This window comes from Equus asinus, chromosome 14, assembly GCF_041296235.1.
Source record: "Equus asinus isolate D_3611 breed Donkey chromosome 14, EquAss-T2T_v2, whole genome shotgun sequence".
In the NCBI taxonomy this organism is placed as follows: domain Eukaryota; kingdom Metazoa; phylum Chordata; class Mammalia; order Perissodactyla; family Equidae; genus Equus; species Equus asinus.
In genome coordinates, this window is record NC_091803.1 from 1,239,054 (window position 1) to 1,370,545 (window position 131,492).

The 131,492-nt window shown below is 57.8% G+C and overlaps 1 protein-coding gene and 1 long non-coding RNA gene across 6 annotated transcripts; one reads left to right on the forward strand and one right to left on the reverse strand.

Annotated features, from left to right (window-relative positions):
- Positions 1-45,574: 45,574 nt before the first annotated feature.
- Positions 45,575-50,946, reverse strand: LOC139040131 (uncharacterized). Of its 4 annotated transcripts, none has more exons than XR_011494039.1 (4): positions 50,692-50,946; positions 48,002-48,072; positions 46,275-46,422; positions 45,575-46,162 (listed from the first exon to the last, which is right to left on the reverse strand). It is a non-coding gene; the product is annotated as an uncharacterized lncRNA (long non-coding RNA). The 4 variants fall into 4 exon arrangements; XR_011494040.1 differs by having other exon boundaries at positions 50,494-50,938; XR_011494038.1 differs by having other exon boundaries at positions 46,275-46,494; positions 50,494-50,938.
- ELFN1 (extracellular leucine rich repeat and fibronectin type III domain containing 1) lies at positions 50,069-118,911 on the forward strand. Of its 2 annotated transcripts, none has more exons than XM_070484075.1 (3): positions 50,069-50,205; positions 89,044-89,205; positions 115,687-118,911. In XM_070484075.1, the coding sequence occupies exon 3, from the start codon at positions 115,991-115,993 to the stop codon at positions 118,466-118,468; it is 2,478 nt and encodes an 825-aa protein (XP_070340176.1). In that variant the 5' UTR covers positions 50,069-50,205; positions 89,044-89,205; positions 115,687-115,990; the 3' UTR covers positions 118,469-118,911. The 2 variants fall into 2 exon arrangements, 1 of the variants encoding a protein (XP_070340176.1); XR_011494036.1 differs by lacking the exon at positions 50,069-50,205 and adding an exon at positions 54,183-54,330 and having other exon boundaries at positions 115,687-115,824.
- Positions 118,912-131,492: the final 12,581 nt, after the last annotated feature.

The window sequence follows — 131,492 nt, forward strand, 5'->3', positions numbered from 1 at the left end:
GCAGCGTGATCTGTGATCTGTCTGTCTGTGTGTCCATCCTTTTCAGGAACTATGGACTAGAAAGACTAGTCAGACTCAGAGCCTTTTTTCCAGGAGAAAGAAGGCAACCACATCTTCCAGCATCTTCTATGTCCCAGGCGCTCCCTATGGGCCACAGTGGCATCATCTCTGAGCACTGAGGATTTGCATCCGCCTGTGGTCCCCATGTGTCCCCAGAAGATCAAGCCTTGGGGGAGCATGTGACTGGCCCCTCGTCCTGGGGACGGTGATGAGCAGAGGTGGGTTAGAAGCCAGGCCCCTGGATTGCAGTTTGGTTTGGAAGAGAAGTCGTGCGGACAGACCGCCGTGGCGTGGAGTGGACTGTGCCATCGGCCTGGCACCCTGGGGGCACCACACAGAGAAAGGCAGGAGGTGGGGTGGCTCGGGAGGACTGAGTCGCTCAGCGGCTGCACCAAGGGGAGCCCAGTGCGAGGCCAGGGCTGGGTCCCAGGCTTCGGCGCAGCCCGTCTGGACCCAGCCTGGCCTCGGGGCCGTGGCTCGGCTGGCCTGGTAGCGGCAACGTAGAGACGTTGTCCCGAGGCTGGCGGGCTCTCTGCCAGAGCAACTGCTGTTTAGAAGAAGTAGGGAGCCGTCGTGAGCCTGGGAGCGAAGCCAGAGCCCAGCCCGCACCAGGCGCTTGGGGACCTCGGGAAGCTGTCACCGGGCAGGGCTGGCAGGAAGCCCCACAGGAGAGGCGGCCTGATGGGCTGCAGACCCTAAGCCCTTCCGCCAGTACCCCCAGGTTCCCTGTCTCTCCTAGGTGGGTCTCTCCCAAGGCCCACCCCACCAAGGAGAGGGCCAGAGCCCCAGGCCAAGGATGCTGTCCCCTGCTCCCTCCCTCCCCCTCCACCTTCCTTCCTTCCTTCCTTCCACCCGTCCATCCTCCCATCCCTCCACGCAGTCCTTGCCCGTCAGGACAGCCAGGGAGCTGTGGTAGGCACTGGGGGGTGCAGCAGCTAACGAGATCACAAGGCTGAGCCTCGTGGGAGAGAGAATCACGGGGGGCTGATCCTGATTGGGGGGCCGGGAAGTCTCTGATGAAGAGACGTTTGGGCTGGGAGCTGACGTGGGAGTGAAGCAGGCCGTGGCAATGGAGGACGTGCCACATCAGCTTGTGCCAAGGTCGAGGTCGGATGACGTGGGGCAGGGCTGGAGCGGGGGGTGACCCAGGGCCGGCGACAGAGAGTAGGCCATTCACTGAGCTGCTGTTGAAATAGTGCCCCCATTCTCCAATGTCCTGGGCCAGCAGGTGGAGGGGGCAGGTGGAGGGCCCCTCACTGTGTTGGCCCCTGCCCAGCGCCCCAGCAGCCACTGGCCCTCCCCCCAGCTCCTCATCCAGGACGGGGAACAGCCTGGGTCCCAGAGGGCTCATCACGTCGGCGACAGGAGGATGCGAAGACAGAGACCAGCCTCTCCCCAGGTGATTTTTGTCACCTGGACAACTTCACCCCGTTACTCGAGAGGGGCATTGCTCTGGTTTCCCGGGCCGACCCCGAGGCTTTATCTGGGCTTTATCTGAGTATTTTCAGCCCATTATACAGATGATTATTCTGTTAGTGAAGTTACCCAGTGGGGACCGTGGGACTTTCATCTGTAAAGGGCCTTGCAAACACTGATCGCTAAAAAGTTAAATTAAGCGCTTTAATCTCTAAGGGCCTCTAGGCTGCCATCTTCCCTCCCCGTGTCGGCCGAGAGGAAAACAGCCGTGTGTGTTGGACGCTCCCGGAGACGTGGGGTCCTCCCGGCCTCAGGCCGTATTCTTGTGCTTTGCTCCCAGGGACCGTTTGCAAGGCAGCGTGGCAGAAGTCAGACATTTGCGGGGCAGGAGCCATGGCCCCGGCTGAGCGGGGTCCAGTGTGTTCCAGGCTCGCTGCTCTGTCCCCTGAGCTCACGAGGAGCCGGGAGCCAAATGCATTTATCAGCTTCCTGGTAAAACCCAATAGTCTCTCTATTCTGCCATCGGAGAGGGGCCGCCGAGAAAGGCAGGGCTGCACGCCGGCAGGACGCGTGGCCCCGGACGTGGACGCTGCTCTTTCCTGCAAGACCCACCGATGATCTTCCCCAACGGCCTTCTGCTTAGTCCATTTATCCACGCTTGTTTACTGAGCGCGTACTCTGCGGGGCTCCGTGCGGGCTCCTGGGTTACCTCTGGGGACAAGCGAGACGAGGCGCCTGCCTTCGCAGGGTTTGTCTTCTAAGGGGGCAGACGGACGGTGGACGCCGATCGCTAAGTAAGCCCATTTCAGATGGGGATCGACGCCAGGAAGGGGCCAACACGGAGGCAGGCGATGGTGGTGGGGGTGGTCTGGGGACAAACCAAGGGCCTTAAAACAACAGAAAGTTATTATCTCTCAGTTCTGGAGGCCAGACGTCCAGGATCGAGGTGTTGGCAGCGTTGGTCCCCTCTGGAGGCTGAGAGGGACAGTCTGTCCCAGGCCCTTCTCCCAGCTCCTGGTGGCTGCCGACAATCCTGGGCGTTCCCGGGCTTGTGGCTGCGTCACTCCCATCTCTGCCTCCATCTTCACCTGGCCGTCCCCTCTCTGTCCCTCTGTGTGTCCTCTCTTCCTCTAAGGACACCTGTCGTTTGCTTTAGGGCCCCCTAAATCCAGGAGCATCTCATCTCCATGGCTTTCACATTCTTATATCTGCAAAGACCCCTTTTCCAGATCAGCTCCCCTTCGCAGGTGCTGGGGGTTAGGCTTGGAGCTTTCTTTTGGGGACCACCAATGGGCACCCTACAGCCAGCGTGTGGTCGGCGTGTTGTGAGCGAGGAGGTGTGTGGTCACAATGAAAGAGGACGGGGCAGGGGCCGGATGACGTAAGGCTGTGGGCCCAGGGAAGGGGTCCCTTTGCTCCATGTGCATCTGGCAGCCGCCGCAGGGCTTTGCAAGGGGACCCCACTAGATCTCTTCAGAGAAACCAAGCCGGCAGCAGCGTGCGGAGCAGACTGTAGGAGCAGGAGAAGCAGCATGATGGGGACCGGGCTGGGGATCTGGGGCAGCAGTCACGGCAGCTCAGACCGGGGAACAGAGGCTGGATGCTGGCCTCCAGTTGGAGATAGAGCCAGAAGGATCTGCCGAAGGATCGGACGGGGCCCAGGAGACAGAAGCTTGTGTTTGTTCTCAAGGCTTCCCGGGGACTGTGGGGGGCCAGGGCCTCTCCCCGTCTTACTGATGAAAGCAGGGCGGCCAGGCCATAGGCCTTCCTTGGGGCTGGCCAGGGAGGGCTCAAGGGGGCATCAGACGCAAAGAGAAGGTGTGCTGGGGGGAGCCAGGGCCTCCTGGCTGGGGCCACACGCATAGTGAGCGGACGTGTGTGTCCACGGGTGTGTGTGGCCTCCACAACCCAAGATTCAGAAAGCCAGTGTCGTCCAGGCTTCCAGGGCCCGGTGGGTGCTCAGGGACAGGCATCCACTGACCGCACACCCAGAACACAGGGGTCCATGTAGCAGGACTCCTCATTCACCTGCGAGGAGAGGCGGTGGTGCCCGGTACGCGGGGCGATGGGAAGAACACATACGAAGCACTCTTCTGTGCGCACCACAGTGGGTGCGGGGGTGCTGGGTGGTCTCAGGAAACGCTCCCCCAGGCTGCAGCTTGGTCCAACATCTGCTTTGGCAGCAAGACCGGAGAGGGCTTCTGGTGAGCAGACGCCCAAGGCTGAGGGCCTCCCAAGGGAGACCAGGGTGGGACTCCAGAGAGGGGCACTGGCAGTGACCAGCGGCTTCTTGCTTGCAGGTTGGTGGGCATGTGTAGGGGGCTTCTGGGGAGCATCAATCAGGGAGCGAGGCTCTGGGGTGATGCTGGAAAGGCTTTGGAAAACCAGACCCAGTGAAGAGGCTGTTTGGGGACTCAGGAATCAGAGCTGTGGTGACGTGCCCCAGGGCTGAGTCTGGGGTGAGGGAGGCCCGGCCTTCAATCCTGGCACAGCCTCTAAGGAGCTGTGCAACCCTGGGCAAGTCACTCACTGTCTCTGAACAGCAAGCGCTACTTCCTTGTTGGCAAGCGGCCTACTCTGAGGGTGCTCCAAGAGTTAGGAGTTGTGTGTGTGAAACACCAGCCCAGGGCCTGCCTGGCCCGTGCGGGCGCACAGCCCGTTGGGGAAGCCAGCATCTAATCACTGATGTGTGTTTATTTGCACGTGGACCGCGGGCTGGGGAACACGAGAGTGGGTGAGGCTGTCCTCAAGGAGCTTGTCACCTGGTTGGAGGGACAGACACTCTGACAAGCGGCTCCAATCGAGTGTACTCGGTGCTGTGATGGAGAAAGAGGGGCTGGGGTGCCCGGAGCAGGGGTGGAGGTTCTTGGGGTTGAGTTCCACGGAGAGTTCTCCCAGCTCAGACCTAATGATGTTCTCCAGGTGAAGGTGTGCAGAGAGTTCTGGAAGGAGGAGACAACATACGTGTATGCCTAGAGGTGGGAGACAGAGTATGCTTGGACCATGAGCTGATTACGATGGTGACAATGATGGCGATGATGGTGATAATGATGGCCATGGTGATGGTGGTGTTGATGGTCATGGGGATATTGACAGCGATGTTGATGATGACGATGGTGCTGATGGTGAGGATCGTGACGATGGTGATGGGGATAGTGATGGTGAGTGACTTGCCCAGGGTGACAATGACGATGGTGATAAAGATGATAGTGATGGAGATGATGATGTTGATGGTGTGATGATGATGATGTTGACATGGATATTGATGGTGATGGTGATAATGATGATGGCGGTGGTAATGCTTATGGTGATGGTGAGGATGATGATGGTGACGGGGACAATGTTGGTGATGATGATGGTGATAGTGATATTGATGTTGGTGGAGATGATAATGATGATAATGTGGTGATGATGGTGATGGTGATGGTGATGATGGTGATGATGATGGTGGTGATGGTGATGATGGTGATGGTGGTGATGGTGATGGTGATGATGGTGATGATGGTGATGATGGTGGTGATGGTGATGGTGATGGTGGTGATGGTGATGGTGGTGATGGTGATGGTGGTGATGGTGATGGTGATGGTGGTGATGGTGATGGTGGTGATGGTGATGGTGGTGATGGTGATGGTGATGGTGGTGATGGTGATGGTGATGGTGGTGATGGTGGTGATGGTGATGGTGGTGATGATGACAGTGATGGTAATGATGATGATGACAGTGTTGGTGGCAGTGATGATGGTGATGATGACAGTGATGGTGATGATGATGATGACAATGTTGGTGGCAGTGATGATGATGAAGAAGCTGCTGCTGCTGACAGTGAGTGTGGTGGTGATGATGGTGATATGGTAACAGCAGCTCCTCCGCCCTGGTCCAGGTCAGCTGAGGGGACTGGAACAAGAGTGCTGACTAGTCAGGGACTGGAGTGACTTTTCCTGGACCTGAGCTTTGCTCTCTGGGTCCCTCTGCCTTTCCCCTAGTCCCACCAGACTACATCCTTGAGTTACTCCCGTCGGTCCTCAACGGGTCTTTGGTCTGTGCTGCGTCGCATCTCAGGAACAAGGACCATCCAGGCTTCAGCGCTCCTTGGCTGTATCCCGATTCTGATGGGTTCCTCCGCTGAGGGCCACTCCCAGTCTGGTCAGCTGAGGGAGGTGAGTCTCTGTTTTGGAGGGGTTGGCCACCTCTCCTGGGTCCCCTCCCCGGCGCAGCCCCTGCAATGAGGTGACAGCTGGCAGCTGTTGGACTACTGTCTCCAAGGCTGACTGCAACAAGGGGCCTGATCAGGCAGAGCTGACCCCACCGACGGTCCCTCAAACCCGTCTTCTTGGACCTGGCTACGCCTCCCTAACTTCTCCCTTAAGGCAGGTAAGTGGGATTTGAAATTGAGATCGACTTGGAAGTGCGAGAAATCCTGGAGGTACCCCACGTGGCCACGGCATGGTTTCTATTGGAAATGAACTGATCTTTGAGCCTCTGCCTCTGACTGGCCCCCTAGCCCACACGGGCACTGGCTGGGGAGGCCATGCTCTGCCTCCAGCTGTGACATGGAGCTGGCTGAGTACGCAGGACATAGGCTGCCGCCCAGAAGGTGCACCTGGTCATTCCCTGCACCCTACCTAGCCAGCTCTGGACCCTCTAAAGGCTGCGTATGCCCCGCCTGGGCCCGCCCCCCTCACATCCTGCAGGGGGCACTCAGCAGGTACCAGGCGTGGAGATACCCTCTGGACACAGCATCTCATTTACAAGAACTGCTGAGGTTGGGCCCATGTGATCACCTCTTTACAGATGAGAAAACTGAGGCCCAGAGAGGCAGACCTCACAAACCTCCGACCCTAGTTGCTTAACCACAGCGCCACTGGTGCTCCAGCCCCACCGAGCATCAGCTCATTCCTGCTCACGTGTGATGGCGCTATCGAAACAATCCTATTTTCATGTTCCTCGACCAGGATCAATCGTATTTCATGCTCCCTCGACATCTCCCATCTCCGGGGCTGAGCTGGGAGCCTCGAGTCCCCGGGGTGGGAAGGAGGAAGGCTATCATCCAGACCAGAGAGGGTGTGATCTGTGCAGGGGGCCACAGAGCCAGCTCATAGCAAGGGGAAAAGATGGGATGCCGGGGGGCTGCAAGTGAAAAAAAGATTTTCTCAATTCCTGTAGCTCCTGTTCAGCGTTTTGGGGCCAGGCCCAGCCAGGGATGCCCCAGAGTCGTGTTGAATGTGTGGGACCGAGAGAACTCTAAATGGGGTGCAGCAAAGAGGGGTTCTGTGCTGGTGGTGGGGGTGAGGCAGGGAGTTGGGGGCGAGGGGAGGAGCCCAGACCCCTCCCCCTTTCAAGGCTGGGGTCCAGGGGGCTTTGGGAGCATCCGTCTGGGTGTGGAGCCCAGTGAGAAGATGGGAAGAGCGGGGGCCTCTCCCTGGTGGGTCATGGGGAGACTGAGGCCCCCCTTCCAACACGACACGGGGTGAAGGGCCTGTGGGAAGAACCTAGGAAGGTGGGCCAGAGGGTCCCGGCTCTGCGTGGACCATGTGGGTGCTCAGTGCATTCACAAGTCCGTCCAGAGAAGACAGAAGTTCCCCGAGAGGCTGGCGGATCAGCAGAAACGGCTCCCAGAGATGGAGAGGACACAGCCTGGGAGGACGCTGTGACTGGGGCAAACAGCCTTGAGAGAGGACGATGCGGAGCCGTCCTCGTGCGTGTGGCAGCAGGGTGGACGGCCGGCCCTCCCCGCTGATGTCCCCCGCGGAACTCGATATGCTCATGAGCTTGGCGAGCGTCTCCAGCTTTTAATTTGCGGGAGAAGCGACCTTTTATATTTCAGATCACATGAAGTTAATTTGCACTCCAAGTTCAAGAGAGCTCCTGAGAAGGTACAAATGTGATTTCTTAACAGCTGTTACTGTAGGACTCAACATGACAGAAATGATGAGAAGCAGGGATTCATTTTTAGACAGAAAGAGCTGCACGCTCTCTCTCTCTCTCCAGCCTGCCCAGGACGGTAGCAATCAGAAGGCAAGAGCCCGAGGGAGCGTGAGGGCCAACTGCTCACCTTGTACCACGTCCCTGACCTGTAGCTGTCCTGGTTCTGTTTGAATACCACCAATGATGGAGAGCTCACTACCTCGGGAGCAGCCAAATCTGATGCTGGTCAGGTTTGGCTGTGAGAGGGTCTCTCCAGTGTTGGGTAAAATCTACCTGTGTTGATTGTGTTTGCAAAGTCATCCCCTTTCCTCCTCCTCATGCCAGCCCTCCCAAGGATTGAAGGTGGCCAGCTCATCTTCCTCTCCTTCTGACCACCTTCCATTCCTTAACCATGATGTCCAGGTCCCACCATCCCGTCCCTGGAGATCTCCTGGTCTGCCAATGTCCCTACAGGGAGGCACTTGGCATCGAACACAACGTTGCCTTTTCCAACTGACCGGCCAAGAATCCTATCACTTTCTATCTTCCGGACACCACACCTCTAGCAAGACAGCCCAAGACCGCATTCACGGCGAGCCCCCGAGGTGTACTGCGGGCCCACGGGGTCGGTATCTCGGAGCAGCCCCCACGTGCCGGGTCTTGCGTCGATCACTGCTGGGGGTTCAGGGCAGGAGAGGCAGCCCGAGGGAGGGTGAACTGAGTTCAGGAATGGAGTTGACACTATGGGGGCTGTTGGTTTTAGGATGAGTCTGCCAGCCTGTGGTGGCCCAGTTGTCACACGTTCGCTGGGGCCCCACCCCATGCCCACTGGGGCCCTGGTGATGGGGCCGGGGCTGTCATCTGACTCAACCTAGACCAGTCAGATCAGGAGCTGGGGAGAGCGGGTCAGTCCCTGTAGGTGGCTGTGGGGCAGCTTTAAGCCCCCTGGGTCTGGGGAATCGGAAGCCCTTTGGCAGAGACAGGAGAGAGATGCGGAGGGGGTGGCTACGGGGAGAGAAGAGTAAACTGGGAAGCAAAAGCAGAGAGAAGCAGGGGTGGGTGCCCACCCAGAGCCCACCTGCGTCACCTGCCCTCCTGGCCGCTAGACCCAGACGGTCCCACGGTGGTGGGGGGGGGCCTGGGGGTCTGACCATGAGACCCGGCTCCAGTTCCAACCTCAGCCTGTCTAGTACCAGGTTCTCCAACGTCCCTGGGACCCACTTCCACCTTGTGGGCAGATGAAAGCCAACCCGAAGGCCCCAGCCTCCCAGGGTCCGCCCTCCTCGCTGCCCAGGGCGAGGCAGGTCAGCAGCCAATGAGTGGTGACGGCCTGTTACCTGGGACTCCTCCTGCCTGTATCCTTCTCTGCCTTTTATAATCTGTTTCCGGCTACTCCTTGGCGACGTTTATTGGCTACTGGCCTTGTATCTGTACCTGCCAGGTGTGGGGTCAGCCAGGTGGGGCCAGGTGAGGCCTTGAATCAGGGGGTGACGGCCGGGGCTGAAGCAGTTTGATTAAGCGCATGGCCAAGAGTGGTTAAGACAGGTGGGTTCCATCCTGCCTGTGTCCTTCACCAGCATGAGCAAGTGGCCTGCCCTCTCTGAGCCTCCGTTCTCTCCTCCGCAGGATGGGGACGATGATGTCCCCAGCTTCACAGGCCTGCTGTGACTGTTCCAGGAGCCAGTGTAGGTCAAGCGCCTGGCGCAGAACCGGTCCCATAGAAGGCACGTGCCGCCATGTGAGTGTGCCTTTCAAGATGGCGCACTCATGTGGCTGGCAAGTGGTGCCGGCTGTGGCTGTGGCTGGGAGCTCAGCTGAACCCGAGGCCTCGGTTCCTCTCCATATGGGCCTCTCCATGGCCCCTGGGCTCCAAGGGCACGCGTCTCACCCTTTGTGACCCTAGCCTTGGAAGTCAGACAGCATGTGTCATCAGCTGAATGGTCTCCCTTCCAAATTCTTAAGTTGATGCACCCCCCTCCCAGGTACCCCAGATGTGACTGTATTGTCAGGGTCTTTAAAGAGGTGATTAAGGTAAAAACGAGGTCATTGGGGTGGCTCCAAAGAACAGGACAGGTGGATACAAGAACAAGATGGTGTTCTTATAAGGACAGGCGATTAGGACACAGAGGGAAGGCCACGTGAGGATGCGACGAGAAGACAGCTGTCCGCAAGCCAAGGGGAGAGGCCTCAGAGGAGCCAGCCCTGCCCGCGCCTTCATCTTCCCGCCTGCAGGACTCTGAGATGACAAATGTCTGTGGTTTAAGCTCCCCATCTGGGGTATTTGGTACGGTGGCCCCAGCAGACCGATGTGGCATCTCTCCGGCCGCACTCTATCCATCGGGGCCACCACAGAAGCCTGTCCAGGTCGGAGGAGGGGAGTCAGAGACTCCATCTCTTGATGGGGAAGGTTCTGGAAGAGTGAGATTCAGGCAGGTGGCACAGAAGGAGTGGGCACAGGGCACGTGGGCTGTGAGAAGACCAGCGGGTCCGACACAGGGAAGAGGGAGCTGTGAGGCCCGAGCGGATGGGGAGCCGGCCCGGCCCTGGGTCTGCAGCGCGGCCTACTGTGCACATCATCCCCAAGGCTGACGGGGCCGGTGGTCTGCAACGCCTGAGGGCGGATCACAATCCCGAGGCCTCCAAATGCAGCCAGGGCAGCCCGGGGGCCGATGGGAGCGTCTCGCCCTCCCGGAGATGGCAGACAGCCCCACGGGGCCCGGCCCCTCCTTGGAGCCCCCCAGATAGCCAGACCGAGGACCCCTGGGCCACCGGCTCTCCAGGCTCTGCCGTCTCCCGCCCGGCACTCTGACCCATCCCCCCACGAAGCCCCTCCAGGCTCCAGCCCGATGGCGGCCTCCGAATTCATTCACTCACTCACTGGTTCATTCGTTTGCTCGCTCATTCATTCATTCAATCCTGGTCTCCTGGGATGGACAGACTGGCTGGTACCCTGAAGAACCACTCTTTTGTTTCTTTTCATTTATCTTCAAAATAGATTCCTTTCAAAACAGTCTGGCAGTTCAAATGGCTAAACACGGAACTGCCATAAGACCCCAGCAATTCCACTCCTTGCTAGGCACCCAGGAGAACTGGAAACCTGTGTTCATGCAAAGTCTGTGCACGGACGTTCACAGGAGCGTATTCCCTAGAGCCCAAAGGTGGAAGCAACACAAGTGTCGGTCTGCAGACGACGGGGTGATGACACGTGGTCCACTCATACAATGGAATATTATTCAACAAAGAAAAAGGACTGAGGTTTTGATCTGTGCCTCAGCATAGATGAATCCTAAAAAAGATGATGCTCAGTGGAGGAAGCCGTGAGGAAAGACCGCATGTCGGAGGATGCCGTTTATACGAAGTGTCTGGAATGGGCAGATCCACAGCGAAAGAGAGCAGACTGGTGGTCATCAGGCCTGGAGGGAGCGGGGGTGGTGACCGCCAAGGAGCTCAGGCTTCCTTTGGGGGTGAAGAAAATGTTCTAAAATGGATGCTGGGTGGCGGAGGCACGAGTCCGTGAATCGACTCAGAGCCAGTGGCCTGTGCTCTCTGAGCAGGGGACGTGGACGGTGTGAGTTCCATCTCAACAACTGTTAAGGAGCACCGGTGCCTGCCTTTTCGGGGCTGTGAAGGGTATTCGTTATTTCCTGTAAAATATTTAAAATAGCGCCTGGCACATGCTGAATGCTGAATTAATGTTCGCTGTTAAAAACGAATGGATTCCTTTGAAGCTCGTGAGCCCTGCCTCCCCTGGGGGACGCCTGGGGGGCCTGGACAGGCGGGGCCTCCCGGGACCACCACCAGCTCCTGGCCTCGCCCCAGCCACGGCCGCCCAGCCCTTTCCTTCCCGTTAACACCCGGGTTTCAGGCTCAGGCACCTCTCCCCTCCACTCCTACCACACCCCCTCCCCCTGCCGCATGGGGCCCAGCCCTGTCTGGGTGCACGGCCGCTATGGCGGGGTGCCCCTTCTTGTCCCCCCGCCACTCCCTTATCTCAGAACCCCAGCGCTCCTGCTGCCCCTGCCCTTCTAATCCGAGTGAGGCCAGCAGCCGGTTACATGTGCACACACACTCAGGCACACAGACACACACCCCCAGGCACACGTCCGTGCACACACACACACAGGCATGGGCACACACACACACCTAGGCAGGCACACACATACATACTCAGGCATGTGCACACACACACAGGCACGCACGGACACACACACCCAGGCACACACACTCAGGCACGCACACGCATACACACTCAGGCATGCACACTTGCACGGTCACTCCCCCACCCTTTCCTGTGAGAGGTCACGTGGCTGGAGGCACCCTGGGGGCGGTCCGGTTCCCGGGGCCCTGGGCCGGGGGCTGCCTCCGTGAAGCACGCGGATTGGTGACCCCGGGGACAGGCTGGCAAATCCACGGGAGAACATTTGCAGATGCCGTTAAGCTGACAGAATGGTTAATAATTTAGATGATATTAAAACTACCCAGCTTTGTCTGAGTAAATTGGAAGAATAAAATGAGATTTATGAAGGGCAAAGCCAGACCAATCCAACAAAAGAGAAAGAAACAGGAAAGGCAGAAATTTGGAGCATGGCAACACAGGGGCGGACGGGGGGCGGAGTCTGATGAGAAATCGCGTTCTAATCGTCGGAAGGAGCCCCCAGCTCCACCGGGAGCCCCGAGCGCCACGCACGGTTCAGCTGAGTCATCCCGCCCGGCTCTGGGGGCAACGGGATGGGGTCTATGGCCTCCTTTAGCCATTGGCCGGGGGCTGGACAGGGGTCTGGTCACTGGGCTCCAGGTTCCAAGAGAGACGAGAGACCCAGCCAGGGAGTAGGCGCCCACAGCGGGCACACCAGCAGCATCTTTGCGTGTATGGAGTACCAACGACATGGTGGGCACAGGGCTGCCACACCCCGCAATGCACTGTGGACCACTCGCGGCCTGCTGCCAACGGGCAGGCATGTTCACTCGTCGGTTATGGATGAGTAGCCAGGCTCAGAGAAGGGCAGCAACTTGCTCACAGTCACACAGCCAGGAAGGGCCAGAACCAGGGCTTGGGCCCAGAGCTGCTGAATTCTGGAGCCAGTAATTCTTCCGACTGTTCCACAAGTGCATGAGCGCCCGCACGGCACCTCGAGGGAGGGCACAGAGGTGAGCACGGCTCCCGCTGCCGGGTGGTGCAGCCGAACGGGAGAGAAGGATCCATCGACAGGTGGTGATGGCAGTGTGGTGACTCACAGGGCCGCACGGCACGTCCTTATCCCACCTTGTCCCAGGTAGTCAAGAACGGCCAGGAGTCAGCCACGCCACGGACGTGAGACACGGTGGAAATGTTCCAAGCCGATGAAACAGCAAGTTCAAACGCCAGGCGGCCTCGGAGACCTGCAAGTCACTCCTTCCCAGCTGAGCCTCTGAGCCATGAAAGGGGTGGTGGGGACAAATGCGGCTGGAGAGGTGGGCACCGCTACGGCCTGGAATGGCCCTGCTGGGGAGGTTGGACGGTGTCTCATGGATGCTGGGAACCTCGCCGGGGCTGGAGATCAGATCCGCGCTCTAGAGGGTGGCAGGGACCACACGGTTCAGGGACCGGATGGAGGTGAGCGGGAGGCTGTTGGAGAAGTGAGGAGGGCCGGCAAGAGGAAGTGAGAAAGGGCATCTAGGGCTCGTCGCCTACCTGGCAGATGCTGGGCTTCAGGCGTGGCTGGCTCAAGGGCACAACTAAGGTCATTCTCCCCCTCTCTGAGCCCCCGGCTTCCCGAGGATGTTTCCTCCATGTAGCTGCAGACGATGGCCCACAGTGGCTCCCACCTCACATCCTCCCAGCATCGTGATGGAGAGGGAAGAGCAATCATTATCTTGGAAAAGCTCGAGTCCTGTGTCATCCCTGATCCGGTGGCTACAGCCGGGAGCAGGGGCTCTTCAATTGCCCAGCTTGTCACTTGTTCGGGACGCGCTGAGCACCACGAACTGCCAGCCCCAGCCGAGCCCCACGGACCCACGGCTGCCCAGCCCACCGTGGTCGAGGGAGCGGGTAGGAGCTGGGCCAGCATGGGTGGTGGGCAGAGAGCGCAGCGAGTGGCTTCCAGGGACATTCAGATGGTCAGCTGGCTGGGATTTGGGAGGGCTGGCGGACGTAGGAGGAGGACGGGATCCAGAAATTGTTTCTAGAGTTCTGGTTTGATCACGCGATTAGACGGCAGCATCATTCACCAAAGTGGGGAGATCAAGCAAAAGGAGAGAAGTTGGCGAGTTCCATTTCTGGCGCGTTGAGTCTGAGGTGCCTGCAGGACATCTGGGGCGGCTGGTATCCACAGAGAGGCCCAGGGCGGAGAGCCCTTTGGGGATCATCAATGCGGGGAGGCTGCCAGAGCTGAGGCTGTGGGCTTCTGGTGGGAGGGGGCGAGTGAGAGCATGAGAGGGCCCAGGACCTGGTCCTGAGGGGTCCAGCGTCTGCCGGCTGGGTCCATAGGGGTGGAGAGAGGGGAGGAAAGGGACAGAAGTGGGGTGCCCTGGGATGCGGTGCTGAAGTTGCAGAGCCAAAAGAAGAGAGCATTTCCAGGTGGAGAAGCTGGTCAAGCAGTTTTCTCAGGTGCCAGAGCAGCGTCCGTGCCCAGGCTGGGGACCCCGTGCCCACTCATGCCCCCGTCTCAGGACATCGTTGGAGGGGCCGGTGGCGGAAGCAGAAGATGAGGGGCCCCTGGGAGAAGAGAGAGGTCTGGAGTGAGGTGGGCTTCTGGTCCAGCAAAACCAATTAGAGTCACAGCAAGGTGTCCAGCAGGCTCCGGTGGACCCCAGGCTGGAGTCCGGCGGATGCTGGCTGCCTCCCGTGGGCTCCCAGCATGCCCTGCAGCTCTTTTCTGGAAGGCCTGGTCCCAGCACACATGTGGTCCTGGGCTTGCTCACGGACCCCTCGTGCTGGGCTGTCGCTGAGCTGATGGTGCCTGCGTGGCCAGCCTGGACACCCCAAAGAGGGTGGGGGGCAGGGCCCAGACCCCCACAAACGCCTTCGTCTTACCATGGGCACAGTGAATGAGTCCCTGGGGAAAAGGCTGAACCAGCAATCTTATCCCCATTTTACATACGAGGAAAGTGAGACTCAGAGAGGGGGCAGGAGCAGGGCGCTGAGAAGAACTCAGACAGGGAGCCGCCGTGCCTCGGGGGAAAGCGGGGTCCGATGCTCTGGTTGGCGTTTCCCCACGCACTTGAGGAGACCCCCACAGAGCAGCTGAGGCTGACCCAGCAAATCAAATGCTGGTAATGAGGGAGGGGAGGCCCCTCAGCACCCCAGAATTTGACTAGGCTCCCAGGATGGGGGATCTACACGGGGACAGGTCTGGGACCGCCAGGAGCCAGGCGGGAGGAGCCGCCATGGGCCCAGCTGTCAGAGAGAAACCTGGGGAGGTGAGGTGGGCGTGCTGGGGTGACGGCTCCGAGAGGGGGTGGTGCGTGGAGGAGCAGTCCCCATGGCGGAGTGTCACCTGCGGGGCGTTAATGACGGCTCCGCGTCAGGGCTGGCCCCGTGGCTCTCGTCTCCGGCGACACCATGCCAATTAGAGCTGAGTGGAGCATCTTGTTAGTTTCCCAATCGTCAGGAATCCAATTAGGGGCATCTTAGATCCACTCAAGCAGTTCTTCCAATTGTCCACGCTGGAGATGTCGGGCCGGGCGTGGGGGCGGGTGCTGCACCGTGACAAGCCGGGCCGGGGCTTTGCCAGGCAGGCGCTGGGTTAAATGGGCACGGCGAGCGAGGATTGGTGGCAGAGCCAGCCACGCCGAGGCCTCGGGGGTCCTGACTGGTGTGGATCCCGGCTTGAGGGTCCTTTCTCCTGGGGGACGAGGGGCCAGACTGACCAAGGCCGATGGGAGACAATTCCAAATGTTGCAGCTGCATCAGACCCGGTCCTGAGGGGCCACCTGGTTCACCCCCCAATTTTACAGTGGGAGAAGTGGAGGTCCCTCGGGGCAGGAAGAGCCCAGAGAGGTGGACGTAACCCAAACCCTGCGGCAGACTGGAGCCCCCTCGCTGTCGTCGCGGCCAAGCGGCCTTTTAACTTGGGCCTCTTTCATGACAAAGAGGGCACTGCTCCTCCCACTGGAACTTGTGTGGATCCGGGCTCTGTGTCCATCAGGGTTCGTCATTTGCAAGTAACAGAGGCCTGGCTCGAATTTGCCAAGGCAAGAAAGGAACTTACCGGAAGGCAGGGTTCCGGGGTCTTGCGCAGAAAAGGAAGGCTCGGACGCCACCATGACTGCTCTCCACCTCTCGTCCCTGCTGCCCTCGGCCCATCCGTCTCCTCCAGGGCAGCCTCTTCCGCTCGGGAGCGGGTGGGCGATTGGGGGCACGGCCCCAGAGAACCCTAGGGTCTTACATTCCACACCGTCTGCCCCTGGACGGGGTCCGCTCGGCTTCCTCCAGCTCTCGTGGGAAAAATCCCATAGGAAAAAATCCTATGATTGGCTGGGTGCTCACCCCAAGCTACGCGACGGTGGCCTATTGTTATGGGCTGAATTGTGTCCCCCACTCTCATATGTCAAAGCCACAACGCCTATACGTCAGGATGTGACAGTATTTGGAGACAGGGCCTTAAAGAGGTGATTAAGTTAAAATGAGGCTGGTAGGGTGGGCCTTAATATGCTGAGTGGGGTGACCCAAACCTTTGTTCCTGAAGGGTCTGGGCTTCCATTAAAACTGCACAATTGGGGTTTATCCATTGTCCGTTTATTTATCTAATGTTCACTAAGTCCGTGCTACGTGCCAGGCATTGTTGTGTACCCAGCTGAGAGAGACAAGGAAACCAAGAACGAAGCCAGTTCCACAGTGTCGGGTGCTTTGAAGATGATCCAACACCATGTCATGACAGGAGGTGACTTTAGCTGGGATGGCCCTGGCAGTCTTCTTGAAGGCCACGCGAAGATCTGGAGGAAGTGCCTTCCAGGCAGAAGCAGCAGCAAGTGCAAAGGCCCTGGGGTGGAAGCAGATTTGGTGTGGGTCAGAAACATGGCCCGTGTGGCCACCGGAGCATGACGAACCGAGGGCAGGGAGGTAGCAAAAGGAAGGCAGCAGATGTCTTGTAGGCCATGGTAGAGACTGACAGAGAGGCCACTGAAGGTTTAGGCTGGGGAGTGACATGATCTGTCATAAAAGATGAGCGACTTCTCGCTGGAGAGTGGAAGGTGGGAAAAAGAGTGCAGGAGGGCGATCAGCAAGAGGCTGCCCTAGTGACGCAGAGAGACCCGGGGTGGCGGCCACTAGCTGGAGAGTGGTGGGGCCAGTGGCTGTTTTGGACGTGGAGCCTTCGGACTTGCTCCTGGATTGGGGGAGGTTAGGAAGAGGAGCAATCAAGGGTTTGGGCCTGAGCCGCTGGGAGAGGTGGTGTCCTGGCCGAGATGGGGAGGACATCGACTTCTGTTGGGGACACACTCGGCCTGAGCAGACCTAAGGAAGGGGCTGTGGAAGCTGAAGCTCTGGGGCGAGGTTGGGGCTGGACTCGAGGAGCGAGCGGGGGCGTTTCCCTGGCCGCGGAGCTGGCGGATTCGAGCCTAGGAGGCAGGGCCGGTGGTGGAGAGAACAGAGAGCCCAGCTTGAACCCGAGCTCGGTTCCCCGTCAGCTGAGTTGGCCTCACGTGAGCCCTGTGTCTCTCCTCTGTGGAATGGGGACACGTCTACACTGCAGGGTGGTGGCAAACAACCACGTCCAGACCTCCCCAGCCTCCGGCGTGGTCCCCATCTTCGCTGGCTAGCTCCACCCCCGGTGGGTGGCTTCTGCGGGGCGGGAACCAGAGACCCCTCCCCGTTGCAAACTCCAATGCCCAAAATGCTGGGCGTGTGGGAGCCCCACCACCTCCCTCTCTCTCCGCCGGCCCACTGCCTGCTGCTCCCTCCTGCTCTGCTCAGAGAAGCCCAGGGTGGGCTGTGGCTGAGGGTCTGCGCTCACATCCAGCCTCCCCTGCCCACGCTCCTGCGCCCACCCCTCTCCTTCGGCTTGCCTTGAGTGACAGGTCTCACCTTGAGCATCCATCCCTCACGGCCCGTGACCTGGGACTTCTCTCCCAGACTCGGTGCGGGGGCTTGGGGTTGCCACTGCTCCCCACAGCCTCCACGTGTCTGGAGGGTCTCGATAAAGCGGGATGCTGCTCCCGCCTCGCAGGGGTCTCCACGGGCAAGCGAAGAGGACAGAAACCAAGTGGGATTTAAAACAAGGTCTGACGGAGATGCGTGTGTCCTGCCGAGGTGGAGGGGGCACGGCTCGTCGAGTGAGAGAGCCCCCACACTTGGCCTTGCTCGTGCAGGGCTCAGGGGCTTCAGCACTATGGGGGTGGGGGGCAGGAGGAAGAGGAGGAGGCCCTGCTCCGGGCAGAGACACTCAAGGCCTTTGGAGCAGAGGTGGGCCTGGGGCTGACCAGGGAGCGGACGACCAAACGGCTCCTGGAACAGCTAGGAACATTCTCCAGCAGGCTGAGCAGTCCAGACCACGACGCCCCAATAAAAACCTGTGCTCCCAGCACCCAGCGGACCAAGGCTGTATTCCCGTCCAATCTCTTTTCCACATGAATCAGCCCCACCACGTTTTCATATACTGACAACACGTGCTCACAGCCAAACCACCCACGGAAATAATTCTTGAACTTTCTATGGACGGTACCTTGCTGGCCCTGACATTCAGCAACTTGCTTTTTGGCTCAGTATCAACCTTCCAAGATTTATCCGTGCTGGTAGACGCAGGTGTGGTTCACCGATCGTCTGTCACGGTGACGCAGTCCAGGGTTCCCGGGCATGCACACAGTCAGTCCTTTGTGTCCCCTGAAAAGCACGTGGATGCTCTTCCCAGTTCACTCTCCCAGACGATGCTGTGGGGCGCTGGTCACGCTCTTGTTCCAAGACACGTGTGCGGGGTTTTCTTTAGGTACACGGCCAGGAGTGGAATCTGGGTCCTGGAGGAGGTGGGTGCAATGGTAGGAGAAGCTGCCCAATGGTTTCCAGGATGATCACGCCGATTTGTGCCCCGGCCGGTGGGAGAGTTCCTGGGGCTCCAGACCCTCCCCAACACTCTGGTCCGTCTTGGCCACCTGGTGGTCCTGGAGTGGCATCTCATGGAAGTTTTCAGTTGGTTTCCCCGATCGTGACCACAGCGGAGCCTGCCACCAGGCACTCTCTTCTGGAACGTTCTGTTCCATCCGTGGCACTGTTCATCATTTTTTATTGATTCGGAGGAGTCCTCCATATATCCTAGATATTAATCCTGGGTTGGTTATGTGTGTTGCAAATATCTTCGCGGTGTCTGTGGCCGTCTTACCGCCGTGTTTATGCCGTGCTTTGTCATACAGACTTTTCTCATTTTGCTCTGGTTGGATTTATCCATCTTTTTCTCCGTGATTTGTGCTTTTAATGTTTGTTGAAGGAATCGTTCCCTGCCCAGAGACGGTAAAAGAGATCGGCTCTGCCCGTGCAGCTCTCTAAACCCTCCGGGACGAATTTGTAACGGTCTGAGGTCCCACCTCATGGGTGTTTTCTGTCTACTCAGTTGGTTGCCCCGACCCTCCGATGGCAGGCTCCCTGCCTGTGAAGTGGGGCGGTGGTGGCAGGTTCGGTGCTCTCTGTGTCGGCCCCCACCTCGCCGTCCACCTGCTGGCAAGGGCCACCCAGCGCCAGGGCCCAGGCCCACCGAGGGGCCGGGCTTGTTGGAGGCCACGTGGTGAGTTAGAAGAACGAAGACCACACCCAGGACTCCGGGCTCCCAGGGCCGCCCCTGCATCCCCTGTGGGACAGCCACCCCAACCTGCCTGGCAGCGCTGTCTCCCGTCCCCTAGAGTCCCCGCTCCTCACTCGGTCACCAGCTCCGGGTCCTCACACTGAGGGGCACGGGGCTGCTGGCCCGGCTCAGACGGAGAAGTCGGGGTTTGCTGCAGCAGGCTACGAGGTCGCGAGTCCCGGCCCTGGGAGGGGCTGTCGGCTTCCTGGGGCCACCGTAACGACGCCCCGCGGACGGGCGGCTTCAAACACGGGGGTTGGTTCTCTCCTTGCTAAAGGCTGGAGTCCGAGATGCAGGTGCAGGCAGGGCTGGCGTCTCCCGAGGGCTCTCTCCGTGGCGTGTAGATGCTGTCTCCTGCCTGTGTCCTGGCCTGTCTCCCCTCTGTGTGTTGGGGTCTCCTCTCCTCTTCAGTCCTGATGGAGCAGGGCCTCCCTTGTGACCTCATTTGACTTAATCCCCTCTATAAAGGCCCCATCTCCAAATACAGTCACGTGCTGAGGCTCTGGGGGGTCAGAACTGTGACGTGTGAATTGCGGGGGACACAGTTCCACTCATATTGGGGGGCAGGGAGGAGCAATGTGAGGGGCATTGGAGTGTGGGGGGTCGGGGGATTCAGGCGCGGAGGGGACCTGGCCCACGTCACCTGCACTGAGACTTGCGGGGGGCTCTGGGATGTGGGGTGTGTGCAAGGAGTGACGCTCAGAACATGGGATGTGCTGTGTGGGGGATGGGGGTGTCCGTGGTGGGTAGGTCCCGTCCTCTGGGGCCTTGACGGTACCTGGGGGTCCCTCCTGGCAGCAGAGTGGGAGGCTCCACATTGTCCTCAGGTTGCAAAACAGAGCAGAAGGAGCAGCGAGAGCCCTGGGGGGCAGGTGACCTCAGAGATGAGGCTGCCTCGGGGGCCTTTGAAGCCTGGGGACCACACCCAAGGGCCGTGGGTGCAATGCCCCGGTGGCAGGTGGCCTGGAACCAGCCCCTCCCAAGTGCACACGTTGAAGAACTCAGACCCACCCATGTGGGGGTGGACACGGAGCCCAGGCGGACTGTCCCCACCGCCCGCAAGGGTGCCTCAAGGCCACCTCCAGCGGAGTCACAGGGAGTCGTAAATTGTCCTTTGCTTGCAATCTCAGGGGGCCAGAGGCGGCTCTGCATGGGCGGCTGTGTCTTACCGCTTCTCCTGGGGGCCGAGCGTTTCCCCCAGAGCTGGGGTTAGGTCACCAAAAAGATCGGTCCCCTCCGAGCCAGGAAAAGAAAAACCTGAAGTCACGGTGGGCCAGAGTCCCCTCGGGAAGGGACCCCTGGCAGGCGGGCGGAAGAGCTGGGGTCCAGCGTGTGGTGCCCAGGAAGGGAGGGGTCCCTGGCGGCCGGCTCCCGCCTGCCCTCTCTTGGGCCTGTCACTGGAGCTGCAGCCCGAGAGCTTTGGCCTGGGGGGCGGGGGGTGGGGGGATAAAGGGATCCCGGGCCTCAGGCCTCTGGGTTAAGCCTCTGGTGGGAGAGGGGGATGGCAGCCCCTCCCGGAGGCCAGGAGGGCAGAGAGCGTGGAAGTCCCCATGCGGCCTCACCTCGGTCCTCAGGCCCCACTCTGGGCTCTGGGCTTCCTCCAGCCTCCAGCTCCCGGCGGGCCCGGCGGCCTCCCCCCTGCCCCCCACACCCCCCCTTTCCCTGTGGTCAGCAGAGATTAGGCGTCGGGGCCAGACAGGCTGCCCTCCAAGGCCGCTGAGCCCCTGGGTGTTAGCCGGTTCCTTCTGACCTTGAGGGGGATTTATGCAGCATCTCGGCGGTGGTGGGGGGGGGGGGTGAGGAGGTGGAGGAAGGGGCCGCTTAGCCCTGGGGAAGGGGGGGCCCTGGAGGGCCGAGCGTGGCAGGGAGCCGGCCGCAAGGTCGCTGACTCACGCGCTCTTTCACCATGGGCCCCAAACGGTGGCCCAGACGTGGTCTTTGTTTGCAAAGCGCAATATTTTTTAAAAATAAGAATCAGCAGCCGAGATTTAAAATGGAGAGATTTTACATTAAAATCTTATTTCTAGCTTTTTTTAGGAAACAGAAGGCCAGGGGACACTGGGTTCCCTCCAGGTCCCAGCTCACTCAGAGGAAAACCCTTCAAAGCCCCCCGTCCACCCCTGCCCCCACCCCACCCTCTCCAGCCCCTGACCCCCTCCTCCTGCCTCTCTCCCCCTTGTTCACTGGGCTGCAGCCACACGGACCCCCTTGCTTCCTCCAACTTCCAGGCCTGCTGCTGCCCCAGGGCCTTTGCACCTCCCTGCTTCTACTCCCCTCACTTTCCCACACCCTGCCTCATTCAGGTCTTTACTTTCATGCCACCGTGGCTGTGACGCCGTCCCTGAACACCCTGTTTGAAACTGCAGCCCCTCACTTTCCATCTCCCTGCTCCCTCCCCTGTCTTCTTTCCCGCCACCGATCGCCATAAGTGACTCTATCGTGTGTATACAGAATACAGGGCGGGGGGCCGTGAGGCTGGCGCCGGCTGAGCCTCTGGCTGTCGTCTTCTCTGTGGTCTGGGCTTCCTCGAGGTGTAGGGGTCGGGTGAGCATTCAGAGATGGCCCCTGGCACAGAAAGTATGGGGGACCGCTTCCCCACACGCTGCTGGCCAGAGGAGACACAAGTCCCCACCCAGATTCAAGACGAGGGAGCACGACGCACTTCTCAGAGGGAGGAGCAGAGTCCTGGAGACCATGTGGGACCAGAGATACTGCCGGGGCCATTTTTAGAAAGTGCGGTCTCTGTTAGCATCCGTGACGCTCAGAGTCCATGGCGCGTGGATGGCGGGCACTTACTGGGGCCCCAGGGGACAGGAGCCCGCCTGACCTCCAGGTGTCTGAGCTGTGGTGCCCACCTTTAGAGAATCTGCATCCCTTTCCCACTTCTCACGGGTTCTCTGTATGCCAGGTCCTGGGACACAGACCTGACCTTGACCATGACCTTGACCTTGACCTCAAGAGGCTTTTTTAAAGATATAATTTGCCGACTGTAGAGTTCACCCTTCTCACCTGTGAATTCAGCAGATCACCTGCAATCACAGATCTGTTTTTTGTACGAATAGTTTTGCCTTTTCTAGCATGTCACATAAATGGCATCCCATAGCATGTAGCCTTCTGAGCCTTTTTAGGATTTTAGGCAAATCCAGAATAGGATTTTCCCATTCTGGATATTTCATATAAACGGGGTCCTACCCCACGTGGCCTTTCACGCTGGCCTTCTCTTACGCAGCATAATGTTTCCAGGGTTCGTTCGCGTTGTCGCAGGTGTCACTGTCGCATTCCTTTATACGGGTGAATAGTATCCCTTTGTATGAATGGACCACATTTTGTGTATCTTTTCATCAGCCAACGGACATTTGGGTTATTTCCACCTTTGGACTAGTGTGAATAGCGCTGCTTTGAACACTTGCGTGCAAGTTTTTGTTTGAACAACTACGTTCAATTCTTTTGGGTCTGTACCAAGAAATGTATTTGCTCGGTCGTACAGTGATTCTGTGTTGAACATTTAGGGACTGACAAACTGTTTTCTAGTGTGGCTGCACCATTACACCCCACCTGATAGTCTGAGGGTTCCAATTCTCTGCATCCTTAACAACACGTGCTCTTTCCTTTTCTTTTCTTGTGGCCAAATGGTGGGTGTGAAGCAGCGTCTCGCTGTGGTTTTGATTTGCGTTTCCCTGATGACTAACAACGTGGAGCATCTTTCCGTTTCTCATTGGCCATTGGCGTATCTTCTTTGGAGCGATGGACGTCTTCTCAGATCCTTCGCTCATTTGAAAACTTGGGTCATTGGTCTTTTTGTCGTTGAGTTGTAAGAGTTCTTTATATATTATCGACACTAGACTCTCACCAGATTCACGTTTGGCAAATATTTTCTCCCACTTTATGGGTTGTCTTTTCATGTTCTTGGTGGAGTCCTTGGATGCACGAAAGTTTTAAATTTTGATGAAGTCCAACCTATCTATATTTCTTCTGCTGCTTGTGTTTTCTTGTCATATTTAAGAAACTATCACTGAATCCAAGGTCATAAAGATTTGCCTCTATGTTTTTGAATCTGTATATCCATTTGGGGAATGTTGTCATTGTCATCTTACGACTCATTGTTCAGTCTGCCAATCTGTTCACATGGGATGTATTTCCATTTATTTAGGTTTTCTTTCATTTCTTTCAGTAACGTTTTATAGATTTCACCTCGGTTACCTTGTGCCACCTTGGTTAAATCTATTCTTAAGTATTTTATTCTTTTTGACGCTGTTGTAAGAGGAATCGTTTTCTTCATCTCCTTTTCAGATTGTTCGTTGTTAACGTGCAGAAAGACAACTGATTTTTGTGTGTTGATCTTGTGTCCTACAACTTTGCCGAATTTTTTTATTAGCCCCAACAGCTTTTTTTGTGAGTATGAATTCTATAGGATTTTCTATGTATAAGATCACATCCTCTGTGCATAGAGATCGTTTATTATTCTTTTTGAGATTCATCTGTGATGTTGTGTGTATCGATGGTTTATGCCTTTTTATTGCTGCATAGTATTCCATTGAATGGGCGTGTCACAATTTGTTTATCCATCCACTTGACAATGGTCACTGGGTTGTCTCCACTTTAAGCTGCTGCGAATGAAGCTGCCATGAAGGTTATCATACAAGTCTTTGCATGGACATCTGCTTTTATTTCTCTTGGGTAAGATCCTGGGAGTGGAATGCTGGGTCCGGGGGCATGTATATATTTAACTTCCAACTTTTAAGAAACTGCCAAATTATTTTCCAAAGTGGTTGTACAATTTTGTATTCCCGTCAGCCGTGTAGGAGAGTTCCAGTTCCTCCAAATCGTCCCCAACACTTGATACAGTCAATCTTTTCAATTTTAGCCTTGCTATCACGGGCGTCGACGTGGCTCATCGTGGTTGTCGTTGTGTTTCTCTGATGACTGTGGACCCTGAGCACCTTTTCAGGGGCTTATTTGCCATTTGTACATCTTCTTTGGTCAAGTATCTCTTCATATCTTTTGCCCATTTTTTAATTGAGCTGTTTTCTTATTGTTGAATTTTGAGAATTTCTAGTATATTCTGTATAGAAATCCTTTATCAGATATATGGTTTGCAAATACTTTTTCCCAGTCTGTGAGTTGTCCTTTCATTCCCTTTACAGTGACTTTTTAAAGAGCAGGACGTTTTTAAATTTTGATCATGTCCATTTATTTAATTTTTATTTTATTGATTGCACTTTTGATACCAAAACTAAACAATCTTTATCTAAGCGAGGGTCACAAAAATTCTCTCCTATGTTTTCTGCTAGAAGTTTTCTAATTCTAAGTTTTACACTCAGGTCTATGATCCATTTTGAATAAAATTTTGTATATAGTGCGAGGCATGGATCAAAGCTCACTCTTTTTACGTACGGATGTCCAAACGTTCCAGCACAATTTGATGAAAAGACTATCTTTTCTCCGTTGAATTGCCTTTTCATCTTTGTCGACAATCAGTTGTCTGTATATACGTGGCTCTATTTCTGGGCTCTCTCTTCTGCCCCATTGATCTATTTGTCTATATTTATATGAATACCACCCTGTCTTGTACGGCAGTTTTATAATCTGTCTTGAAATCCAAGCATGTCAGTGTGTTAAGTTTGTTCTTTCCAATCATGCTGGGCTCTTCCGGGTCCTTTGCATGCCATACGAATTTTACAAATGGCTTGTCAGCTTCTAAAAACAAAATAAAACAAAACCTGGCACGGCCGGCCCTGATCTATGACAGTTGGCAGTTGTTGTGGTTTGTATTCTTTTTCTCTGCTGCAGGCTGACCTTTCCAGGAGCTTCCCCTGCTTTTCCCTGATATGGTCCCTCTGCCACCATGTCCACTCTCTGAACCTACTCACTCACATTTACCTTCCCCCATGCAGAGACACGGGGCCCCTTGCAACACCCACTGAATGTCTTGGGACTGGGGATCATCAATTTTCTCTGCAGTCCACAAAGAGCCCAGCAGGGTTGGAGATACATGGAAGAGCTTTTCCTAAGGCTCTGATCATATTTCCAGACAAGTCATTTATTTATTTATTTATTTATTTTTATTTATTTATTTATTTATTTATTTTTCTATTTGTTTATTTTTGGTGAGGAAGATTGGACCTAACTTAACATCTGTCGCCAACCTTCCACTTTTTGCTTGAGGAAGACTTTCCCTGAGCTACCATCTGTGCCAATCTTCCTCCATTTTGTATGTGGGATGCCACCACAGCATGGCTTGATGAGCGGTACGTAGGTCTGCACCAGGGATCCAAACCTGCAAACCCCGGGCTGCCAAAGTGGAGCACACAAACTTAACCACTACACCACTGGGCTGGCCCAAGTCCTTTATATTATGGACTAAAATCAAGATGCTGGTGGGGATGTCTAATGCTGGGAGTTCCCACTCATCCATCCATCCATTTGCACATCTATCCATCCACCCATCCACTCATCCTTCACTCACATCCTCCAATTTCTACCCGTCTTCCCATCCACTCACCATCCCTTCCTGGCCACCAACCATGCTGGACACTGAGGTACAGAAATGCCTTCCAGGACCTAAGTGTCCCTGTCTTTAAATGAGAGATCTGAATGGACCGATTTCCTAGGGCCTGTCACACTCTGGTTTTCTTTGACTTCTGTGTAAGGACAGTTGAAACCTGAGGCTGACACAGGAAGGATGAGGAGCTGGGCCAAGTCATAGAGAGGGTCTCATGCCCACTGACTCTGGGACAGACACAGATTACCACCTGCCCCTATTTGAGCCAAGATCCCAGGAACTGAGGTCCCCATCACAGGGCAAGTGCAGTGGACATCCCAGAGATGGCCCGTGTTGGCTACAGGCGGCATTAACTGGGCACCTAAAGGGAGTCCCTCACTGTCCATGTCCACTGGGAGCCTCATGCTGACCTCTGTAGCCACAGCACCCTGAGGAAGCAGCGGCTGAGCACACAGGACTGAGAGACCACTGGCGGGCACCACTCAGGCCCCACGGGCAGGGCTAGGGTCTCAGGAAGACTCAGGTTTATTTTACCCCGAGGTGGCACCCAGGCCCCTGACATCAGCTTGGACGTGGAGTTCTACACTGGCTGCTGCCACTGCCATCCTCTGTAGCTAGCCACCTCGTCTGTGCACGCCAACGGCTGCGTGCAGTTGACACCTGTGCTCCCGGCCATGCTGTGCACACAGTGTGCCAGACGGGCGGGGCTAACATCCCAGGGGGTGGCCTTCAAGGTGGAGGAAAGGTGCAGGGCGGAGATGGAAGCAGCTGAGCCCCTTCCCAGATGCCCTGGCTCCACCATCATTGGGATCCCTGGGGCTTGCCCTGACCTCCGGAGCAGCCTGGGTCCAGTGGCGACCCCGCACAGTGTGGAGTTAATAACGGAGGTTTTTCTCTTTTCCGCAGTTCTCTTGTTGCTCTGTGGCCTCTGCTCATTGAATTGGGGCCCCAGCGGCCTCAGCGGGGGAGGCAGACACAGCTAAGAACAAAGAAATCAATTGACTTTCCAGATGAATTTTTTAAAAACTCGCAGCGGAGGCAATATTCTGAAAGCGAAGAGGATTTCTTTTGCAAGAGCAGGGCTTTCTGAGAAAGAGAGAGGGTTTTGAGGGAGAACATAGACTTTTTCGGGGTAAGCCAGAGAGTGGGAGAAACCGTGTGAGGGCCATTTTCCTGCCCGAAAAGGGGCAATAATTGGACCGGGGGAGGCTGAGAGGGGCTTCAACATCATGGTGGCCCCCCAGGCGAGGAGTCCCCAACCACGGCTTCTGCAAAGATATTTTATTGTTATTACTATTTTTTTTTTGGTTCACAAAACAAATGGTTTGTGTATTAGTTGCCTACTGCTGCGTAATATGTCGCCCCAAACTTTAGTGAAGTTACACGTGTTATCTCACGTAATTTCCTGGGTGGGTAATTCAGGGGTGGCCTGGCTGGTGGTTCGGGCTCAGCGTCTCTCACATGCTGTGCTCAGGAGTCGGCCAGGGTTGCATTATCTGGCGGCTTGGCTGGGGCGGGAGGGTCCCTTCCAGGGTGACTTGTGCGTCAGTCCCCCCTCAGTTCCTCCCACGTGGGCCTCCACCGGCTGCTTGAGTGTCCTCACGACGTGGCAGCTGCTCCCCCAGAGCAAGCGACCCACGAGAGCAAGGTGGGAGCGCCACGTTCCCGTGGCCGAGCCTTGGAAGCTACACTCTGCCTTTTCCACAATACCCCACTGTCGCACGGGTGCACCCTGGCCCCGTGGGACGAGACTACACAGGGGGTACACACTGGGGCTGGGCAGGGGGTCACCAGAGGCGCTCTTGGAGGCTGGCTGCACCCTTAGTGAAATGCTTTCTAGATTTCAAAGAATTTGGAGTTTTTAAAGGACATCTCCAGATTTTCGCACGCATGAGCTCACTGACCCTGAGCTGTTGCCATTTCACCTGTGAAGGGACTGAGGTGGGGGCTTTGTGAATCCCTGTGGCCATTGTCACGCCCTGAGCTGGGCCTCCGGCGTTTGGGGTGCCCAGGAAGGCATCCTGCGGGGGAGGGGCGGTAGGTCTGACCCCAGCCCTAAGCATAAGGCCAGAGCCAAGGATGACATGGTCCATTGTGGGCCCATGAGGAGCAGAGCAGGCAGAGGACCTGAAAAGGCAGCGAGAGTCTGCTGTGAAGGGCCCGGGACACCCAGCTGAGATGCGCATCAGCAGAGATGGCGTCTCCATGTGTCCCCTCCTCTGGGTTCCCAGCACCCAGCCCGGGGCCCTGCCCCTAGAGGGTCTGTGCAATCGGGGGCCATCCCAGGTCAGGGAGCGGAGGGCAGTCGTGCTGTGTCCACTGCCCTCTCGTGCTGCTGTGTGGTCGGCTCCTCTGGGCGAGGCCTGGAGCCAGGGAGGCCGAGACCCTGAAGGCCAAGCCTGGGTGAGGCCTGGGAGGCCCCCGGCGGGGAGGTGATGCTGGTGCTGGGCCTAGCTCCGTCACGGCCCCCTGTGAGATTGGGAGAGGAGGCCTTGCCCTCTGGGGCCATCCATAAGCCAGAGGGTCTGACCAGCCTGGAGGACCCGTGCGGGCCCTGGCCTGACCTTGGGGCTGAGGTGGGGGCCTTTTGAGGTTCTACGAGGGACGTGGTGGCAGCGTGGGGTCTAAGATGCACACCGTGTTCCTCCTGCGTAGACACTGCCCTCTGAGACGCCTCCCACAGCCAGCTGTGCAGCCATGGGTACGCTCGCTCCCCGAGCCTCAGAGCCTCCCAGGGGCCTGACCCCGAGCTGCAAGACTGGCTCCAGCCCTCCGCAGCCGGTGTGTGTCCCTGAGCCAGCAGTGTGGCCTCCCAGGGGCTCAGCAACCATAGGGGTTGGAACAATTACATGAATAGGACACGGCCGGGTGCAGAGCCGAGCAGCGAGCCCGGGTCACCTGGATAAAGGCGATCCCCCCACAAGACTCACGCAGCCAGGGCAGGATGCTCCAGCTCTCAGAGTCTCCCTTTGAAGGGAAGCATTTTAAATTTTGCTAAAATCCACGTGATTGAATTTTCTTTTACAATCTGTGCTTTTTGTATCCCACTCAAGAAATCTTTGCCAAACCTAAGGTCGCTAAGAGTTTCTCCTATGAAAAGGCGAGCCACAGGCTAGGAGAAAAATATTTGCAAACATATTTGACAAAGGGCTTGTATTCAGACTATATAAACACCTTTTATACCTCAGTGATAAGAAGACGAACAGCCCAGTTTTAAAAACAGGCCAAGTATTTAAACAGACATTGCGCTAAAGAAGATGCAGCCAATAAACTCAGGAAAAGATGCTCAACATCATTAATCATTAGGAAAATGCAAATTAAAACCACCATGAGGGGCAGCGGTTAAGTTTGCACGTTCCGCTTTGGCGGCCCAGGGTTCGCCAGTTCAGATCCCAGGTGCAGACATGGCACCGCTTGGCACACCACGCTGTGGCAGGCGTCCCACATATAAGGTAGAGGAAGATGGGCACAGATGTTAGCTCAGGGCCAGTCTTCCTCAGCAAAAAAGAGGAGGATTGGCAGCAGATGTTAGCTCAGGGCTAATCTTCCTCAAAAAAAAAAAAAAAACCCCACATGAGATACCACCCCACACCTGTCAGGACGGCTGAAATGAAAAAGACCGACCACAGCAAGTGTTGGTGAGGAGGTGGAGCCACCGGAAGCCCCCTATGCTGTCGGCCGATGGAGCCATGTAAAGTAGCCCAGCTGCTTCTGCTTCGGGGCAGTTGGGCAGTTTCTGAAAGGGTTAAAGCTACAACCTGCCACGAGACCCGGCTCTCCACTCTGAGGTACTCACCCAAGAGAGATGGCTGCCCCCTCCACACGCGGACTTGTGCACGGATGCTTACAGCAGCTCTGCACACGGGCAGCACACGAGGACCCTTGTCTGGATCTCTGGGAGGATTAATTTTGTCGGTGGGGTGGGGGCAATAACCCGGCCATATAATTATGTCTCATTGTGTTGCCCTCACTCACCCAACTGCTTCAGTGTGCACATGGGGAAACTGAGGCCGAGAGAAGGGAAGGGTGTTAATGGGGATCAGCTGGACCCAGGCAGGCCTCTCACTGCCCCACCTCGGCCTGGCTTGTGGACACCAAGTTCCCTTTGCTCCCTCCAACACCCGGCTCCTGAACTTCCATCTGCGGGGAGCGGGGGGTGCCTCCGAGCGCCCCCCGGGGCCGAGTAGGGCAGCATTAACCGGACAGCCCGGGAGCAGACGCCCCTCCCTGGGCGCCCAGCTAATAAGCTCGCCGTTGAAACAACGACGGGGAGTCACCGCCCCAGAGCCCTGGCTGGTGTGGGCGAAATGAATCCGAAAAGAGTCATCTGAGGCTGAGGCCGGCTCTTCTGGGCATCTTGACAGAGGCAGAGAGGAGGGAGGGAGGAGCGCCCGCTTGGAACACTGGAACCCTGAGTTCCCGGCTGAGGACAGGAACTCCCTCCAGCTGTGATGGAGGCGGCAGAGGTGTCCTGGTCCTCTCTCAGCCCAAAGCCGCTCGGGCCCGGGGCAGGGGGCAGGCAGAGCTGGGAGCCGAGCCCTACCCTGTTCCCGTTTTTTCGACGATCCCGACCGTCTATTGCTACGTAGCAAAGCACTCTGGACTCAGCACCTCAAAGCAGCACTCCCTCGTTCTGCTCACAAATCTGCGACTGGGGCCAGGCCGGGCGAGAGCCTGGAGGCTGTCTCCGCTCCACCAGGCCCTGCACGGGGCGGCTTGACCAGGGGCTCAAGGGATCTGACTCGAGATGGCGAATTAAGCTGGGGCTGGTGGTGGGCCTCTCCTCTGGCCTGGGCTTCCTCAGAATAGGGTGTCTGGGTTCCCAGGGAGGGGTGCCCACGAAAGAGCCAGCTGGTGTGCATCCCTGGGCCAGGGGAGTGGCCTCCCAGGGGCTCAGCAACAATAGGGGCTAGAACAGAATCGAGAGCCAGGTGGCAATCGCATCTCTCTAGGCTCAGAAGACGCAGAGCATCGCGCAGCCCTGCTACGTGGTGGGAAATGGAGTAACGTGGGGCAGATGACCATGAGCTGGAGTTGCCAGGGCGTCCCCGTATCGCCCAGGGGCTTTCTCAAATGTCAGGGTCTACCGGGGTCCTGCCACACCTGTGGCACTGCGAGGAGGTCCAGAGTGGGAAATGGGCTTGCCTACGGCGTGCAGCTGCCAGCTGTGCGCACATCGCTTTTCATCCGCTGTCCAGCACAGTTTTCCCCGTCATCGCAAGCCCCTCCGAAGGAGCAGGTCCTGACCTGGGCTTTAAGCCCTAAGGAGGGGTCTGCTTGACCGTCTGCGGGATGCACAGCCTGTGCAAAGGCCCGGTGGTGAGCCTGCATGTTCCTGTGGGCTGTGGAGGGGACAGGAGTGGCTCTCGGTCCTGGGCCTCTGGGTAGAGCAGGGAGGGGCCGGGGAGGGCCTGGTGGATGTGACGGCCCAGAGCCCACCTCAGCCTCCACTCAGAGGGTCAGCCGCAGGCTGGGAGCCCTGCTGGGGAACCACCTCCTGTGTGACCACAGGCACCACAGGGCTAACTCCTTCCTCCTTCCTTACCTCCAGCAAGGGCATGTCATCGGCCCTCCCCCCGGTGGGGGAAAGAAGATGATAGCAAACGCCACAAGCTGCCGGGTGAGCCCTAAGAAGCAGACAATGGAGGAGAGCTCGGCTTTTTTCCATGGGGGTAAAAGGGGGTCCCCGTGTGCCTGGGCTGGGCCCCCAGCCTCAGATCCGCTCGGCCCCCCGCCCCCCACATGCCTCCAAGTTAACAAGTTCGGGGCTGATGATTAACTAGATTCACAAAGTTGATGAAAAAAAAATCGAGATATAAATAAATATTCCTGGAGATTTTCCACCCCCTGCAGGCATGAACTTTGAATAATTGGAGAGAATTATGCTAAGGCCTAATCAGAACTTTTTTTTTTCTTTCGCTAATTACCTCTGGGTTTCATCAGTGTCAGAGTCTAATCAACTCCAGACATCTTAATCGACCCTCGGGACACGCGAGGGACGGGGAGGGCTCTGGTGTCATACCGAAGGGGGCACGGGAGCTGAGGGGAGCCGGGGGTCCTGGGTCCAGAGCCGCCCTGCTCTGGGATGGGGGCCCGCGCTGGGGAGGGCTCGGGGAGCCGGCTCGCCGCCTCTGATCAAGATGAATGAAGCCCTTCCAGGACCTCAGGCCAACCTCCCTCCGCTCCGTCCTCATCATCGCCTCGGCTGGAGTTTATCCGGTTAGATGGATGGGGCCCAGGATGGGAGCTGACTCCCCCGAGGCAGGCGGGGGGCCGTGGCTGGGCCTGGGGGGCTGTTCTGGATTCTGGGCCCGGGATTCTTGGCGTCTCCAGGTAGATGGAAGCTTTGCTCGCCTTCCTGAAGGAAATTATTTGCATCTGATGAAAAATTCCTCTACGGAGAGCACAGCTCCGGCGCCTGAGCGGAGAGGCCCGGCCTTGGAGCTGATGATGGCCGGATCACACTTTTCTCCCGGCGTCCTGAATGCAGGGGACTCTCTGGGGCTGTGACAGCCAGGCCAGTGTGGACTTTCAGCTCCTCTGAGCTGGGTGTCTGCCCCCTTGGCCTCTATCTCGCTGGCTGGTCCGTGTCCCCTGGGGCTGGCTCTGATCCCCTCCGTCCTTCCCTCTGCTTTCCCAGCCCAGGGAGGCCTTTGACCAAACTCAGAGGAAAAACCCCATGGAAGTTCACCTCGACATCCTCTGTTCAAGAAACCAAAACCCCTCTCTGAGCCCCCCAGCTGCGCAAGCACCCCTTCTCCTGCCCTCTTCCTTGCAAAGCTCCTGAGAGATACGGCTGGTCGGGGTCCCGGTCCCGACTCCCCTCGAGGCCCACGTTGCAGCCTCAGGTCAGGACAGTTCAGGGCGAACAGGCCCTCCTGGGTTCTTTGCAGCCAGCAGCCTGCAGACCCCACAGAGCCGTGGATGGGAACAGCCTCAGGGGGTCGAAGGAGATGCCAGGCCTCATGAAATCCCAAGCTCCCTGAGGAGCCTGGATCTGGGGTCCCATGACCTGGCTGGGGGAGTTGGGGTGCTGCCCTGCACCTCCCTATCGGGGGTCCACATACACCCAGGATGACTGGAGCAGGTGTCTGGGATGCATCTCTCCGGGGGCCCCAGATGGTCAGGACTGCCCCCAGCAGGCAGGTCCCGGCCGCCATTGGCCGGCAGTACAGTCCTCTCCCCACAACCCCCTGAGAGGCTGGTTCTTCCCCCCATTTCCCGGGGGGAGCCTGAGACTGGGGTGCTAGTGAAGCCTTGAGCCAGGTCCCCCGCACCCTAGGCTCCACGGCGGCCGGCACCGGGACCCCAGGCCCCTTTTGTAGAGCAGACAGAGGGGCCTGGGGGAGCAAGGGGCCTGGGGAGGTGGGTGGTCCCAGGGGGACAGAGGGTGGAGTCTTGACAAGACAAATCTCCCGGGGAGCTGGGGTCTTGAGAGAGGGGAGTCCGAGGGATGGGGGGGTTGGCGAGGCGAGGCTTCTTCGGGGGGTAGGGATGAAGGTCCTTGAGGGGTGGGGGTCCTATGTAAGTGTGGGGTCCCAGGCAGGCAAGGGGAAGGATCCTGAAAGATGGGGTCCCGGGGGAGCAGAGATGCTGGGGGTTTCTCTCCGATCTCCGTCTGTCCTCTGTCTCTGCCTCTCGCTCGTCTTTCGGTCTCTCTCTCCCTGCTTCTCCATCTCTCCAGCTGTCCCCGCTTCCTGTCTTCCTGTCTCTTGCCATCTGTTTCCCATGGGGTCTCAGGGGTGCTGCGGAGCGGGGTGGCCCAGGGCCCCTGTGGGCACAGAGGGGGCTTCAGGGAGCTGGCTGGGGCTTCGGTGGCTGGGCCGGGCCAGTCTGGCTGCATTGCCCCAGCTGCCTGCCCCTCCGGGTGCTGGCTGGCTGGGTGCCCCCCGCAGTCCCCCATAGGGAGGGAGGTGATGTTCCAGCCATGGCCTCGCACCTCCCAAGGTCCAGAGAGGGTGTGGCTAGGCCCGGATGCCCCTGAGGCCTGGCCACCTCGCTCCTTCTTGCAACCTCAGCCAGAGCTTGGGAATTCCTTATTTCCTGGCCAAAGACGGGGCCGGCCATCACTGATCTGAGGGCTGGAAGGGACCTCAAGGGCCTCAGCTCTTTTCTTCTCTCTTACGTGGTCAGGGGTCAGCACTCTGTGCGACGCAGGAGGGTACCCCAGATAGTGTCCCCTGGTGACGGGGCGCTGAAGCTCCATCGTCCCCGGGCCCCGCTCTGTGCCCGGCACTCCCCGCAGGCCGCCCCTTCCAATTTCAGGCAGGAGCTGTGAGGGGAGGGCACCTCCCTGGGCTCACGCAGCCGGCGGGTGGCAGACTTGGGATCCAAACCCAGACGGGGTCCCCAGCCCCTGCCCCGGAGGAATGGGGGGTGCTGCTCCCCATAGGCACGCAAGGAGGAAATGGGTGACAGTAGGCTGCCCTCCTTCTCTCCCAGGGAGGCTGCATCCGGGAGTCTGGATGCTGCTCCTTCACCACCACCGCAGCCTCAGGGACCCCTGTGTTCCTTCCTCATGCCGACCCTGCCAGCTGTGTGACTTTGGGCCTGGGCCTTCCCTTTTCTGGGCCTCAGTTTCCCTTCTCGCATCCCGATTGGATTCCACGTGTCTCGAGGGTCCTGCTGGCACAGACACCGTATAAATCCACCTGGGCAGCCGCCTCCCGTCAGGGCCACCAGAGGCGGCACCCTCCCCCACGGGGACCCAGACCCCGGCCCGCGGGCACCTGGCCTCCTTGCCCGCAGCAGGAGCATCCATCACGGCTCCTGATAGATTATCTGTCCCTCTCCTGCCTCCGCTCTTGCTATTTCGGTGGCAGAATAATGTTTATCGCTTCACACAACAGTGGCACCCCCTCCCCCTCCTCCCCATCCTCCTCCCCTCCTCGTCCTCCCCTCCTCGTCCTCCCCTCCTCCTCCCCCTCCTCCCCATCCTCCTCCCCTCCTCGTCCTCCCCTCCTCGTCCTCCCCTCCTCCTCCCCCTCCTCCCCATCCTCCTCCCCTCCTCGTCCTCTTACTCCTCCCCCCTCCTCCCCTTCCCCTCCCCCTCCTCCCCCTCCTCCCCCTTCCCCTCCCCCTCCTCCCCCTCCTCCTCCCTCTCCTCCTTCCCCTCCTCCCCATCCTCTTATTCCTCCCCCCCTCCTCCCCCTTCCCCTCCCCCTCCTCCCCCTCCTCCCCCTCCTCCTCCCTCTCCTCCTTCCCCTCCTCCCCATCCTCTTACTCCTCCCCCTCCCTCCTCCCCCTTCCCCTACCCCTACTCCCCCTACCCCTCCTCCTCCCCCTCCTTCTTCCCCTCCTCCCCATCCTCTTACTCCTCCTTCCCCTCCTCCCCTTCCCCTCCCCCTACTCCCCCTCCTCCTCCCCCTCCTCCCCCTCCCCCTACTCCCCCTTCCCCTCCCCCTACTCCCCCTCCTCCTCCCCCTACTCCCCCTCCTCCTCCCCCTCCTCCCCCTCCTCCCCCTCCTCCTCCCCCTCCTCCCCCTCCTCCCCCTCCTCCTCCCCCTCCTCCTCCCCCTCCTCCCCCTCCTCCTCCCCCTCCTCCCCCTCCTCCTCCCCCTCCCCCACCTCCCCCTCCTCCTCCCCTGTTCTTTCCTTCCTCCCTGGCTGCGGGCTCCCAGCAGACATTAGGAGATTTTCTTGGGCTACTTTCACGATTTTAATTTTCCCTTCCCCATCTCTTCTCTTCCCCTTATTACATTTTGGGCTCTTTTCTGGGCTTCTGGAATGAGCATACATTTTGCCGGTGATATTTTTTAATAAAAACCATCACTTACGATTATTTTTCTTCCCCACCAACTGTCAGCCTTCTTGTTTGATTTCTTATCAACGCCGTTCCCTGCCCGCTTTGTCCCCCACATGGATGGGGGCTCGTGGGTTTGCTCCCTCCTGCCCTGGGACCCTCCTGCCCGTGCCCAGGCCCCACTCCCTCTCCTTGCCGCACCCCCATCTCCTGAGCTCTCCGTTATCTCCTCCAGGTGAGGGCTACCTGCACGCCTTCCTCAGCTCTGTGTCCTCGAAGGGCCTGAGGTCACAGAGGGACAAGACTGCCCTGCGGAGTCTGCCGGGCTCCCGAGGGGCCCTCAAGATCACCCGGGTGGTGGTTTTCCGAACCTGCAAAGATCCCTGTCTGACCTGCAGACATCACTCAACAACACGGAAGCTGGCCCAGCACACCCTGCCAGCAAGACTGGGGATGGGCCCTCCACTTCTGAGACTCAGTTTCCCCATCTTTAAACAGAGACAAATTTAGGGTTGTGAATCATTCATTCATTCAACAAACACTAACTGAGGGCCTTCATGCAGGTAAGAGCTACACATCTGTCCCAGTGTAGGAATCAGCTCAGATGTCTCCTTCCTGCATACAAGAGCCCCCACCCACACTCACACACCCAGAGAACGGAGCCCCCCGCTGCCCATGATTTTGCTGTGTGATCTTAGGCAAGTTACTGACCCTCTCTGAGTCTTCCTTGCTTTCCTTCTCTGGGCTCCCTCCACCCTTGGCTAGACATTATCCCTTCCCCATCAGCCCCCAGGCATCCTGTGCAAGCAACTGCAGCCTCTCCCCAGCTCCTTCATGGCTGCTTGCCAATTTCCCGGAGAAGCCAGACCCATCTTGAGGCATCCAGCTCCAGACTGTTCCTCCCCACCCTGCAACGCCCAGGCGTCCGTGACCAGCTCCCACCCTGCCACCCGTAGCCTGGCCCGTGCTGGCCCCTGCCCCTTGGGGATCTTTGGAGAGGGGACTCTGTGGGTCTGCTGCTGGATGGGACAAGGCCCAGGGCCACTGTCCCGGGTTCCAGCCTGAGATTGGCCGAAGAGCGAGTGATGGGTTCTCCCTGGCAGCCCAGCTTCTCTCTTATCAGAGGTGGGAGAGATTGCTAAGAATATTCATATCCTTTCATGAATATTCACGGTGATAATGACACACCTCCAGAGCTTTCCAGACTCCCGTGACCTCTTCTCTCCAGTGACCCCTACCTGTGTCGGGGTGCACAGCCATCACCCTGTGGCCCTGCGGGAGCCCCTGGTCCAGGGAGAGCCCTGGGGTTGGAACGACCCTCACTCTGGTGCTCAGGACAGCCAGGTTCCCATCTCGGCTCTGACCCCATTCCCCGTGTAAGGGCTAGCCTGTCCCTGGGCCTCAGTTTCCCTTCTGACCTTCGTGGGCCCTTCTGGCCCTGAGAGGGTTCGGCATGGCTGACCGCGCAGGAACAAACACATCTGCTCTGATTGCACTTTCCGAGTGCTCCGTTGTGCCGGGACAAAGCTGGGGGCTCTGGTTTCCTGAGGGTGTGCCAGGCCAGACTTGGGTTACCCAGGCCTGGTAACCAGAGAGCCCCGGGGTCAGGTGTCACTGCTGCCCTCCTGGCCCGCGGCCAGGAATGGCTCAGCTGGCGGTCTCCTGGGACAGGCGAGACAGGTGGGCCGAGGGCATTCGCCGGGATGGGTGCAGGTGCTGCCAGCACAGTGGAAGGAGGGTGCTGAGCTGGGAAGCTAGGGGTGGGGCAGGGGAACAGGCAGGAAGATCTTCTCCTCCAGGGTCAGGGTGAGCCGAGACCTTCGCTGTCCAGGGTGGGACTGCCCCGAGGGAATCAGGTCCCACTGCTCACACTGCGTGACCTCGGGCAGGTCCCTCAGCTCTGTGCCTCCCTGTCCCTCTCTGTGCGCGCCTTCCCCTGGCTGCATTCAAGGCTGAGAGCAACACTGTGAAGGCATTTGGCCCTTTGTCCAGAGGGGACGCAGCTTGAGGAGTCGTGACACAACCGCAGAGCCCAACCTTCGAGATTCCAGGAGGCCAGAGCCCATTACTGCTTGTCTCCAGTCCCTTGCCATGTCCACACTGCTCTGGAGCCAGCGTCTGCTGGCTGCACGCTCCTGCGGGGTCCGCCTCCACCCATGCTGACCCCTGACACCCCGCTCCTCTCGGCTTTTCTGACTCTCACAGGGCTGCAAGCCTTGGGCATTTGGGGTCCCCGCCCCTTTGTGGGTGACCAGCCGTGTTTCCCACCCACGGACCCTCCTCTGGGGCACGAGGTAGCCCTCGGCCTGCAGGCCTTGTCCAGGGGGCTCCAGTAGGAGCAGATGAGTTGGCTGGAATTGTCAAGGAGACTTAACCCTGCCCAGTACCTTCCGGAGAGTTCTAACACTCTAGGGCCCCCTGGCATGTGCCCCCACATCTCTGCTGTCCAGCTGCACACCGACCGTGAGCCGGGAGCCTCGCCTGATCCTCTGACTCCAGTGGGTCCTGACAGCGGCCGCTGTGAGCTGCCCGAGTCCTTGCACGGGAGCCCATGGAAGGCTGGGGGTCCTGGTCCGTCGTCTCTGCACCTCCGAACACGCCCTCTGACCACACCCTTGGGGCTCTGCCTGACCCCCTGCAGCATGCAAGTGGAGGCCCAGAGCTGCTCTGTACTCGCCCAAGGTCGCACAGGGGGCAAGTGGGGACAGGCCCGCCTCACCTGCAGTCTGCTCTCCGTGCCACCTTCCCTGGTGGAGGACAGACGGACGTCCCTTGCCTGTGGGTCTCGCTCAGGCTGACCCTGCGTGAGCTCAGTAGCTGAGACCCAGCCGGCTCCGTGCCGTTTGCCTAAATTTGTTCAACCCCGTCTTCCCCAGGGACCCACGCGGCCACCGCCAACATCTGTGGGGACACGGCAGAGGAATGCCTAATGAAGGCTCGGCGTGGCCTCACCGCGGAGCGCACACTGGGACAGATGGTCTATCATCACCCATTTTTATTAATTACTGGCTCCGCGTGCCGCCATTGGCTCCCGAGCCCCAGGCTTGTGGGACGCGCCGCGGCCCCAGCTCTTCTGGAAGGAAGAAACAGCCCTTCATTTAGTTCAACGTGCATTTCCTCCCGGCTGCCTTTGAGGCCACAGACGTTTCTGGCTCAGTGCGGTCCCCGGGGGACCGGGCCAGGCGAGGAGACGCGAGCGTGCAGCTGCCACCTGCCTGAGGAGACTGGGAGAGGGGCTGGTGCAGGAACAGGCACAGGGGCCCCTCGGTACCCCAGCCCTGGGCGTGGGCAGGCAGCAAGACCGAGGACCCAGCTTGAGGGCCTGGAAGCCCCTCCTGATGGCCTCTTTCTGGGGGCCTCAGGTCTGCTGGGCATAACCGGCCTCTGGTAATGAGTGTGCCCTCTGTCTCTATCCCCCACCTCGGGCCCTTGGCCTTGGAAGCCCACAGACCCCCTGAGGCTGAGGCCAGCTGTGTCCCCGGGGTTTGTCTGGGTTGAGGTCCACAGCCTTCTCACACGTGAGGATGCTCAGGAACCCAGTCTGATCCAGCCTGGGGCCTCCCTGAGGCTCTGGGGCCCCATAGACCTGGCTCCCAAGCTCAGCCCTGCCTCCGGCTTGCATGATGCTGGGTAAGTCTCTTCCTGTCCCTGGGCTTCACATCCCCATTTGCAGAATGGGGGTACAGCAGCACCCCCTCCCTGAGCGCCCCTGTGGCTCCCATGAGCCACACCCAGGGCCCGCCAGTCCCAGAACATGGACTGACGCTAATGCTCCTAGTTCCGCTCTTGGCAAGGCCCTCATGGCCTGTAGGGCCCTCACTGCCTGCGGCCTCTGTCCTGCTGGACCCCCAGCCGGAAGGGAATAGAAAGTGCATTGTGGGAACAGGGACTTACAGGTCTTGGGGGTACACGGATGCTGGGGGAGCCCCCAGGCTGGGCCTGCATGTCCGCGCGGCCAGGACACGGTTCCCTCCGGCTCCGGCGTGCGGCCCCTTAGCCCGGGAGATAATGGGACATGAGGCTTAAGATTTCTAGTCAATAAAAAGGTGCCTTGGAGGCTTTTTATATCTCGCTCTGGCACATCGGTAGGTGTTTCATCTGCTGCCCACTTGACAATCTGTCGTAAAGCTGAGTCCCTGCCTCGCTGGCGGCCATCGCAGCCCATCCCAGGCTGCTGCCTGAGGAGCCCTGGGAGCCGAGACACTGCGAGATCAGCTCCAGGAGCGGGACTGGCGGCCAAGTGACAGGGAGAGTCGGTGGGGGGGACCTTTGCAGAGACCCAGGGGAGGCGATGAGGTCGGGGGCGGAGGCCATGTGGGAGGGGGAGGGCAGGGACATGGAGGTGGGCCCACCACAGGCTGCCCTGAGACAGGTCATGGACAAGGAGGGGCTGGCCGGAGGGGCCACCCTGTCTGGGGCTGGAGCGAGTGCTCAGCCCTTCACAAGACAGCCTGGTGGGACATGGTGGGGTGCATAAAGCCAGTAGCCACCAGGGTTTAGCAGTAGTGAGCTCCCAGACTTTGGAGGAAATCAAGCATACCCTGATGCGCTACTGGGCCAGGAGGTTCGAGCAGGAGAAGCAGACAGGCCAGCATTGCAGGGGGGTTATTTTCACCAAAAGTAATTGGGGGTGTACAATGCCCTGGAAGGAAGCAGGAGGAGATGATCTTTGGGGTCCCAGATTGACCCCTCCCAGTAACAGTCCCACCTCCCACACTAATTGGTGCTTTAATGGAGGCCCAGGGGCTGGGCAGCACCGCAGGCCCGGCTGTGGGTTTGGGTCCACGAGCAGCCCTGCCAGAAGTGATTGCTCCTGAACGGGCTCCTGGTGGGGTCTGAGGCTCACAGCTGTGAATTCCAGCCCCAGAGCCAGAGCCCTACCCACAGAGGCACTGAATGCCAACCCAGAGGTCGCTCTCAGGGCCACACGTCCTGTGCCAGGGTGGAGCAGGTGGCGCGGAGCGAGGCTGTGGCCTGGACTCGTGTTCACAGCCTCTGACCCACAGGATCAGGCCAGACGGAGGGAGCTCAGCCGGGGAGGAGGGAGGCGCTGGCCTCCTCCCCAGAGGAACCCTAGCAGTCGGTCCCTGCAGCAGAGTGCTGCCCTGCCTTGACTTCCTCCTTCTGTCCGGTTTCCATCCGGCCCAGGCTCGAGTCAGCCGCTTCTCATGGGGCCAGGGAGGGGCAGTCTGGGAAAGAGCGGGTGACGCGGAGGCAAGAGGTGGGACTATCCGGTCGCATGGATGCCGCAAGGGTGGCGGTGGGGGGGCAGGTTGGCCCCATCTCTTCAAAAGCTCCTTTCCCCCTGGACCTGCCTGCCCACCCCACCCTGGGCTCCCAGCCTCCTCCCAGCCAGGTAAGTTCAAAGTCCTCTGCCAGGCACTGGGGCTCCAGAGTGGGACCCGAAAAGCACCCCCTGCAAGGTACTGCCTGACAAGGAACCCAGCACTGCATCCCAGGTGATGGGGGCACCTGGGACACCTAAGCTGGGCCTGAAGGACGAAGGGTAGGACAAGCCAGCCAGGGTGTGGGAGGGACCACCAGGCAGAGGCCCCAGCAAGAGAAAGGCCTGGAAGGGAGCACAGGCACACATTTATGGTTGAATTGTGTCCCCAAAAAGATGCACTGGAGTGCTAACAACCAGTATCTCAGAATAGGACCTTATTTGCAAATAGGGTCTTTGCAGATCACCGAGTTAAGAGGAGGTCAGTAGGGTGGGCCCCAATCCCATAGGACCGTGCCCTTATAAAGAGGGGAAAGTTGGACACAGAGACAGACATGCACGGAGGGAAGATGACAGAAAGACGCACAGGGACAAGGTGGCCCTGTGATGGGAGTGATGCATCCACAAGCCAGGGACACCAAGGACAGATGGTGCACCCCAGGAGCTGGAAGAGGTGGGAAGGGTCCTCCCCTGGAGCCCGCTGCCCCTGGATTTCAGACTTCCAACATCCAAGCTGGGAGATGCACGTTTCTGTTGCTTTGAGCCCCCTGTTTGTGGCACTTTGTCTCGGCAGCCCGGGGACACTGCTACAGGGACAGGTGTGAGCTTGCTGGGGACACGCTCTGAGGGCCATGAGCTCCTGGCGAGGTCATGCCAGCATCCCCGGCCTGTCTGCCGCTCCGTGGGGCCCGTGCGCCTGGAATGCAGAGAAGGGTGGCACTTCCTTCATCCCTCAGCCCAGGCCCTGCGTGTGGGCACTAACGATGACGGCGGGGTGAAATCAGGTGCACGCGGACAGGGGCGCTCACACCCACGGGTAGCACACGCCTCCTGTGAGCACCCACTATGCGCAAAGGTGACAACAATGATCAGACCAGTCCAGACCCCGAGGGGCTCACGTGAGAAGTTAGAGAAAGGACATGCTGTGGCCTCTTTCACCGTGACGGCAGGAGGGGTGCGCACGAGTTCCAGGCCACATCCGCCTGTGGCCTCTGATAGCCGCCCCCATCTCCGAGACTCTGGAAGGACCAGGGGACCCCCACAGGGCCACAAGGCAGAAAGCCCTCTACCATTCGCTCACCACCCCCGACATCCTTGATCTTTCCCTCCAAGGAGGAAATCCTGGTGGTTGAAATTATTTTCAAGAAATAAAATAACTTAAAATAACTGGTCCACTTAAAAGCTTGCAAAATGTCATTTTTGTTGTTTCCTGATTAAGACTGGTTTTAGTCCCATCCATTTAGTAGGATGAACACAGGTGCCCATGTGAAGGGCCCCTGGGGCTCTGGGTCCCTGGCCTTTAACATGCAGGCCAGCAACCCAGCCTTCAAAACCCGAGGGGACGAGCCCCTTTGGGACAGTGAGGGGGAGGCTTTCCCAGCTCCACCCGGCCCACCCCACCTCTGCAGCCCCGGGAAAGGAGGCCCCTCGGCTCCGGAACATGGAGACGTCCTGGGCCCAACACAGGTGTGAGGCCCTGTCTGGCTGGCCATCTGTCCCTCCTGCCTTCATCCTGTCTGCAAACGCTGCTTGGTCATTGATGATGGCCCTGTGCCGGGCCCCAGGGGTCTGTCAGGGACACAGACCTGACGGCTGGGGGTCTTGGGGGCAGGGTGCCCATGGAAGACCCCCAGCGCTCAGCCGTTCTCTCCTGGGGGCCTCGATGTGCCATGACATGCCCGCCCGTGGTCATCCACATACTGAATAGAAAGTGTGGACAATTCAGAAAAATAAGAGAGAGAGAGAACGAAAAGCAGCCATCATTCTGCCAGTTCTTTGTTCTACGCACATATCCGTTTTTCTTTACAAAACTGGGATTACACTTGCTATGCGAATTATAATCTGTTGCTTTCTCCACCTAACATTGCATCACGTGGCTCATCTCAGACACAAGAGGCCAACAAGGTGGCATTTCTGCAACCTCCGGCTTCCAAGAGGCAGCATCGCCCCAGTTTCCTGCCATCATCGTGCAGCTGAAAAGACAGCCCTGGGGGCAGGTGGGGAGGTGGGTGCGAACAGAGGTAAAGCCACGTTTGTGGGGTCACCTGTGGAGCAGGTGCAGAGGCCAGCGCTGAGGCCACTCGGGGGAGCGATGTGGGTGTCCACAGGCTGAACAGATCTCTGCCTTCCCCAGGCGAAGAAAGGATATGGTGGGCGGTGCAGAGTGGGGGCCCCACGTGCCCACACCCAGGAGGAAAGGAGCAGGCTGTCCTCATCCTGTAGGTGAGGGGCCTGAGCAGATGCCCCATACAACGGAGGACCCTCAGAAAGACAGAGTGACAAGTGGACACACGCAGCAATGTGCAGGAAGCTCAGAAACACCGTGCTGTGTGGAAGGAAGCAGATGTGGAGAGGGCACACTCGACGATCCCGCGTTCACAAATTCTAGAACAGACCGAACCTGCCTATGGCGGAAAAAGTGGGAACCAGGGGGTCCTCTGGGAGCAGGGTGTGTGGGAACATCTCAGGGCGGATGTTCTGTATCTCGATAGGGTTTGGGAGCAGAGAGGTGGACGCCCCCGAGATGTATCTCATTTCATTGTGCATAAAATTTACTCAAAAGAATTTAAAACTCCATAACAATGTTGAACTCTGGTTCATGCTGTGAACGCTGCCTGTTTGGGGGGAAGGGCAGTGTCTGCAACTCACTCGGGAAGCGATGGAGAGAGAGAGGGCTGCAGGGAGACGGGGTGGAGCGAGTGTCCCCAAACGTCAACTGTGGAGTCCAGGTGGGTATTTGGGTTTTTTTAAATTAAATTATTTCAACTTTTCTGTATGTCTGAAAAATTTCAAAATTAAATGCGAAAAGCAAAGAGTCCGGGCTCTGTAGACAGACTGCTGGACGGCGGCAGAGTTCGCCGGCTGTGTGACCTTGGACTGGTTTCTCAGCGTCCTGGTGCCTCAGTGTCCCCATTGTAAAGGGAGGATGGTGACATGAGAGAAGGAAGGCACCTCAGGCACTGGCACACAGTAGGTGTTTGAAAAGAGAGCCCTTTGTTGGCAGCACGCCTCCACCTGCGAGTTCTCTGGGCTGCCGCGTGCGCTGCAGCCACTCGGGGAGCGGAGGGACAGGCCGGGGTTTGCCTTGGGTCCAACAGCAAGGACCCTCAGGAGCCAAAACGATCTTGAAAAAGAACAAAGTCAGAGGACTCATACATCCTGCTGTCAAAACTTCCTGTAGTAATCAAGGCAGGGCGTCTGGGAGAAGGCTAGACCATACATCAGTGGGGTGGAACCGAGGGTGCAGAAGCGAACCCTGTATTTATGGTTGCTTTATTTTCAACCAGGGTTTCAAGATATTCAATGCAGAAAGAACAGTGTTTTCGGCAAATGACGCTGAGACAACTGGACATCCACATGCAAAATGAAATTGGACCCCTACCTCACACCAGACACAAAATTTACTCGAGGGCTCAAAGACCTAATTATAAGAGCTCAAACTATAAAAGTCTTAAAAGAAAACACAGGAGTCAATCCTCACCTCAGGCAAAGTCTCCTTAGATATGACACCAAAAGCACGAGCAACAAAAGAAAAAATTGGACTTCGTCACAATTAAAAACTTCTGTGCTGCCGACACTTCCAACAAGAAAGAGCAAAAACAATCCCGAGAAAGGGAGAAAATATTTGCAAATTATATATCTAATTAGGGACTCGTGTCTAGACTATGTAAAGAACTCTTACAACTCAAAAATAAAAAGATAAATAACCGGATTTAAAAACGGGCAAAGAATCTGAATAAACATTTCTCCTAAGAAGTCATACAAACAGCCAAGATGCGTGTGAAAAAAACGCTCAGCGTCATTAGCCACCCGGGAAACACCAACCAAAGCCGCAGTGAGATCCTGCTTCCCACCCCCCAGATGGCTATAATGGAAAAGGCAAGGAATAACGAAAACGTGCGAGGGCAAGGATGCGAAGATATTGAAACTCAGACACTACTGGTGGGAAGGTAAAATGTTGCAGCCACTTCAGCAAACACTTTGCAAGTTCTTCAAAATGTTAGACAGAGTTACCATATGATGCAACCATTCCATTCCTCCGTATCCGCCAGAGAGAAGGGAAAACATGCATTCACACAAAAACCTGTCCGGGAATGTGCACAGCAGCGCTATTTCTAATACCCAAAGTGGAAACACTGCAAGTGGCCAGCATCTGAGGCATGGAGGATAACATGCGGTACGTCCATACAACGGAATAGTATTAGGCAATTAAAAGGAATGAAATAGTGACACACGCTACAATGTAGATGCATCTCAAAAAGACATGCTGAGTAGAATAAGCCAGTCACCAAAGACCACCATTGATAGAAATATCTGGAACAGTCAAATCCATAGAGACGGAAGGCAGGTTGGTGGTGGCATAGAGCTGGGGGTGGGGGCAGGGAACGGGAGTGACTGTGAATGGGCACCCGGGTTTCCTTTTGGGGTGAAAAAAGGTTCTAAAATTAGACTGTGGTGGAGGTTGCACAGCTCTGTGCAGATACTAAGAGCCACTGAATTGTACACTTTAAAAGGGTGAATTGTATGGTATGTAAATTATACCAATTATACCTCAATAAAGTGCTTTTTTTTTTTTTTAAAAAAGATAGCCTTGGCTTCCAATCCTGCTCTGCCCCTCTGGGGCCTCATTAGTCAGGTCTCTGTCGCCCCATTTGGTTCAGTCTCATCACTCATCACCCTTAAAATGTGCTAGAGAGATTGGCCTCCTGGGTTCTCGGGGGACCAGGTGAGATGACAGATACGAAACAATCTTTCATTTTAACTTTCGTGTTTAAATTTATTACAAAAGGAAACATGTACACTGTACGCAATTCAAATGGGAGACATGGGGACACAGTAACAAGCAAGTCTCATTTTCTGGGGTGATGGAAATGTCAATCTCTGGATTGGGGTGGTGATGACACGGATGGATACCTTTGCTAACTCATAGAACTGTACCCTTGAGAATGGTGAATTTCACTATCTGTCAATAAATAAAGCATTAGATATATTTTTTTTTTTTGAGGAAGATTAGCCCTGAGCTAACATCTGCTGCCAATCCTCCTCTTTTTGCTGAGGAAGACTGGCCCTGAGCTAACATCCGTGCCCATCTTCCTCTACTGTATACATGGGATGCCTACCACAGCATGGCTTGACAAGCGGTGCCATGTCCGCACCCAGGATCTGAACTGGTGAACCCCGGGCCACCAAAGCGGATCATGTGAACTTAACCGCTGCGCCACAGGGCCGGCCTCTAAAGTCATTTTTACGTAGACGTCTTCGATGCCCTCTCTCCTTGCCTCCCAGCCATCCATTTCCTACGGCAGGCACCGCTGCTTCGAGTCCTGGGTCTTCTCCCACAGTTCCGCCTGTGCCCGTACAAGCAAATAATATGTGATTTTGTTTTACCTTTTTGCACACAAATGTAAAAAAACAAACCAACCCCGTTCTGCCCATTGTTTTTTCCCCTATAGACCATACCTCAGAGATGCGCTAAATCAGCCCGTGTTTGCCCGGCTGCACGCGATCTGTGTGGATGAGCCAGGATGCATCTAAGTGCTCCATCATCCACGGACACTCCGGACGGTTCCAATGTGCTGCTGTTACAAACAGTGCTTCGGAGAATGACCTTGTACACAGTAATACATCATTTTTCACATTTGCGAGCCGTGTCTGGAGGACGGATTCCTGGAAGGAAGTGCTGGGCCAGAGGGTATGTGGATTGGGAATTTTGACATTGTTGCAGAGGTTCCAAGAGTGTCTGCGCCCCGACACTATTGCAACAGGGTGCGTCATTAAACTTTTCACTCTTTGCCCACCTGATGGATGAAAAATCATCTCTCAGAGTAGTTTTGATTTGCATTTCTGTTGTTAAGTGTGAGACCAGGCACTTTTTGTATGTTTAAGTGTTCTTTTTAATTTCTTTTTCTGTTCATAACCCTCTGCCCATTTTTCCCCCTTCCTTGGTATTTTTCTTATTGATTTGTAAGTGCTCTTTACATATGAGGACATTGGCTCTTTGTGTGGGATGTAAGTTGGACATATTGTTTCTTTTACTGATTCTTTTCTGTTATGGCTTTTGGAGTTTATGGGTGATTTTTTGCTGTTGCTGTGAAGTTCTGGGCACAGCTACTATTTTTCTCTGGGTACCATTCCTCAGGATGGGTGAGGGGAGGGTTCTTCTCCTCCACCTCAATCCCAGCCACTGTGTCCCTCACTCCTTCCAGGCACAGCCTCAGGTGACTGACCTTCCTGGGTCAGTTACTCCCAACCAGGCCATCCTTAGAGGAGAGAGGAGCCAACCTCAGTGGTGCAGAGACACGTGTCGGGCCCTTGTTTGTCCTGAAAGCATGCTCGGTCCCTCCTCTGTGCTGTTCCGGTGTGCGGCACTAAGACTCAAGGGTGAGTCAGGCTGCCCTGCTCCCCTGAGCTCACCGTCTGGCGGAAGATGGGACATGGCAAGTTCTTGGCCAAAGAATGCCAGGGCGTCCGGGGGCACAGCCACAGAGGGGGGCCCCTAACATCTTGGGAAGGTGGCAGCCCCATAGCCCCAGGCCTCAAGGACCCTCAGGGCCCAGCTTGCCTCTCCTCAAAGAGCGCTGGGATGGGTCCTGACGTGGTGGTTGGTTGGTTTGAATAAAAACAACACTCTTGCTGCCCCAGTTTCTGCGCAGTTGGAGTCCTGGTGTCCCTGTGAACTGGCAGGTGTTAATAGTACTCTCGGCTAGGGTGGCCGTGAGGACTAAGCCAATCGATGCAAGCAGCACGCACATGCTTGACAGCCGGAGGTGCGTTTTGTAATTCCACACGGGTGTGCACGTGTGCGTTCATGAGGGTTAGGTGTGAACTCGGGGTGTGTGGAGCAGGAGGCATGATGCCTAGCTACACCAGCTCCCACTTAAACTGGGCTTCCGTGCGGGTGGGGGGAAGATTGGGGTGGTCCTGTCTTCTCTGTACAGACCCCACCACGTGGGGGAATGGGATGTGGGGTGAGATGAGGGCCCCGTGTGTAGACCTGCAGTGTGTGGGTGTCATGTGTGTGTCTACACCAGAGGCTGCGTGGGGGTTTCAGGACCATATGAGTGTCTGTCAGAGAGAGAAGGTGGGGGGAGGGGGGGGTGGCGGCTGTGGCTTTATTCAACCCAGAGGAAGATGCCCCTCCATTGACCTCCCCCCTCAGATCTGCCCTGGGGTCTCCCATGCCCCACCTTTTGGGGGGGCAACAGCCCGGCTCTGCCCTCTGGGAGAAGACAAGGCTGTATTTCAACGTCTCCAGGAGCTGGCGAGGGAATTAGGGTGTGAAAGGCAGGAAAGGCCGGGCTGTGGGGCACGAGAGCCCCCTCCCTCAGGAGTGGCCCTCCCGGGAACCGGGTCACGGACTTTCAAGGAGAGAGGAAGCGGGAAAGGGGGCTGCAGCCCCGTCTGGGCTACAGAAGGCTGTGCACCCCCACGAAGGCCCTGGGCAACAGAGACCCCAAGCCCAGCCTCTGCCCCCCGCCTTCCCAGGAGGTCTGAGCGCTCCTGCTCCCCAAGTCAAGAACCGGACAGCCCACGGACAGCCCTTGACCATCATCCGTCATCCTCCAGGTCCAGGAGTCCAGGGGAAAAGTGGTGACCTCTCCTCCCCGCCACTGGGCCCCTTTGGGGTCTCGGCTCCCCGCTCTCCTGCAGAGACCTTGAGTCTGGTGGAGGCACAGGGCAGGGTGGGAAGCGCGCGGAGGGCAGGCGGCCCGGAGGCCGCAGGCTGGGTGGAGTTTATGGGTTGCGGAGAGGCCGCTGGACCCGACCCCGACCCCAGGCCCCGCGCCCACCATGGGTCGGGACAGCCTTTGGCTCCGCTGCTCGTGGCCTCACGCGCCTCTCCACGCCTGTTCCGGGGCCTCCTCCCGGAGGGGCTCCCCCAAAGCACCCCCCTCACCCCCCAGGAGCCCCCACCCCTTTGCCGCGCGCGCTCCAGGGCGCGCACACCGGCCCCGCCGCCTCCGCCTCCCTTGGCGGGCGGGGCAGGACCGCGGGGCGGGGGCGGTGTCTGGAGGGTCGCGCCCGGCGTCCGCCGGGTCCCCGCCCCGCAGCCTCGACCCCGCGGCTCGGAAGCGGCGCGCAGGCCGTGCCCGGTGGGGGCGCTCTTGAGCCTGGTTTGGGATTTTCACCCTCCGCTCAGCCGCAGGCCGGCAGGGGCGGGGGGCGGTGGGCGCCGCCCCGGGAGGCCGCGTGGCCGCTGGGCGCCGGTTCGGGGCGACAAGGGGGCTGCGGGTTTAGAACCCAGTTTAGAGCCGGACCGAGCGATTTCGGACCCCCGGGAGTTCGGGAGGCGAGTGAGGGGGAGGAGGATCGGCGGGAGGGAAATCGGATAAACCAAACCTTCCCGGAATCGGAAGGGGCCCGGCTGATCCCACGCCCCCTCCCCTCGGGGAAAGGGGCGAGCAATGAGAGGGCAGTGGGGAGTCAGCGATGTGGGGGCGGGGCAAGTCCCTGAGGGCCCGACCACCCTCTCACCCCCACCTCCGCACATGCCAGGCCCTCCGCAGCCCCCGGAACGCGCGCCCCTGCCAGCGGTGCGTTTGCACCGGCGGACGCGCGCCCACGCGAGGTCTGACTTCGGGTCAACTTTCACGGGGTTCCCGGGGGTGTGTGCACCTCCCCGGCCCGGGGGCCCACCCCCATCGCCACCAAGTGGGCCAGCTCCTAGACCTTTGGGGGCTGCTGCTCCACATAGTGGCCTCGGCGGGGGCAGGGGCGCGCGGGGCGGGCCGGAGGAGGGGGCGAGGCGGCCTCTGGGCTCCCCACGCCGCCCCCACGCACGCTCCAACTTCCCCTCCCGCGTCGCCCTCCGGACACCCCCAGTCCACCGACTTGCGGGAGCGACCCCGCCGCCCGCCCGCCCCTCCGGCCGCCCCCGCCCGCGTCCCCCGCCCCTCCTCCTGCCCTCCCCGCTCCGGTTCCTGCATGAAGCCTTCGATCACGCTCAGAAAGAATGTGCTACAACCTCGGCGCTTCCACGGCCGCCACCACCGCGCCCGCGCCCGAGCCGGAGCCCGAGCCGCCCGGCCCCTCGGCGTCGCCGGCGCCGCCGCCGCTTCCCCGCCTGCCCGGCTGGCCCCGGGCTCGGAGCGCGCGGTCCCCGCCGCCGCCCCGCGCTCGCCCCGTGCTTGACGCAGTGAGCGCCGCAGCCCGGCTCCCGCCGGCTCCGCTCCGCTCCCCGTCGCAGGCCGAGCCCAGCCCGGCGGGCTCCGGGAGGGGCGGGCAGGGCGCGAGGGGGAGGAGATCTGTCTGGAGCCAGCGAGCCGGAGGAGGAAGAGGAGGAGGAAGGAGGGGAAGCCGCCGCCGCCGCCGCCGCGCTCCGGGGACCTGGGCGCGCGCGCTCCGCTCGCCCGAGACCGTGCCTCCAGCCCCGGGCCCGCACCCGGCCCAGGTAGGAAGGGGCTTGTGGGAGAGGGGGCTGCGCGGGGGCTGCGGGGGCGGGGGTCTCCTCTGCGGCAGCTGCGGGGCCAGCGGGGCCCGCCCCTGGGGGAGGCGGGGAAGATGCTCTCTCCGGAGGCAGTGGGGGCGGGCGCGGGGTCCCCAGCGGTTCCCTGAGCCCCGGCCGCCCCAACCCCTGCGTCCTGCCCGGAGCGTCCGCGCCGGGGCCGAGTTCCCCCGCCGGTGGAGCTTTGGTTGCGGCGCGTTGGGTCCGCGGTTCCTGGGCGTCCCCCCGGCTCACCCGGGTTCCGAGGCGGGCGCACCCGAAGTTAGCGGTCGCCGAGCCCCGGCCGGACAAACTTCCCTCTCCGACGCCGCGGCCCGATGGGCCAGGACTCCGGACCCCTCGGGCTAGGAGGCGCCGCGGGGACCCCAAAACTTTGCTGAGCGCTGTGAGAGCGAAGGGCGGGCTGGGCAGGGAGCGAGGGGGTGGTCTTGCCTGCGAGTGCACGGTGGGAGCCGCGGCGCCCCAAGTTGGCCCGGAGACTGCCCCCCTCAAGCTGGAACCCCATCCTGTAGTGGAGGGCGGACAAGGAGTGGACTCTGGGTGCCTCGCCTTCGCCCAGCCGGCGTTGGGGAGCAGCACTCCGCCCCGCGCAGCCCGAGCCTTTGGAGGAGGTGTTCCAGGACCCCCCATTCCTCCAGTTCGGTCGCCTGGCTCTGCCCGCCGCTGCTGAGCTCCCGGGAAGGACCCGGCTCGCGGCTATTAATAGACGCTTGTGACCCGACCTCTCCCGGCCCGGGAAGCCGGGAAGCCAGGCTTGGCTGCAGGCTGGGGCGACCCCGGGCCCAGACTCAGCCCCCTCCCCAGTTCTCGTGGTTCCCATCCTGTCGCTTTTCCCTCCACACCCCCCTGCTGTGCTCCCACTCTTTCCTCTCTGGTCTCTGGGTGTCGCCCCCCCCCCCAACTTTTTCTCTTCCCAAACTGCACGGTGTGGCCTGTGGCCGCCCCGTCAGTCAGCTGCCCCGGCCAGACTGGCGCGATTTGAGCACAGTCCCCAACCGAGTCCTCCTCCGCTGGATGGGTGTGGGGTCCCTGGGGCCAGACTGCCAGGGATAAGCAGGAATTTCGTCCCATCAGCGTCGCTTCCTCTGAACCGACACACCGATGCGCTCCCATTCACCCGTCCCTGGGGGCCGGTCGCCACCCCATCTGAGGGGCCGTGGGGAGTGGGGTGGTCGCAACAGACAGCCTAGGGGGCTTTAGAGAGAAGAGGGGACCTGCGAAGCTTCTGAGAGGGTTTTAGGATGTAGCTACAGCTGCATGTGAAGGGAGGGGGCAATGTCCTGATGGCCCCCCTTCCAGCGTCGCCTCCACGCACCCCGAATGCCTAGGATTCTATTTGCTCCCCCACCCCACCCCAGGCTTGAGTGGATTTGAGGATTTCGGGAACCGGGGAATAGGGGCTGCTTCTTCCCGTCTTCCAGTCTGCAGAGCCCAGCCCCCAAACAGCTTGGGGGGGGGTCTTTGTCCCCCAGAACTGGCCGTCGGCCCCGCCCCCTCCGTTAACTCCGGGACCCCAGCGCCCTCCAGCGCTGCGTGCCGCGCTCCGGCGGTCTCAGAGCCTTGATAAGTGAGCGGTCGCATCTTTTCACCCCGCTCTGGGTCTGGGGGTGGGGTAGGGGGCGTGGTGCGCAGTATCGGGTCCCTGACAGATGTCCTCGCGGCGGTGGCGCCGGCGTCTCTGTAACAGAATTAATGACTTCCACGCAGGCCGCCAACCGGCGCGGCCACGGGGGAGGGGCGACCCAGCGGAGATTCAGGGGACGAGGTCGCAGCCTGACGGCGCAGCCTGGGCTCGGGGTAGGGGGCGCAGAGGCGAGGACCCCAATGGCTGGCCCCGCCTCCAATTCTCTGCGCCCCCAACTGTGCGCTTCGCTCTCTGCCGCCTGCCCAGGGATCCTCTCCGGTTGTGGGGACCCTCCCGCAGGGACCTCTAACCCGTTCCTCCAGTTGACCTCTGAGCTCCTGGAGCACTGACTCTGGGGGGCCACATACTTGCCTGTTGGGAGGGCGGTCGGGCAGTGCCTCTGGCCTCGGCTTGCATGCTGCAGAAATGGGCTCATAGCCTTTGCACCAAGGGGGCAGCGAGGAGGTCGTGATGCATCTCTAGCTAGGCATCTAGCACCGTCCCGGCACCCCGGAGACGCCCATATAAATGCCACGTGGATCCTTCCAGAGCAGGGAGCTGCTGGGCCATCGAGCGCCTGGGGAACCAGCCCTAAAGGGAAGTCAGGGGTTTGCCTGGGGAAGGCTGCTCGGGGCCTCGACTCCCTTCCCTCCTGTGCATTTCCCGCACAGGGCTGGTGAGGCCAGAGCTGGAAGGTTGCTTCTCCCTTCTCGGACCTTCCACGAGTGACCAGGGTGGGCCCTAGGGGAGGACCAGTCTCTCCCCAGTCCGAACCATCTGGAGAGGCCTCTTGGACAGCAGAGAGGAGAGGGGGGCCCACTCATGCCCTGCTCTGTCGGCGTGCCCAGGCCAGGCACAGCTGAAGCCGCAGTGTCCATCTGCTGATGAACAAGGGCCTGCCCTTGGCCTGTAGCCTGCTGGGACGGGGGTCCTTGAGGGGCGGCTCAGAGAGAGTGGCTACAGCTCAAATGCCCCAGTGCCGTCCTCGCTGTGCCTCACCCTTGACCCTGTGAAGTGTTTCCAGGACACACTGCCCCCCAGTACTTGTGTGTTACCATGGAAACACACTGGCTTTTGTCCTGGCACCCCTTTATGGCTCTGCACCCACTCTCAAAGGAGCCCCACTGGCAGGCAAGAGGGGACCATGAAGAAGCCCGAAATTCCTAAATCCTGGCTGGCAGGGGTAGGGTAGCTCCCAGCCCACTCCCCCCTTCCTGGCCAACCTCCCTGCCCAGGTGGTGCTGGGGGGCAGGGTGGGGGCTTGCCGTCCCTCTAGGACTCGCTTGTGCTGTGGGCGTTCATTCCCACTCCCTCCCCGGTCCCCACACACTATAGGATTTATCTTGATTTGCTGCCTTTGAATTGAGTCAACTCTTTTGTATGCTCGGTGAATTGCCCAGCTGCTGGCGGGGAGCGGAGAGCGTGCCGGGGGTACTGAGGCCGGGAATCATAGGCGGGAGGGGGACAGGAAGCGGGGAGGGGGCGCGGGCGCCGGCGGGGACGGCCGGGCTGCGCAGGGACATGAGCGGGCCCTGAGGCGCCTGCCGGGCCGCCCACCGGGTGGGCTGAGGGCACTGCTGGGGGCCTGCCCGGCCCGAGCGGAGAGACCGGAGGGGTTAGGAGCATCCGTCCTGGGGGTGAAGGCTGCCCTTCGGGGTCTGCTTCGGACGGGCGTGGAGCAAGCCTCTGGGCCTCTCTTGACTCAGTTTCCTCTCCTGTAACCTGCGGAAAGGGGGCTTCCGCACACGCAGGTGGTGAGGGTCAAAGTAAGCAGAAAGAATGCGCGAGAGCCCCCCGGGGTCCTCTCAGAGGTTGGGGTGAGTGAGGGAAGGAAGGGGGGCAGGGGCTGCGTAGTGGGGGGGGCCTACCCTACCTGCTTCCTTTCCCCCGCCCCCACACGTTCTCCGTCCCTAGGTCCCTGTCTTCTCCCTTGTGGGCGGGACCGACGGCCGACCCGCGTCCTGAGAACGCCCGCCCCGGGCGCTGCCTAATGTGGTGAGGGTCGCGGTGGCTCATCCGGGCGACGGCGTCCGCGCGCTCCCCCGCCCCCGCTTGGATGTGGGCGGCAGGGCAGGGCAGGGGAGGGGCCGCGAGGAAACCCTCCTGCGCTTTCGAGTACCTCCCCCCCGCCCCTCCCCCTGCGCTCGGCGGCCGCGGAGGGAAGGAGCGAGGCGGCGCGGAGGCCGGGCGAGCGGAGGGGGTTCGGGAGGGAGGGAGGGGGGAACAGGCAAGGCGAGGACTCGGCGCCGGACTCGGGCGGGGAGGAAGACGGGGTGGGAGGGAGCGAGCGGGGGAGGGGGGGGCGCGCGCGCAAGGGCCCCCCAGCCCGCGAGGCGAGGGGCGGGGCGGCGCGCGGATCGATGGGCGAAGCTGGGGCGGAATTTCAATCCCAGGAGCGAAGTTAGAGCCGGGAGGACGGCGGCGGCGGCGGGCGCAGCCTCGGAAAGGTAAGCGCGGCGCCCGCGGAGCCCGAGTCCGAGCGCGGCCGGAGGGGCCGAGGCAAGGGGCGCGGGACTCGGGCCACTCTCGGGCGGCGCGGCCGGACCCCGCACCTCGCGCCCCGCGCCCGCTCGCTGTGCGCCCCCGGCCCCTGGTGCGCCCCGGGCCCGGCGCGCCCTCCGAGCGCAGCGGGCAAAGTTGCAGGAACTTGGCGACGGCGGAGCGGGCGCCTGGCTGAGCCCGGCAGAGCCGGGGTCCCGGTCGAGGTCCCGCTGCCGCCCCCGGGTCGCTGCTGCACCTCGCACAGCCGCTCCTTCGCTGGGACCCACCCCTTCCCCAGCACCTGTCTCCCCTCGACGGCCCCCTTCGCCGTCCGCACGCCTCCCTACGCACCCCGCACCCAGCCCAGAGCAGCTGCTCCCTGCGGGCGACCCTCTGCGGCCCCTGCCCTTCTGGAAACGTCGGCCCTGGTCCCTGACCCCATCCGTGCCCGGCATCACCACCCCTGCCTTATCTGCCCATCCTCCCGACGCTGCGCGCCTCCCCGCTCGGTCCAGCCACACTCGGGGGAGGGGCCGCATTCCGCGGTCACGGCCAGGGAGCCAAACCGCTGGCGTGGGGTTTGCTGTGAACTTGGTGGATGTTCTCCACCCCTCCCCCCACCCTGGACCCGTTCTCATCGTCATCTCTTTGCGGGGGGTGGTTGGGGCGGAGGTGCTCCTTGTCCCACCCTGCCTCTAAGGCAGGGGTCCTCCTTCCATCCTTTAAAATCCGCAGGTCACTCGCTGGCCGGTCTGGGTGGGGGCCCCCTGCAGGCGTTTTCTCCTCCAACACAGAACGACAGCCTCTGGCATCGAAAGCAGACTCTTCCAGGCATCAGCGGTGTGACCTTGGGGCAGGTAACCTCTCTGAGCCTCACTTTCCACATCTGTAAAGTGGGGGTATAATGATAACGTGTATTTCCTGGAAGGGACAGGGCAGTGACACTCAGGGTCGGCAGGGCCCCTGGAGGCCTCTCCCCAGGCTCGGGGGACCCGCCAGGCTTGCACCTCGCAGCAGAGGCTCAGGTGTGAGTGTCTTATCTCCGGCAGGTGCATCGTGGAGCCCTTGCTTGGGTGCAGCTGTGTCTGCCTCTCCCCGGCTGTGTTGGTCTGGGGGCTGTGCAGAAAGCACCCCACGATCTGAGACCCTAGGAGCCTCAGTGACAGGAGCTTTCAGGGGGTGCTGAGGGAGGGGAGGTATGAAGGGAGATCCTCCCCACCCTGTCTCTCCCAGGGGGTTTCCAAAGAGGCCCCAGCCTCTGCCCGGTGCCGAGAGGAGATGAGCACATGGGCTCGTGGTGCTTCAAAGCTGCACATACTCTCCTCTTCCCACCTCGCTGGCCCCCTGGCCTCCTCTGCCCTGGGTCCTTGCAGCTTTCGCCTTTTAATTGAACAGGCAGTGGGGGGACACAGGCACAAACCCCGTCCCAGGTTTGCCTCCCATTGCGTCAGAAAAGGAGACACGCCTGGTGAGAGAGGGACACAAACCTCAGGTGGCCAGGGTATCAGAGGGTGATGCCCCCCTTCACTCTGGATTTACGGGGTTGGAGCTGGCCAGGAGCCCATCACTTGGGTCCCTCCTTTTCCTGCTCACGTGGCGAGGGAGGGCTGAACAGCCCCTGGTGGACAGAAGACCCCCAGGTCTCTGGGTCAGAGAGACGGGAGCTGCACCCTACCCCCAGCAGCTGGCCCCTCTCCCTCAGGCCGCTGAGCAGCCCCCTGGCCGTGGCAGCAGGTCTGCAGCCTGCGTGGCCTTCAGGATGATACAGCAGGCCCCAGAGCAGCAGGTCCTGTCTCTGAGAAAAGCCAGCACCCTATCGTGATGCCTGGAAATCTGGGGGGGGGGGGTGCGGGGGGGAGGGTGACGTGGTGGGCACCTGCACCTGGGGCCACAGGAAGGGAGGAAGGACAACGTCCCCTCCCCATCGCCCCCCATGAAGGCTCTGGAGAGCTCAGCAGTTCTTCCAATTGCCTTTGGAAGTGGGAGCCCCACACCTGGGCTGGGGAGAGGCTGCTGTCCCCCACCTCTGTCCCCACCCCCCTAAGGAAACAAGTGGCCGGGGTCCCCAGGAGAGCCTCAGGCTGGAGCATGGACCCCCGCGGCCCCTCTTTTGGACCCTGGGATTTGGGAATCTTCCGACCCGAAGTGTCTCCTTGTCAGCGTCACCTGTTCCAAGAGAGAAAAATTAGTGGGGCCAAAATTATGACAGTGACTTGAATGATGGAGTGAAATGGGAGCATCTGCCGGAGTTCTCCATCTGTGTGTGTCTCTAACACACACACACATGCACACAAGCACACATGCACCAGCTCTAAATTTGAATGGGGTTTTCTAAACACTCAGGAAACCCCCCTCCTCCAATCCCCTGGGTCAGAGCCCCCCTACCCCCCACAGCAGTCCCTACCCACTTAGGGGCCCAGTTCCCATTAGCAGAGGACCCTGTTTGTGAGGATGCTGTGGCAGCGGGAGAAATTTATGAGCAGAGGTGTGTGGACTTGGGTGTTCATCTATCTCTGCAGGAAACAAACAGGCAGACCCTGTCGGAGCCCGGGTGGGTGGCGTGAAATACATCTGGAGGGAGGGTGCAGGATGGAAACTGCCAGTGAGTGACAGGCGGCAGATAGATCTCCAGGGCTGGGAGACGGGGCCGTAAATTTCCGGGCGTGAACCTGGAGCAGGTGCTGTGTTCCCGCGGACACCGGATACATTTGTCATCTCTCCAGCACCCCCATGCCCCTCACGTGGCCCTTGCCGTTTGGTCTCCTGTGATGGATTCCCATTTCTTCCAGCAGAAGCTCAGGTGTCCACTGGCCTCGACTGGGTCTCTGTTGGGGTGGCTGATGGTGGAGCCCACGCAGGGGAGGGGAGCCCTGACGTGGAAGGGACTGTGGTATGATCCATGCCAGCGCCCACTGTGCAGATAGGGAGGCTGAGGTCCAGAGTGGGGCAGTGTATGGTCCCAGGTTGCACAGTGAGGGAGGCAGAGAAGTGGGTGGAAGGGGCCCTGTGCCCCTGCTGTGCTGGTTTGTGTCTGGTCACGTGAGCAGGACAGGCACAGCCTCGGCTTCTGGGGACCCCCACTTCCTGTGCCCCCTGTGCTGGCCAGCAGCCCTGGAGGGGAGCAGGAAGTGGGGTGGCAGCCGTGGGCAGTCAGCTCCTCTCTCTGGGCCTGCCTGTCCGTCACCTTCCACCCGCCCTGCCCGAGTGTAGTCAGCTGAGACGTGGCTTTGCCAAGCTCTCCTGGGGACCGGAGGGGCTGGAGAGACCACCCTGGGACCGAGCGGCCACCTGGGAACAGGAACAGAGACTCCTGGCCATTCGAGCTTGAAGAATTCCTGCAGGTTTATTCATTAGACTTACCGAGGGCTCCAGACTCTGCCTGGAGCCTGGGGACAAGACCGTCACGAGGCCCTGGCATGGGTGGAGCTTGTGTGCGGGGTGGGGAGACAGACGGCAAACAGGAACACACAAATATGTATGCATGGTCCTTTCCAGGGGAGGTCAGCCCATTGGCCTCCTCTTCCAGAAGGGTCCAGCATCGCCCAAGGTCACACGACTAGAGAGTCGTGGAGCCTCAGTTGGAATCCTCCGGGGAGCCAGGACCAGGCTGGCCTTGGGCTTGGAGACGAGGGGAGAACAGAGGCTGAGGGCTGCGGGTGCCCAGGAGGGCCTGAGGGCCTTCTTAGGAGAGGCAAGGACAGGCTGCCCCCTTGGCTCCCTGCTCCGGGCCCCCTGGGATGAGGAGGAACAGTGGGGGAACTGAGTACTGGAGGCTGGCCCAGCATCTGAGCACTGGGCCACGCCTGCACCCGGGCCTCTCAAGGGCAGGGACACCCCCCACTGCCCATCCAGCCAGGACTGCTGGGGCTCTGCCCCCGTGGGAGACACCCACTGGGGACGCCTCCCTTCCTGCCTTGACAATGAGCCTTAATTGCTCAGGGTTTATGGCCAGTCTCTCCCTGCCCTCAGGGTTCCCTCCCCTGTGAGCTGTCCCCAAGTTCCTCCTTGGGGGCTGCTCTGCTCCAAGCGTGGGGGCTCCCAGAGGAGGGGTCTGGCTGGCCCTTCAAGGGTGGGCCACATTTGGATGACCCTGGAGAACGGGGCAGGCATCCAGGCTGGGATCAGCGAGAGCAGTGGTGTGGGACCTTTTGGGGAGCATTGAGCAGGGCTGGGGAGAGGGGCCCTGAGAGGCAGCTGGGGTGGGCTGGGCGTGGACCCCGCCTAGTGGCCTGCGGTTTCTGTTCGAGGCGCCTCCCTCAGCTGACTCCCGGGATGGACTCTGGCAGCTACGGGGCTCGGCCTCCCCCAAAGCAAGACTGGAGTGGAGGGAGAGAGCACACTCTGGGCATCCGTGGGAAGGGATGAGGACGGGGGTGGGGTGGGGGGCACAGCCTGGGGGAGCGTCCAGCAGCCCAGCCCCCCTCCCGGCTGTCCCTACGGGTCCGTTGTCCTTGATAGAGTCACAGATTCAATCCGTGTGTTTAGCAGGTGGGGAGACTGAGAGCCCCATAGGACGGTGGCAGCAAGCCAGCGTCAGAGCTGGCAGGAGCGTCCAGGCTCAGCCCTCTCCCATGCTCCGTCCCCTGCACCACACCTCCCTCCCCACCATGGAGAGAGCAGGGGGGCTTTTCAGGACCCCCCATGCCTTACAGATGGGGCCATGGAGGCCTTGCCACAGGTCTCCAGCCTGGAGGCGAGGGGGTGCACGGTGGGCTGGCCTGGGCTCTGAGGACCACGCTCCCAGCCTGCCCCCTCCAGACCCACTTTGGACGCCCCCAAGCGCATGTCTGTGCTGTCTGCCCCTCTGACGGCTACTTCTGTAAGGGGCCGATGGGTAAGAAGCATTACGAAGCCGGGCGGGTTCAGAGCCGCCACCAGCGCTGGAGACGTGGCTGGCATGAAGGCCGGGCGTCTGCCCCCCGGGCATGCAGTGTGCAAGGAGCCTGGCCTCGTGGCCCCCACCTTGGGAAGCGATGGGGTCCTGCCGAGTCCCGCCTCCCGTGGGGTGGGAGCCCTGGGAGATGACTGACAGCCCGAGGCTCCCTCGTGTTTACCGACAGATCCCGGTTTTATTTTCAGCAGGATCAAACTCCGGCATCTCTTAGTCATTAGCTCCCTTTAGTTTGATAAACACATACGCGCACACACAGGCAGCCGCGTGCCGCCCCACGGCGGGGACGACGACCGTGTCTGGCGAGGGGGCTCTGCGGACCCTTCGCGCACACAGTGGGCGCTGTGGGGAGAGGGCTGTGCAGAGCGCACAGTGAGGAAGCGCTCCTGTGCTGGCAGGCAGAGCCCAGAGGAGTGGCTGGGGCCACCAGCGCCCTGGACGTGCCTACAGCATCGGCACCCGACTCTGCTCCTCCCTGAGGCCTCTCCACCGCCCCAGCCTCCATAGCTGCCCTTGAAGCCGAGGGGCCCAGGACCTTGGGATGTGCTTCCTTGTCTGCACCAGGGCCTCCACCTTGCCCACGTAGGGGTCTTTTGGCTTTGTCCCATGGGGGCATCACTCAGCCCAGAAGCCTCAGCTTTCTCAGGTGGCACAGGCTTGGACTTCGTGTTCCTCTGCACCCTGCTGTGTAAAGAGACAGAGAAAGAGGGTGCTGGGGGGAGAGGAACAGCAAGTGCAAAGGCCCTGAGGTAGCCACAAGCTTGGCATCTTGGAGGAGGGGCAAGGCCCACGTGGCTGACCCCCAGGGGCAGGAGGTCGGTGGGAGAGGTTGCAGTGCCCAGTTCTGGGGAAGAGTTGGATCTCGTTCTCTTTGTCTTGGGAAGCTTTTTGGGAGTTTGAGCAGCTAAGGGACGAGGCTGGTTTATGCGTTTACAAGGCCTCTCTGGCTGGAGGGGAGGCAAGGATTCTTAGGGGTGCAAGTGGGAGTGACACTCAGCGAGGAGTCTCTGATGATGCCCGGGAGAGACGGACGCAGCGTGCCCAGAGCCGGCGACGCTGGTTTGGAGAGACAGTGCGTGTGATGTCTGGTCTGACGTGGCTTAAAAGATCGGAGCTGCGTTCCTGTAGAGAAGGACGTTCCGTAAGGCAGAATCCACTTTCCCACTTAAATCCCGTATGAGATGAGGGATGGGATCCTGTAGAGAGTGAGGTGGTTGCAGCAAATCCTGCTTCTCTCTGACGTTCAGTAGCGTTTCAGGCATGTCGTTCTGGGGGAGAGGAGACTGCCTCCCAAAAAGATGGGCATGAAACCACGGGGTTGACCGGGCAGGAACCCTGAGGGGGGAAGTGGGACTCGGGGCGGCGTCCTCAGACAGCCGGCATGGGCGCTTCCTTTTGCACTTGTCTCATCTTAGTTTGCAGGTGATTGTGCGTGTAGGAGTGTGCACTGTCTGTGCACATGTGTGTGTGTGCCTGTGTTCACACGTGTGTGCATGTGCTCGCCCTCCTAGGGCCTCTGCCCCCTTCCTCCTGCTCAGACCCCAGAGCAGGCGGTAGATGGGGGTCCCCCGAGTTTCACTGTCCAGCGAAGGTGTGTTCCGGCCTCAGATTCCTCGGTCTGAGGGTTTAGATTCTGCAAAACGAATTTGTCTGCTGTTTTTTGCAAATTCGGTAGAGTGGCCGAGGTGCTAAAATGAAGAGGGCACGGAGAGCTCCCGGGGGGCTCCTGGTGGCCTGGGGCCCCCCGCCCCTTGGGCTGCGCCTGCCCTCGGGTCTGGAGCTGGCCAGCTCCCGTGTCCGGGGCAGGAGGGCGGGGGCGCGGGGAGAGAGGCCAGGGCCGGGCCGAGACTCGGGCCTCGGGGACGTTTTCCGTCTGACAGACATCCGGGCTTGTTTTGGTTTCCTCATTATGGTGTCCCCAGAGCGAGAGCACGCTGGATCTGAAGGATGTGAGGCGCGGAGACGGCTTTTTAGAAAAACAGCTCGTCAGAAATCCACTGCTGCCACCCGGCCTCGTCCACCCGAGTCGGGGGCTGAAGCAGGACGCCCCGCCTGGGGCAGCTGCATATGAAGCGCCAAGACGTGTAGCTGTCACACCCTCGCTCTGACGGGCACAAGTGGCCACACAAGCGTGTATGACCACAAGGGCTTGTGCAGACAGCCCCACTCCGGGACGCACACGAGACCTCTGACATGCACACACAGCATGTGTCATGCATGTGCATGCGTGCTGCACACTCTGACCATTAGGGTGCGTGTTTAGACGTGCCGACTGGCATTCGCCTGGGCACAGGTGTGTGCAGCCACTCTAAGGTCACACATCCCCGCAGTGCATCTCCACACGTCATCCCGTGCCCTGGCGTGTTTTTGTCAGTGTGTGCCCTCGTCCGTGACGGTGTGGTCTGGCATGCACACGTGTGTAGCTGAACACGGTACCTGTGTTCTGACACGTCCCCTCAGTGGCAATCCGCACAAGGGCTCCAGCAGACAGTCGTGTCCGGGTGTGTCCCCGTGTGCACTGACACACATGGCAGCCGTGAGGCTGTTTCCTTCCGGTGGGGTTGAAAGGAGGGCTCCAGGGGGCCACGTGTGTTGGGGGGACACACCCCTCCCCCCAGAGCCCCACCTCAGTCTCCCTTCCGGCTGCGGTGGGGGTCTTGCTCCATCGTGGGTTCCCCTTTGTGGGCCAGGCGCTGCACAGTCTGGGGCCAAGGGTCACACTGGGCCCTGTGGGCTCCTTGGGGAGCATGGGAAAGCGGAGGGGAGGGGCAGCTGACTGTGGGGAGGAGGATGGGGTGGGGTCTACTCCCTGTCCTGGCGGTGCAGGGTCTCTCGGGTGGACAGGTGCAAGGTGTGCAGGCAGAGGGCCTGGCTGTTTGGAAGGGGCACACAGTCCGTGGAGGGAGCCGTGAGTCTGGATGTTGGAGCTGCTGCTGCCCCGGCGGAGACTGGAGCCAGAAGTCAGGGGCCACATCATGAGGGCCGAGTGTCCCACTGAGGGGCCCCAGGCGTCCTCTGGTGTTGCCCTTTGCAGAACGTGGCGGACTGTGGGGAGGCCCGGCTCCTCGGTGACTCTGGCCTCTCCCCAGAGTCGCACAGCCCGGACGTGGTGGCATCTAAATTTAGGTCCTTTCAGGCCAGAATCTCTTCCATCTCCCACCTTTCTCCTGGGGGAAAATGTCCGGGAATTCTAAATTCAGGGAGAAAATGCCTGTTTCCTGGGGACGGGAGACAGAGACGTGGTACTTGTAGGGAAGAGGACCCTGGGCCGGGCTTCAAAATCAGAGCTTTCCAGCTGCTCCAGCATCCTCCTTCCAAAAGGGGAAACTGAGGCCTGGAGGCACAGGGCTCTGACCCCTGGGTGCTCAGCCCCAGCTCTCTGGCTTCCTCGTCTCGTGTGGGAAGGCGGCCCCAGCCTCCTGGAGCACAGCCCCTCTGCCAGCGGGACCCTGGGCTCCTCGCCCGCCCGCCTGCCACGACCTTCATCTCGGGAGGACTCCTGAAACCACAGGACCTTGCACCCACTTGGGCTTGGATGGCCCACACTGCCCCGTCCTGCGTCCTCCGTCTCAGGCCCCACCACGTGGGCCTCATACAGCCGGGAGGAGGGGCCGTGTACCCATTTCACAGATGAGGAGCTGGCTCCCGAGTGCCATTGCCCCGAGCTGCCTGTCTCTGACACCCCCTCCGGCGCCCCACCCCTGGCAGCCCCCTGCGCATCTTACAGATGAAGGGAGAAGGAGCCTCGGTGGGGGAGGGGAAATGAGGAACCAACTATCCACAGCCTGGAGCCAGCTCTGGTCCCTCGACGGGACTGCCGAGGAACCAGGGCCTGCCCCCAGGGGAGGGCTTGTGGGGTCCAGGCTGCACCAGACATGTCCAGTGGCTAAAGCAGGCTGGGTCATGCTGCCCATTTTACAGGTTGGGACACTGAGGACCCCTGTGATGCTGTGTGACTGACAGGTTCCCGCGTGGACCGCTGGGGATGGGAGGGGCTTCTGTTTGCCCTGGACCCTGGGGGAGCCAAGGCCGGGTGCACAAGGGTGGGGGGGGGGGTGCTGTTACCCCTGGGACCCGGTCTGCAGGCTGTCCCAGAGACTGCTCTGTCCTCCCTCTAGCATCCTCGCACCTGACCCTGTCCCTGCGTCCAGGTACGGGACCCGCGGCCCACTGGTCGTGATCCGGCCGGTTTGCCGCAGGTGAAGCCAAGCCAGGGACGCCAGCAGGGCACCTCCCCCGGGTCTGTGGCTTCGCTTCTGCTCATCGTGCGTGGGCAAGGCGGCCCCCGGCGTTGCCAAGGAGTGAGCCAGCTGTGGAGTTAGGTTCTGGGAGGAAGGTGCCCCAAGGGCATAGGAGGGGGTCCTCCTGTTTTTGAGTGAAATCCTGGGCGTGACAGGATAGCAGAGAGGCTGATGGCCTTGGGGGCTGGTGGGAGATCCTGAAGGCAGCTGTGGCCGGTGGAACGAGACTCGGGCCGTCCGTGGGGCAGCGTCAGGTGCAGACCCCCGGGGCGGGGTGGGGAGCGTGTGCGGAATGCGCTGGCACGCCTGTCCTTTCTTTGTTAACAGCTTCATGGAGGTCTAATTTACTTACCGTGACGTCGTAAGTGTGTGTACACTTTGCACATTTGCACACCCATTGTGAATGCCCTTCACTGCTTTTCGTACATTTACAGAGTTTCACAGCCGTTTTTAGAACAATTTTTAGAACTTTTTAGAAGGGCCACCAGCTGGTTTTAGAACATTCCCATCGCTCCAGAAGGTTCCCGAACCTCACGCCCATCGGCAGTCAGTCCCACCTCACTCCCAGCGCTGATCTCTGTAGTCACCTTTTTCTGGACATTTCATGTCAACGGGATCACACAATATGGGGTCTTTTGTGTCTGGCTTCTTTCACTTGGCACAGTGTTTTGAAAGTTGATTCATCTTATGGTGTGGGTCACTCCTTGCCTATTTTTATCGCTGTATAGTACTCCATTTTCACTCCACCGAATTTTGTTTATCCATATGCCAATTATGGGCATTTGGGTGGTTTCCAGTTTGGGGCTATTATGAATATTGCTGCGATGCAGTGGAAATCCGTGTGTGGACGTGTGTTTTCGGGTCTCTTCGCTAGAGGCCGTGGAGTGGAATTGCTGGGTTGTATCGCGAGTCAATGTTTAAATTTTTAACAAACTGCCAGACAGTTTTCTGAAGAGGCTGTGCCGTTTTGCATCCCCACCAGCGACCCATGCGGGCTCCAGTTCCTCCACAATCTGGCAACACTTGGTAATGTTGGCCTTTTTTTACTGTAGACAGTGAAGTGGGCGTGCGGTGGTTTCTCGCTGTGGTTTTAATTTGCACTTTCCTAATAACCAGTGAAGTCGAACATTTCTTGCTGTATTCATCAGACATTCATATTTCTTCTTTGATAAACACGTCTATTCAAATCTTTTGCCCATTTTAATGAGTTTGTCTTATTTTGAGTTTCAAAATGATTCCAAATTATTGCGAGAGTTCTTTCTACATTCCGGACATAAGTCCTTTGTCAGAAATGTGATTTGCAAAGATCTTATCCCCGTCTATAGCTCATCTTTCATTTCCTAACAGTGTCTTTTAGAGCACAAAAGTTTTTATTTATAATGAAGTCGAGTTTATCCATTTTCTTCTTTTATGGGTTGTGTTTTTGGTGTTTAAGAATTCTTTGCCTGATCCAAAGTCACAGAGATTTTCCTCTGTGTTTTCTTCTAGAAGGTGGATAGTTTTGGCTCTTGCATTTGGGTCTATCGTGCATTTTAAGTTGATGTTTGCGTAGGATGTGTAAGGGTCTGAGTTCATTTTTTATTATAATGATATCGATTTGCTCCAGCACCGTTTTTTGAAAAGACTCTCTTTTCTGCGTTGTTTTCTTGGGCCCATAAACATAAGAGTTTATTTCTGGGCTCTCAGTTCTCTTGCACTGATGTGTGTGTCTGTTCTTATGCCAGTACCACACGGTCTTGATTACTCTGGCTTTGTGATAAGTTTTGAAAGCAGGTGACATAAGTGCCTCCACATTTGTTTTTCTTCTTGAAATGCTTTGGCTATTCTGAGACCTCTGCGTTTCCATGTGAATTTTAGCATCAGCTTGTCAATTTCTTTTTTTAAAAAAAAATGCCCACTGGGATTTTGGTGGGCTTGTGTTTAATTTATACATCAGTTTGGGAATATTAAATCTTCCAATCCATGAAGGTGGAATGTCTCTCCGTGAATTTTCATCTTTCTTTTTCTCTTAGCAATTTTTGGTCGTTTTCAGTGTGCAAGTGTTGCTAATGGGATTTCTTTTGTTACATTTATTCCTAAGTATTTTGTGATGCTGTCGTGAATGGAATTATTTTCTTAGTTTCGTTTTCAAGTTGTTTGTGGCTAGCACATAGGAGTAAAATGGAGCTTTGCATATTGATCTTTTGTCCTTCGATCTGGCTAAATTTAATTTTTAGCTAGCTTTCCAGTAGACTTTCATGGACTCCTTAGGGTTTTCTACCAACAGGGTCATGCCATCTGCAAATAGGAGAGTTTTACGTCTTCCTTTTCAGACTGGATGCCTTTTATTTCTTTTTCTTGCCTTGTCACACAGACTACAGCACCTCCAGAATGATGCTGAGTGGGAGAGGTGCTTTGTTCCTGGTCTTACAGGAAACACGTTCAGTCTTTCACGTTAGGTGTGATGTTAGCTGTGGTTTTCATACGTGGTCTCTATCGGTTCTCTTGTGTTCCTGGTTTGTTGGGCATTTTTATCATGAAGAGGTGTTGGATTTGGTTAAATGCTTTTTCTACATTTATTGAGATGACCATGTTGCTTTTGTCCTTTTATCTATTCATATGGTAGCAAACTTTAGTTATTTTCAGATGCTAACCTAGCCTTGCATTCCTGAGATAAGTTCCACCTGTGTAATCCTTTTTCTATGTGGCTGGATTTGGTTTGCTAATATTTTGTGAAGGATTTTTACACCTATGTTCATGAGGTGTATTGGTCTGTTATTTTCTTATGGTGTCTTCTTCGGGTTTTGGTATCAGGGAGAATGCTGGTCTGATAGAACGAGTGGGAAGTTTTTCTCCTCTTTTTTTCTGAAAGAGCTTGTCAAGGTTCAATATTATTTCTTGAAATATTTGACAGAATTTACCACTGAAACCATCTGAGCCTGGGCTTTTCTTTGGGAGAATGTTTTAAATTAATCATTCAGCTAAAAAAAGGGTTATAGGTCTATTCAGATTTTCTGTTTCTTCTTGAATCACTTTTGGTAACTTGTGTGTTTCTAGAAATTTGTCCACTTCATCTAAATTGTCTAATTTGTTGGCATAAAGTTGGTCATAAATATTTCCCTAACTCCCTTTAATTTCTGTGGCATTGGTAGTCACGTTTCTTCTTTAATAACTGATATTGGTAATTTGAGTTTTCTCTCTTTCTTTTCTTGGTCAAGCTAGCTAAAAGTTTGTCAGTTTTGTTGATCTTTTCAAATAGCCGGATTTTGGTTTTGTTGCTTTTCTCTGTTTTTTTCCTTTTCCCTCCCTACCTGATCTGTTCTTTTCCCTTTATTCTGCTTGCTTTGGGTTTAGTGTCCTCTTTTTTTCCTAGTTTCTTAAGGTGGGAACTTGGGTTTTTGAGATTTTTTTCCTTTTCCAGTGAGGATCAAAAGCCATAAATTTCAATGCAAGCCCTGCTTTAACGACATTTCATAAATTTTGGTATGTTCTGTTTTTATTTTCATTTAATTAAAGACATTTTCTACTTTCCTTTGTAATTTCTTTGACTCCTGGGTTGTTGAAAACTCTGTTGTTTACTTTCCAAATATTTGGGGATTTCTCCACATTTGTTTCTTTTGTTGATTTCTAACATATTTCCCTTGCAGTTGGAGATACACTTTCCGTGATTCATTTATTTTAAATTTACTGAGGTTCGTCTTGCAGCCTAGCGGACGTCTGTCCTGGAGAATGTGCCACGTGTGTTTGCAAGAATGTGTATTCTGCTGGGTGGAATGTTCTGTAAATGCCGGGTCAAGTTGGCGAAAGTGTCGCTCGAGTCCTCTGTGTCTCTGCTAATTTCTTGTCTAGCTGCTCTCTCAGTTATTGAGAGTGGAGTCCTGATATTTCTATTATCGTTGAGCTGTCCATTTCTCCTTTCCATTCTATTAGTTGTTGCTTAATGTGTTTTGCGGCTCTGTTATTATGGGCTCATTCATTTATAATTGTCACATCTTCTGGAGGCATTGATTTGCTTATCATTATGAAATGTCCTTTGCCTCTGGGAAATTCTTTAAAGTCTGTTTTGTCTGATGTTAACTTACCCGCTCCAGCTCTTTCTGTGGTTACTGTTTGCATGTGTATTTTCCCATCCTTTTACTTTCAGCCTGGTGGTACATTTGACCTTGAAGTGGACCGTTTTTAGACAATACGTGTTCAGATCTTGTTCTTATAACCCAGTCTGACAATCTCTGCCTTTTGATTGAGCTGTGTAGTCCATTCACGTTTAATGTAATTTTTTATTTGATATGGTTGCCATTGTCTGAGTTGTTTTCTGCATGTCTCATCTTTTTTCCCCCTCTGTTTCTCCTTTGCTGTCAGATAAATACTATTAATGTCCCATTTTAATCGCTCTATTAATTTTTTAAACTGTATTTCTTTGAGTTGTTTTGTTAGTGGTGGATTCAGATATGCATCTTAACTCATTACAAATGATTTCAAATTAATAGTAATGTAATTATGGTAAAATATGGAAACTTTACTCCAGTATAGTCCCATTTTCTTTTCTCTCCTTTTTGCTATTATTATCGTATATATTACATCAATAATGCTAAAAACCCAACAATATGGTGTTATAATTATTGCTTTATGTAATCTTACATTTTCAAAAGACACTAAGGAAAGGAAAGAGAAAATACCTTTATAAAGTCTCTTATATCCGTCCACACATTTACCATTCCTGGTGGTGTTCGTTCTTTCTCTGGGTTTGACTTACCATCACACGTGATTTCCTTTTAGCCCAAAGGACTTCCTTTAGTGTTTCTTGTCTGCTAGCCCCAGATTCTTTCAGTCTTTGTTGGGGACTGCCTTCATTTTTGAAGGACGGCTTTCTGGGATGTGGAATTCTTGGTTGACATTTCTTCCTTCAGCACCTTGAATATGCTGTTCGCTATCTTCTCACCTCCGTAGTCTCTGATGAGAAATCAGCCACTGGTCCTGTTGTCTTTATTCTGCACGTGATGACTCTCTTCTCTTGCTATTTTCTCTTTCTTTCAACAGTTTAGCTGGATAGTTAACTAGTTAACAGTTTAACTATGATGTGTCTAGGTCTGGACTTTTTTGTTCTTATCCTACTTGGGTTTGTTGATCTTGCATCTGTTAGATTAATGTTTTTCATCAAATTGAAAAGTTTTCCACTATTATTTCTTCAAATATTTTTCCCGCCTCTTTCTCTCTCCCTCTTCTCCTGGGACCTCCATCACATATATGTTGGTGCGCTTGATGTTGCCCCACAGATGTCTGAGAGTTGGTTCATTATTCTCATCTGTTTTTTTCCCTCTGTTCTTTAGATTGGATAATTTATTTTGGTCTATCTTCAGGTTCACGAGTTCTTTCTTCTGCCGTCTCAGTTCTACCGTTGAGCCCCTCTTGTGAATTTTTCACCTCGTGGATCATACTTTTGAATTCCAAAATTTCCATCTTCTAAAATAATTTCTCTCTTTATCGAGGTTCTCTGTTTCTGAGTCACTGTCATCACACTTTCTTATAATTCTTGAAGCGTGATAGTCTTTTTTTTTTTTTTTTTTAACATTTGTGATCGCTGCTTTGAAGTCTTTGTCCGCCGGGTGCAACATCTGGTGATGTTCAGTGACAGTTTTTATCGACTGCTTTCTGTTCTGAGTAACCCTTTCCTATTTCTTTGCATGTCTTGTGATTTTGTATTGAAAATGGGTACTTTAGATAATACATTGTAGCTGCTCTGGATTCTGATTTTTTCCCTCTGAGAGTTGTTATTCTTGCTGTCTTTTGGGTTGTTTATTGAGTAACTTGCCTAGCCTTTTAAATCCATTTTCCCCTGATGTGTGACCATTGATGTCTCTGCTTTGTCCCCTCCCCCATTTAAAAAAAAAAATCCCTGCTTTTATTTTAAATTCTGGCTTCCTAAGGATTATCTCTGTGTCTCCTTAGCTTAGTGGTCAGTCAACGGTGGGTCAGAGGTTGTGTGCAAACATCTTCAGCTGGTCAGGCTTCTACTCTCTGCTGATGGATCCGTGTGTGGGTTTAGGAGCACATTCGAAGATTAGACAGTTTGCAAATGTGCCCAGGCTTTTACTTTCTGCCGGACCCTCTTGTGTTTCCTCTGTATGTGTCTGCGGGTTCTCAGTAGCCCAGGGATGTGTGAATTTCTTGGGTCCTCTCTGCTCAGCCCTGTGCGTGCATGCTGTCCATCATCAGCTGGGTGTATGGGGAGAGCTTATCGAGGCACCGCTGTGACTGTCACATTTCATGTCTCTCTCTGTCAAGTTTCTGGCTCGTCCACTGGTCTGTTGCTGCCCCAGCCAGGATCACAATCTCAGCCTGTTAGAATTGTTGCCTTTCCCCATTCACTTGCCACTGAGATGGCTCCTTGTTCCTGACATCACTGCTGCTGAGCGTGAGTTTTGTGCCTTCTGCTCTAAATCAAATCAGCCTCTGGCAGTGAAGGTTTTCGTTCTCACGGCCTGCCCTGTGCTGTCCTGTTCGTCTGATGCACCAACTGAGCTGAGAGTGGGGAGATGGGAATAGTTTCAGGTAAAAACACCGTAGATTTTCCCTATCTTGTTCAAAGTTCAGTAGTTTTTCATGAATAAATGCCATGAATAAATTCTAGAATGCCCAAATGGTTATTTTTAAAAATAGTTTTGACTAGCTTTATAGATATTCTGGAGAGAGAATTTGATGACCTTCTTACTATGCTGTGCCGGAATTCCCACCCCTGTGGTATTAGCTTCTAAAAAACACAACTTTTGAAAACGTAGCGTATGCAGCTCCATGTGTTATCACACAGGGAAATTTATCTAAGAACCCTCTAGGTCAGGAAATAAGACATTGACTGCCTCTCAGAAGGCGCTCAGGTCCCCTCCTGGTCGCTGTCCCTCTTTGCTCCCCAGAGGGAAACATCTGCTGATTTTTAACCCCACGGGTTAGTTTCTCCTGTTTTTATGCTTTATATGAATGGAATCACACAGCGTGTGATCTGAGGTCACTTCCTTTGCTTGACACAATGTATGTGAGATGCCCCAGTGTTGGTGTGGCAATGTAGTTTGTTTATGGAAAATGTTACGCAAAATGTTACGCAGTATCCTATTTATGGATGGACGTGTGGATGGTCTCCAGGCTTCCGCGGTTACGGACAGCGCTGCCTTGAGCATTCTTGTGCTGCCATCGCTGGACATGTGCATTCTTTTCTGTTGTACGGGTCCCTAGCACTGGGGTTGCAGGTCGTGCTTATGCTCGGTTGTAGATATTGCGAGTTTTCTGAAGTGTGGTGCCGATTTACACTCCCGTGAGCGTGCCCCACCTGTCAGCACCAGTTCAGCGCTGGTTGTTTCAACTCGTTGCCAACGCTTAATGCAGTCAGTCCTTTGAACTTGAGCCCCACTGGTGAACACCTTTTCATAAGTTTATTGGCCGTTTGGGGAATCTCTTTTGTGAAGTGTCTGGTGAAAACTTTTACCCATTTTTCTATTGAGATATCTGCTTTTAATTCTTTTAATTTATACATTTGTAGGAATTCTTTATGTATCTATAAACTCTTCCATTCCTTTTTTTTTTTTTGAGGACGATTAGCCCTGAGCTAACTACTACCAATCCTCCTCTTTTTTTTTTTTTTTTTTGCTGAGGAAGACTGGCCCTGAGCGAACATCCATGCCCATCTTCCTCTACTTTATACATGGGACGCCTACCACAGCATGGCTTGCCAAGTGGTGCCATGTCTGCACCTGGGATCTGAACCAGCGAACCCTGGGCCGCCGAGAAGCAGAACGTGTGAACTTAACCGCTGTGCCACCAGGCCAGCCCCTCATCTTAAGTTCTTGAAGATGCTCTTCCATGTCATGTTCTGGAAGCTTTATGGTTTTACGTTTGACGTTTAGAGTTTTGGTCCACCACGAATTAATTTTTAATCTATGGTGTGAGGTGGGGATCAAGTTTCAGTTCTTCCCGTATATATTAATCCAGTCGATCATACACTTTTTATTAAAAATGTCATCCATTTTTAATGACATGATTTAATTAATTTTAAGTTAAGTTTTTTATTTTGAGATTATTGCAGAGTCAATGCAGTTGTGAGAAATAATTCAGACGATCTGTGTACCCTTTATTGACATCTCCCTAGTGGTACCATCTTGCAAAACTGTAGTATAGTATGACAACTAGGATACTGACAGACCAGATGCAGAACATTTCCGTTAACACGAAGACCCCTCTGTTGCCTTTTTATAGCCACACTCAGCTCCCTTCCCCCGATGCCGTCTCTCCCCATGGTAACCACTAATCTGTTCTCCATTTCTGTAATCTTGTCTTTTCATGTATGCTGGATAAGTGGAACCATCCATTATGTAACTTTTTGGGTCTGGGTTTGTTTTCACTTAGCAAAATTCCCTGGAGATTCATCCAAGTTCTGTTTATCAATAGTCCATTGTTGTTTTTAACTGAGTGGTAACCTTATTTTTTAACCCAGCTTCTCTACATGGCACGCTGTATATAGTGTGTATGCATGTGGGTGTGCACACGCATACGTGTGTGTGCCTGCATGTGTGAGTGTGTAAGTATAATTTGAGGGCTCTGTGGGACCTTAGTCATGATTCCAGTCATGTAATGTGTCTGGGGGCTGTGAGTACAGTTGGACGAATGGGCTAGAACATAGATTCCCAGCCATGGGTTTGGTAAGGTACCACCCATATTTCTGGGTCTTTGGTATAATTTTGGGATTACAGGTTGACCCTGTTGCCCTGGGACCTGCAGAGGGCTCAGCTGGGCAAGCTTAACCCCACCTCCAGTGATGGCCGGAAGCTGGTGCAGCACAGACCCTTGAGAAGCTACGGAATTATTGGCAAGGCTAAAACGTGTCTTGTACCTTTATTTTGAATTATTTTGTCGAATCCCCCAGCCGCATTGTCCATTTGCAGTCCTCTGAGCCAGCCAGTTTCCCTGGTGTGGCCCAGCTTGAAGCCTCTACAGTCATGTGCCTGTTATAGGTGGAGGGTGTGAGGCTCTTGACCAGGCTCTCATAGTCCTGAGGCAGAGTCCATGGTGGAGGGGGGCGCTTCTCTGGTCCCATAGCTTTTGGTTGTCTCCCGAAGACCTAGCGTGGCGGATAGGAGCTCTTCCCCAAGCAGGCAGGGATCTGAGCCAATGCCAGTGACAGAATGGGTACTTCTTGAGCTATGTGAGTACTTGGCATCCTGAAAAGGGCACTGGGTCAGGATTTGGGGACCTGGCCTCTAGCCCTGGTCCAAGACTGGCACATGGCTTGTTTGATATATTCTTCATAAATAAATAGACAAGTAGATGGGTGAGGCGGTGGATAAAATGGAAGGTTGATGAGCAGATGGATGGATGGATGGATGGATAAGATGGATGGAGAGATGATAGCTGGATAGATGGATGTTGGATGAATAAATGGGTGGCTGAAAGATGGATGGATGATGGGTGAATGGAGGGATGGATAATGGAAGGAGAGATAGTTGATGGATGAATAGATAAATAGATGGCTGAAGGATGGATGGATGGATAAGATGGATGGAGGATGGATGGATGGATAGATGGATGCTGATGAATGGATGGATGATAGATGGATGGATGATGGATGGATGGATAAAATGGACGGATGATGAATGAATGGATGGATGGATGAATAGATAAACAGATGGCTGAAAGATGGGCGAATGAATGATGATAGATTGGATGATGGATGAATGGATGACGGATATACCTACAGGGACTAGAAAAAGACAATGTCAGTGTGGACAGTGGCTTAGCAGAAATGGCAGTGTAGAAGGCCCTGCCTCAAGAGACTAATGTCACCAAATGGCAGATGGAGACACTTGGGGTGTAGAGAAGTGGCTTGCCCAAGCTCACAGAGCCAGGCTGTGGCAGAACTGAGGCTTGAACCCAGCTCTGCCCGAGTGCAAATTCAGGCTTCCTTCCACACATCACCCCAGAGAGGCAAAGTCTAAACCAGGGGTCAGGTCACCTCCCATGAAAGCCATTAGTAGTTCTGGCAGACAGGAGGGCAGTTCAAGCCCTCTCAGGCCAACACAGTGGATCCAGGAGTCAGGGGTTAGGGGTCAGGGGTCTCCATCCATGGCTGCCACTAACTTCTCGGCAGCCTTGGGTGAGTTACTCTCAGCAGCAGATGTTTCCTGAGCACCTGCTGTGTGCCTGGCCCTGTGCAAGACCCCGAGGGAACCAGGTTGGATGAGACCCTGTGGTCCCTGCCATCAAGAGACTCACACCCCGCCTCAGTTTCTCGTCTGTAAGGGGAGCAGGAGGTTAGGATCAATACAACTGAAGGCTGCATTGGGCTGGGGTTCCCAGCTCCCCAGGCCTGCCCCACTGTCCACCCGGCTCTGCGCCCGTGGGTTGGCCGCTGGGGTGGGTTTTCCGTTGGCGTCTGGCGGGGCCGTGAGAGCTGAGGGTGGAAATCCGTGTGGACGACGCGTCTGCGAGTGGCTGTCGTGGACTCACCCCCAAGATGTCACCAGGCTGTGTCGAAAGGCTGGGCCAGGGAGCCCGGGAAATGTTTAACTTTGAAAAATGGACCTTCACAGCTCATTAGGCCTCAGTGGCGCGGCCCGGCGCCTCGGGCGCCCGCGAAGAGGGAGCCGGCTCGGCATGAAATCGCTGAAGTATTTAAAGGCCAATTCTGCCTTCCCGACCAGCGCTGTCTGCCTGCCCAGCCCAGCACTGCCGGCCCCGGGCTGGGCTGGCCTGGGTGCCCGCAGCACCCGGGACGGCCAGGATGGCTGGCAGGCGTGGTGCTGGCGCCAGGGACTCCTGTGGTCCCCCATTGTGTGCAGCACCCCCATCCCAGGTCAGAGCCTCCTGGCGTCTGCCATTTTCTGGCTCTGTGACCTTGGACAAGCCACTTCCGACTCTGGGCCTCAGTTTCTCCACCTGCACTGTGACTTGTGTGCCGGTGGAAGACAGAATGGGAGTGGAAGCTGCTTAGAAGCTGCCCACAAGGTGGGGGAGCGGCGAGGGGCCCTGAAAGAGCCTTTCTCATGGGGTGAGGCAAGGGGCTGCTGGCAGCCCTCACCCCGTGCTTCAGCCACACCCTGACCCCCAAGGCCGGTCACAGGGGTCCAGGCAGCTCTGTCCAGCCTGCCCGGCCAAGGCTGGGCAATGGAGGACCCCAATGTCCCCGCTAGTGGCTACAGGGACAGGCCAGGCTGCTGTGTTGATCCAGGCTGAGGCCCCCTCCCTCTGGCCTCGTGTCCACCGGTGTTTCTCTCTCCCCAGCTGGGTGGGGAGGTCAGAGAGTGAGGCCGGGAGCTGAGGTCGGGGAGCAGGTGGGGGGTGGGTCTGAGCGGAGCTGGGGAAGGAGGCAGCCAAGGAGAGTCGGAGCTAATCGGCAGAGGCAGCCGCTGCCATGATGCTGTAACGTGGAAAATTGCATTCCATTAGCAGCCCTGCTTGTCGGTGTGTGTGTCTTAGACGCAGAGTCATAAACAGGAAGCGCACGGGGCCGCCGACCTGCCCGTCTGGGCTGCAGCTGCCTCTGGCCGGGGGGAGAGGGGAGGAGGAGGCTGGGCCCGGCCGGGAAGTTTTTTGCATTCTTGGGGCCCTCCTGGGGACCCCTCCCCTCAACCCTCACCAGCTCCGGAACTTTCCGAGGGCTCGGTGACCTTGGTGAGTTACCTCTTTCTTTCTTTGGAAACTGGGAACCTTCCTGAATTTCTCCCTCGCAGCATCATGGGATTAAAGGAGAGAAAGAGAAAGGAGCCGTTGGCTTCCGCCCGACATGCACCGGAGGGGACAGTGGTCACGGCCCAAGGGAGGCCTGGCTGAGCCACACGTGACCCCCGGGGTGGATGTGCACTGGTGTGCGGGGCCCCCTTCCCACGTGAGGGCACAGAGCTGTGTGTGGGTCAGTAGCTGCATGTGCACGCGTCCACACGTGTGGACATGGACGCTGTACACGCCTGCAGACCTGTCTGTGTGCACAGCCTGTGTGGGTTCCTCAGCGGTGTCCACGGCCCCTGTGAACACAGACACACAGGTGTGCCCACACTCGCCCCCCGGCTCGTCCCCATGGCAACCCCAGGCGCAGAGCAGGTATCTGGGAGACCCGAATCGGTGCTGACGGGTGGGGCCCCCGTGACGGGCTCGCTGAGCCGGCCAGGCCAATCAGGGCCCCTGGGCGGAAGCTCCAGGAGAGTGTAGAAGTTCTTCCTTCTCCCCGGCAAGTGCTGCCAGCCCCCCTCGAGCAGGATTAGCTGGAAGCGTTTTGGATGTTCCCATCTGGCTATGAGGGCCTGACCGTGCGCCCTCCATTTACAACTGAACGGCGACCGGAGGCGACAGGTGCAGCCAAGCCCTCCGATAGTGGTCTCGATCCCAGTTTCTGGAGAGGGAAACTGAGGCTCGAGGTGGCATCAGCCACGGGCCTCCCCCCAACCCCCGGCCAACCCAGGCAGACCTCCATCTAGGAGAAGTGGGCTTGGCCCACACCCCCCTCCAGCTTCCAGCCTCAGTCTGCCCTGGCCCTAAGCCCCGGTTCTGCCGCTCTGCCGAGTGGCTTCCCTGCCTCCTTTGCCATTTGGCTGATTCCTCAAGACCTTTGCTGCAAGACCAGGCAGGCCCAGCCCCGACCCTCCCCATCCAGCGCCCCCGTGAAGTCATCGGCTCAGCTGGCAGGGTTCCCATGGCAACCGTGCTGACGTCACCGGGCCTGGGAGGATGGAGGGAGGGGCGGGTGAGCCCAAGAAGGGGATTCCTGCCTCTCAGTCACCCACAGGCATGAGCTGCCACCCTGCAAATGGGTCCTCAGTGTTCTCCGGCTGCCCTGAGACAGGAAGCCGCCTCCTCGAGGAGGTGGGCCCCTGGCACCCGGACACCCACCTGCCCAGGTGCAGAAACCTTTTGCAGGAAGAACATGAGACACGCGGCTGGGACGCTGAGATGTCACGGTCACCGTGCCTGGCCGGCTCAACTGTTCTTTGCCAAACTGAGACTGGCTTTGAGAGCCGCTGGCCACACACCTCGCCCAGGGCCCGTCTGGGTCCCCCGAGACCACCCTGGCGGCTGGCCCTGCGGTGCTGGGGCACCGGAACCTGCCCCTGGCTGTCTGGGTCTGTTTGGAACTAACCTAAGACTCATTCCAGAAAAGGCAAACCCTCTCTGTGAGATGAAGGTGGGGACTCAGAGAGACTCTTGTCACCTGACCCGGGCCCCCTGCAAGCCGGGGGCGGGCTGCTGTCCACGGTGTGACCGCCAGGGCCTGGGGCCTCCTGCCCGATGAGGACAAAGGCGGCCTTCCACCTCCATGTGGGGGAGTCGGGACCCCTCGCTGTTGGCTTCTCGTCACGGGACGTTACAGATTCATGCTGCTGTTAAGGCCGGCAAAGCCCCAGACGTGCTCTCCATGTGCCAGGAGGGGTTGGCCTCGTGACTTTGGACCCCCCGTACCCCCATCCGGGCCAGGGCTGTGACGATTCTGTTCCTGCTGACTCGTTGCTGAGAACCTTTGCTCCCTCTCTGCCCAAGAACCAGCCCAGGGGCCCTGGTCCAGGGTGACAAGGATGCCCCAGCCCCCTCCCAATGCCAACCCCCATCTTCTCCTCTTCAGCCGCACCCTTGGGTCAGGCGCTGAAGTGGGAGGCAGGACCAAGCCCACCGACACAGGCCTGTCCCAAATCCCTCCCCAAGGTAGAGGAATGGACGCAGCCCCCCCCCCCCCGCCTGGGGCCCCCCTCTCTTAAAACCGGGCTGCTTTTGGCTCAGCTGATTCCCATTCATTCGTTCACAGTCACTCTGCAAATCTTGTTGAGTCTACCCTGTGCCAGGCCCTGGGGCTGCAAGACAAAGTTCGTGCCCATGTGAAGTGTGCATTTATTAGACACCAACTGTGTGCTAAGCCCTGTGCTGGTGTAGACGCCGGGGCCCAGCAGCGAAGGAGACAGATGTGGTTCCTGCCTGTAGTGAGTTGACAGTCAGTGGGGGTGACAAGAACAGGCAAAGAAGGGGGGAAAATGCGAGTGACAGGGCTCTGCAGAAATGGCCCGGGGCCATCCGCTGGCAGCCACGGGATGGTTCCTTAGGTGGGGCAGGCTGGGGTGGCTTCTCAGAGGAGGTGGCATTGAGCTGACTCATCCAGACCATCCGTGGTCCAAGGCCTAGTCCCCTGCCACTCGCTTTGAGACCTCGAAGAAGTCATTGCCCTCTCTGATCTGGGCTTCCTGGTGGAGTGGGGACGCCCTGAGAGGCGGTATTGGAGAATTTGCTGCAACTGAGGGCGAGCGGGCAGGATGGCGTTCCCCCTGGGGCACGGCCGAGAGGAGCCCGCAGCCCCTGGGCCGGAGAGATGCCAAGTCAGGCTCCGGGGTGGGCAATGGAGGGTCTCGTGCCCACGTTTCCATCCGGGGACACAGGTGAGCCTGAGACCTCGGCCCGCCTCCGGCAGGACAGTCCTAGGACGGCTGCCCCCTTGCCCCGTCCTCCTCATCCGTGGGGTGTCTGGCTTTTGGGGGGGGGGCGTTTGCAGGAAGGAGACCAATTCCTGGCCTCTCTGAGCCTCTGCAAGATGGAACTGAGCACCTGGGGGGCCGCCTGGGGGTGGCGAGCTTTTGGGGTCTGGGTTCCTGTGGCAGCCGCCCTCCCGCCGGCCTTGGGGCCTCTGAGGCTGTTTCCTCATCTGTCAAAGGGGTTCTCAGTGGGAGGGGGGTAGTGGCACGTTTGTGCGAAGCCGTTCCTGCCAGATCTGCAGTGTTTCCTCTACGATTTCAGGCCCTTGTCGACGTCTTCACCTCCTGCTCAGCCCCATCCTCCTGGCAACATGTCTTTTTTTTTTCCTCTCTTTTATCAGCGTTCCCTGCTTGGAACGGTAAGGCACTTGTCACCATTCAGCAAATTTGCCAGAACAGACATTTCCCAGGCTGGAAACATGGGGACGCCAAGAGGGACGTGTGGGCCTCCCGCACCAGGTGCCAGGGACCCTGGGGGAGGCAGCCCGCTGAGCAGGGTGCTAACTGTGGATCGTGGCGGGTCACTCTCTGTGCCTCAGTTTCCCCACCTGTAGAATGGGTCCAAGACCAGGCTCCACCCCTCGGGGTTGGGGTGAAGAGAGGTGGGACATAAGGCCTGGAACGTGGTCAGCGTTCCGTGAACACCCATGGCTGTCACCGTCATCATCTTCATCAGCCCTAAAGCAGCGCTCTGCTTGTGCGTGGGGAAGAGAGGAGACAGGTGCCCAGGCTGGCTGGACGGGGTCCGTGGTCCAGGCTTCTGCAAGAGCTGGCCTGGGGTGCCTTGAGGGAGAGACAAGAGTCGCTGGGCGACGGCAGGAGGGTGCGGGGGACACGGCTGGCTTTCCGTGCTGTTTGTGACGAGTCTTTTCCAGGGTGCCCGGTACAACTGTTACTGGTTCTTCTGGATATTTTGCATCGGGCTAGCTGCCTTTGTTTATATCGTGGAGCTTCTCACCGAATTTTTAGCCAGATAGTCAGAGTCAGAGGGAACCTCAACTTTCATTTCAGGCAAACAAGCGAATGTCAAGCCTCATTTTCATATTTCTAATAAGCACTTATCAAATTTACGGCTCTTACGTACAGCTCGTCAGGCCTTCGGAGTACTTTCCTGCTGGCTGCGGGCGGCTCGCTTCCCGGTGCCCTCCGAGCCCTCCCTGACTTTGCTCAGCAAATTAGCACGTCAGCTTCCTGTCGGTGAGGGATGACCGGGCCGCAGCCGGAGAAGGTGGGGTGAGGGGTCCCAGCCTCTGCTGGCATCAGCTGGGGGTTCTCCCACAACACTGAGGGCACCGGGCCAGCCTGGGTCAAAAAACGCTAATTAATTAGCACAAGCACTTTTTTTTTTTGGCCTGGCATTTAAATATATATACTAGCATACTATTTCTTTTTTAATTTCCAAAGCTATATGTATATTTTATTTCTTCGCTAGACAAAATTAGGAAAGTGTTGGAAGGTGGAGAAGTAATCTATATGGTTCCCCCGTCCAAAGATGAGCATATCAGCACCTTAGAGAATTTCCTTCGGTCTGGTCTTCTTTTGAGATTTTGTTATAGAGTTATTATCAATCACTCTCAAAAAAACCCAAAAATGGAAATGTGACTCACGTGCAGAAAAGTTCCCAGCTCCCAAGTTACCACTCGGGATTTTTCATGAGGTTTAATCAGCCGCCAAGTCAGGAGACGGAACGAACCGGCCCCCGAAGACTTCTGGCCTTCCTGGGTCGTGGTCCCCCCCAGGGTGACACGGTCTTGGCTTCCAGCAGCAGACTTCCGTCTGTCTGTGCGTGTACATTGTGTGGCCGGAATCACACCTTACGTGCTCTTTGTGTCCGGCTGCTTTTGCTGGATGTCTCACATGGGAGAGACCCTGGGCTTTGTTGTTGGATGGGATGGTCCCTCCATCTTCAGTGCTGTATAGTATTCCCGCATGTGGAGGTACCCAGTCTATGGTCCCTTCTCCCACTGATGGACATTCAAGTTGTTTCCAGTTTGGGCTTCTCTGAAGAGTGTTTCTAAGAACATCCTTGAACATGTGTTTTGTGCATGTATGTTTGTATCTCTGTCCATCTGGGAATGGACTTGTTGGGTCTGATCATTCACTCATCTTAAGCAATTTCCAAGTTATAAAATATTCATCAGCATTATGAAAATGATGTGGCGCAGGGGTCAGTCTGGTCTGGTGGTGTAATGGTTAAGTTCATGGCCTCCACTTCAGCAGCCTGGGGTTCGCAAGTTCAGATCCCGGGCACAGACCTATATATACTGTTCGTCAAGCCATGCTGTGGTGGCATCCCACATAAAATAGAAGAAGATTTGCACAGATGTTAGCTCAGGGCCACTCTTCCTCAAGCAAAAAGAGGAAGATTGGCTATGGATATTAGCTCAGGGCCACTCTTCCTCAAGCAAAAAGAAGAAGATTGGCAATGGATATTAGCTCAGGGCCAATCTTCCTCACCAAAAAAAAAACAACAAAAAAAGGGTGCAATATTCAGTAAGGGGGTGCCGTCATTGATTTAGTCATTCTCTTTTTATTCAACATGAATGTTGTCCAATTTTTTTTCTCTTCTGTATTAAATGGTGATGGAAATCCTGGGCCATACATTTTTTTCTCTCTCTCTTTGGGATTATTTCCTTATGACAGGTTCTTAGGTGGAAGACGCTTGGCTCAAGGGCACGGGCTTTCTTCCCACACTCCTGTGATTTTTAAAAATCGTGAGGTGTAGTGTCCGGTATGTAGAGAAGAGTGCGAAAAACATATGGACAATGGGAAGAAGAAGCGTAGTGTGGACGTCTGTGTCACCGCGATCAAGGTTAAGACACGGAACGTCCCCGGTCCCCGGGAGCACTCCCACATGCTCCTGCCTGATCATAGCCCTTGCTTGTCCTTCCTGGACGCAGCAACCAGCATCCCCAAACCATATGTTCTGCGTTGGCCTGTTTTTGAACTTTACGTAAATATATCCATTGCACACATAGCCTTTTCTGCCCTCATTCTTTGGGTCAACGTTATTTGGGGGGATTTAGCCGTTCGTCGTGGGTGGTGGTCCTAGTTCATTTTCATTGCTGTAGAGTATTCCGTTCAGAGGCTGGATCGGGGTCGTATCCAGACTGGGGCCACGATCAGCCTTCTCGCATCTCTTCTGAGAGTTGGAGGTTGACGCCCGGGAGGGGGACCGCGGAAGCTTTTCTGTCTTCGTGACTGATGAAGTGGAGTGTCTGGGATGGTTTGGGGTTTTTTTTGGCCATCTGGACGTCCTCATTTGTGAGCTGCCTTTTCAAGATTCTCCCCGTTTTATGACCGCGCGTCTGTAGTTTCCTCATTAATTTGTAGAAGTTGTTCATAGTGAGATGGCGTTCCCTCATGCATGGAGAGCAGATGACTCTCTTCTAACATTTGTGCCTTGTGTTTTTATTATTTTTTTAGTGTATTTTTTAAATTACTATATATATATATATATTTTTTTTTTGAGGAAGATTAGCCCTGAGCTAACATCTGTCACCAATCCTCCTCTTTTTTGCTAAGGAAGATTGGCCCTGAGCTAACGTCCATGACCATCTTCCTCTATTTTATGTGGGATGCCTGCCACAGCATGGCTTGATGAGCAGTGCCATGTCCACACCTGGGATCCGAACTGGTGAACCCCGGGCTGCCGAGCAGAGTGCATGAACTTAACCACTATGCCTCCAGGCCGGCCCCACAACCTTGTTGTTTGTTCTTTTTTTTTTCCCCTGAGGAAGATTTGCCCTGAGCTAAAATCTGTGCCAACATTCCTCTATTTTGTGTGTGGGTCACCGCCACAGCATGGCCGCCAATGAATGGCATAGGTCCACACCCTGGAGCGTGCCAAACTCAACCACTAGGCCACAGGGCTGGCCCCTCTTCTTATTAGGGCCATTTTCGGCCCTTTGCTCTTCCATATAAATTTTAGAATCAGCTTGTCAGGTTCCATGAAAAGAAAAAAAAACCCTGGGATTTTGAGGGCGATGGCATCAAATCTATAGGCAGTGTTGACTTTTTAATAAATGTTCCTTATCTGCTGACTGCAGGTGGTCAGAAATCCGGTCCACATCTGTCTGTGGACTTTATCTCCAGCACTCGGCCTGAGCTCTCTTATCCATTGCTGTCTGTATACATTCTTTGGGATTTTTTTTTTTTTTTACGTACGTCGTTAGGACACCTGGGAATAACTGGAGTTTTGTTTCTTGCTTTTCTTTAATTTTAATTTCTTTTTCTTGCGTTATTGCAATGGCTGAGGCCACGAGTGCTGTGTCAAACAGAAGTGGTGGTGGCAGCATCCTTGGGCTGTTCTTCATCTCAAAGGAAATGTCTTCGTTGCACCGTTAAGCGTGTTGTCTGCTCTGAGCTGTGCACATCTTAAGACCTTTGGATCTGTGTTGCCAAAGGACTTTCTAAAAGCTTTGTGCCAATTTCACCATAACCTTACCAGCACTGGGTATCATCTTTAGGGGATTTCTGGTGGTGCTGGTTGTTTTTAGGTCCTTGTTTATTTCATGAGCCTAAATGGTGTCTCGCTGTATTTTTTTTTTTAATTTGCATTTCCCTGATTCTGCAGGAGGTTGAACATTGTCCCACATATTTGTTAACCACGTGTATTTTCTCCTGAGTCTGTTGCTTTGCCCACTTGTTTATACATTGCTGGTGTTTCCCTGATCGATTTGAATGAATTCTTTACATAACGAAGAGAATTATCATTTCTCTGTCACACTTGCCACAGATATTTTTCTCTGTCTGCGGCATATCTTTTAATTTTTGTTATTTTTATGTCCCTCTCCTTATTTTTATGTGGTCAAATCCGCCTCTCTCTTCTTTTACAATTCATCCTGTTCCTCCAGAGCTCGGAAAGCCAGTCTCCCTCTTGAGGACCGCTCAGTATTGAATTCTGTTTTCATCTCGCTTTTTTTTTTTTTTTTTTTTTTATGGCTTAATATTTCATATTTAACTGTTTACTCCATCTGGAATTGGTGGAGCTGTGGGGGGTGAAGCGAGGTGCTCGGTTTACCAGGGGACGGGGCCTCATTTGCACTCGCGACGCTCCCGGCTCTGGTTGCCCACGTCTGGGCCGGGTGGGCAGAGATTAAAAGGAGGGGGAGGTGGCGCTGTGTGCAGCCAGTGCCGCGAGGGGAGAGCCGCCATTGCCATCGGGACCGTCCTGTTCGCTGCCTCTGCCTGATTTTAAGTCAAAAGCAGAGAGCCGTTTGCCCGGCCCAGCCGTATCCTGGGTGATCTCGGGTGAGGCTCTTAATGTGTTTGGGACGCAGTCCCCTCACGGCGCCTGTCCTGGGAGGCGCTGCCCCTGGGAGCGCGTGCGTTGGGGCACACGTCCTGCAAAGGGCAGGGGCTCAGGCAGACCCACGCGAATCCCGGGCGTCTGTGTGACCTGGGGCAAACGGGCGTCCCTTCTCAAGCCTCGGTGTCTCCATCTGGAAACTGGGGACGATGGTGCCGCAGTTCCCAGCCCGTGGGGCTGTGGGGCAGATCGTATGGTGTTTGGAGGGTCCTACGGCGGGCGCCACATGGTTGTGGTTTTTGCTGTTAGGCCCATTGCTCAGGAGACGGGCGTCCCTCTGCGGGGAGGGCTCCTATATGGTCGCTGGTGGGCCCTGGCCCTGCTGTGATGGGGACGGGGGTGGGGAAGGGAGAGCAGTGGGATGGCGTGTGGGACCCCTCCCTCTCCCGCCTCTGATGGGGGTGATAGGGGTGGGGGGCACGCCCCTTCCACTCCTTGCTCCCCTCCCCGAGCTGTAGGGGATGGGCACGCAGAGCCTCTTGCTTTCTGACCCAGACGGGAGGACCGGCCGTGGCCTGGAGAACTCTGCAGTACACACACACGCCCCTCCTTACACGCTCGGTCGTACACACACAGAGAGCCACATGCACGTCTCACAGACAGACACACATACACAGACACAGACACGACTGGACCCACCGCGTACGGTGATGCGCACACAGGCTCAGGGCTCAGGAACACTCAAACACACGCTCAGCACGGACACGCAGAGACCGTGGACCCAACACACACACACACAGGCACACGCACATGTGCAGACTGCACGCATCCCACGGGCAGAGCTGTGTGCCGAGTCACTGCCGGGTTTCAGCGCTCCTGCGCCCGCCGTGTCGCGACCTCACCCTGCAGACCAGGCCCCTCCCACCCGTGTCCTCCTCACCTGTCCCTCGGCCACCTGCAGGCCTGTGGGTGGGCCGGCTTCCTGGGCTTTGCCACATTGGTCCCTGAGACGCTGCCAGCGGCCCCCCGTCCCTGCTCACCCCGGCATCCGCTGTGTGGAGACAGACACAGGAGCCATGGGACCCGAGCAGAGCCAGGCCTCCTGCGGGAGGAGGGGGCATGGGGACCACCGAGGCAGCAGGAGCCCATCCGGCCCCCTCCTCGTGGGTCAGCGCACACTCACGTGGGTCACCCAGGCCCAGGACGAGTGTGGGACCCGCCACACTGTGCCTGACCCCCCGTGGGCGAGGAGGCCCGACTGGAGCAGATGCAGAAGAAGAAGGAGGGGCTGCGGAGGGACGGAGGCCTGCCTGAGGTCGCCCAGGGGCAGAAGTGAGCTCAGAACCGCACGTGGGGCACCCCGGCCTCCAGGATGCCCCAGGGAGGCCCCACCCCCGGGAGCACCTGGGGAGGGGGTCGGCTTGGGATCCTGAGCGTGACCTGGGTGGGCCTGAGGCAGGTCAGCTTGGCAGCCCCTTCGGGCCAGTCCCATCCCCCTTGCCCCGTGATTCTCCTCTGAGTCGGAGGATACCCCCGCCCATTATGCCACCTCCTTGGGGTCAGTTCAAGGACCTGGCACTTGTCCCCCAGCCCCCAGTCGGTGCCTGACAAATGCTGCTGGCAGGAATGCAGGGGACTTGAGTCAGAGCATCCTGATTGCTGAGGGCCTACTGTGTGCCAGGCAGTAAGCTGTGCCCCTTGGCCCCAGAGAGGGCAGCCCTGCTTGTCCTATCAGGGTGGTTGGGAGGTGATGTTGGCGCTGGGCCGGGAATGATGAGAGGTGCCCCCTGTGGGTAGATCTGGGAGGATGCTTTCCCGGGCAGGGGACACCAGTGGGTACAAAGGTCCTGGGGTCGCCACATGCAGGGGCGGGGAGGGATGTGTTGGAGGAACAGAAAGACCTCAGAGTGGTGGAAGGAGCCATGTGAAGGAGCCCAGCATGAGGTTGGCAGGTCTTTGGAGGGGAACACCTGCAGAGCCTCAGGGTGGCCAGCAGTGCCCCCACTTCACAGATGGGGGGCCTGGCTCCTTACAGGCAAGGCCAGGGCCAGGTAGTAAGACAGGTCGCCCAGACAGAGGGCAGGAGTCTTCCGGCTCCTGGGGGTCCCCCTTGGCCCCTGGGCTCGGTTGGGGGTGGGAGGGAGACTCAGGGGCCCCCACACCAGCGGGCGGGCGGCGCAGCTGTGGGAGGCCGGGCTGCTGGCATCAGCAGGAGCCACTCCCTCCTCCCGCCTCGTGGAACAATCATTGCACAAAATATGCAAATGGTATAATTACTGTGATTTGTTTTGCTGATATAAGTGTTTGAAATGCAGATGTCAAGTTTGGGCGCTTTCTCTGCCCACCGGCTGCCAGTCGAGGAGTTGTCCCCGCAGCCGAGGAGTCGTCCCCGTCGTTCCCGTCATTCCCGGGCACCCCTCCCGCCTCCCCCAAAACCTGCTGCCTCCTCTGTGGGGGGGGGCGGGGGGCCCGATTGTGCATGCCATGCGCCTCAGAAGGGAGGCCTCACGTCCCCCCCGCCCCCAGCCCCTGCTGTGTGATCTGGACCAGTTACTCATCCTCCTGGAGCCTCGGTTTACCCATCTGTGTAGTGGGATCCACCAGCCTCTGCCGCTGTGGTGTGTCCGAGGCCCCAGCGCTCTCTGGCCCCGTGACAGTTCAGGGATGGGCTTGGGCCTCAGTTTCCACCTGCAGAATTCCCGCACAGGTGTGTTTCCATCTGTGAAATGGGGAGTTAAGAGTCGCTGGATTGCCTTTGGGGGCCCCGGTGCACCCCCAAACATCACAGACCAGCTGCGTGTGTGCATTTTTCCACCCTGGGCCCTCACCTTTGAGCCCACCAGCCCATGGGGGCGTCTCTGAGGCTTTTGGGGCTCCCAGCCTGTGGGTTCAGACGAGCCTGGGCTGTGATCCAGTGGATGGTGGTCACCATCCTCCCCATTCTACAGAGAGGAAACTGAGGCACGGCATTCCACGGCCGGTCGAGGTCACACCAGTGAACGTGTTGCCCGAATGCCAGTTCCTACCTGGACCTCCCCGCCTCCCCGCTCCGAGGGCAGAGCAGGATGGCTGCCTCCTCTCCCGCCGGCTCCTGCCAGTCCCACCTCAAGCTGCTCTGGCTGAACCTCTGCAAATCCGCAGGCACCGTGCAGCCCCCACGCCGGGCCTTGTTCAGATCACCAGCTTTGCCGGAGTCCCGCCCACCACAGACCCGCGAATCCGTCATCCACATGGCAGCTCAGACCTGTGGATGCCCAGTAACCATGCAGGTGCCGTCCTAAGGCCGTGTGATCACCTTGAGTCCTGGAAGGAGGCCGGCCCCGGGGAGGCCTCCCCAGGCCGTGCAGGTGGCGGGAGCTGGTGGCCACACCAGGGGCGCACTTGAGTGCTGCTCCAGGCTGGGCTGCCTGGGGACTGAAAAGGTGTCATCTCAAGGCAGGTGGGTCCGAATGGGCCCCAGGCTACACAAGGGCCTGGCAGCCCCCTCTGTGGTCACCCCTCAGGGGCCGTGCACTCACTGGTGTCTGCAGGCCAGAACACCAGGGTCTGGGTAAGGCTCGGGTCAGGCCTGAGCAGGCGTGCGGGATGCCCGTGCCTGGGTGTGTCTGAGTGTGGAGGATGGTGAGTGTGTGTGCGTGTGGCTGTGCTCATGTGTAAGTGTGCACAGGTGCATGCATGTGCCTGTGTCCACATGTGTGCACTCACATGTGGCCTGAAGTGATGCTCATGGAGAGTGAAAAGCTCGGGCAGGCGCCCGGCACACAGGTGTGGGAGCACAGAACCCACCTGCACACAGGGAGGGACGCAGAGCCCCCGGGAGTGGCCTGGCTTCTGCTCACACGCGTGGTGGCATGGGGCTTGCGATGCTGCCTTTGGACAGCTTTGCTAGGAAGTCTGAGAGGAGCTAGAAAGCCGTGCCCTGGCCCTGCCCACTGCTGGCCGCACTGCAGGCATGCCTCACGGCTCCCGAGCTCTCTCACCTCATCTGCAATGGGGATTCTTTGCAAAGCGGGGCTGGGTATACAGTGGGTGCTCAAGAAGCACGCATTCCTGATTGTCCTCTGGGCATACAGTGGGCGCTCAATAAGCACACATTCCTGCTTGTCCTCTGGGCATACAGTGGGCACTCAATAAGCACACATTCCTGCTTGTCCTCTGGGCACACAGTGGGCGCTCAATAAGCACGCATTCCTGCTTCTCCTCTGGGTCTACAGTGGGCGCTCAATAACTATGCATTCCTGCTCCTCTGGGGCTTGGCTGGGCGAGGCGTCTGTCCTTGGAGAGCTGGGAGCCGGGCAGCTGGGGAGCCCGTGCTGGGTTGTCAGGTCTCCAGGCCCCAGGGAGGAGAGTGGGCATTGGCGGCCAGACCTACCAGGGCCTGGAGGTGGGAAGGGGTGTCCCGTCCTGGTCCCTGGGCTGTGGCCTGACCTGGCAGCCTCCTCCAGGGCCAGGCTTGGGGAACTTCTGGGCGCCCACATTCTCTCTCTTTTTCTTCCAATTACCTTTTCCAAGGCAGGTTTGGCCTTATTAGCATATTCAAATGCCACCATTATTATTCCAATTAGCTGTTGAGTAATTAACTCTAATTGACGAGCCCTCCCCCCACTTCCCCACATATTTTTTGGTTATTTACATCCGCTTCTAACCAGCAATTTTAGGTAATTCCGTGCCGCGCTCTCGTCTGTGTGCGCACGCATGCACTTCCTCGCACGACAGCTTCCTTCTCGCCTTTCAATTCCCTCTCCCGGCCCAGAGCCCCGGGGGGGACGGCGAGAGCTGGGGGGCCCCCTCCCCTGAGGGTCGCTGCCCGGCCTCCAGGGGCTCAGGGTGCAGCAGAATCCCCCATTGCCCCTCTATCACCACCAGCCTTGCTCCCAGAATCCCCTTTGTCCCGAAGATGCCGCCTATCTGGGGCCCCCCGGCCCCCACCCGATGCCGCCACCGTGGAGTTGGTGGAACCCGTGCCTTCAGCCTCGAATGCAGAGCGCCGTGGCATCGTAGCTCCGGGCTTTGTCCAGACCTGCCTCCATACTGCCTCTCGGCTGTGTGTCCCGGGAAGGAGGACTCTCCCTGTCTCAGCCTCAGTTTCCCTGTCTGCGAAACAGGGCCCAACCGAACCGAGAGTTGAGGGGGAGAGTCCACAGCTCACACATGACGCTCTGTGTGTCGGGCTGGATGCCGTGACGAAGGAGTGAATGAACGGCCCAACCTTGCGGGAGGTCAGGAGACGCGGGGTTGTAAACTGACTTGCTGAGTCATACGCTCCTTGTAACAACCTCGGCCCGGGCCTCGGGCTTCTGTGTCCTGACTTGGTTCCCTCCTGAGTGGTTGGCCGGCCTGGTGCGGAATGCAGCAGCCCCTGCCCCCTGGCAGAGGTGCCCCTGGGATGGAGGAGGAGGGGGCCATAGGGAGAGGGCCGTCTGGGAGGGAGTCTTTGCTTAGCCGGCCTGCCTCAGTTGCTTGCCTCCATCACTGAGGTCAAGGGAGTCAGAGGGGATATGGATGCACTGGGCCTTGGGTGCACGTGCTGGTCCCAGAACCTCCCGGGCCCCTGCAGAGTGGAGCCGCAGGGACCCCAGGCCCGGCCCGTCTGGCCTCAGCAGCTCTGTAATATCTTCCCTCTGCGTCAGCTCCTTTCCCTGCCTGTGCCTCCTTGTGTCGGCCATCCCGGCCTCTCCGTTTGTATACGGGGGTCCAGCCTTTATGCCCTCGGTGCACGCAGCACCCGGATCCCCGTGGCTTGGGCCGACGGAATCTTCCGGAAGCTGAGATGGCGGCAGGCTGCACAGCCCCGCCCTTCCTCACCTCCTCCCGTCTCTGTCTCCACGCAGGGGGAGCTGCCCTGGTGACCATTTGTCCTGCGCTCCGTTTGGACCCATGCTCTTCCTCTGTGTCCTGCGATGAGGAGAAGATGTCCGTGACGCCCACGGGGAGGGACCCACCAGCCCGTCCCTCTCAGCCGTGTCAGGTCGCCGGGGGGCCCTGACCCAAAGGTAGGGGATGTGCTTGCTTGTTGGATTCTCTCAGAAGTTGGGGGGGGCAGGACCAGTTCACACCCACCTGCGAGACAGGTGTGCTGGGGTCACAGGACAGGATTCGAAGGAGACGGGGTCATATCCGGCTACACTGCAGACACAGCTGTCCCCTGGGGGTCGACTCCTGCAGGGGTGCTGTCCTTGTGATGCACAGAACGGGCAGAGGACGAAGGGGCCGCCTCGGGATGTGACAGGAGGAGCTTGTGGCGTTGGGGGCTCAGGGCTGGCCCAGCATCCTCCCTGCTGAGTCACGGTGGCCTCGTGGGTTAAAAGAGATCTCGTCTTCCACCCGTTTACGGGAATAGACACAATACCATGTGTTTGAGTGTAAAACCACCATATGTGCAGCCTGACATATGTTAATATTGACTCACGTGGTCTATTCGAAAAACAGGTTCTTATATGGAGAGAGTTATCCACAGTCCCGAACTGACTGAGGCTGCCATCCCGATGGCAGGCCACACGTCCCGGTGACCCGGCTGCTGCGGGTTCCGCCTCCAGCTGGGAGGTAGCTGGACACGTTCTTTTCTGTTAGCTCTTCCGGAAATCGTGGATATGCCCTCTTTTGTCCGCTGTGGCCGGGATTTTTCCAGGCCGTAGGCACGTCACGAGGTTCTGGGACTCCGACCCGGCCGGTTTTGCACGTGGCTGGAACGGGGCGCTGTTCCCCGGGAGTCTCCTTGTGGGGTAGAGCGGGGTTGTAACGTCTCCCTTGACTGTCAGGAGGTGCCAGTGTAAGTGGCGGGGTCCATGGAAGAGTCTGGATTCTGGGCCTCGGTTTGCACAGGGGGTTGCTGAGCGGCTGTGTTCAGGCGTTGAAGGGCTGTGTAGACTAGTTTGTGTACAGGGAGCGTGGTAATGCTGCCGGTTCTAACGGGCTGTGAGAGGGAAGCGTTTGGGAAAAGGCTCTCTCCTCCATCACTGGGTGGTGGTGGGGGAACAGAGATCTTTCTGGAAGCCCCAGAGGCACGCCCTTTGGAGGTGGTCAGAGGGCTCCCCCAGAGCCCGGGGGGCAGGGCGCGGGCTGGGAGGTGGGTCGGAGAGCTGAGCAGGCACCAGGTCATGGGGCGGGTAAGCCGCCTGGTCACTGCTCCCTCCCTTGTGCGTCAGACGTCCACCGAGTGCCTGCCCTTTGCCAGATCCTGGGTGCAGTGGTGCCAGAGACCCCGTCCCTCGAGGGGCTCCGAGTCCAGAAAGACGGAGGGTGTGAGGACGCATCGGTGCTTCCATGCCACGGCCTCCCTCCCTTCAGCTCCCATCATCAAGGATGTCTGGGGGAATTCCCCGTGACAATGACCAGCACCTGGCCCTCTCTGGGCCTCAGTTTCCCTATCTGAAACATGAGGGTGCCCCCGAGGACTTTCTCGATGGGTATCCCCTGAGCAGAGGGGGACAGACCCCACTCTGCTGAATTTTGGGTGTAGAGCGCCGGGCAGGGCATTTACCACCTGACCTCCCTTTTTTTTTTTTTTTCTGTAAAATGGACATCAGAGCCTCTCCCATAGGTGAGCATTCAGTGGGATGTGTGAATTGCCTGGCGTACAGTAGGCGCTCAAGAAGCAGTGGTGGGTGTCACCCCCTCCTAAGCGTGAAGCAGGTGCCTGGCAGTGACTGGTACATCACATTGGATAAACGTCATGTCTTTTCTTCCTTCCCAGCCCATGTCAGCCTCCTGCTCCCCTGAGTTGGTCCGGGGTGGCCGCAGCCAGGCGGGACCCCCTCGGCCCCCCAGCCCTCACGAGGCCGGGACATCTCCGTCTTCTGTCTCACTCACCCCGGCCACGTGTTCCGCTCCGTCAGCCTCCTGAGCCTGGCAGGTGGCAGACACTGAATGAACGTTTGTTGAATGAATGGATGGGATGTTTCCCAGCCCGGCCCACCTTCGAAGGCAGGTGGCAAAACAGATGGCCCGTGGCTCCTGCGGGGCCTGGCGGAGCAGCGCGTGCGTCTCGCTGGGTCTTCTTCGGGAAGCTGGGGGTTGGGCGTCTGGTTTCCAAGGTCCCTTCTGGATAGAACGTCTCGTCATTCAGCGAGTCGAATTTCCCAATTCTGTTCCTGCCTCCCCCCGACTCCTCCGTTTCCGGGTCCTGAGGCCTTGTGCCTGGAAGTTGCCTTTACGGAGGCAATGACTCAGTGTCCCGAAGGAGCCTTCTGTGCGTTCCGATGACCTCAGGTGACCTGCTGGACACGGCCCAACCCCAGGCCGGCGTGGGTTCAGCACCGTGGACAGAGCCACAGAGGCCAACCCGGGGCTGTGGGCGCCGTGGGAGGCCTGTTGTCGGGAGGGGGGTCCGGGAGTGGGCGGAACTAGTGCCCGGGCCCCTCTGTAAGACCCCTGCCCTCCCCACGCCTCAGTTTCCTTCTCAGAGAAGTCGGGGTTGTGCTTTCCCCAGCAGAGGTCCCCGTGACTTGCCCCAGACCACCCCACCCCTCGGCCAGCACGCCCTCGCCCCCGCCTCTCCGAGGAGCTGGGTTATTTATCTGCCGGATGGTGACAGGCGGCCACGGCTGGAGCTGGAGCTGCCGAGCAAACAGCCCGGGCTAATTAGCAAAAGGTCACGGCAGCTCCTGGAGCCCCTGCGTTTGAAGTCGGCCTCACACAGGCGGGTGGGCGCGAAGGCACCCTGACTTTGAGTTAGCGGGCCTGTTTACCGGGACGGCTTCAAACTCCTGCCCACCGCTCACCGCCTGATTGCCAGCCCACGAGTCTGAGGCTTCACTTTCCGGAGATTTCCGGCGCCAGGGGTCCAGCCGCTCGCCCACCCCCTGCCCCAGGCCCAACAAGGATGGAGACGCAGCCCCCGGTGTGCATGGGAGAGCCAGCCTTCACCGCCACCGGCCTCTCTTCTCATGCCCGGGGGCAGGCCGGCCCGAGCCCCAGAAGAGCGGGCCGGGCAGTAGCCGCCCACGTGCCCCCACATTTCTCTGCCTGTTTTTACTGTTTTTCTCTAAGTAAATTTACTTAAAAAAAAAAAAAAGACTTAAATACATTTATTTAAAAGGGAAGTTTTATAGCACCGCTACAAATGGAAAACAAGCCTCCTTTGCCATAAATAGAATTCATAATCATAAAAATAAATTCGGTGGAAACAAAACAACGTTATTAAATTCTAGTTGGACGCTGTAGCCCAAGGGAGCCTCGGAGCCCAGGCCTGCTATCGCTTGATTAAAAAGGAGAACAGCGAGTGTACCGAGGGGTTCAAGACCTCCCGGCCCCCATCGGAGACTTTCTTTTTGATGTAATCAGGAGCACTGAAATGAATTAAATTGAGAGTAACTTTCTAATAAAATTATTCAGCATTATTTTATGCTGCGTCAGTTAGGGATTAAATCTGGCTGCGTAAGACAGAAACCTGACCATGATGTGGTTGAATTCACGGCTCACTTGGGGATTCATTTTTCCCTTGTAAAGACAGGGGCCGTGGGGGTGGTGCACAGTCCAGGGAGGTTGTCAGCGATTCAGATTCCATTACCTTCCTCCCGTACTATTCTTAGCATTTGTCCTCACGGCCTCAAGATGGCTGCTGCACCTCCAGCCATTGTCCCTGCATCTCAGGAAGGTAAAGCGAGGGGTAGAAGGGAAAGGAGTTTAAGTCTGTTCCTTGTTGTCAGGAAGATGACAGTGAGCTCCTGAGCCTGTTCTCATGCCCACTGTGGTCCACGTCTGCCTCGTGATTGGTTCTCACTAAGTAGTTTATCTCTTTGTCACCTGTTTACTAATTTCCACCCAGTAGAACCCCGCCCTCATGGTGGTCATGAGGTCACGTGCTGGTTTTTGTGAGATGAGTCACGGCCTGATCCCAGGAGGTCCCCAGGGGCCTCCTTCCCTTAGCCTGGGTCCTCCCCCCTGCTCCCTCCACCCCACACCTGGCTCCTGCTGTCCACAGTGGCCGGCTCAAGGGTGGCCCCTGTGTCGCTCCCCGTAGATCCAGGCTGCCCTCGTGCCCCTCGGTGTGTCCAGGCTCAAGTACCCGGTCAGCCTGTATGGAGCTGCCCACCTCCGGGTGCCTGGATGGGGGGCAGCCCCTGCCTCCCCCAACGCCCCAAGGCCCCGTCATCCCCCTTTGGCCTCCCCCACAGCCCGTCCTGGGCTTCTCTGTCCCTCCAGCCGGTGGGTGGGCCAGGCTGCCGGGGCCACGGTCCTGCTCCTGAATCTTCATCTGTCTTTTCATTTCCTCGTGGGCTGTGCGTCCCGTGGGCCAGGACTCAGTGGGAGGAGGAGCAGGGCCTTGGGGTCCCTCCACGTCTGTCCCCTCTCCGGCTGGGCAGGCCCTGGGGACCTCTCCTCCCTCAGGCCGGGGCTCCTGGGTCCAGCCTCCTGCCCCACTGCGCCCACCCCTGCCACCAGCTTTACCTTTCAGCCTATGCTCCTTCTCGCCTCCTCCCCTCGTAGATTTTCCTCCTGCCTCTGACCCCTGGCCTCTGACCCCCCCCTTAGCACCAGGGCAGGGGGCCCACTACAGGCCCCATGTTTACATATGGTTCTGTCGCTGACCAGCTGTGCAGTCAGGGGCACGTCGCTTAACCTCTCCGTGTCCTTTGTACGATGGGGGTGACGGCAGCTGCTTGTGGGGTCTTTGATTAAATGAATGAGAGGGATCGAGAGGGTACCCACCCCGCCCCGTGCCTTCTCCCCTCCTCCCTGCCCTCTCCCAGCTCCTGCTTCGTGGCTGTCCACGTCCTGCATTAGCAGCTCTGTGCGTACGTGTCCACACGGCCCCTCGGGGCCCCGTGCGTGGTGTCGCCCTGCCCACCTCTCCCCCCTGCACGCTCAGCCCCACTGACTCATGGCCAAGGCTGCAGCCTCGCTCCCCAGCCCCACCCGGTGACCGTGAATCCAGCAGCTGACGTGGGTCGGGGGGGGGGCGTGCGGGGCAGCGGGGCCTGGGCCGGGGCCGGTGGACGTGGACGGGGGCCCGGGCAGCGAGGGCAGGAGGGGGCGGGAGCCAGAAGGGAGCCCGGCAGACAGAGCCGCTGTTTTCTTGGTGATGATTTGATGCGGAGGGACGTGGCCGGAGCCCCCCGGAGACCTCTGCCAGGGTGGGCGGGAGGAGGGAGCACGCTTTGACAGAGCACCCACTGTGTGCGGGCCTTTCCGGGCCTGAGCCGCCCAATGTGGTGACCTTGAGTGACCGCACGCCTGCCCCCAGGACGTGGAGGAGCAGGGAGGTTGAGCTGCTCGCCCGGAGTCCGGTCTCGCAGCCTCGCGCTCTCTGCCTGGAGGTCGAGGGTCCTGGGAGCTGCCTGGGCTGCCGGGCCGACCCTGGCCCTGGACACGCGCACGTCCCCAGCCTGGCCCTGAAGTGCCCTGTGCACACACGCAGGCTCGCCGGCTGACACTCGGGGACTCCCCAGGAGATGCGGGGTGGGGCAGGGTGGGGCAGGGCGGGGCGCTCTGTCTCTGAGCACAGCTGCAGTCCTACTGTGTGCTCCCGGCAGAGGGGAACACAAGGGAGCTGTCTCCACCGCTGGAGCCCAGCCTGGCTGGGAATATGGCTCACGTGGGCCCCGAGCCTCCCTGGGGGGCACTGTGAGTGCATGAGAGGGGGAGCAGACAGGCCAGAGGGGGCTTCCCAGAGGGCAGGGTGGGCAGGGCTTGGAGGGCCAAAGAGGAGGACATGTCAGGTGAGAAATGGCAGGAGCAGTGGCGTCTCCACAGCACACGGCGTGCGCACAGCATAGGGAGCAGTGGGGGCTGGGTCCCTGGTGGGAGGGTGGAAAGGGGTAAGATGGGCATGGCAGGGACCAGCCTGCTGGTGATGGGGGGCATTCCCGCCTCTCCTCCACTCCCCGTCCCCTGGAGCATCTCCAGATCTTGCTGAGCTCCCTCCCTAGTCATGTAGGGGTGGAAAGTCCCTCATCCGTATTGGTTATGGCAAGCTGTTGAAACACAGTCCTCCAAAAATATGGTAATTTAAAGAAGATAGAAGCTTATTTCCTGTTCGCAAAACAGCACAGGAGTCGGTGGCCCTGGGGTGGTTAGGGCAGCTCTGTCACCATCACCCGTGGCTTCTGTGTCTGGGACCAAAGTGGCTGCTCCAGCTCCCGCGAGCACATCTGCATCCCAACCCGGCAAGAAACACGCCTGCCCATTTCTCTGGAGGGAGCGATTCAGCAGTGGGGCACTTCATCTCGGCTCACATCCCATCGGCTAGAGCGTGGTCGTAGGCCATGCCTTGCTGCAAAAAGAGTCTGGGAACGGTAGTCTTTATGGGGTCCCCCGGAGAGAGGGCGACTGTGCCAGGCTGTGTCCCACCAGCTCACGTGGAGGGTCAGAGGAGGTGGCGTTAATTGTCACCCCAAACACGGGGCCGCCAGGGTGTGCAGTCGTCACCTGGATGACCTGGAGGTCGTCCTGTCCGCCTCCGGGTTGGGGACGCCGAGGGTCCAGACCTCATCAGAGTTAAGGGCACAGCCGCCCCGTGACAGCGGGGTCTCGGCCGTGCCCTCATTTTGCTTCCTGAGAATCGCAGCCCCTCCCGGCCTGGGTCTCAGCGCGCTGAGGGCGGGATGTCCCCGCAGTCGGGGGTTGGCGTGTCCCCGTGTCTGCCAAACTAGCGTGGCTCCGGCTGCGCTGACTCATCACGTCCCCGCCCCGTGTTCTCCAGGCCTGCGTCTCTGCTGTCTGGAACCAGCCCACCGGTGGCTCCATCAACGCTCCCTCCTTTCTCTCCGTGTCATCCGATAAAGCACTGTGTTGCGTTGATCTGACCTCCCGGGTACCTTCTTTCTCTCTTTCTTTTGAATCTTTTTTTTTTTTTTCCTTGAGGAAGATTAGCCCTGAGCTAACATCTGCCGCCAATCCTCCTCTTTTTTGCTGAGGAAGACTGGCCCTGAGCTAACATCCGTGCCCATCTTCCTGTACTCTATATGTAGGACGCCTGCCACAGCATGGCTTGATGAGCGGTGCCATGTCCGCCCCCGGGATCCGAACCTGCGAACCCCGGGCCGCCAAAGTGGAGTGTGTGCACTTAACCACTGCACCACCGGGCCGGCCCCTCTTTTGAATCTTTTATCGGATTGTGACACACAGACAGCATAAGACACACGTACCATCAAGTGTCTTTGTTCACACCCGTGTCCCCAGCGCCCAGATCAAGAAACAGAGTCACCCGCCCCCGGAGGGCCCTCCTCACGTCTCCCCTTCCAGCCGCTGCCCCCAGGGGAGCCGCCCCCAGGCTTCCGACCACACTGTTGTGTCCTTTTGGGACGTCGTGTAAATGGCTCGCTGGGCACTGTGTGCGTGACGTTTGTCCACGTCGTCCGTCCTTAGGTTTGCTCATCCTGGCCGCCGTGGTGCAGAATTCCGTCGTGCTATCTTGTTGGTGGGCGTTGGGGTGATGTCCGGTTTGGGGCTGTTACGGGTTGTGCCGCTGTGACCGTTCCAGGCGCTCCGTGCACATTCGGGCGCGTTTCCGTCGGGTGTGGTCCGCTCCGCCCACACCTTCCGCTTGCCTTGCTCTCCGCCGTCTGGTCTAGAGCACCGTCCTCTCCCTCAGCGGCTGCCCTGCTGTTGTCCCACAACAGTCCATTCTCCGTCAACAGCCAGGGGGATCCCACCCTCTCTGCGGAACCTTCTGTGGCTCCCCAGTGCCCTCGAGATGAGATCCGATGGACGGCCTCAGCAGGGCCCCCGGGTAAGACCAGCGCTCAGACCCAGCAGGTCTGCCGCTCCCGCTCCTTCCGCCCCCGCGCAGTCTCCAGGCCGCTCTCCTGGCCGCCTCGGTCCCCACGACGCCCCGTCCCGCTCTCTCTCCCCTCGTCTCGCCGGCCGCCTTGAGTTCTCTCTCTGTTTTAGTCTCTGCAGAAATGGGACCTCTCTGGGGACGTTCAGACTAGACTCCCGAGTCCCCGGCTACGGACCCCGAGTGCGTGAGGAAGTCGCCCTTCCTGGAGCGAATGGCAGATCTGCGTGCGGGGTCTTCTTAAAACCCAAAGACGCGACAGGGCCTGGGGGGGCTCGTCTCGAGAGTTGGGGTGACAAGCACGTGACCAGGCAGGGAGCAGACCCCTGGGGAGGCAGGCGGCTCCTGCCCCCTTGCCCTTTGCCCCCGGCCGCCCCACGCACCCGCCCTGGGCCCCTTGGGCAGCCCCGCTGACAGGATCCGGCACAATGTCCCTCGTGAGCCCCGGGCTGCCTGGAGCTGTCCCCGCGTCCTTGCACCCAGGCCCACCCGGCACGGAGCAGGGCCGGCTCCCCTCACCTCTGTCGGGAAGGGGAAGTTGGGACCCCCCCGGCTGGGGCGGGGGGCAAAGTCTTCAACCTGGGCCACCGGCTTCCCCAGAGGCCGTCCAGCTCACCTCGGGTCCCCCGGCCCGTGCCTGCTCCGGAAGGGGGCAGCCGGCCCGTACCCCAGCCAGCTGAGCGCCCCCGCCGGGCGCAGCGAGAGCACCGGAGGCCGCGTCCCGGGGACCACGTGCTCGGGTTTGTGGCTCGAGGGGACGGGAAGCCGCCTTCCCTGCCCGGTGGGGCGGGTGGCAGACCAGGTGGCCCTCTGCCCCGGCCTTGGGTGGTGGGAATGTGGCCGGGGAGACCAGCTCCCTGTCCTGGGGCTGGATCCCCTCCTGCCTGGGCCTCACTCCCGTCTTTGTCCTTGTCCCCCCACCATGGAATCTGCTATTATTACTTTTATCATATAGCGTAGGACGTGATTTCGTTATTATCGAGTCGCAACCCCTCCATGTCCGCTCAGGTGGTCCCGAGGGCGGCCCCACAGTCGTGCTTCCCTGGGGCCGAGGCCCAGCCAAGCCCTCACCGACGTGCTCCCTGCTCGCACAGTGCCTCAGTTTCCCCGTCCATGAGACCCACCCTATGATCATCTACTTGGCTGCCTTGCTGCGCGTTTAATAGTGTTTAAATAAATGCACGTTGGCACTTGTAGAATTGAGCATTTTGCAACCGTTCTCTGCGTTGTTACAACTAGTTTTCTCAGCTCCGCGGGGCTGGAGAGAGTTCAGGAGAACTTGCTGTGTGACCTGGGGAAAATTACTTTCCCTCTCTGGGCCCAGGAGAGCAAGCCCTTGGAGAGCAGAGGCCAAAGTTGAGAGGTCCTCTTGTGATTCCTCAGCCACGCTGGTGCCACAGGAACCTACGGGCTGGTCACCCCTGCTTGTCCCTGCCTCACCCCGGCGTGGTGCCGGGCACATAGTAGGTGCTTTGAAACTGGCTGTTGACCGGATAGAGAGAGGCTGGAGCGTCAGAGTCGTCGGCCTGTGTGTGACGTGAGGGTCCAGCCTCTCTCGGGGACGATTTGCAGACCCGCGGAGCCCACCAGGTTCAACCCGTCACGTGATCCCCTGGGTGCCCGGTGGGAGCCGGGTCTGGCTGGGGGCGCTCAGGGTGCAAGGGCGCTCCGGTGGCGAGGGGAGCGGGCACCTTAAACACGCCCGGCGCCCGGGCCCTCCCCTCGGCTCTTCAGTCAGGACTAGAATTGGCTCCTGGTGGGGGGGGGGGGGGCGGGTGTCTGTGTTTTTTAAAAGCTCAGAAGTTATTCTGAGCCTTTTCCCGGTTTAGGAACCACAGCTTTGCTCTGCCTCCTCCGGTGGGTGCCCTCTCGGACGTCCTGCCTCTCCTTGCACACCTCCGGCGACGGGGAGCTCAGTCTTAACACGGCAGCCCATGCCTTTTGAAAACGTCTTAAAACTTATTATGAAATATTTAGGACGTCTCCGAGGTTTAAGAAATCTCTAATAAATATTTCACTAATGATGAAATATTTAATACAGCCGAAGGGATGAGGAATAATGTCATGAATACCTGAATGCTCTCCGCTCCGGCTTAAAACTGATCCTCATGCACCTCCCGCGAAACACGTCACACGGGGGCGCAGCCGTCGCCGCCGTCCGCCGCCAGGGCCGCCTCCCCTCGCGCCCCCTCCCTCCTGGGTCAGCCGTTGGCTGCATTTTATGATGATGATTTTCACTCTCTTTGTACGGACCCCGGGCGATACGCTGCCGAGCGTGTTTTCAAGCTGTAGATCCGGGTGGATACGGCGGGTCCCTCTGGGCGGCCGGCGCTGTCATCTCCGTGGCGCCTTTGTGAGTGGCGTCGTGTCCAGCACGTGGCTGGAGGCTCACTCTTTTTCTCTGCTGTATAGTGCTCCACACCGCCCCCCGCCCACCCCACGCTGCTTTCATCCATCCTCTCGGTGGACGGCTCGGGTCCCGTCACGCCCGTCCTGGGACGGCTGTCGCGGCCCCTCCGGGGACTCACCCGGCCCTGGAATTTGGGCTCACGGGCTGCGTGTGTCTTGACTGTTACGTGATGTTGTTTTCCAGCAGGGCTGTCTGTTTACAGTCTCGTCAGGGGGCTCTGAGAACCCCCCGGGAGGATGAAAGGGGTCACACGCAGTGTCCAGCCCTGGGCCCGGCCCCCCGCCCGCCGTGCGCCCGCTCCGCAGGCGCCAGTGTACCCGAGGCCGCTTCCCTCAGCCAGGCACTCCCGTCTCCTCTTGCCTGTCCTCAGACAAACTGGCTTGGCGTCCGCTCTCCATCGGGGCCACTCCTCACCTTCGAACGTGCCCACGTCCACCCGTTGGCCACATGACATGTGGTTTTGCCCGCGGGGCTCTGGGACCACCATGCCTGGGTTTGAATCCTGCCTCACCGCTAAGTTGGTGTGGGAACTCAGGCAACTTGATTAACATCTCTGTGCCTCTTCTGTAAAATGAGTAATAATAGCTCTGACTTCACAGGATTGGTGTAAGTATATGATACGTTAATAGATATAAAGCTCTTAGGAGAGTGTCTGGCACATAGTAGGTGCTATGTGAGTGTGACCTTTTTTATCTCCCTTGAGGTCTGGAACCAAACCCTCTGGACGTGAGCTGAACCATGCTGGACAGAGCCAGATCACCTCCTCTATTCTACCTGATATATCTCTGTTAAATCAGCCTGAGCTGCCTTCTCAAGTGCCACATTTACCTCTTGAACCTGCTCTTGCCTGTTTCTTTTCCCTTTGGGTGACGTGGAGCCGCACTTCCCCGCTGACCCCTTCCTGGTGTGGTTTTTATTCTAATTCATTGAACGGCTGTGACCCATTATTCTGGCTGGAGGGAATGCTTGGATCCTGGCCCTGACGTCCGGCGTTGGTCCCCTTCCTGCAGGCTCTCAGAGTTTGTCCAAGCTGCTGCTCACACTGAGAACCGAGTGTGGACGGAGCCCACAGACCCCCCAGACCCCACATGGGTGCCTCTGGCCCTTTGAGCAACGTGCTCTGTCTCCTTCCCCACCCGCCATCACTCTCCTGCCCGGTGCTGCCTGGTCTTGCACATGCGTGACAGCTGCCCCGGCCTCTGCTGGAGGCTCCGTCCCCACGAGCCACGCCCTCCTCCAGGAGCCCTCCAGGATTGGGGAGTAGGGGGCAGGCGCCCCTGGCACCCCAACACCCGGCCGGCAGCAGAGGGGCCGGGCACTGCGTCGAGGGCGAGAATGAACCCCGGGGAACAGGCTGGTGACCCCGCAGCCGGCCTGGGGTCCCCCGGCCCTGAAGACAGGGGACGGGAGCCAGGAGGGGAGCAGCTCCCCCTGCGTGCAGTAGGCGCGGCCGGCGAGCTGAGCCGGGTGCCGTCTCAGACGACAGACGGACGGACGGACAGACGGACAGACCCGGGAGCCGGTGGGTGGGCGGCGGCGTGGGGGCGCTGGTGCGAGCCACAGCACGAGGCCCCTCCCCGCGCCGCTTACCGGGGCGGCGACGAGAGGCAGTCTTCAAAGAGCGTGCGTCCTCGCACCCCAGTTGGGTGACTTCCAGCGTTGTCACTTACACCCAAATTGAATGTCCTCCAGCCGCGCCGGCTGTCGCACGCCGGCCCGCGGTGAGGCGATAATTAGACACGCGTGTGTGCGACACGTGTGCACGTGTGTGTGTCCCGCCATACCGGCTGGGGAGGGGCAGGCGGCGGACCCGTGGCTGAGGGGTCAGGGTCATAGTCATATATACACCCAGTCACACACGCGCTTCCCCCCAGCGGGTCCCAGCCCTGTGACACCCCCCGACCCCTGACCCCGGGATGTTGTCCAGCCTGCGGCCCTGGGGTGGGGCTCCGAGGGCACCAGGGTTCTCAGGTGCCCAGCCCCTGCCCGTGTCGCTTCCCCCCAGGCCCCTGGAAGCCGGCAGGAGCAGCCCCGTTTATAGCAGCGGCGTGTGCATCGCGTGGGGCTCTGGCACAGCCAGCGTGGCTCCAGGCCCCCTCGCAAGCGGGGCCCCGCACAGCGGTCTCCGGCACCCCAATCTCAGGGATGGGGGCGGGGGCTGCTGCAGAGGGGGCCCCAGCAGCCAAGGGAATCCTGCAGCCCCGGGAGGGCCCCCAGCACCCCCTCCTCTGCACCTGAATGCCATCCGGGGGTGGACGGGGGTGACATCGAGGGGGACAGAGTGTCCCACACCACGAAGGGGGCAGGCCTGTGGCAGGCTCAGGTGGGGCGTGAGCCGGCCACACCTGTGAGCAGTGATGGGCCCTGGGGTCCTCGGATGCCCCCTCCTCAGGGGGAGAGCCCTCTGGCCCATGGGATCCATTCTGCGTATTCTGACAACACATCTCCTGTTCCTCTGCGGGTGACACCCGTTTGTTCACCCGGGAACTGAGTCACTTCTTTCCATGCGTCGTTTTACTTAGTCCTCCTGGGGTCGTTTTACAGACGAGGAGATTAAAAACTCAGAGTGGGTGAGCCACTTGCCCCAGGGCACACAGCAGCAAGTGACAGAATTGAAGTCCAAGGTCGGGTTAGGGCTGTGTGATCCCATAGTTGACGTTCCCTTTGGAGGCTCTGTGACCCCTGGGGACGGCGACCTTGTCCTCTCCCCAGAAGGTAGACACTCATTGAATACCGAGTGAGCAAATGAATGAGAGAGAGTACGGATGGATGAATGGCTGTGGGAAGAGGGTTGGGGCCCCAGCTTTCAGGGCTGCGATGGAGGGTGTGCGTCCCTGGGGCTGCCAGCCAGGGCCTTCCCATCAGCTGAGTGGCCGAAGCACGCAGACTTGGTCTTCCTCCCTGAGGTACTGGAATTGGAGACAGGGACTTTTATTCTGGTGGGGGTATCTCCTTAGGCGCAGACTTTCCAACGGCCAAGTAACTGGGGCTGAATCCTCCCTCTGCTCTTCTCCGTGAGAGGGGCCGGAAGGGGAGCTAACAGCCTTGGGACCCCCAGCAGTGGCCAAGGGGCTTTATGGGGCCTATCTTGGGCTGCCCCAGGCTGGCTGCCAGCCCCTGATGGGGGCTTCCGTTCGTGTCCTCATTCAGCTCCCTGAGTCCGGTCCCTTCCCCGATTGCGTCTGCCTGGAGGCTCCGGCCGCGTCCACTAGTCTCTATTCTCCACCCCGTGGTCGGGCCTTCTCTCCCCCGTGTTTGCAGCGGAGGGAGATGAGAGGGGCCGAGAGCCCAGGCTCTGGGCTGAGTCCTCGCCACCCCTGGCCATCAGGGGAAAGCACGCCCCTTAGCGGGCCAGACCCAGACCCAGACCCCTCCCAGCACCATGTAGGGGAGACAGGTCCCCTTGGGGCACCGAGCATGGCCCCCCACCTCTGGTGGTCTCCGTGGCCTCTGCCCCGCTGGCCACCGCCCGAGCCCCCTCGCGCCCTCCCCCCGCCCCCAGAGCGTCTTGGTGACGAGCAGGACGGCAGCCTCTTGCAGATCAATCCTGTTCTTGGTCTTTGAGCTGTAATTAATGTTTGCTGAGTTATTAGATTGATTTTTTATAGACTCAGAGACCAGGAGAATTTACACAGCTGCCGGGGTGAGCAGAGGGGCAGCTTTGGGCGGGGCGGGGAACTCGGGCCCTTCTCGGTCTGGGTGCAGCTCACGTCCCCCCAGGAAAGACACCCCCCAACTCTCGGGCTCCCCCAGGCCTGGTTGTACCTCCTGGACTTTGCTCAAATCCTCCCCCCAAATCCTTGCAACAGCCAGAACCCCACAGCCGTGTTGAGCACGCGTGCTGGGCGACACGCCACCTGCGTCTTCTCACGCGGCCCCGCGCTGGGCCTGGGCGGGATGACCCTTCCCTCTTCTCAGAGGAGGGAAATTCGGACTGAGAGCGACCAAATGAGCGGCGGGCGTGGGAAGCCGAGATCGAGGGTCCGTCGTCGCCCCCACCGAGCCCGCCTCCCCTGGGCAGAGAGGGCGCGTGCTCCCCCCGGGCTCCCGCCGGCCCTGCGTGTTCACAGACACCGTGCGTTTCACTCTCATGTCGGCCCTGGGGGCGCGTATCGACGGCCCCGCATGTCAGAGTGAACCGAGTCTCAGAGAGGTTAAGAGAGCTGCACAGCGGTGCCGCCTGGCGAGCAGCGGGGCCTGGAGTCCCACGCGTTCACCGCCAGCTCTCCGCCGCCCTGTGACGCTGGTGCTGGCCGGCCTTCCCGGAGCCCCAAAGCACAGACACCCCTCTTCTGAGCCCCCAGCCGCCTTGCCGGCAGCCGTCACGGATCGTGGGGCCAGGAGTCGGGCTCCCCCGTCTCGCCCTCTCATTTGATGCTCTGCATCCTGTTGGTTACACGCAGCTGCGTAACAGCCGCCCCAAACCTCTGGGGCTTGAAGCCGCTGGTAGTTTGCTCCTAACGTCTCCACAGCAGGCGTCCGGGGGGGGGGGGGGCTCAGCGGGCGCTTCCGATCACTCCACGTGGCTCCGTCTCTCCCACGCCCGGCGCTCCTTCCGGATGGAGCCTCGAGCTTCTCCAGCAGCCGTGTCAGCGAAGTCGCTTTCCTCACCTGGGGCTGCTCCCGAGAGGCAGGCGGTGGAACTGCCAGGCTGGCGAGGGCCGTCGTGCCCAGGCGGACGCAGCCTCCTGCCCGGGGAGGGGCGGTCAAGTCCCGGTGCAGACGAGCCCCCGAGGGTGAAGTTGCAGCCGTCTTTCGGGAACACCACCGGCTGGACAAGCCGCTGCCGTGATCTCCTTGCTTCCTGGGTGAGTTAGGCTTTTCTCCTCAGTTAGAAGGATATTTGGAGAATGTCTGTGCCTTTTCTCGTTTTGTTTCTCTGTGTCCCCCAATGCCTGATGTGACGTCCGTCTGTCCACACGTGGACCACCCGCAATGTAATCAGAAGGCCCTGGGAGGGTGGTGAGTCCTGGCCTCATTGGAGGGAGCGGGGTCTCCTCCGAGGCCCCGGGCAGCCCCACCCGGCCAGGGCCATAAAAGCCCATCCCACGTCGTCCCGTTGCGGAATGGCCCTCCGTCCCGGAGGCCAACGCGGAATTCGCCAAATAAGATGTTTTTCCAGTCGTCGTAAGCTTTCCCACCGAGGTTTCTCTGTGGTTCACCCGACCTCGAGCGGGCCCCGAGTCATGAAAATCTGGAACGCACAGAAGACGGATCCGGGGTGACGTTTCACTTCGTAAAATGCCCGTTCGCTTTACAAAGTGGCTCCCGGTGTTGGCCCGCACGGCTGTCCGGGGCACGTCCGCTGTGGAGCGGCCCCGAGCTCGTAAGCCAGGAGGCTCCATCAAGGGCTTTCTCCCCCTGAGCTGGGAGCCACTGTCTGGAGGAAGTCACCCCGGGTGGCAGTGAGGACGGCCCCAGACCCCAGGCTGCAAAGATGGTGCCAGAAACTCAACCCCGCACATCTCGCCCGGGAATACTGGATCGAAAATCCTCAGTAAGACACAAGCAGATCCAATTCCACAGAATATTAGAGAGATAATCTGCCACGATTATGTAGGATTTATCCAAAGAATTCAAAGATGGTTTAATATCAGAGAAATCTGTTAATATAATGTCTAATGCCGTGTTAATCAATGATGACAGGCATGTGATAAAGCCAATGCCGGCTTCTGATTTTAGAGTAACTGCTAAAAATGGTACTAGAAAGATACTTTTCTTTTTTTATGACAATTAAGAATTCGTGTCTCAGTTCAACAGCCAGGATCATTCTAAAATAAATTTTTAACGATTCTGATTCAAAACCTTTTATTAAAAAACCCAACAGTGCCCCTTTATCGTTGTCTAGGAATCCTGGACATCGCAATAAGACATGAAACAGAATTAAGTGGGATGTCTACAGGAAAGAACTGTAATTATTTGCAGACAATGTGATTTGAGGCCTTAGAGACCCGGGAGAGCCAAGTGAAAAATTAATTTGATCTGAGAACTCAGGGAAGGTCGTGGGCCAGATAGAAAACAAACATTCTCAGGACAAATCAATAATTTTCATCTGTACCAGCAACAATTCGTTTGTTGGAAATACACAGTTCCCTCTCACCATGGCAACGACGAGAACCCCGTGGGATTCCTGGGAATAAATTTACAAGAAAAATTTAGGATCATTGTGAAGAACTCTATAAAGTGGTGGGGTGGGGGTGGGGGTGGGGGTGGGGGTTAGGGTTCCAGGTGGAGGAAACAGCATCTTAGAGAAAACGCTGGAGATGCAGGCTGATCACCCCCTTAGAAGGCAAGGTGAGGGATGGCGAGGGCCGGGCGGGCAGGGACTGTCACCCAGGCCTGGCTGGACTCTCTCGAGGGCCCTGGGGAGCCATGCGGGGTTGTAGGGAGAGGAGGGGGACAGGCTTGACCAGCTGTGCCCTGTGGAAAGCACACTCCAGCCGGGGTCAGGGTAGACTCACAAATCAGCTGGAAGGAATAGATTATTCAGTACATGGTGTCAGGACCATTTGTCGCCCATTTTGGGGGTGAAAATCAATTTCGATCCTTCCGTACACCCGTGAAATACTTTCCAGGCGGATGGTCACACCGTAGAGACGCTGGCGGAGGGAGGCGGGCATTGCGTCTCAGGATGGCTCCGAGCTCCTGAAGCTGCACGAGAGAACCCGAGGGGTCGGAAGATAATCACGAGGCAGAGCTTTGTCAGAATCCCCCCGGTGTGGACACAACTCTCCGGTGACACGAGGAGAGAGAGGGCCTGTTTCCGACATGGAAACACCCCAGTTGTGAGGGGACCGTGCTGGGCTGTTCTCTACGGTGTCTCTGTGCCCCGCCCCTCACCAGAGCAGGACCGGTCCCCCCAACCCGGCGTGACGGCCACTGCGGCCCAACCCGAGCCCAGTGAGCCGGGTGTGGCGGACGTGTCCTGCCTGCCTCCTGGCCCACTGGCATCGCTGATGCTTTTCAGACTGGACTTTGCTTGGTGTTTCATTTCCCTTATTAATTGAACATTTGAGGGCTAATTGCTAATTTATAACCTCCGCTCGAAAACCATGCCCCAAATCTTTAGTACAATTAATGGCGGCCAGGGAGCCCACTCTGCCTGAGCCATCGCGGTGACGGTGATGCGAGGCGGGGCCTGCGCGCAAAGGCCTGACCGGGCGGGCGGCGTTGGCGACGGTCACTGGTCACTGTGTCTGCATGAGCGGCTCCGGGGGTGGTGGAGTACGGAGAGAGAGCTGCGCCTTGGTGTCCCCGAAGGGCCTGTCCGTCGTCCTGGGACGAGGTCCTGTCTTCCCACGGGGCTGGGAGCAGAGCTTACGACGCAGACGGAATCCCCAGGCTCCATGCGGGGTGAGCAGAAAGGGCTTCCAGGGTTCGGGGCTCCCGGAGGTCAGGGTTGTACAGGAAGAGCAGAGCCAGCAAATCTCTACCTTCGGTCTCCAGCCGGCCATCCCTCAAAACAACCGGAGAGATTCGGGTCAGACTAAAGATAGAACTTCCCGGCTGCCAGGATTACGAGGCTGTGATGGGGAACGGTGCCAGGCATTCTTTGGACACCTAGACCCTTGCCTGGCGTCAGCGACATGCTTCCCGACGGCAGGGGGTGGACCGGTGTTCCTGGAGAGGGTCACCCTTCCTCCCTCATGCCCGGAGGCAGCCGGCCACCCGTACCACCCCCACCCCTGCCAGCGCAGGAACAAGAAACCATTGCAAAATGATTTCTCCCTCCAACGATGCCATCCATCATGTTTTTTAATTTAAAAGGATGCCCAGTGGAAGCATAGCAGACCTTTAAATGTTTGGGTCCCTAATTAACTCCGGAGCAGCGTGGAGCTGCGGGCCTGGAGGGAGGAGGGGTGGAGTGAGCCCGGCGTTGTCCCAGGAGGCAGGCCTCCAGCCCCCCGCCCTGCCCGGGGCCCTTCTTGCCGCGTCTGTGGGACCAGGCAGCGCAGCCCGCCTCCCCCAGGGCCAGGACCCTGCGCCACGCACAGCCCTGGGCTCCCCTCGGCTCCGGCTCCAGCTCCAGGGGCCCCTCTGGAAACTCGGGGGTGGGGCCGGAGTCTGCATTTTTAACTACATCTGCACGGTGGACGCTGATGCCGTGCACCACTGACCTCTCTCTTGGAAAATCTTGACTTTGTGGCTCTGCAAAACCCTCTCACTTCGGAGCCTCTGTTTCCGCCTGCACGTAATTAGGTGGACCCTGACACCTGCCTCCCTGGACATTGGAGAAGGGGCTCGGGATACAGCAGGCGCTCGATACATGCGGGGTCCTGGAGGAGATAAGAGGTCACAACCTCTGTTTGCACACTTCCTGCTTGTGGCAGACTCTGGATGGGCAAGGGGGAGGCCCCCGAGGCTCAGAGGGTCCCGTGGACCGCCCAAGGTCGCTCGGCGCCCTGCCCAGGCCGACCTCCCACCTTCCCCAGTGCCCTCTGCATCCTTGTGGGGTGGGGGGTGCGGTGCAGGCAATGGTCGCTCCACCGTGGGCAAGGTCACACCTCCCAGCCTGCCTCCCGGAGGACGGGGCCGGGGCCAGCTGAGGTCGGGGGCTTGCCAGGCCGACCCTGTGGCCAAGTCCTGAGGATCCTGCCCTGCTGAGTCAGCACTGCTGGACCGCCTGCCAGGAGCCGCCAGCCTCCTTGGGTAAACGGGGAGGAAGCGGGAGGGGGAGGGCGGGCTCTAGGTGGGTGACCAGCTGGGGACAGCCCTCACTGGGCCCCCTCGTCTGGGCACCAGGGTGGCGGCTCACCAAAGTAAAACCTACAAGGTGCATCCGGCTGGCCTGCTCTGTTCACCAGCACTGCTTGGAGCTCCCCCATCACCTGAGGCCACGGGGCGGCTGGAGAAGGACATGAGTGTTTCCAGAGCTGGAGGCCTCAAATCATCTGCTCATGTCTTCCACACTATAACCTTGGGAGGGTGCGCTGATCTCCATTTGACGGAGGAGGAGACAGGCTCAGAGAGGTTAAGTGACTTGCCCAAGGTCACACAGCCAGAGCACGGCAGAGCTGACATTCACGTCTTGGCCTAGGACTCTGAAGCCTGAGATGGTCCCGTGCCCCCTTCAGGTGGGCAGTCCGGCCCCACACCTACCCTGGCTGGTCCGAGTCGTACGTCCAGCCGCCCTGACGCGCCCACCGCGGCCCCCGGGCTCTGCGGCAGAGCTGGGCTGCAGAGGGAGGCAGGCAAACGCTAGCAGTAAACATGATCTACCGGCACAACATCGGGATGGTAGAAAGTTATCGATCTGTGGCTCTCCGCCCGCCTCCCCGTGCGCCTGGCCTCGAGCCCAAGTTTCCCTTGGAGGCGAGAGTCCGCACCGTCAGCAGGATCCTTGCCCCGCACTGGCCCGGCCCCCGCCCCCCCCCCCGCCCCCCGCCTCCGGGCTGGGCTCCACGGTGGGGAAGGGAACGGTGTGTTTAGACAGATCGCTCCCGTCCCAGCACGGGCGACGGCGACTATGCAAATCGGGTCGACTATGCAAATCGGGTCGTAAGAAGTTTAAAGGCCTGGAACCACCATATTTCTTGATTTCATTAGCGGCGACACAGGCTGCAGAGTCGACGTGGCAGAAGGAACCCCGTCCCAGGCTCACCACGCGCGCCGTCCCCATTGTCCCTGGGCGACAGAGGTGCTCTCTGCGGTGGGGAGTGTGCGTGCGTGTGTGTGTGAGGTCAGGAGACGGCACGGGGTGGGGGTTTGGGGCAGGGAGACACGAGGCCCCGGACGTCTCAGAATCAGAAGATTCCCCCCAAGGCACCCGGCTCAACTCTTTCATGTTACAGGTGGGGAAACTGAGGCCTGGAGGCGGGGCTTGGGGAAGCCCTCGGCCCCGCCCACTCTCCCGCTGTGGCCGGTTCTCTCCATGCCCAGATGTTAAGAGGGAGGCAAGGATCTCCCACGGGGCTGGGGAGCCGGGGGAGGGAAATGGGCAGATCAAAGTCCAGATTCCTCCCCCAGCGCTCAGGCCTCCGTCTCCCACAACCGCATTGCCCGGCACCCCGCTTCCTGGATGTCGCCCGCCCCCTGGAGTGGGCCCTCCTCTGAACGCACGTGCTTCCTGCCTCCACACTTCTGCGCGCACCCTCTCCGCCTGGGACGCCCGTTACCCCTCTTCTTTCCTAACAAACTCCTGCTCATCTGCTAGGACCCATCACGTGGAGGCCCAGTGAGCACCCACCCCTCCCTGCAGGCTTGGACAGGGCCTGATGCCACAGTGCAGCCAGGGTGTCCATGTGCCCTCCCCGGGCACCCAGGCAGCAGCTCTGTGACCGCCGGGCGTGGGGCAGTTGAGTCAGCGGCCGAGTGGCTCAGGTGGGCTCGTCCCGTCTAACCGGACTTGGGTCCTTGGCATGTCCCTTCTCCCAGGGCCTCTGGCTTCTCCCCTGGACTGCAGAGGGCATGTGGCTGTCCCTTGTCCCTCTTCCCTTGCAGGAATGTGGTGAGGCCTCATGACGGGATGGCTCTGAGAGTGACTGGCGTGTCATGCTGTCACAGAAGTGGTGGCCAGGACACAGCCCCCCTTCTCGGGCTTCTCCCATCTCTCCTCGTGCCCCTCAGCCCGGTCCCGGTGGCCTCAGGGTGGCCTCCCTGAAGTGACCCACAGACACGAAGGCACTGTTGCACCCACATGAACACACGTGAGTGTTCACGTGTGGACACGTGCAGGGCAAATACGTGTGTGCACCAGACATGGTGAACAAGCATACACGTTTGCACGCCTGTGAGCATATAGACAGGTGTGTGCACAGACACACAGACGGACATGCACACACAAAGGCTGGCCTCAGGTGTGTGCAAATGAACCGCAAACACTTAGGGCCCCACGCGGGTCTGGGGACTCCGGTCCACCCTGCACGCCCTCGGCTCCCCCAGCTGCAGCCAGAGGGGCCCCTTGGGCTGTCCCCACAGCTCAGGCCTGCTGACCGAGGGCAGAGGGGAGCTGAGCAGTGACGCCCCGAATCCAACCGGCCTGGTGGGGAAATGACCCCATGTTAAAGGTGAGGAAACTGAGGGCACAGAGCTGGTTCCCACCAGTGTCCCTGTGATGCGGCCGGGCTGGACCCTGGGCCTTGGTTTCTGCCGCTAGGAAGTGGGGTCGTTGTCACATGCCCCTTGGGGCTGTCATGAGGAAGCGACGAGAGGGCGTGAACAGAGATGCTGTTCACCAGCCAACCAGCCTGTGCCAACCACCCTGGCATCCAGCAGGCCCTGGGTAGCGTGCCCTTTCTCGGCCAGGCAGGTCTCTGTCCGTCTGGGTGAGGAGGCACCCAGGGTTTGTACAGAGTACGGATGTGAACAGATGTCCCTTTGCAACCCCGTCGATGTGTTAGGATTTACAGACCCGAGAAGGCTCGGGCGGGTGTGCCCCACCTGAGCGGTGCCAGCCACCACGTGGGCATTTCATGTCCCCTCAGAGGGTGGTGGCAGCTCCCGCCGGCCTGACAGAACGTGGAAAGGAAGCTAATGTTTGTGAGAAAGTGCCAGCCCTTGGGGAGGAGGCGTTTTTCCTCCCACTTTGCAGGTGCGAACACGGGAGCTGACGCGTCCCAGCCGGGGCCCAGCGTGGTGGGACTCTGAGCCAGGGACGGCGGTGGGGGAGCCGCCCGCTCTCAGACTTGAAGGAGAAGAGCGGTCCCTGGGGCGGGAGGAGGAAGGTGGTGCGTGCGGGGAGCCGGGAGCATCCGGCGAGAGGGCAGACGGAGCGAGAGCCGGCAGGGACGCGGTGTGGACCTTTGTGTGGGAGGATGGATGTCAAGAGTTCTTGGCGAGGTGGCAGGATCCCCCGATGGCGCTTCAAGGCCCCTCTGGCTGTGGAGTGGGAGGTGGGGCCACCGCAGGAGATGATAGTGGCTTGGACCAGGGTGGCCATGGCAGGAGGGGCAGGAGGTGAGGACCCCGGATACATTTGGAGGTGGAGTCAAGGCTATGGCTTCCGGACTGGGCTTCCAGGGGGCGAGGAGAGAGAGGAGTCGAGGATGACACGTCGATTTTTGGAGAAGAGCTCCATTTGGGGGGCACAGCCTTTGAGAGGGGAGGCCGCTGGGTCTGTGAGCCTGGGGTGCCGGGGGGGCCGTCAAGGTTGGCGAGATGGACTGGGGGCCCGACGTGGGCGGACAGCATTGAAGCCACGGGAGGGGTGAGACCACCCCGGGGAAGGTGAGGAGAAGTGGCGAGGGCCACGGGGACAGTTAGAGGTCAGGGTAAAGAAGAGGGGACAGTGGCCGGTGGAGGAGACTGGGACGGGAGAACGTGGTGGCTCGGAGACCTGGAGCAGAAAGTGCTTCAAAGAGGAGCGGCCTGCTACGTGGGCCAAATGCTGCCAAGAGGCCAGGAGAGATAAAAATAGAAGCATGCCCTTTGGAGCTGGCAAGACAGAGGTCACCGGTGACCTTGAGGGCTCCGAGGGCGTGGGGGATGGACGCTGCACCGGAGGGACTGAGAAATGAAGATAAAGTGGGGGCAGTGGGGATGGAAACTGCTGGCAACCTTTGCAAAGAAATCTGCCATGAAGGGGAAGGGAGACGGGGCAGTGGCTGGAAGGTATTCAGTTCCAGTTATTTTTTTTTTATGGAAGGTTCTAAAACTATGCTGCCCCATACAACAGCCACCAGCCACATCTCTGGTGCTCAGCAGCCACACGGGCTGCCCTGTTGGGCCGTGCAAGTGTAGACGACCTGGCCCATCGCAGAAAGATCCCTGGGGGCCGTGTGCAGGGTTGGGAGGCTGGGGCTGCTGAAGCAGGAGGTGGGGGGGAGACGTCAGAGGGGTCCGAGGGGACACAGGTGGTACAGCTGGAGGTGGCCGGGGCCTCTGCATCTCTCTGAAGCACAGGGGCCAGTGCAGGCAGGATGAGGGGACAGCCCTGGGCCTCCCCAGGGCCCTGCAGCCTCCGCCGGTGCCAGGACCCGGGTCTGGGGTGCGACAGCTGGTCTGTGCCCCACCGCCAGCCCCACACGCGCTCTGAGAGCGTCCTGGGAATGGTAGTTTAGAGCCACTTACCGCGCACAAGGGACAGGCGTGTGAGTCTGCAGGGGAATGAGGATGGAGGGGGCCCGTGGTGGAGCGAGCGAGCAAATACGCAGGCCCCCAGGGGAAACGGCTGTCCTGGGGGCGGGCGTGATCTGGCAGAACCTTTCGAGGTGGTTCGGCAAGTTCACTGGACGGCTGTTCCTGGGGGCCCTGCCTGCGTCCGGCGTCACGGGGCTCCCAGACCCACAGGACTGCATCCTGTCCCCCACCAGGGGGTCCACTCCGAGGGAGCACGCGATGGCTCCGAGAGGGGCTTGGGGAGCTCAACCCGTGTGCTGAGGGGCTGCCTGGAGGAACGGGGCGCTTCCACCGGACCTGCCGCCCAGCCCCTACCCCCGGCAGGAGGAGGACAGGCTGACAACTCCCTGTGTGACCTCGGATGAGGCCTTCTGTTCTCTGGGCCTCAGTTTCCCCTCTGTGAAGTGAAATGTGGAATGAGAACTCTGGGGTCCCTGCAAGGCTGGGGTCATGGGGGTACACGAGGGGCAGAGGCAACTCTTTCTGGTGGGGGGGACAGCCACCAGGGTCCCACCCACGCCCCTGGCTGATCCCTCCCCCTGAGGCCAGGCTGGGTGGGGAGGACGTCCCATCCCCTCAGCCCGTGTGACGGAGGAGGCTCCAGAGTGTGGGGGTGCACGGGGGTGGGGGCGAGACTGCTCCCTGGAACCACTTGCCGCTCACAAGGTGCAAAGTCAGAAGCACAAATTCCTAGACTGTCACGTTGGGGGTGGGGAGGTGCCTGTGGTGGTGGCAGAAAGGGCAGGGAGGGGAGGAGGCTGGGGCAGGGACCTGGCTGGATCGGGGACGTGCACGCCGAGATGGAGCTGCGTTCACCTGCAGGCCCATGGACGCGCGCACACAGACGCACACACTCATCAGATGGTGCTGGTGCAGGTCCTGATAAACGTGTGCTGAAATGTATTCACCCCTTACAAACCCAGCCTATGCCCTTGGGCACACAGACCCGTGAGTACACACAGACGCAGAGCCCAGCACACGGGTGTGCAAGCACTCGAGTGTGCATGCGGCTCTCCAGCCCCCAGGGCCCCCGGTCCGCCCACCACCGTCCTGCCGAGGGGCCCTGGGAGGGGGCGGGGGGAGGCTGGCTGGCCCTGGGCCCGTCCCTCCTCCGCCAGCGCCTGCCTGTGATAAGGGCTCTTTAGGGCCTGTAATCCTCCTTAACTTGACTTTGGGTTATTTTGAGCAAGAGATTAAAGGTGATTACCATCAGCACTGCTGAGGCGCCACACTGCCAAGTGGGCCTGCCGCTCGGCACACCCCCGTCCGGGGGCTGGAGCCAGACTCCGTCAGCCCTGGGCTGGTCACCACCCTCACCCCGCCCGCTGTCTAGGATGCACTGGCACGTCAGGGAACGGGGCCTCCCGGGCCACCCCCCCAGCCTGCCCAGCCGAGGGCTCTTGGCCTCTCAGGAGCCCCGGGTGACATAAAGCACAACATAGGCACAGGTCGTCCGGACATCTGGACGGATGGGCAGGTGCACTGCGGGCAGGGAGGAAGGGAGGCCCCCGCAGGCAAGCAGGTGCCGTGAGGTGGTGGAGATGCTGGTGGCAATGGAGATGTGCTGGACATGCTCCCCGTGGCGTTGTAGCTTTATATCACAAGCCAGACCACACAGGGATCCCCGTTTCTCCCTAGCAGGCTCCCTCCTTTGGGGAGGGACGCTCAGGAATACCCCACCTGCCCCAGAGCCGTTTCTGATCGGGCCCAGAGAGGCCCGGTGCTCTGTACAGTATTGCACAGCAGCTCGGGGCCGAGCCCTGGGTGGGCTCCACCATGGCCTGCCAGGCTGTCTCCCCAGCCCCGACCCCTTCCCCATCTGATCTGTCCCCTCTCTTTCAAGCAGGAGCCAGATCAAAACTATTCTTTATGAAGTTTCCAAAGGGGGAAAAGCATCCTATTTCACATGATTATGTTTTTTCTCCTCATTTAACCGCCTCAGTGCAGACTAGTTGCAAACGTCAATATCGGTGAAATACACTCCGCTGGCCGCCCGCCAGGCCACCGAGCGGTTACAGAGGCCGCTGTAAATCCAGGGCTTAACGAGTAGACGCACGCCCGCTCGTCTGTCCTGCGGGAGAAATACGAGGGGCCGAGGGGCGCGTCCCGCCGGCTGGTGGTCCTCCTGTCGGGGGAAGGGGGGCGGGGGTCCGAGGGGGAGCGGAAACCCTGCACGGCGTCCAGCCACGTCCCCCACAGGCACCCGGCTCCTGCCTGGAGTGCCCCCCACCCCCCTGCCTGTGGTCCGACAGTCACATCCTGGGCATCCTTGCCAGCACCAGGGGTACAGAGACGGAGAAGGGGGCCCTGTCCAGGAGAAGCACAGGGTCTGCTGGGGACCGAGGGGGAGGGGCAGAGAGCAAGATGCTCTGGGACCCTCCCGTCACGTCTGGGGCCTGGAGTGGTTGGAGGTGTGAGCAGCAGACCCTCGTCTGAGCCTGAGGCCACGGGGAGCCCGGAAACTCTGGGTAGAGCTGCTCTCTCCTTCTGGGCTTGCTTCCAGGATGCACCAGTGAGGGGTGGTGACAGGCCCGGGTGCCCTGAGCCGGGTGGAAAGCCGCAGAGACCGTCCAGCTGGCTCATGGGGTAAACTGAGGACCAGAGGAGCATGATGCTCCCGGGCCACAGGGCAGGAGCGCTCAGGCCCAGAACCTCGCTGTCCAGGTACCTGGGTGCTGCCTCCCTCGAGAGGAGCTGGAGGCGAGCCCAGGAGTTCCGGAAGATTCTCTGCTGGCCAGGGGAGGACCCTTCAGCTGGGGGCTCAGAGCACCCCCTGCAGGCGGCTGCGAGGGCCCGGCCGGACCCTGCTGGGAGGAGGAGGCGCCCCTGAGTCTCCAGGCAGCACAGCAGATCATCGGTCACATGAGCGTCCCTGGCCAGGGCCAGCCGGAGCAGCCCCGTCACTCGTCAGCCATGCAACTTTAGGTCTCGTTTCTGTGCCTCAGTTTCCTCCTCTGACAAATGGGGTCACCGATGAGACGGTGCCAGGCCAGGCACACATGCTCTCGATTCTCTGCCGTCACCAGGTGGCTGAGCAGGTGGTGTGTCATTTTCACTTTGCAGAAGAGGAAACTGAGGCAGTCTGGAGCCAGGGCTCGCCCTTCCCTCCCACCCTCAGCACACAAACATGATCCCGGCAAGTAGGCAGTCAGTATTTCCTGTTGTCCTGCATCGTTCTGGGACTCCTCGAATGTGCCTCTGTTTTCCCAGGCGGCTTGGACACTTGACCGCTTGCCCTGTGGCTCGCCAGGCGCCTCCTGACCGACTGTCCCCTCTCTTGTTTCACAGCAGGACCAGCTGAGCTGGAGCTGCAGGGTGGAGCTGTCCGGACGCGCAGGCCGATGGGGACGGAGGTCACGGCCATGGCAGGACGCGGGCGGACGACGAGAGGCGGCGGGCAGTGAGGGAGGCGCGTCCCTCCCAGCACTCGCGCCGTGCGACCATGCGGTTTGGGACAGGACGCCCCTGAGTCTGCAAGCAGCCTCCCCTCCCGCCCCCTGTCCCTTCGGAGGCTGCAGCCCGGCCCCCCACCCAGTCCCCCCACCCCCACCCCTGGGCAGGCTGAGCGGGGTCTCCCGCGAGGGCGGTCCCAATGGCCGGGGGCCGGTGGGGTGCGCTGTGGGTGTGCGTGGCGGCCGCCGCCCTGCTGCACGCGGGCGGGCTGGCCCGTGGCGACTGCTGGCTGATTGAGGGCGACAAGGGTTTCGTGTGGCTGGCCATCTGCAGCCAGAACCAGCCGCCGTACGAGGCCATCCCGCAGCAGATCAACAACACCATCGTGGACCTGCGGCTGAACGAGAACCGCATCCGCAGCGTGCAGTACGCGTCGCTGAGCCGTTTCGGCAACCTCACGTACCTCAACCTCACCAAGAATGAGATCGGTTACATCGAGGACGGCGCCTTCTCCGGCCAGTTCAACCTGCAGGTCCTGCAGCTGGGCTACAACCGGCTGCGCAACCTCACGGAGGGCGTGCTGCGCGGCCTGAGCAAGCTGGAGTACCTGTACCTGCAGGCCAACCTCATCGAGGTGGTGACGCCCAGCGCCTTCTGGGAGTGCCCCAACATCATCAACATCGACCTGTCCATGAACCGCATCCAGCGGCTGCACAGCTCCACTTTCGCCGGCCTGGCCAAGCTGTCCGTGTGCGAGCTCTATAGCAACCCCTTCTACTGCTCCTGCGAGCTCCTGGGCTTCCTGCGCTGGCTGGCGGCCTTCACCAACGCCACGCAGACCTACGACCGAATGCAGTGCGAGTCGCCGCCCCTCTACTCCGGCTACTCCCTCCTGGGCCAGGGCCGCCACGGCCAGCGCAGCATCCTCAGCAAGCTGCAGTCCGTGTGCACCGACGGCTCCTACGCGGCCGAGCCCCACCCGCTGCCGGGCCGCTCGCCACCGGGCCGCTCGCCGCCGCCGCCGCCGCTGCCCCCCGAGCCCAGCGAGGCCCCCTGCGCCGACGACGAGTGCTTCTCCGGCGACGGCACCACGCCGCTGGTGGCCCTGCCCACGCTGGCCACCCAGGCCGAGGCCCGTCCGCTCATCAAGGTCAAACAGCTGACGCAGAACTCGGCCACCATCACGGTCCAGCTGCCCAGCCCGTTCAACCGCATGTACACGCTGGAGCATTTCAACAACAGCAGGTCGTCCACCGTGTCCAGGCTCACGAAGGCCCAGGAGGAGATCCGCCTGACCAACCTCTATGCACTCATCAACTATACCTACTGTGTGGTCTCCACCAGCTCGGGGCTGCACCACAACCACACCTGCCTCACCATCTGCCTGCCCAAGCCGCCCAGCCCGCCGGGCCCCGTGCCCAGCCCCTCCACGGCCACCCACTACATCATGACCATCCTGGGCTGCCTCTTCGGCATGGTGCTGGTGCTGGGCGCTGTCTATTACTGCCTGCGTAAGCGGAGACGCCAGGAAGAGAAGCACAAGAAGGCGGCCTCGGCGGCCGCGGCCGGCAGCCTCAAGAAAACCATCATCGAGCTCAAGTACGGGCCCGAGATGGAGGCGCCCGGCCTGGCCCCGCTGTCCCAGGGCCCGCTGCTGGGACCCGAGGCCGTGACCCGCATCCCGTACCTGCCGGCGGCCGCCAGCGAGGTGGAACAGTACAAGCTGGTGGAGAGCGGCGAGACCCCGAAGGCCAGCAAGGGCAACTACATGGAGGTGCGCACCGGGGAGCCCACGGAACACCGGGACTGCGAGCTGGGCCGGCCGGGCCCCGACAGCCAGAGCTCGGTGGCCGAGATCTCCACCATCGCCAAGGAGGTGGACAAGGTCAACCAGATCATCAACAACTGCATCGATGCCCTCAAGTCTGAGTCCACCTCCTTCCAGGGCGGCAAGTCCGGGGCCGTGTCCACGGCCGAGCCACAGCTGGTGCTGCTGTCCGAGCCGCTGGCCGGCAAGCACGGCTTCTTGTCGCCCGTGTACAAGGACACCTTCGCCCATGGTCTGCAGCGGCACCACAGCGTGGAGGCGGCCCCTGGACCCCCACGCTCCACCACCCCGGCCGGCGGCTCCGTGCGCAGCCCGCGCGCCTTCCGTGCCGAGGCCGCCGGGGTGCACAAGGCCGCGGCCGCTGAGGCCAAGTACATCGAGAAGAGCTCTCCCGCGGCCGATGCCATCCTCACTGTGACGCCCGCGGCTGCCGTGCTGCGGGCCGAGGCCGAGAAGGGCCGCCAGTACGGCGAGCACCGGCACTCGTACCCCGGCTCCCACCCCGCCGAGCCGCCCGCGCCCCCCGCGCCCCCGCCCCACGACAGCCTGGGCGGCCGCAAGCCGTCCATCCTGGAGCCGCTGACCCGGCCGCGGCCTCGCGACCTGGCTTACTCACAGCTGTCCCCACAGTACCACAACCTGAGCTACTCCTCCAGCCCCGAATACCCCTGCCGGGCCTCCCAGAGCATCTGGGAACGCTTCAGACTGAGCCGCCGACGCCACAAGGATGACGCGGAGTTCATGGCGGCCGGCCACGCGCTGCGCAAGAAGGTCCAGTTTGCCAAGGATGAGGATCTGCACGACATCCTGGACTATTGGAAGGGCGTGTCTGCGCAGCACAAGTCCTGAGCCCCGCTCTCTCCCTTCCGCCCCCGCCCGCCCGCAACTCGTGACGCCCACTGGACCAAAAAGGACACAAAACTCATTGCAGCTATTTGTAACCCAGAGACTCTCACGCGAACCCGACACACACGCGTGCACACGTGTGACAGCAGCCGCTGAAGCCGGGCCCCGCGGAGAAGGTGGGGGGGGGGGCCCAGGGTACCCACGGAAGGGAGCGGCGGCCGGGTGCGCACTCCTGTGCCGAGCCGGGCCCCCCGGAGTGAGCGGCCTGTCTGCGCGCACACACTGCACACAAGGGACTTCGGAAAACTGTGTCTTAGGGATGGGGGTGAGATGGGGAATTTTTTTTCATTGTCTTTCTTCTCTGCCTTCTTTCTTTTCCTCTCTCTTTTTCTTTTCTTCCTTTTTTAAAAAAAAAAATAATAAAAGTCAAGTTCTCTTAATAAGATATAACAACAGACATGGGGGGCCTGTGGCCGGCATGACCACCTGGCTCCCCGGGTCATCTCCTCTGTCCGTGGTTTGCTGTGGATTCTGTCCTGTCCGTCGCTTCGTTGCCACCTCCGGAGGCCACCAAAGACGGCAGAGAGAATGCAGGCGGCCGGGTGGCCTCAGGGACATCCTGGAGCCCGCGGGACTCGAGGGGGAGGGCTGTGCCGTGGACGGCTCGGGGGTGGCCGGGAGGGGCGTGGGCTGGGCCTGCGTGCTCCGGCCGCGTCCCCGCTGTACACTGTCATCGTCCTATTGTACAGAAAAATATTTCTATATTTGCAATGTTTGCTGTAAAATGAGAAAGAAGAAAAAAAAAAGACTATGTCTACTAAAAAAAAAATTCTGCAAAGGAAAAAGCCCAAATACTTGTTTGGCCTGGATTTTTGCTGTGGGATTTAGGGAAAGATTTGGGGTTCCCTTGATGTCTGGTTTAGCGGTGGTTTTATTGATTTGGGCCATGGGGTGGGGCTGGGGTTACAGGTGGGCACCACTGAGCTCTCCTTCCTGGAGGATGGGCGTGACCCTGAGTGACCACGGGAGGGGACACATGAGAGCTGGTGGGAGAAGTAAGCAGCCGACACGGGGTTGGACAATGTCCAGCGGCTTTGAGGACGAGAGGACGTGTGGACGGGGGAGGAGGGAGCTGAGGGAGGTGGGTGCGGGGCCCTGGGTGTGAGTGGGTGTGCAAGAAGATCCAGGTGTCGGGAGGTGGTTTTTGTGCTGTGTGTATCTGACTGTGCGTGTGAACAGGTGTTCGTGCACAGAGCCGGGAAGCTGAGTGGGTGTGAGTGGCCTGTGGGTGGCCAGAGGTGAGGGTGAGTGTGGAGGGCGTGGGTCTGGGTGTCAGCAGGGGTGAGAGGTTGGAGGGTGTGTCGGGTGGGTCCCCTGCAAAGCTGGAGCCGCCCCTACAGGTGAAGTGCCCTGAGCCCCTGATGCTGGGGACGCTGCAGCCCTGAGCCAGCCTTTCAGACCCATGGCCCCCCTCCACAGGCATCTGGCCCATTCCCCTGCCCACTTGGTGTGGCCCCCAGTTCAGAGTGAGCGGTCTGAGTGCCCAGATGCACAGCACCACGTGCTTCAAAATCTCCAGAGAAGACCAGCTCCCAACACCCAGCCCACAGGAAGTCCCTCTCCGTGGCTAGCCCAGTGCTGCTTGCTGCCTCAGCCGTGGGTTCCCGCTGTCCTGGCCGTCAGGAGCCAGAGCAAGGCTTTCGGGGGGGAGAGGCCATTGCCAAGCCCTCGCGTCCACCTGCCAGCAGAGTGGGGTCCCTGCACCCACCCCCAGCCCTGGGTCCAGCAGAGCCGCCTTCTCTGGGGGAGAGGGGGAGGCCAGGACCCTGCAGGGAAGGGGCGACCCCCCGGCCCCTCCCTTCCACTGACGGGCCCCCCTGCCAGATGCCAAGTCTTCCAGCCACTGCTCCCTGCCTGGTGGCAGTGACTCTCTGCCCTGTGACCCCTGCTCTCACCCCTTCCATCCAGAGCAAACCCATTCCCAGCCTCAATTTCCAATAAAGACCCAGGGAGGCATGCGTGGGGGGCTGGAACTGGATCCCGGAGGCAATGGGAGCCCTGGGAGATGCTGGAGCAGGGAGCAGAGGGTGGCAGCAGATCCTCAGGGTGTGGTGGGTCCCCAGAAAAGGACTCGGGGCTCCAGCCTGACTCAGCAGGGGGCAGAGGAGAGAGGGCGGCGTGGGTGGCATGTTCGGGGTGGGAGAAGCCCTTAAGATCAGCAGCCCCTGCTTGCATGCCCCTACTGACAGGACGCTCACTCCTTTCCACAGTAGCAGTTTCCTGCTTTGGGCTCCTTTCTGAGACTGAGTGGAAACCAGTGGCTCCCCACAGGGCCCACCTCCGACTCCCTGGCCCCAGTGGCCACCTGTCACCGTGGACAGGGCCCATCCTCCAGGCTGGCCCACACAGTCCTGGCTTCTGTGCTTGGGTGACCCCATTAAGGTCCCACATGTGAGGCTCCACGTGGTCTGCATGACCCCACTCAGCTCACATGGGCCCCGCTCAACTGAGCCCCTCCAAAGTGGGTCATTTCCAAGGATACCACGTGCCCTGCCCCTCCCTGCTTGGCCCCACAAACCTGGGCTCCCCCAGCTCACCCTCGGCCATGGGGTCCCCAGGGAGCATCCCAAGGGAGCCTGACAAGTGAGTGGGCTGAGGGTGATGAGGCCACACCCAGGAGGGCGCGGGCAGGGAGAGGAGGCAGGTCCCAGGGCTGGTGGGAAGAGGCCCAGAGAGGGGCCTGCCTCGCCGAAGGTCACACAGTAACGTGGCGACCGTCCTGGCCGTGGGACGGAAGTGAAGCCAGGCCTCCTCAGCCTGCTGCTTGCTGTCACCGAGGAGATGAAATGGGCTATTCATAGGGAATCAGAGAACGACGGGCACAGAATAGAGGTGCCTGCCCTGGGGAGGCAGCGTGATAGGACAGATGGGCCAGGTGTGTATGAGGGACATGTCACCACCGAGAGCTGCCACCAAGCACGGGTCTGGGGATGGGGGGGGCAAGCAGAGGGGGAGGGGATGGGTCCTGAACAGCGAGAATGCCCGTTCCAGAAGCTCAGCCCGCCCAGGGTTGGACACAGGCAGCTCCAGTTGCCCCGTGTCCAGCCAGTCCTGGGGACACAGACCCATATGTCACCGTGTCCTCGCTCGAAGGAAGTCATCGTGGAGTTGACAAGAGTGGACCCACACAGGGGAAGATGCACACGCTTAGTAGGCACATGCTGTGTGCAGGGCTCTGTGCAAACCCTGTCGGAGCCCAGAGAGGGATGCATTCCACCCCCATCCTGGAGGAGCTCCCAGCCAGCAGGGCACCGGCTGCAGACGGAGGTGACCCGGCTCAGGATGGGTCACAAGAGGCTGGGGGAGGATGGGAACTCCTGCTTGGGAAGAGCCTGGAAGTCTTCCTGGAAGAGGTGTTGTTTGGTCTGGATACAAGGAAACCACGGTGAGGAAGGAGGGGCGGAGGCTACAAAGTGGGGAGAGGTCGGCGTCCTTGTGGGCTCGGAACTGAGCTCAGAGCACCGGGTAGAGGAGATTTGGGAGGGTGAGGCGAGTCCTGCGGCTGGGATTGGCCTGGCTTCCCGGGGTTGGGGGGCAGCTCCGGAGGGCAGCTCATGTTGTTCTGTGAGATGTGGGGTCTGGAAGCCCCCCCCGCCGCCGCGTCACACCTGCTAATGTTCCGTTGGCCAGAGCAAGTCACGTGGCTGAGCTCACATCCAGGGGTGCGAGGGGGACCCCGTCCACAGTGGCACGCGGTGACAGATGGGAGGGAGGAGTTAGGGCCCCCTGAGGCCCGTGGGTGACCCCCTCTCTCAGTGGCACGGGCCACGGAGAACAGAGGGCGGAAACTCCAAGATGGATGTTCTCGAGGATTCCTTCATTCCACGTGCGATTACAGAGCACCGGCTGTGCACCAGACGTGCTGGACACTCCAGCGAAACCTGGCCCCCTCGCTTGAGAGTGAATCAGTCACCGTCCCAACAGGAAAGAGGTGACACCCAAACTAGGATAATTCAAGGGCGGTGGCCTGCAAAGGGACCCTCTCCTGAGAGAGGGTGGAAGGGACCCTTGGGGATAGCAGCGCCAAGCTGGCAGCACTCCTCAGCCTGCTGGATGAGGGGAGAAGCTGGAGGGAGAGGGAACCATGCACAGGGCCTGCCAGGGCCTCCGGTGGTGGACCACCAGGCAGAGGGGACCACATAGGAGGAAGTAGGGGATATGTGCCAACCCCACCCCATTGTCCCTTCCTCCCTCCCTTCTCCTGTGGGGCTCCCCGTTGACTGAATGGCCAGAAAACTGAAGCCCAGGATGAAGTCCATACACTTGAGACCATGGAGAGAGCCAGGGCGAGAAGGGTGCAGCAAAGACGGGGGGGCGGCGTGAATGGGAGATGCGTGGCGGCCGTTTGGAAGGGGCAGCTGCTGACCCGGCCGTCCGACGTGCGCTGGCCAGGCGCTGGGACAGCAGAAGGAGGACGCCGTCACTTCCCTCGTGGAGTGGGGAGACTTCTCCAGGGGCCATTGCTCAAGACCTTGAAGGACAACAGGAGTCGGTGTGATAGAGATGTGGGGGCAGAGAGGGGAGTTCCACTCGGAGAGAAGGGCAGGGACTCAGGCACCCACCCCACCCCACCCCCAGCCAGAGGGGCAAGTAGGTGCAGCTGGAGGCCGGAAGTGGGGCAGGGGTGGGGCTGGGGGCTGTGGGACCAGGGAGGTAGGAGAGCCAGGCTCAGATGGCCTGCCTCCCAAGTGTAAAGAAATTAGAACAGGGCTGTGGGCAGTGGGGGACCATTGCTGGCATTTTATAGAATAATAACTTGTATTGATTTTTTTCCTATCTCAAAAGTAATCTTTTTATTACATAAACTTTAGGAAACAGTTAGATACAAAGAAGAAAATAGAAATCGCTCCGTCTCACCACCAAGATAGCCGTGGTTGAGATTCTGGTGTCTGACCTTCCAGACCTTTCTTTCTACAAATGCGGCAGGCTGGGGATTCACACGCTCCCACCAGGTGTGCACGGCCCATCTCGCTCTGAGCTTCTAGTCCCTGGATGGGGTGTAGGGTGCGGTGCACACAGATGGGAGACAGGACAGTGTGTCTGTAGGATCTGGGAGGGACGATCTTGTTGAAGGTGCGTGGGACAGAGAGAGAGAAAGAACCTGCTGGAACGCATTTGACTAAGAAGAGATGGGAGTCATTGCCTAACGGGATGGCTGGTCTTGGCCAGCACCATGGACAGTACCTCCCCCCCATGCTGGGAGCAAGGACAGGACGCGGGATCTAGCGCAGGTGCGGGGTCCAGGTGGGACCAGACCTCCTTCGGTCACCTTGACCGTCTCAGCACCTTTTCTCACTCTGCTGTGTTGCCTTTTGGTTCTACTTTCTGGGAGGTATTTTTTTTTTTAATTTTTAAAAATTTGAAATAATTATGGAATCACAGGAAGTTGTAAAAATAGTACAGGGTCACCCAGCTTCCCTCAGTATTAGCATCTTACACACCTGTAGTACGGAATCAAAACCAGCTAGTTGTCTTGTCCTTTCCAAGTAATCATCTAGTGACACTTACATTAACTAGACTACAGAGCTCAGTTTTCACCAGCTATCACACGCTCTTGTGTGTGTGTGTGTGTGTGTAGGTCTTTGCACACTTATCCTATGTACATAGATCTGTGTAACCACCACCACAACCAAGATACAGAACTGCTCCATCCACAAAGATGTCCCTTGTGCCCCTTTATAGTTGCCACCCCCAGCTCCACTGCTGCCCCCGGCACCATTAACTTGTCCTCCATCTCTGTCATTTTTTTTTTTAAAGATTTTATTTTTTTCCTTTTTATCCCCAAAGCCCCCCAGTACATAGTTGTATATTCTTCGTTGTGGGTCCTTCTAGCTGTGGCATGTGGGACACCGCCTCAGCGTGGTTTGATGAGCAGTGCCACGTCCGCGCCCAGGATTCGAACCAACAAAACACTGGGCCGCCTGCAGCGGAGCGCAGGAACCCAACCACTCGGCCACGGGGCCAGCCCCATCCATCTCTGTCATTTTCGAGAACATTACATAAATGGAACCAGGCACTGTGTCACCTTTGATATTGGTTTTTAAATACTCAGCATGAGGCCCTTGAGACCCATCCAAGTCATCCTGTGCATCAGTAGCGTTTTCCTTTTTATCGCTGAGTCGTATTCCAGCGTAAGGATGATATTCCAGAGTTTGTCGGACCGTTCTCCTGTCGAAGGACATCTGTGTCATTTCCAGTTTGGGGCTTTTACTAATAACAGTGCTGTGAAAATCCACCTACAGGGTTTTGTGTGAGCTTAAGTTTTCATTCCTCTGGGAGAAACGCTCGGAAGCGCCCTTGCCGGGCTGTGTGGTTAGGGTCGTAAGGAACGGCTCTACTGTTTTCCAGAGCGGGGGGCACCCTGTTACACTCCCACCGGCAGTGGACGCGAGATGAAATTTCTCCACACCCTCACCAATGCTTGGTGTTTCTGCTGTATGTCGTTGTGGCCGTTCTAATGGGGGGTCGCGATATCTCCCTGTGGTTTTAATTTATATGTCCTTAATGTCTGATGCTGTTGGGCATTTTTTCAGGTGCTTATTTGCCATGAGTCTCTCTTCTCTGATGAGATATTTCCTCATCTTTTATCCGTCTTCTGAGTATTTTTAACTGCTGAGTTTTGAGATCTCTTTACGTTTTCCAGACACAAGGTCTTTGTCAGGAGATGTGGTTCGCAAACATTTTCTCCCAGGCTGTGGCTGCCCTTTTTCTCCTCTTAACAGGGTCTTTCACAATGCAAAAGTTTGAAGTCTTGTTGAAGTCTTGTTTATTAATTTTTTATTATAGGTTGTGCTTTTGGGGTCGTACTTAAGGACTCTTTGCCTCGCCCTCGGTCCTGAAGACGTTCTGCTATGTTTTCTTTTAGAAGATTTATTGCTGGGTCTTCTAATCCATGAACTTGATGCATCTCTCCAATTATTTGAATATTCTTTATTTTTTTATCAGCGTTTTTTTAATTCTTAGCATAATTTTCTGGTTTATACCTAAATATTCTTTTTTTTTTTTTTTTGGAAATTGTAAATGGTGCTGTGTTTGAAATTTCCATTGCCACAGGTTCGTGGCTAGTATATAGAAATGTGATTGATTTTTGTGGGTTGATCTTGTTGATTGCAACCTTACTCAACTCACTTTTAGTAATGTCTATTTTTGTACCTGATAATTTTCTTTTTCTCTGAAGTTTACATTATCTGGTATTAATGTATCCATGCCCGCCTTCTAAAAATTAATGGTTTCATGGTATATCTTCTACATCCTTTTACTTTCAACCTATCTATATAGTTGTATTTGAAGTGAGTTTCCTGTAGGCGGCATATAGTTGGGTAACGTGGTTTTTTTAAAATCTACTTTGGCAATCTCTGTCTTTTAATTGTTGTATTTAGACCATTTACATTTAAAGCAACTATTGAGTAGTGTTCAGGCTTAAGGCTGACATTTTATTTTTTGTCTTCTGTTTGCTCTGTCTGCTTCTAGTTCTGTTTCCTCTTTCCTGCCTTTCTGTGGGTTACTTGAAAATTTTTGATAGTTCCGTTTTTATAGATCTATAGTGTTTTCAAGTATATCTCACTATATAGTTTTTTTTGGTGATAGCTAACTCTAGATGTTACAACATACATATGTAGCTTATCATAATCCACTGGTACCAACATTTTATCACTTTGAATGAAGTCTAGAAAACTTACTTCCATTTAGGTCTTTTATCTTCCTCCCTCTTTTAAAATATACTTGTCTTATTTCCTCCACATACATCAAGCGCTGTATCAGATGATGGTTATACTTTTTGTATTGATCATCAAATATAATTTTAAAAACTCATGGGGTGAAGGACAGTATTGTATTTACCTCCATTTTTACACATTCTGTGGTTTTCTTCCTTCCTGACACTGCAAGACTCATTCTGTGATAAATCTATTTCTACTTAGAGAACTTCCCTCAACAATTGTTTAAAGGTAGGTCAGCTGGCAACGAATTGTCTTAGTTTTCCTTCATTTGAGAATGTCTTTATTTCCTCTTAATTCCTGAAGGATTTTTTTTTTTCTGGACGTAGAATTCAGGGTTGATGCTTATTTTGTTTCAGCATTTGAAAAATGCTACCTTCTGGCCTCCATGGTTTCAGATGAGAAGTCAGCTGTTATTCAGTGTCGTTCCTCTGCAGGTAATCTGTCATTTCTCTCTAGCTGTTTTCCAGATTTTTTTCTTTGTGTTTAGTTTTCAGAAGTTTTTGGATTTTTTTTTTTCCATTTGGAGATTGCTTCAAGAGGTGGGGCACAGTTGAATGATAAGGTGTGTCTCCTCCATAAGGTTACTCCTTCAAGACCAGGAGAGAGGCTGTTCCATCCAATATATCAAAACCAACACAGAGTCAAAGAAAATGAAGAAACAGAGGAATAAATTCCAAAGGAAAGAACAAGATAAACCTCAGAAAAAGAGTTTAATGAAACAAAGATAAGTGCTTTACCTGAGAAAGAGTTCAAAATAATGGTCCTAAAGATGCTCCCAAAACTCAGGAGAAGAATGGATGAACAAAGTGAGAACGTCAACAAAGAGATGGAAAATATGAGAAAGCACCAAATAGAAGACACAGCTGAATTAATAACTGAACTGGAAAATATACTAGAGGGGTTCAACAGCGGACCACATGAAGCAGATGAGAAGATCATTGAAATTGAAGACAGGACCCTGGGACTCAGAGCAGAAAAGGAAAAAAGGATAAAAAAAGAGTGAAGATAGCTTAAAGGACTTATGCGATATCAAGCAAAGCAATGTTTGCATTTTAAGGGTCCCAGAAGGAGAAGAGAGAGAAAAGGGGGCAGAAAACTTATTTGAAGAAATAATGGCTGAAAACTTCCCTAACCTGGGGAAGGAAACAGACATCCAGATCCAGGAAGCCTACAGAGTTCCAAATAAGATGAATGCAAAGAGACCTACACCAAGACACATTATAATTGAAGCATCAAAAGTTAAAGACAAGGAGAGAATCTTAAAAGCAGCAAGAGAAAAACAACTTATAAGGGAATCCCGTAAGACTAACATCAGATTTTTCAGCAGAAACATTATAGGCCAGAAAGGAGGGGCAGGATATGTTCAAAGTGCTGAAAGAAAAAACTTCCAACCAAGAATACTGTACCTGGCAAACTTGTCATTCAAAATTGAAGAAGAAATAGTTTTACAGATAAGCAAAAGCTAAAGGAGTCCATCACCATTAGACGGTCCTTATAAGAAATGCTAAAGGGAATTCTTTAAGCTGAAACAACAGGGCGCTAATTGGTAACAGGAAAACATAGGAAAAGTATAAGTTTCAGTGGTAAAGGTAACTATGTAACAAAATTCAGAAAATCTAATGTTGTGAAGGCAATGAGAGTAGCCACTTAAAGACATTACAAAGGTTAAAAGACAAATGTAGTGAAAATAACTATAACTACAATAATTTGCTAAAAGATACACAAGATAAAAAGATGTAAATTGTGACATCAAAAAAACACAAACAAACAAGACTTGGAGGTGAGTCAAATATAGAGCTTTAGAATGCATTCAAACTTAAGTTGTTATCAACTTAGACTGTTATAACTCCAAGATATTTAATGTAAGCCTCATGGTAGCCACAAAGCAAAGACCTAGTAGATAATGCAAAAGAGAAAGAGAAAGGAATCTAAGCATATCACTACAGAAAACCATCAAATCACAAAGAAAGAGAGCAAGGGAAGAAGAAAGGAACAAAGGAACTACAAAACAGCCAGAAAACAATTTAAAAAATGGCAATAGTACAAAATCTGTCAATAATTACTTTAAACGTAAATGGACTAAATTCTCCAATTGAAAGACAAAGAGTGGCTGAATGGATTAAAAAGAAAACAAAAACAGAACCCATCTATTTGCTGCTTACAAAAGACTCAATTAAGATGTAAGGACACACACAGGCTGAAAGAGAAGGGAAGGAAAAAGATACTCTGTGCAAATGGAAAGCAAAGGAAAGCTGGGGTAGCTATGCTTATGTCAGACAAAATAGACTTTAAGACAAAGGCTGTAATAAAAGACAAAGAAGGTCATTACATAATTAGAAAGGGGTCAATCCAACAGGAGGATATAATTTTGTAAATATTCATGCACCCAAAATAGGAGGACCTAAATATGAAAAACAAATATTAACAGACCTGTGGGAAGAAATAGATAGCCATACAATAACAGAAGGGAACTTCCATACCCTACTTTCGTCAGTGAACACATCATCCAGACAGAAAATCAATATGGAAATCCTGGCCATAAATGGCACGTCAGACCAGATGGACTTAGCAGACATACACAGAACATTGCATCCCAAAGTAACAGAATACATTTTTCTCAAGCACACATAGAACATTTTCCAGGATAGATCGTATGTTAGACCACAAAACAAGCCTTAATAAATGTAAGCAGACTGAAAGCGTACCAAGCATCTTTTCTGATCACGATGGTATGAGAACAGAAATCAGCTATAAGAATAAAACTGGAAAATTCACAAATATGTGGAGATTAAACAACATGCTACTGAACCACCAATGGGTCAAAGAAGAAATCAAAAGAGAGATAAAAAAATATCTTGAGATAAATGAACATGGAACTAAAACATCCCAACACTTCTGGGATGCAGCAAAAGCAGTTCTAAGAGGGAAGTTCATAGCAATAAATGCCTATGTCAAGAAACAAGAAAAATCTTACATAAACAACCTAACTTTACACCTCGGGGAACTAGACACAGAAAACTAAATGAAGTTCAAAGTCAGTAGAAGAAAGGAAATAAAGTTCAGAGTGGAAATAAATGAAATAGATACTAAAAGGACAAGAAAAAAGATAAATGAAGCCAAGAGCTGATTTTTTTTGAAAAGATAAACAAAATTGATAAACCTTTAGCTAGACCCACCAAGAAAAAAAGAGAAAGGACTCCAATAAAATCAGAAGTGAAAGAGGAGACATACATCTGATGTCACAGAAATACAAAGAGTCATGAGACCACCATTAACAATTATACGCCAACAAGTTGGACAACCTAGAAGAAACGGACAAGTTTCTAGAAACATACAACCTACCAAGACTGAATCATGGAGAAATGAAAAATCAGAATAGACCAATTACTAGTAAGGAGATTGAACTAATCATCCAAAATCTCCCAACAAATAAAAGATAGCTTCACCGGTGAATTCTACTAAACATTTAAAGAAGAATTAATACCAACCTTTCTCAAACTCTCCCAAAAAAATAGAAGTAGAGGGAATACTTCCAAACTCATTCTACAAAGCCAGCATTACCCTGATGCCAAAACCAGACGAGGACAACACAAGAAAAGAAAATTACAGGCCAATATCACTAATGAACATCAATGCAAAAATCCTCAACAAAATATTAGCAAAACTGAATTCAACAATTCATTAAAAGGATCGTACGCCATGATCAAGTGGGATTTATTCCAGAGATGCAAGGATGGTTCAACATCCAAAAATCAATCAATGTGATGCACCACATGAGCAAAACGAAGGATACAGATCAGCCCCTCACAGCTTCTCCTGGATTTCTGTGGGTCATGATTGCTGGGAACACTTACGAGAGGAGGGTGATTGGGGTGAACATCGGTCCCCATCGTGCAGTGAGTTCCAAGGCCATAACTGATGCTCATCATCTCCCTCCTCTACCACCTGTCCTGGATTCCCCTCCGCCTCATCCCGCACTGATGCTCATCCAGCTGTAATTACCTGATGGGTGATCCAGACCCTCCGCACTGAGAGACCTGAGTCCCTGGTTACAACATTTTACCAGGTCAGTGTTGCTTCCTTTTCTCATTCACATTTAAACTGCGCATGGCCGCACAAAGAGATGCCCCGAGATGACCTGAGTGTCAAGCATACTCCTCCTTGCCCCGCTACAGAGCAGCAGCCTGACTTTCTCCTGTCGATCCGGTCCACCCCTCTTGCCAGCATGGTGACCGCTTTCTTTGTCTGCTTCTTTCTTGCTGAAAGGAGTCCGGAGTGAGCAGGCGGCGCCCATAGAATTGTTTAGTGGGACTCTTGTCGTGTCCCCTGGTGGAAGCGTTTTGCCTCTGGAACCAGATCTCTGGACGCACAGAGCAGAAAGCGGTGGGGATGGGAGCAAACGCTCCCCCAGTGGGTCGCTAGCTGTGATGGAGAGCCGGCCCTCTCCTCCTCGCTCCACCTTGGTTCTCCGAGATGCATCCTCTACGTAGTGGAAAAATAGCACCGTAGAAGGGCTGCTGAGTGAAGGTAGGTACCACACGCTGAAGGAGGCCTCCCCAACCTCACAGGGCGTCATCTCCAACCGGGCCCCTCGGCTCAGCTCTGTGTCTGCAGGGTTTTCCCCCGCTCCTTTGGGCTGGCAGTTTGGGGATGGTGCGATATGTGGTAGGACGAGTGGATAGTGCGGTCACGTGCTCACCAGCACACCTCCTTTGCCATAAGGCAGATCCCGTCGTCGGCAGTGATGTCAAGTGAGCTCCCATGTCAGGGCAACCAGACGCTCAACGAACCCCTGATTTGGTACCTGCTGAATTGCTGCTGGAAGAAAGGCAAAACCACACCTGGAATATGGAGCGATCCCAGCAGAATGGGCCCAGGGTGGAAGGGTCCAAGGCGATCAGCTTGCCCTCCACTGGTTGGCCAGTGTCCTCAAGAGCTGGGCCCATCTCGGCGGTCTGGCTATTTGGCAGTGGCAGACGCTGGCTGAGTCCTGGGGAGAAGGAAGCCCTTGCCCAGGGCTCACGCGTGGCCTCCAGCCTGCCACCGCCACTCTTCTGAAGATGAGCCCATCGTCCCAGCCCGGGACTGGCTGAGGAGAGAGGCTGGCTGACGCCTCCTGGCTGACTTCTCTACCTGGCTGGGCCTCCTCTGCAGCGGCTGCTCCGTGGTGGGTGTTACCAGGTGACACGGAGCCCCACACTCTGTGCCCACCCCACAGGTCCCTCCTGCCTCTGCCACAGACTTACTTG

Excerpts from the sequence above, each read along its gene's own strand:
- ELFN1 (XM_070484075.1), top strand. The coding sequence starts at position 115,991 with ATGGCCGGGGGCCGGTGGGGTGCGCTGTGGGTGTGCGTGGCGGCCGCC.